Source organism: Pogona vitticeps, chromosome 5, assembly GCF_051106095.1.
Source record: "Pogona vitticeps strain Pit_001003342236 chromosome 5, PviZW2.1, whole genome shotgun sequence".
Classification (NCBI taxonomy): Eukaryota; Metazoa; Chordata; class Lepidosauria; order Squamata; family Agamidae; genus Pogona; species Pogona vitticeps.
The window spans coordinates 82,772,315-82,912,569 of record NC_135787.1 but is presented as its reverse complement, the minus strand read 5'-3'; the positions used below and the strand labels follow the sequence as shown (position 1 = coordinate 82,912,569).

At 41.2% G+C, this 140,255-nt stretch overlaps 1 protein-coding gene across 2 annotated transcripts; it reads left to right on the top strand.

The window, feature by feature from the left end:
* The first annotated feature begins 35,398 nt into the window (after positions 1–35,398).
* Positions 35,399–122,619, top strand: STIM2 (stromal interaction molecule 2). 2 transcript variants are annotated; one of them, XM_020780406.3, is made up of 12 exons: positions 35,401–35,803; positions 70,800–70,930; positions 83,105–83,219; positions 106,773–106,884; positions 107,785–107,900; positions 110,839–111,016; positions 111,758–111,935; positions 114,580–114,747; positions 115,623–115,723; positions 115,965–116,203; positions 119,672–119,906; positions 121,204–122,619. In XM_020780406.3, the coding sequence occupies exons 1-12, from the start codon at positions 35,512–35,514 to the stop codon at positions 121,682–121,684; spliced, it is 2,346 nt and encodes a 781-aa protein (XP_020636065.3). In that variant the 5' UTR covers positions 35,401–35,511; the 3' UTR covers positions 121,685–122,619. The 2 variants fall into 2 exon arrangements, with proteins under 2 accessions (XP_072857217.2, XP_020636065.3); XM_073001116.2 differs by lacking the exons at positions 119,672–119,906; positions 121,204–122,619 and adding an exon at positions 117,044–119,510 and having other exon boundaries at positions 35,399–35,803.
* Positions 122,620–140,255: the final 17,636 nt, after the last annotated feature.

Sequence of the window (140,255 nt, the reverse complement as noted above, 5' to 3'; positions counted from 1 at the left end):
CCTTTCACAGATAGAGTTTGGTCAGCAATCATACAACTTTGTGGTACTATGTCTGAGTGGCAAATAGAAATTTGAGAACAGGTGTCTCTCAAAGCTGAATAGTCCTTTTCAAAAACTTTTATCCTGTCCCCAGCAGATTCCAATAAAGCACCATTGGTCTCTATATAATAACAGTGGACAACTTCAGCGAGAGGCAGCTCCTTCAATGTATCCAATTCAGAGCTCCTAACTGCCTCTGCCTGGATTTCCATGGCAACAGAGCTTTCACTAGAAGAAGCTTGAGGTTTACTCTGAACACAAAATACAGCCTTTGCTTCTTTTACATTAACTTTCTGAGGTGGAATTTCTTTATTTTGCCTTGTATTAAAACATTGTGCAGCAATGTGGCCTTTCTTTTTGCAAATGAAGCAGATTCTCTCCCCCCATGAGCTTTTCCCATCAGATCTTTCAAGTTTCTCTTTTCCCTCCAAAACTTGTTTACTGTGCTGGCCCTGTTCTGAGGGCTTTTCACTAAAATGGCCGCCTACTTTAGTCTGTCTCTGTGCTTGTTCCTTAGAGAACTTTGGGTCCCATGTTTTCCTCACACCTCTCCCCTCATAACAACTAGGACCCCTTATTTGAGAAATAAAATCAGCTATTTGAGCAGCGTTTCTAACATCAGTTGGTTTCCGTTCTTGAACTAAATATTTAAGTTCCCCATGGAGTAAGGAATAAAACTGCTCCAGGCCCACAACATTTTTCAATTCCTGAAAGGTTTTTACATTCTCCTGTTCAAGCCACCGATCTAAACACTTTTCTAAGTTAAAACCAAGTTGGGTATAAGATTCATCTGATCTTTTAGTAAGTTTTCTGAACTTCAGCCTAAGATGTTCTGAATTAATGCCAAACCGATTGTAAACCATTTTTTTGAACTCTGAATAATCTTTACTGAGCTCAACTGGCATATCAGCATACACATCAGCCATTTTTCCACTCAGGAGAGACCTCAAAATTATCATTTCCTCTGTTTCCCTCACAGAAAAATCAGCACAACTTCGTTCAAAGATTTTAAGGAAGTTTTCAGGACAATCCCCCTGTTTATATGTAGGAAATTTCTTTAAATCTGATTTTGATAACTGGCTTGGTTCAGTACCAGAATCTCTGTTGTTGTTGTTTTGGTTCAGTTTTTCCAATTTCCTAAGTTCAAAAGCCATACGCTCCTTCTCCAGTTCAAATTGTCTGTGTCTCTCTCTTTCCTCTTTTTCTAGGGCAATCCTTTCCCTTTCTATTCTTTCCTCCTTTTCTATTTCTAACTGCCTCATTTGAACTTCATGTGCCTGGGCTAACTGAATTTTCCTCAGTTCTGATAACTGTTCACCATTAGCTTCTTCCCGCACTGAGGCAACTCTTCCCTCACCATTTGACTCATCCCCAGACCAGTCTGACATTGCTTGGTCTCTTTGTTCACTCACTTCTGCCATTTGACTGCGCGTGAGAGGCATTTTAATCACACAGAAGGCTCTTTTCTATTTTCAAGCCTCTGTTTAAAACGTCACTTTTTCCTTTCCTGTGCTAAGGTCTGACACTCTTCAACAGGGTATACCAACAGATATGGCTAGGCTTGTTACTGTAGTCTCTAATGGCTTCTGCCCCTTCACTGGGCCTCTTGCCAGATTTAGAGCTACTTTAATTTTCTGCCCTTGGCTCTACTTCAAATCCACCACAGCTTCACCCTCTCTCAGGTTCTGTAGTTCACCAGAGAGATCCCAAATCCTCGCTGCCCTTGGTCTGTCTGTCCCTTCCGAGTTCTCCAAACTCTGGACTCTCAGACCAAGTCACAACAGCCTCCTACTTTGGGTCAATCTCCCTCACAAAAATGGACCTTCTAGAGCTCATAAGTCAGTTCCCTCACTCTGAAGTTTAGGTGCCTCTCTACTAGATCTGCTCCCCCCTGGAGACAAATCCTAGAGAGTTACCCACACCCCACTTCAGGTCAGGTGCACCTCACTGAAATCCTTTTGCTCTGGTCACACTAGCCAAGGCTTTTCTGGGCAACTGGGCAACTGGACAACTCGTATCCCACACGCTGGCACCAGTTTTGTCGCGACTGCCACCTCCTTCTATGTCACCACAAGAGATGACAGGTCACGATCCTTCACACACACACACAGTACTTCGCTGCCACCAACCACACATAAACCTGACACTTCAGACTTATGGTGGATTTAAAATAAAAAGGATGATTTATTGAGTACAAAAATAAAAATGTAAATCACTCAGTAAAAGAATCACTTGTAATACTGTATTTATCAGACCTTCACCCTGCACAGTTCTTTGTTACTTAACACTAAGTTACCTAACCTATATCGAACCCTCTCACTCTCCCACTCATTCCCCAACAACAACCTTTTCCCTCTTTGCACACCCCCCTTATATACACAAACTCCACCCCTTTAAGACCCACCTCCTGCCCTGCCATAGGCCAGGAAACTCCAGCCTTAGCCAAGACAGGCAGGTGACGTCATGGCACACGTCACAGAAGGTAACAGTGTTCCGTTTCTAAGTCACAATGGCCATGTGACTACGGAAGATTGTCTTCGGACAAAAACCCTGGCTCTATGGCTTGGAAACGGGGATGAGCACCACCCCCTAGAGTCGAACACGACTGGACAAAAATTGTCAAGGGGAACCTTTACCTTTACCTTTATCTAGCAGTCATGGGCCAGGGTGTGGACTCACCTCTCTCTGTTACCATCTCTACACAAGAATTGGAGGTTGTTCGTGACTTTGTGTACCTTGGCTCAACGATCTCTGACACTCTCTCCCTAGATGTTGAGCTGAATAAACACATTGGCAAAGCAGCTACCACGTTCTCTAGAAACTGACAGGATATACCAAGATCCAGGTCTATAGAGCCTGTGTCCTGAGCATACACCTGTACTGCAGTGAGTCCTGAACCCTTTGTGCACAGCAGGAGAGGAAGCTGACCATGTTCCATATGTGTTGTCTCCAGCACATTTTTTGTATCGCCTGGCAGGGCTAAGTTTGAAATAGTAGTCCTATAACACGCTGGAATTTTTAGCATGTATACATTACTGAAACAGTGATGTCTACATTGGCTTGGGCATGTCGTGAGAATGACTGATGGTCAGATTCCGAAAGCTCTCCTGCATAGAGAATTATTTATTTATTTATTTATTTATTTATTTATTTATTTATTTATTTATTTATTTATTTATTTATTTATTTATTTATTTATTTATTTATTTGATTTATATCCCACTTATCTGGTATATTTATACCATTCTGAGCGGCTAACAACAACATATACTGTATACATAATTAGTGTAGGGAAAGCTCCCTAGAGGAAGACGACAGCTGCGATACAAGGATATCTGCAAGCGGGATCTGAAGGCCTTAGGAATGGACCTCAACAGATGGGAAACTTTGACATCGGAGAGTTCAGCCTGGAGCCAGGCGGTGCATCATGACCTCTCCTAATTTAAAGAGACACTTGTTCAGCAAGCTGAGCCAAAGAGGCAGTCCTGAAACTAGCCAAATCAGGGAGCTGGACAGGGGACAGATTGTCTTCATTGTGGAAGGGATTGCCACTCTTGAATTGGCCTTCTCAGCCACACCAGACGTTGTTCCAAGACCTCTATTCAGAGCACATTACCATAATCTCTTGAGACCGAAGGATGCCTACACAGGTGAAAACACACACGCACGCACACACGCACACACGCATGCACACACACACAAATACATGAAAAAGAAGAATGTCCTTGTGGAACTGTCACAAAACTGATTTAGAGATGGATGCAGAAGAAATTGTGCAGTAATGGCCTTGACAGACTTACCCATCCTTAATTGTGTTGTTAAGGTTGATAGATTACAATATATGACTGAGGTTTGAGTGTTATTGTCTAGAGAGAAAGTGACACAAAGGCAAGAGAACAATGTAACTCATTTTGCAATGTGTTTAATTGCAAAATTATTCAAAGATGTTACTGCCACTTTTGTTCAGTTTTGTGTAGTTGCACAGCAAAATGTGGAGCAGTTATAGGCATAGAATTAGAAGCAAGTTCTCAAAAAATTACCCAACAAAAATATTAAGTAACACACTAATAAAAAGAATAAACAATATCTACTTATGATTGTTGTCGGGTTTTTGGGCTGTTTGGCTGTGTTCTGGAGGTTTTTCTTCCTAACGTTTTGCTAGTCTCTGTGGCCGACATCTTCAGACGACAAGAGTTAGAACTCTGTCTGTGTTCTGGCACATATTTACAAAATTATGCGCTAAGAAATTTGACATGGATACATGGGATCATTCGTTAGCATTAAAAAAAGGAATCATTTAGTCTGCTAAAATCATTACTGGGGAAAAAACTCTACATAACAACTGTTAAATTGATACTAACTGGGGGGGAAAAAACTGCCTCAGAATAAAGATGGTTAAGCCCCATACAAGCGGGAAGGAAAGGGAACTGTTGATTAGTTGCTGAAAAACTAGTAAACAAGTTCTGTTTTCATACATAACATGCTATGTTGCTACGTATTTCAACAATTTTCAAAGGAATTGTGGCACAGACAAATTCTGTTCTAAACTGAATCTCAGGGTTAACAGCTATCATAGCAACAATCAAATTAACCTTGAATATCTGAAGGAACAAAACCTCTGAAATGCTAGAAGTGTGATGGTCCTAGCAGCAGTAACCTTAATGATGAAGAATGAGTTGTATGTGAATCAAGGTTGGAGTCTTTTATATAGGATGACCCTTTGGTTCCTGACTGCCTAAAGTACATAAAACTATGAAATGTAATATTCATTTCAAATTTCATTCGGAGACAATCAGTTTCAAGGGAGTGGGAGATCAGCAGCTTGACTCAAATATTTACTGTTGAACATACTAAAGTTCAAACTACAACAAAGTACAGATTTAAAAGTATTGTCATTTTTTTAATATGTAGGAAATAGTATTCCAACATTGCAAATATTAACACAGGGTCTGAGGAGGAGGAGCTACGTCCTGGTGAAGCTAGCAGCTCTTGGGAACAGCTCCCGGAGAAGCTAGAACCACTTCGGTCTGGGATCCCCCTAGAAATGGGGGAACTGAGGGGGGTCAGGAGAGACCTTTCTGCAGCAGCTGGTGAGCCACAGAAGCTAGAAGATTGGGCAGCAACTCGATTTTTCTCTCTTCTGGAAATTCACATAAGCACAGACCGAAGACGGGTGCCATTTTTGGCAATTAGCCAAGACAGCTCTGTTCGCCGAGAATAAGAGAACAAGAAGCACAGCGAAAATATATAACAAAGTAAGTGGAAGCCCTTGTTCTATGAAAAACCCCATTAAAATGAAGAACAAGTGATTGTGTGAAAATTTATGACCAAAATGAGATAAGGAGCGGCGTATTTAGCTGATTCAAGGTCGAGCTGATTTAAGGGAACAGTCAGGCAGAAATAGCTCGTGTCTCTATTAAAGAAAAAACTCCTGGAGAATGAACACTGGACAGGCTTTGAAAGAATAAATTCTGCTGTAAGCTGTTCACTTTGGACCTTTTCTCCTTTTGGATATATATTCTTGGACTGTGTGGGACTCTGTTTTCTGTGGATAATACATTTGCTGGGACTCGTATTGCTGGACCTCCCTTTTTGGGGGGAGGAGAAAGAAGCCTTTGGAAGTAAAAAAAGAAAAGAAAAACAGACTGTGAGCTGTAAACTGAGAGCCATATGGCTTGAACTGAACTGAGTATTTTGATAAATGACACTCTGAAAATACAGCCTTGCTGGGTGAAGGTAACAATAAACTTTGAGAAGAGAAAAGAAGAAACAACTGGTCTGGAGGTCGGCGACGAGAAAAGGGATTGGACTACAAAGAAACTTCAGAGATTCATGTTTTAAATTCCATTTCTTGTTTGAGTGTGCCTGCTATTTACTGTTAACACTGTAATAGTTGTAATGTGAAATATTGGACTCAAGGTTCATCTATACATTATGTATATTTGGGCAAAGGGGAGAGGGAATTCCAAGTGAGGGATAAAATAGTGGAAACTGAAGAGTATTTTGTATATATAGATCAGATATACTGGAAAAATGGAACCTCTCCCTGGGAAAATCAGAGATCAATAGCTAGAGTGGAAAATTATTATCTTGACCAGATGCAAGATGAAATTAAAGACGCTAAGGAAGAGAAAATAGCAGAGGTTAAATTACATCTAAAAGAAATGCCAGAACCGGGTGTATTGATGGCAATACTAGATAATATAAAGGGGATGGTGTGTCACCCAGTAAGCTACGTAGCTATAGCAGCTAGGAAATCTGAGGCTGAAAAGTGAACTATTGCTTTAGGTGTTGTTTCCCTCTCCAAAATACGGAAGAAAACAGAGTCACAGAAACAAAAGAAGCACATGGAGAAAAACGGAGAAGTGAGCAGAATCCATACTATTTCAGGCCTGTCGAGCATACTCTCAAGACAAAAGGAGGGTGAAAGAGGGGATATATCTCACAATTGGCCTTGGTGTTCTGATGGTGTTGGAATAACTTAGATTTAAGCTGTGTTATAAGTAGGGTGAAAGAGGGGATATATCTCACAATTGGCCTTGGTGTTCTGATGGTGTTGGAATAACTTAGATTTAAGCTGTTTTATAAGTGTAAATTGAAAGCTAAAGGGGTAAATACATAGACAAAATAGTTAGAAGAAGAAGAAGAAGAAGAAGAAGAAGAAGAAGAAAGATGAGTTTTTACTGGAATATGAATAGATTATATGTTTATACAGTATACTTGATATGAAAAAATGAATGATTATATATCTGATGTTCTCTTATACTCAAAACCCTTTCCCCACCCCTTCCCATACCTTCTGTATTCCTTCCCTATCCCCTAATAGTTTTGAAAATAAAGATAAAAAATAAATAAATAAACCCCACAGGGTCTAATTTATTAACAGTCACAATTCCCCTGCAAGTTGGCTAGAATTACATTTGAGTGGGTTCCATACTTGCCTGTGATCTCAGATATAGGAGGGAGAAGAGGAGTGACTCAGTTTGTTTAATTTGTGTACCACTCCATAGTGCATAGCACACTCTGGATGGTTTACAACAGTAAATTCAGTGAAACAATACACAATATAATACAAACATACAATTTATATCAACAAATAATCCCCTGCCACAAGCAAACCCAACATTGAATAAAAATAAAGAACTTAGAATCTCAGCTCAACATTAATAAAAAACTACTTTAAAAATTTCAGTTTCACCCATATCTTAAAAATTTGGACAGAAGGAACCTTTTGAACCTCTATTGGAAGTTTGTTCCAAAGAGACAGAGCAACCACAAAGAAAGCACAATTATTTATGGCCACTCTCTTGGCCTCTGTTCTCACTATTCTTTCTTCAAAGATCAGGTGGGACAGGTAGGTGTTTTGTAGGAGTGATGTTCTAATGTTTGCCTGGCTCCGTTCCTTCTTGGAGGACCGTCCCCAGAGAGTACAGCTTGGGGAGAGTGTTTCGGCCCCGTGGAGTCTCAATTGTGGGGTTCCACAGGGGTTGATTATCTCCCCAATGCTGTTTAACATCTATATGAGACCGCTGGGTGGGGTCATCAGGGGGTATGGAGCATTGTGTCATCAATATGCTGATGATACCCAGCTCTACATCTTCTTTTCACCAACTGCAGGTGATGCCATCCTTTCCCTTCAGTGCTACCTGGGGACTGTACTGCAATGGATGCAGGAAAATGGGCTGAGATTGAACCCGGAAAAGATGGAGGTTCTAAGGATGGGTGCCCCTGTGTTCAGCGGCTTAGGTGACTCTTGTTTGGGTGGGTGACCTTGGCCGCTAAGAGTGGGGTTCGCAGCTTGGGGATCCATCTGGACCTGACACTCACCATGGAAACGCAGGTGACGTTGGTAATCCGTACCGCCTTTTTCCATCTCTGGCGGATTGCTCGGCTGTGGCCCTACCTTGATACGGGGGCACTCACCACCTTGGTGCATGCGCTCGTAATCTCAAGATTAGACCACTGTAACGCACTATGTGGGGCTGCCTTTGAGGCTGATGTGGAAACTTCAGGTGGTGCAGAACGCAGCGGCCAGACTCCTTAGTGGAGTGAGAAAATACCAACATATTTCTCCTACTCTGGCCGCATTGCACTGGCTGCCCATCTGTTTCCGCATCAACTTCAAAGTTTTAATGCTTACTTATAAAGCCCTAAATGGTTTATGACTTTGATATTTGGCAGAACGCCGACTCCCACCAAGCTCTACAAGGATCACCTGTGCAAGTCAGGAGGTGAGGCTGAGGGGCCTGACGCCCAGAGAGGCCCGGAAGGAAAAGACACGAAACTGGGCCTTCTCGGCAGTGGCTCCTCGCCTCTGGAACAAACTTCCTCCGGAGATTCATGCGGCCCCTACGTTGGGTATCTTTAAAAGCCAAGTAAAAACATGGATGTTTATTCAGGCCTTCCCTCCAGTCAATACTTGATTTTCTCTTCTCATTTCTCTTTAATTTATTTTTACTCTATTTTCTTGGTTTCCACATTTTCATTTGTAGATTTATGTAACTATGTGTTTTTATTAATTGTTTGTATTATATTGGAAGCCACTCAGAGTGGTCGCGTAGACCAGATGGGTGGGATACAAAGCAAAGCAAATCAAATCAAACCCAATCAATCAATCAATCAGTCAATCAATCAATCAATCAATCAATCAATCAATCAATCAATCAATCAATCAATCAATCAATCAATCAAATAAACAAGTATTGAGGTCATAGACTGTTAAGAGCTTTATAGATAATAATCAGCACCTTGAATGGTGCATGGAAACTAACAGGGAGCCAATGAGGTTGTGCCAGAACTGGGGGAATATGTTCTAATCTAGTAGCACCACTGATCAATCTGGTGGCCACATTTAGATCTGCTGAAGTGTCTGTACTGCCTTCGAGGCAGCCTGACTAGTGAGTGTTGCAGAAATCTATTTTGGAAACTACCAACACAAGAACCACTGTTGTCACGCATTTCTTCTCCAGGTAGGGGTACAGCTGGGCAATTAGCTAAAGCTGATAAAAGGTGCTCCTGGCCATAGCAGATATTTGCACCTCCATAGAGAGGGCTGGGTCCAGGAGTGCCCCTAGGCTGTGAACCTTCATGTAACCCCATGCAGATCGGGTAAATATATCTCTAACTGGTCTGACAATCCTCCCAACAGTATGATCTCCATTTGTCTGGATTCCATTTCAGTTTATTGGCCTTCGTTCAGTCCATTATAGCAGCCAGACAGCATTTAAGAAGATGCACTGCACCACCAGCAGATACAGAAAAGCAGAGAGAAAGCTGTGCAGCATCTCCGTATTGGTGACAATGAACTCCAGATTTCTGCAAGGCTTGTCCCAGTGGCTTCATATAGATATTAAAAAGCATTGGAGACCCTGCCAATCCCATAACAGAGGTCCCAAAGGTGGAGTTTGCCTCCCAAAGCTTTACCATCGGAGAATGGCCCTCCAGCAAAGATTGGAAGAACAGTGCCCCCCCCACAAGTCCTAAACTTGATAGCCATCCCAGAAAGACACCATGGTCGACAATATCAAAGACTGTAAATAAATTCAGGAGGACCAGCAGAATTATGGTCCCCCTGTCTGCCTCCATAAGGAGATTGTCATATAGGGTGAACAATGCCATTTCAGCTCCATGTAGCAGCCTAAATCCCAATTGAAAAACTTCTAGACTATTCAATTCTTCCCCCCCCCCCCCAAAAAATGCTAGCAGCTTGTCAGACACCACCTTCTTCGTGACCTCTGTGAATCACACTGTGGGTGATCTGCGCCTGCATGGAGCCTCTTCAGAATATTTTAGACAGAGCTTCTGTGGTAGCAAAAACCACGTTAGAATAGACCCCTCCCCCGTAGTATAAGTACCTTGGCGCCAGAACTCTCCCTTCAGTTTCTTTCAACCGCCGCATTGAAGAGCCTCATATGTCTATCTCCTGTGAGTCTGAAAGTGAAAAGTCCTTTTTACTGCTGTACTTATAAATCTTTTCCTCTTTATTCGTATTCTAAGATACATATACTGTTTTTAGTTTTCTTTTTTCTTCTTCTCCATGCCTCGGCCTCCGGCTGTTGCACCCCCTTCCCCCTCCCTCACTCCGATTTTTCTTTTTTTCTCTTTATTGTTCATGGCCCCTTTGGGCCCATTCAAGCACTGTGTGATTTGCGATAACAAGGTCCCACTATCAGATGGTCACACAAAGTGCCATTTTTGTTTAGGCGAGGTGCATCAAACCTCCTCGTGCCCTCATTGTAAAAATTTCAAATGAGGAGTCCTCCGTTCTCACCTATCTCGACTCAGACTTCACCTCTGGGAACAGTCTTAGCAACTGGCAAAACCTATCACTCAAATTATGTGTAAAACCACCTCACAAGCCAAAGTCACTGCAGAATCATTGAAACACTGTTCCTCCACTACTCCATCTCACTCTGATCTGCCTTCCATTTCCTCAAAAATTTCTAAGACACACAGATCTAAACAGCTGACATTGAAAACTTCACCATCAAAGCATTCTGAAAAGCGAAAGCATCCTCCCGATCCTTCCCAGTCCCCCGCAACCAAAACAATCTAAATAAACCAAATTAAACCTCCTTGGCAGGTTTCAGAACCCAGCAATTTAATTTCTGTAGGTTCACCCTCTGATGATGGACTCCCATCGCATCAACTGGTTTCTCAGCCACCGACATAGGACGAGCAAGTAGACCATCTTACTTCCTCACCTAATAGTCCCCAGCATTCTATCTATCCTCCTACTCCATCCACTGACGCCTCCCCAGACAGAGAGGAACTTTAACCTCAGCCGGACACTGTGCCCTATTCTATGCCATTGGGCCGGCCTCCATGGCCACCAGCATGCTATCAGGTGCATCTAGCATATGAGGCAATTCCACAAGTGCGTGTCGATCAATCCTGCGCACAACATGCTCATTGGGTAGACGTTTGCCCCAATCAGTGCTTCTCTAACCTGCTGGCTGCAGATGCTCGACTGGCTGCCCCCTGCAGTCCGGTATTAGCATCACATCAAAAACCTCCATCTCAACAACCTTCTGTGTTGAAGAAGCCTTATCATTCAGAGGCATATAGCCATCACATGATTCTTCATCAACCACCAGTGAAAATCTGGGCAGTCAAAAAACACGCTTCTAGCTGCGAAGCATTCACAGCCCCTGTGACTACAAATTTTTTACAGCTCAAAATGATGGCAATCACTCCTCTCGCTCAGCATCCCCAGCCTCGATTTACTCTACAGACCTACCTCTGCGTCCACTGAATCGGCCTCAGCTGCCTTTTCGACATCATAGAGACACTGGTTCCGATATCAACGACCCTCGATATCCATCCTGGTCCATAGATGCCCCACTTTGATCTTTCTAGCCCTCAAAAACAGCACCAACCTAGACACGCAGTCCATCAATATCAAGATGCAAACTTTGACACCAAGATCCCATCTGGTTTATCTCCGTCCATGGATGCACCTTCAACATCGATACTGGTCGACAACTCTCGATGTCGACAAAGGTCCATGGACATGTTACACTCTTCAGTGGGAGACCACCGTCAGCATTACTATGATCGACATCCTCTCAACACCGAGGTTGAGCAACATTCCCTCTACTCCAGGCTTGATCCCAAGACCTCAGAACATGGTTCTCGACCACAAACTCCATCTGTGCTTCTCACATTGCCAGATTCCGACCTTGCAAATGTAGATCCTCCATCCTCAGCAGAGGATTTCCAAACTTACACTCATGATCCACATGGCTAAGTCATTGGATCTTCAAATCCACTGTCCCACAACTGAAACAGCGGATCACCTTTATGATCCTATTTCTAAGGATGAGGTCTCTACAATTGTGGTTTTCTCACACTTTTTGACCCACTGACAGATCCTCCCAACACTCTTAAGAGTTACTCCTGAACTTGCCTCACAACTCCAATGGTGGAACTTTGTCCCAAATCTCTCTATGGGATGCCCTTTCCAGCAACCACATCTTCAAATACAGGTCACAACTGATGCCAGCCTTACCGGCTGGGGAGCAAATTGCAGCTCTCTCAAAATACACGTCAATTGGTCCTGCAGAGAACGTTCAGTCCACATCAATGAGTTAGAACTATTAGCGGTAATAAAGACATGCAAAGCATTCAGAAATGTTCTAGCTGGTGAGGTGGTCCAGATTGCCACTGACAACACCACAGCCATGTACTATATTCTCAAACAAGGAGGCACACACTCTATTTGGCGGTCAACCTATGGGAATGGTGCCTCTCACACCACATATGTCTCGCAGCGCGGCACATCGCAGGCCAGGACAACGATCTAGCCGACTCTCTCAGCCACACAAACTCTCAGCCCCATGAGTGGGAATTAGATCAAATAATTTTCCTCCACCTGTGCAAAAAATGGGGAAAACCGATTCTAGACCTTTTTGCCTCCTGCAAGAATCAGAAATGCAAGCGCTATTGTTTCAGTGCCGGGACTGGCAAACACTCCGGAGGAGACGCATTCATTGGCTGCTGGCCCAAGACCCTCATATACCTCTTCCCACCATTTCCACTCCTCCACAAAATAATTGTCCGAATACAACAGGACAAGCCCAATGCCATTGGCATTGCTCCTTGGTAGCCGAGACAGCCCTGGTTCCCAGTGCTACACCACCAGCCCTCCAACGTCTATCACCTCCCATGTCTACCACACCTCCTCACGCAAAACAACTCCTGTATCCTTCATCCCAAATTACCTGCTCTGCACCTGGCAGAATCCTGGAGGATTCTCCCTCCTTGATGGATGTTCGCCATCAAGCAAAGAAGCCCTCAACTAGTAAAGCTTACCTGTATAAATGGGGAGGAAATTCACTCTTTCACCACAGTTCTTTCTCTTCCTGCCGTCAACCCATCTCTCTCCACATTTTTCTGATATTTGCTCCACCTTAAATCTTTTGGTCTTTCTCTCTCATCTATTAGAGCATATCTCTCGCGAATTGTCTCGTACCAACCACCGACCTCTCCAGCAGCTTGATTTTTCAGACATCCCACTCTCAAGTGCTTTCTTAAGGGATTGTCACATGCTTACCCAGATGTTCACCTGCCCTCTCCACAATGGTCCTTGACCTTAGTCTTGCAACAACTCACTAAATCTCTGTTCAAACCGCTAGCCTCAGCGGATCTCCATTCCTTCAAAACAGACTTTTTCATTGCAATTATTTCAGTGCGCTGAGCAAGCGACCTTGCGGCCCTATGCCATGATTATCCTTATATCGAATTCTATCCTGATAAAGTAAAGCTGTTTCTTGATGTCTCCTTCCTCCCTAAAGTAGTGTCTCAGTTTCATCTCTCTCAACCACTAGTCCTCCCATCTTTCTTCCCGTCACCATCCACAACCCATGAACGACTTCTTCATATTTTGGACACCAGGAGGACTCTCTCCTTTTATTTGTCACAAACGCAACCCTTTCGACGTTCTCCACGCCTCTTTGTCAGTCATCAACTTCCTAACAAAGACCTAGAAGTCACCTCCCAGATGATCTATTGCTGGGTTGCCTCTACTATTCGGCTTGCATACGAGCTTGTTAGACAGCCAGTCCCTCAAGCTATTTGCCCTCATTCCACCAGGGCACTGGCGGTCTCTAACACATTGCTACACACCACAGCTACGTGGCACAACCATCTACCTTCGTCTGACATTATAGACTAGATGTTCAACAAAAGTGTGATGCAGCATTTGGACGTGCTGTTTTGGCTTCCGCCTTGGCGTGACACCCCGCCTCCGAGTAAGATAGCTTGCTAGTCACCCACAGTGTGATTCACAGAGGCCACAAAGAAGAATGGTAAGTTACTCACCTGTAATTGTAGTTCTTTGAGTGGACCTCTGTGATTCACATATCCCATGCAACCTCCCCTCTGTCACGCCATGAAATATTTTTCTCCTTGCTGAGGTTCACACAACTGAAGGGAGAGTCCTGCTGCCAAGGTACTTATGCCAAGGGGGAGGGGTCTATTCAAATGTGCTTTTTGCTACTGCAGAAGCTCTAGAATATTCCAATGAGGCTCTGCGCAGGCGCGGATCACTCACAGTGTAAATCACAGAAGTCCACTCGAAGAACTACAATTACAGGTGAGTAACCTGCCGTTCTTAATCAACTTGCCCAAGAATAGTAGATTGGCAACTGGCCTATAGTTGTTAAAAATCATCTGTTGCTAAATTTGGTTTCTTCAGAATGGGTCTTATAACAGCCTCCTTCAAACAGGAAGATATACAGGCTTCCTGTAGGGATGCATTAACTATGTTTCTGGCCTATGCCCTAGTTGACTCCTTTCTGATTTTAGCGGTCTTGAAGGGCAAGGATCTAAATATTATGTACTATGTTGAAGTCACCCAGCAGCAAAAGTCTAGGAGAAGTCTAACCAAGAAATCTGTCAGCTCTGGTAGGAAATGTGTTGGATGACAGAGGAAGTGGTATATCAACATCAGTCCTGTTTTATCCCCATGGTCCAGCATGAGGTAACACCCCGTACCCAGGTACAACAGACTGAGATCTTGCTGATATTGATGGAATTACTGTGGACTGTGGCAACTCTTCTTCCCCTCTCATCTGATATGGAGTATAGTGGAGTCAGGGTTCCTAGCTTCAAAACAGTGATGCTTTTGATTAGCAGGGACAATACTGTAGGAAGTATTTAGTGAAAAGTATCTTAGTTTAGAGCTCCATCTTGTGGCTATTAAGGGGTACATCAGTGGTGCTTAGCCTAACCAGGTATTGTTCTGTGATTTTCTCTCTGCGCATGTGTGGAATTTCTGGAACGTGTAGACTAAGACGTTTCGTTGGCTAAATCTTCTCTTTATGTAAATGATGCTACTTAATAAAAAGACATGCCTCCGGGGAAGAGGAGGGACGTTGTTAACAGGCAGACATCCTCTTCACCGGTGATATGCCTCATAACTAAAGACTGCAGTCTGTCTGTCTTCATTCTATCAGAGATCTCTCCCTGGTGTTCAATTCAACTGTTGCCTGGGGCTTGTCCTCAGCGACGGTTCCCTGGGGGTTATTATTCCCACACGTGGTGCACCCGTGCGAGGCTAGATGCATGGGAGAAGCTGCGCAAGGCAACAGCATGACAATTCACATTTGCCCCGCCCAGCATGGGCCCCAAGATGCGTCAATTATCCGCAAGGATCCCTCGGTAAGTGGAATTTGTCAAGTAAGACACCTAGGCTTCTAGCAACATGGGGACTTCTTTATCAAGTCTTCAGCAACAATTTGTACAGGACCTCCACTTCTTATTAAAAAGGAATGGTCACACGACCACACGCACAGGAGTGGAAGATTTAGTATATACTATAGGGAATTTGTGCCCCTGGATCCCTGAAGAAGGGACAATGGACCTCAAGGAATGGTCTAAAATAGGCAGCGATTTTCATGGACAGCCAAGAGTTAAAGCAGAAGTGATTTCTACATGCTCCAAAGTACGTACTTGCCTTCAATGCACACGCAACATTCTTTTCAATCCAGAATTCAAGACTAATCTGCTCAAACAACTTCCTCAAATTCTGCCTCCAGCCTCCTTAGCCCCCCTGCTGCACTCTCCGTCTCATTCTGACCAGCCTGAGAACACCTTTGCCTCCCAGTTCTGCAGTTCATCAGGCAGCCGAGAACAAGATTTTTAACAGTCCTTTAATGGATATGATTGGTGCTGCTTTAAAACCTGGCTGTGTGATTTATGCTTCTATCATTCAGAGAACAGCACAAGTGGCAGTTTCTCATAGTTCTGAACTGCTCCCATATTAAAGCGTCCGCGAACTGCAACTCAGTATCAAAGACAAAGGGATAGAGGCTCTCCTGGAATCCTCATCCGCCCAATGGCTGGTCCCTAGTGACTGGAGGAAAGGTCTCCTTCCACCAGCATAAGGACTCACTTGCCTTCAAGAATGGGAAGATTTAGCATTTAAGCAAGGCTTCACGGCAGCAGTTCTCACTCAAAGACCAGAAGTAGCTATAAAAGCTTTGAAGCAGACATTCCATTCGGCAAAACTGCCTGCCTGCTTGCCTCCGTCCCTGGCGAGCCTGGAAACGGATCGGCCGAGGTCACATTCCATCTCGGGGAAATGGGACTTAGGGCAGCCCCCAGGCCGAGAGAAAATATTAGGATGAAATACTAGGAGGTCTGCAAGATTTATTTGATGTCACAGGCTGGTATACAAAAGAAGCTTTACAGGCATGCCATGTGTCTTCTGAGAAGTTGGGGTAGGGAGGAGGTGAACCAGCTCCTTAAAGTTTTCCCCCATCACCTTCCAATCTGGAGAAAGCATTATTTACTCTCCAGCCACTTGTAAGGGAGGATCATTTGCAACTCTTACAGCTCCTACAGAATGTTTTTTGTGCAGCCTCAGAGAAAATCTTGAGCTTAAATTTCTGCAAACTCCACTTATCTCCAGTTGACATCATCACTATCACTTCATCAATGAAGGCTTCTTACAACTGATTTCTCAACAAATTTACATCTGCAAGCTGTGGTTTGGCTACTTCATGGCTGCTAAATGCAGTTCTCTACATTCCTGAAAGAATGCCTGTTCCAGATGCTTGTTAAACTGTCAGGAACAAATAATTAACTGGTTGTTCTTCTCACTGTAGGGTGATGTCGATAAGAGCGTTTGACATGTCTTTCCTCTGTTAGCCAGATTTTAAAGGGCAATGGATATTGAATTTCACAGAGCTTCGTTTTAATACTCAGAATTAGCTGCAGTTTTTTTAGCCTTTGAGGTTTTTTTTATAATGTTGAATTTATTTTTGTTGTAGATGGAGAGCCTTTTAGCTCACTGTGGCTCTCTCCTAAATACGTCACAAGCGTTCCTTGAAAACTTTGAAAACTTTGTCTGTTTATGCCTGAGACAGAGAATCAAATTATTCCCTTGAGGGACATACACAAGAAAGAGGACATGGTTCACTTTAGCACTGTGAGGCAGAAAATCTAAAAGCATTTTCCCTATTTCTTAAGAAGCAAAATAACTTAACTTGTTAACCTTCCATGGCTCCCAAAGTTTTCTGCCTAAAGCAGTTGCATCAGTGTGTCTCATGTTAGGGCCAATTCAACATATGCTAATGATCGTTGCAGATTGCTGCCAAAGAGCCATGACTGCATGGGTGTAAGTTTGCTCTGAGTTTATGACTGTTCAAGTCTGAATATGACTGAGTTATGGTCATAGCTCCATGATGCCACCTGGACATTTTTACAGGTATCTTTTTATTATGAGACCAGTCACTCATCAACAGTTAATTTAAATTTAAAAAATAAGGGCACTAGCAAGCACCCTTTTAATTTAGTCAGTTCCACTGTTCACACGAACTAGATCATATTATCTCCTGTAGCTTTAGGTCACATTAAAGTTTTGTTTTGAAGCAATGGATTGTTTTTAGGAAGAGCTTTGCCCAGGGGCCAGGCAGATGCCCACAAGAACCTCTATTTTTTTACTACTTATCCCCCAAAATAAAAATAAAACACAGTACAAAATAAAAGACAACACAGCTATAGGATTTGACTGGCAGATTCTAGGGGTTAAAGTTGCTGTTCTTAAAGTTGCTGTTCTTTTGCCAAGCTGTATACCTGCTAATTGCCTTTTAATTAGTGGCCCAGAAGTACGTTTACTGGGACATGTATGGAAGCTACTGCTCAATCCATATCTACCATATGCATTTCTCTAATCAAGTCTCATACAAGAAATTCATGATGTGTGTGTGTGTGTCTGTTCAGTGGGGAATCACTGAAGCATGGGATTTCTTTTACTTCCACAGGGCAAGCAATTGTGGAAAGAGCACATTTAACTTTTAATTCTCTTTTGCAGAAGCAAACCTCAAGCAAAGGAGTTTCTGTGGCAAATATTTCTATGCAAAAGTGATCAATATGTTTTCTTTTCCTGAACATGGTTATGTACTCTTGTTAATTGTAATTCTAGTTATCCAATATTGCGTTATCTTTAATCTACGCTGTGATACGGCTGTCATCGGACTGTGCCATCTAATTCTCTTAGCCCTCAGAAGTTACCAGGCTGAATATCATATCCTCTATGAAGATGATGCTTATGACTCGCTGATTGCGCAAAGATGGATTTTGCCGCCACTCGATGACTGAGCGACGTGAATCCCTAGATACAGAACTTTCTGACGTGTATAACTAGCGATGGACGGTTTCAAAAACAAAAAACAAAAAAAAGTTGGTAAATGGTTCTGCTGATGGGACAGAACATAGAGCTTATTCGCTAATTCTGGTATTTTCTATAAGTCTATGTATCTTTCTATATTTAGGTACTATAGGGGTGTATAAATTAAGCCCAGTAGAAATCTTATAGGATGAAGAAATGCTGTAGTGATAATACGTAATGCTTAGGAGCTGTTTACGCACCACACTCATGGGTTGTGTTTCTGAAAGATCCAAATTTCTGGTTCTTTTTTGATCTATAGGCTATCAATTTTCATCCAGGTTATGCTTAAGGGTTTTAAGGATGGAATAATAGTGGGCACCCAAATGTTATTACAGGTGTGCTCACACTAGGGTCATATCCAGGCATTACTGCACAAGAACAGGCATAGCATTTAGGTTCTGACTTGTTGCCTGGAAAAAATAGTTAATGCTACTGCATGAATTATGGTAGATCTGCAGAGTGAAATACTGTAGACCAGTTAAAGTAGCTTTCAGTTAGAGCATCGCTATTTGCTTGCACATATTCATACAGGCTTTTGTACTGTAATAGATACTCAAAGTATTATTTTGCTTCCGTAATTTGCAGCATTCTATTTAGCATAAATTAGCTGATTTGCTTGATGCCATTATTACTAATAATATTAACACTTCCCTATGGGATGGCTTTGCATACTACTAACATATGGTATTATTTACTAATAATTTGTATTGTCTTATATACCATTTTATATGATGTATTTCTTCATTGATTAATATTTTCACTAAGTGTTATCAAGAATTTGTACAATCACTGTCTTTATCTGCTAAGCAAATGTATCAATCTAATATCATGTGTTACTTTCTAGAGTAGATGAGGATTTTTATGATGAAGTCAATGCACAACATATGGGTTGGATGACATAGATTCATTTCCCTCCGTCACTGAAGAGGTTTCATGTACTTAGAAGCTATCAGGAGTCCTACTGGCAGCATTTTGCTTGTTCAAATTATAATATAAACGGAGGGAATGTAGGAAGTATTTAGTGAAAAGTATCTTAGTTTAGAGCTCCATCTTGTGGCTATTAAGGGGTACATCAGTGGTGCTTAGTCTAACCAGGTATTGTTCTATGATTTTCTCTCTGTGCATGTGTGGAATTTCTGGAATGTGTAGACTAAGACGTTTCATTGTCTAAATCTTCTCTTTATGTAAATGATGCTACTTAATAAAAAGGAATTATTTTAGTCATTACTAGTTATTACTGCATTGTTTTCAAGGTTCTTGCAGAGTGATTGCTTTATAATCTGCTCCAGAATTTTCTGTCTCTAGTGCCCTTGTTCCTCATTTTTTTACCTTTTAAAAGATAGGGACAATGTTAGCTCTCCTCCAGTCATCCAGTACTTCACCCAATCGGTAATAGCTACTCCTCTGATAAGATTATTAGCCACACAAGCAAGGAATTTCTTGTAAGATTCATATTTGGCAGAATTAATATCCTAACAGATATCAGGATAATTGAAGTCTCCCATTACTACCACATTGTGTTTATTTGAAATGCCTGCAATTTGTTTTTCAAAAGTTTCATCTGCATCTTCTTCTTGATTGGGTGGTCAGCAATAGACTCCAGTTTACAGGCTCCTTTTGTTTTTTGGCCCTGTTACATTCATCCACATGCTCTCAATGGGACAATCAAGTTCATCCACCTCTTTTATATGCAGGGGTATGTGTTTTTGACATGTGCTACTCCACCCCCTCTCTATTCTTTCTGTTTTTTTTTCAGACAATTTATATCCTTCAGTTGCTTTATTCCATTCATGGGAACCATCCCACTAAGCTTCAGTTATCTCTATCATATTTACCCTCTTGAACTAGGATTTCCAGTTCTTGTTTGTTTCCCATACTTCTGGCATTTGTGCACAGATACCAGAGATTGTATGATTTGTGGCCTGCTTTATTTCCTGCATTTTTTAGAAAAATATTATTGGGCCCCATTAGAAGTGCTCAGTCTGTTACTCTTTTTATAATACTATCTTAGTTGATACAGCCTCAAAGACAGAAGAAATCACTCTTCTTCTATGCTTAACACTTTCTGTCATCCACAAAACACAGAATGTGTTGCAGAGCTGACCAAATTGATGGAAATTTTAACACATTATGAAATAATTAATATAAAGTTGTGTGTTCAAGTTGGTCAATTTACAGTGACCCTAACAAGGTTTTGAAGGCAAGCAAGATATTTAAGGAATAATTTTACCGGTTCCAGTCCCCCAGTGGGTTTCTATGGCTGAGCTGGGATTTAAATCCAGCCTTCCTAAATCTTAGTCTGTCAAGCCTGGTAGGAATTGTTAACTACACCACACCAAGTATCCTAATATAAAGTAGTAGTTTCAAAAGGACAGAGTACTTCTATTCAGTTTTTTAAATTAAAAGTACTATGTAATAACTCCACAAACATCCAGCATAAGGTAATGAAAGCTTCACTGGGATCCTAAACAACTGTTCCTATCCCCTCTCTGGACAAACCTGAAAACAAGAAAGAAAGCAGTACTAGCCAAAAACTATTCCTTTGATTCCTCCAAAAGGGGTGTCTTAGAATTCACATCACAAGCACTTTATTCAAAAATTATTGTCCACTTTTCTATTGCATACCATTGTGTGTACTACATAATTTGCAGAAGCACAGTTAAAAGGATTCTATAAGTAAAATCAAAAGATGGGGGAGGAAACAAAAAATTATAACTATGAAACTGAACATCAGATGAGCACCAAATTTGGCATGGTGTCATGAGTTCAGACAAAGAAGATCTGGAATCTGAGGGGTTAATTACAGCTGAGGAAAATGCTGGGCAATTAGAAGCACAGACATCTGAATCACCACCAGATTCTCCTCCCCCAGAAGCCTGGGTGAGGGCTAAGTTTCAGCAAAGACTCATGACATGAAGGGCAGAAGATTGCATGTGTGCTTCCCATAGGAACATCAGGTCAACCAGCCCTGAGTTTTAGCAGGATGAAGTGTTTAGATGACTGCTGCTGCTGTTATAAAATCTGCACCTAGAGGCTTGGAACTTTGTGGAAGCAACAAGTCAACACTCTGGCTCGCATCCATGCTCCTGCTTACCTTGGACCTTGTTCTCTGGACCCTTGGCTTTGGACTCTGACTATGGTTTGTGTTTTGGCTTTGGCATTTTGGTATCTGCTTTGCATCTTCTGGACTTCTGATATTGCTGGTATATTGGACTTTTGCCTGTTGAAACCCCCTAGGAATGTGACAGATTGCTTCCACCCCAATACACTCTCTCCACAAGATGAAGGGAGAAGTAAGTGAAGGTTCTGGTCAGGTGAATGCTGTGCTTACTCAGGTGCAGTTTCTTACACAAATGGTGGCACAACTTCAGCAGCAACAACTGCAATCCCAGGCCAAAGCTGCTGCCCAGGTAAAGTGCCCTGTGCTTCCTCCAGAAAAGTTTGGAGGAGAGGTGGAGGAGTTTCCAGCATTCCTGGGACAGTGTAAACTGTATATTGAACTGTGTGCCAAAGACTTTCCCACAGACAAAACCAAGGTATGCTTCATAGTCAGCCTTCTCAAGGGACAGGCAGCTAAATGGGCTACTCCTCTACTCCTTGCTCCTTCACCCCTGTTAACCAGCTACCAGGGCTTTTTGGACCATATTTCAGCAGCTTTTGCTAATCCCTTGCAAGCTGTTACTGCCAATAGGAAGATTCGGGCCCTGTAACAAGGTAAGGGTCCCATTTCCCAGTATTCCACTGAGTTCAGACTCTTGGCCCAAGACTTGCTCTGGAACAAGGCAGCTCTCATGGACTAATATATGGAGGGGTTGGCTGATGATATCCTGGATGAGCTGGTGTGGGCTTTCTAAAACAACAACAACAACAACAACAACAACTACAACAAGAACAAGAACAAGAACAACAACAACAACAACAACAACAACAACAACACAGACCAAACTGATGAATTGATTTGTGGTTCGTTGAGCCACTGGAGGGAAATTGGTGATTCTGAACCAAGAAGAATTGTCATTTTTGTGTTTCATCCCCATCTCTACTCCAGACTAGGAGGTATTCATATTTGTATAGAAATACAAATACCCCTGCACATAATGAGGGTCCAGCTTCCTGGGGTCGGACTGCCCACTCACCTTCTGCTGTTGCTGTGGGCTCTGCACTCCCTTCTTATCGCTCCAGAGCTCGCGGTCTGTGAGCCACTCTTCGACCTGTAGCGAGGCTCATCTAGGAGGCGGGAGGATGATTAATATTTGCAAAGAATTGGAACAGCAACAAACAAATTAATCTTGAAGATTGGTATAAAGAAATGAGGAGTTTAGCAATTAATAATAAGTTAACATGCAAAATGAAAAGAAGAAGAGGAATGATAAAGTCTAACAATTTCAAAGATGTATGGAATTTATACTTGGTCTATGTCTTTTCAAAGGGGGAGGGCTATATGCCAGCAGAAGAATCAATGTATTTTTGACAGGAATGGCATGAAAAGTGGTGCAAATTGATATTATTGGTTACCTAGTCCCAAGGGTGAAGGTATCTGACAATAGTCTGTGCATACAGAAAACTGTTATTGCCATCCAACAGAGAAAACATCAGCCTAGATGTGTGAGCATATTGATTAGAATGACACACAGCTTTTTGTGCAGTGTAGAACTGGAGTTCCTTACTCTTGAGTGCTCTCTTTGACTGTCTCCTGTGTGCATGGGAAGGTACAGCTTAGTATTTTCAGATGGTAGATGGGCTTGTGGTTATGTAGGTATATTATTTGGAGTGTCCAAAAGGTGATTTTGGGATATGGAGTCCCAGTTTCTTATTCTATTGTCCCTCTTTTTGCTATTACAGTGGTGCCTCGCTAGACAATGATAATCTGTTCCACTGAAATAGCTGTTCAGTGAAATCATTGTCTAGCGAAAAGCATTTCCCCACTGGAATGCATTGAAACCTGTTTAATGCGTTCCAATGGGGAAGAATCGTCATTGTCTAGCGAAGATCGGCCATAGGAAAGCCACTTTGTGAGCCGCCGATCAGCTGTTTAAATCGCTGTCTTGCGAAGCTTAGGTCCCGAAAACACCTGTTTTGTGAGCATGGAGGAAGCTGTCAAAATCATCATCTAGCGAAAATCGTTTTGTGAAGCAGGGACCAAACATTGTCCAGCGGAATTCCCCCATAGGAATCACTGTTTTGCGAATCACTATAGTGATTGCAAAAGGTCAATATCTAGTGAAAAAACTGTCATGCTGGGTAACTGTCTAGCGAGGTACCACTGTATTTGCATGGTGCACCATGCCTGACCACACCCTCTGTGTACAGAAAGGTGTAAGCTGAGTGATATTACCATTCTCATGGAGAACATTATCCTAGATGGGTGCATGAATGAGGTCAGACTGTGAAGTGTACACATTTTTTAATTTGCAACAGTCATTTGGCTTATAATACATTTATATGCCTTGAGAAAAAAACATTGGGTTGGAAAAAAATGTTTATTCTGCAGGGGACAATTTTCTGAGCACATGATACATGATATCAATTGAGACTGGAGTGCAGTGGCATATATACTTTGGGTCCTTATGCAATTTATTAAGTGAGTTCTGTTTTGCAATTTCTGGTTCAGCAAAGAGTGGAAACCAGTAACTAACTCCAGCATTGTTCCCACAATATTATTGTTTTAGGCATGAGCAGTGTGGCATTCAGCTCTGCTCTCACCTGTCCGTCATAGCTGGGCAGGGGAACAGCCAATGAGAGGACGGAGGGTGGTGCAGAAGTGGGAGGAGCTGGGTTATATAAGGTGTGTGTGATGTGTGAGATCAGATCAGTTTGGAAGATGAGTGATTAGAGAGATTGATAGAGAGTGAGAAAGAGCCTGTCAGTGAGGGAAAAGTCTGTGAGCTAGTGTCTTATAAACAGTGATTGACAACTTGATTTTAAACATGTGATTTACTCCTTTTATTTTTGTGTAATCAATAAACATTTTTATTTGTTTGAAAGAAACACTGGTCCTTTGGATTTTAAGGATAGGTTGGTGGCAGCAGTTTTGGTGAAAGGTAGTGAGCACTCTTAGAGGCCTGGATGGGTAAAGCCTTGAGAGTGGCTTGCTACAAGCAGAATATTATGTTTTAACCCTAAAGCTGGGTGGTTTCATAACAAATAAAACAAGGAACACATTTAAAACTTATTTAGGCTTTGATTCATGATTAATCAACAGAGCATACCACAAAGAACCACATGATACTCTTCCTCAAAAACAAAATAGGTTCTGGTCTAGTAGTGGGTAGCTTTTCTGAGGAAATGTTAATTTTGGAAGATATTTGGATGAAATCTTGTTGCTTAGTGTAATAAGCTGCATTGGAGTAGGAGCATTGAATCAGTGGGATTTGGTGAGTCAACTGTCTCATAAGTTTCATTGATTCAAATGGGCCTACTCTTGCAACTTACTGTGTTAAAATAGGTTACAACTAGAGATGGGCCCGAACTGGCAGTGGTATGACAACAGCAAGTATCTCCCCCCCCCCCCGCTACTGGGCATGAACCTAAATCTGACGCATAAATCAGTTGAGTTTTCTGGTTGGTTCATGGCTAACCATGGACCGTGAACCATCACGAACCACCATTTTTCAGATTCTTGCTCATATCCAGTTATGACTAGGCTAGGCCTATTTGAATCAACAGAACTTTAGCAGAACTCATCAAGTTACCATTGATTCCAAGCCTATTTTTCTGTGCCTTTCTAGGCTCAGCAACAAGACTCCAGCTGTCATGTCCTAAATGTAATTCTAGTGTATAGTAATAGTTGAATTGGGCAGCTTTTGAGTTGTAATGATAAATCTGTCTGTACAAGGCTTCACCCTTGTTAAAAGCTCATTATACCATACCAACCTCATACTTTCTCTTTCCTCCCCTTGCTTTTGCGCTAGTCTTTCTGTTCCACTGTATCAGTACTAATTCAGTCTGTAACATCTTCACGATAATTGGAAAACCCCTAGTCATCACTTGTCTTCCTTCCTTCTCTCTGCTTTATTTTCTTCCCCTCTTTTTCTCTCTCAGTGGTCTTTCCCTGCATCTACGTATTCAGCTTTTTCCTACCCCTTTCCCACATCTACCAGCAACCAGGAAATTTCCTTCCTCACAGGGTTATGCTACTTCTGCCAATACAGTTGCATTCTATTCCAATCACTACTTCATTATGCAAATCATGTGGTGAGTCATGCAAGAGCTGTGTTGCGAATTTATCACTCACAAGCATTACTTTCAAAGTTTTTTTTTTTTGTCAGGATATGGAAAATTGTTGTTGTTTTAAAGAGATTTCTTGCATATAAAGGAGGGTGCTCCTTTTGCCCAATGTTTTTTGTGGATCTCATGATACCTTTTCTTTACCATCTGTTCTCCTCCCAGGACTTTTGTGATTTTAACTGCAGGCTATGCAGATATTCAATAGATATGGATTTCCTGTTTGAAGTGTTGCATTTATATCTATCTATCTATTTAAAATATTTTACCCTATCTTTCTTAAAAATTGTTTATTTTTCTTTTTGCATCATTATAATGACTATATTTAAAAGCTAGAAACAGTATACATACAAATGTTTAAAAATAATTAAAGAAATATTAGATTTTAAATGGTGAATAAATTCAATACTGAAAACACATTTAGAAGCAACAAACACAACAATTCATCTTAAAAAACACTCTCAGACAGCCAGTCACTAAGGAAAAGCCTGATTGAAGAAAAATGTCGTTATCAGCTTTGTCGTTGTTTAGTCATGTCCGACTCTTTGTGAGCCCATGGTCACAGGGCACGCCAGGCCCTCCTATCTTCCGCCTCCCGGAGTTGGGTCAAATTCATGTTGGTTGCTTCGATGACACTGTCCAACTATCTCATCCTCTGCCGTCCCCTTCTCCTCTTGCCTCCACACTTTCCCATCATCAAGGTCTTTTCCAGGGAGTCTTCTCTTCTCATGAGATGGCCGAAATATTGGAGCCTCAGCTTCAGGATCTGTCCTCCCCGTGAGCACTCATGGTTGATTTCCTTTAGAATGGATAGGTTTGTTCTCCTTGCAGTCCAGAGGACTCTCAAGATCCTCCTCCAACACGACAATTCAAAAGCATCAATTCATTGGCGGTCAACTTTCTTTATGGTCCAGGTCTCACGTCCATACATCACTACAGGAAGAACCATAGCTTTGACTATTCGGACTTTTGTTGGCAAGGTGATGTCTCTGCTTTTTAAGATGCTGTTGAGGTTTGTCATCGCTTTCTTCCCAAGAAGCAGGCGTCTTTTAATTACGTGGCTGCTGTCACCATCTGCAGTGATCACGGAGCCCAAGAAAGTAAAATCTGTCACTGCATATCTTCCCCTTCTATTTGCCAGGAGGTGGATGGGACCAGTGGCCATGATCTTAGTTTTTTTAATGTTGAGTTTCAGACCATTTTTTGCACTCTCCTCTTCCCCCCCATTACGAGATTCTTTAATTCCTCCTCACTTTCTGCCATCAGAGTGGTGTCATCTGCATATCTGAGGTTATTGATATTTCTTCCAGCAATCTTAATTCCAGCTTGGGATTCCTCCAGTCCAGCCTTTCGCATGATTTATTCTGCATATAAATTAAATAAGCCGGGGGACAATATACAGCCTTGTCGTACTCCTTTCCCAATTTTGAACCATATCCAGTTCTAACTGTTGCTTCCTGTGCCACGTATAGGTTTCTCAGGAGATAGATAAGGTGGTCAGGAACTCCTATTTCTTTAAGGACTTGCTATAGTTTGCTGTGGTCCACACAGTCAAAGGTTTTTGCATAGTCAATGAAACAGAAGTAGATAATTTTCTGGAACTCTCTGGCTTTCTCCATAATCCAGCGCATGTTAGCAATTTGGTCTCTACTTCCTCTGCCCCTTCGGAATTCAGCTTGTAATTTATTTATTTATTTATTTATTTATTCAATTTATATGCCGCCCAAACTACCCAGAGGTCTCTGGGCGGCTTACAATAATTAAAATTCAATACAGCAAAAGATAAAATAATTAAAATACAATTAAAATACAATTAAAATTGCCATCAGACCCACAGCTAATATTATTTCAGTTAAAAGCCTTCTGGAACAGGAAGGTTTTGACCTGGCGCCGAAATGTCATCAGCGTCGGCGCCAGACGAATCTCAGTCGGGAGGGCATTCCATAGTCTGGGGGCAGCTGCCGAAAAGGCCCTTTGTCTGGGAGTTCTCAGTCCTCATACTGCTGAAGCCTACCTTGTAGGATTTTGAGCATAACCTTGCTAGCATTTGAAACGTGTGCAATTGTTGGAGGATTCTTTGGCACTGCCCTTTGGGATTGGGATGTAGACTGATCTTTTCCAGTCCTCTGGCCACTGTTGAGTTTTCCAAACTTGCTGGCATATTGAATGTAACACTTTAAGAGCATAATCTTTTAAGATTTTAAATAGTTCCACTGGAATGCCATCACCTCCACTGGCCTTGTTGTTAGCCAGGCTTTCTAAGGCCCACTTGACTTCACTCTGCAGAATGTCTGGCTCAAGGTCAGCAACCACATTATCTGGGTTGTCCGGGATATCCAGATTTTTCTGTTATAATTCCTCTGTGTATTCTTGCCACCTCTTGATGTCTTCTGCTTCTGTTAGGCCCCTCCCATTTTTGTCCTTTATCATGTTCATCTCTGCACAAAATGTTCCTCTAATATCTCCAATTTTCCTGAACAGCTCTCTGGTTTTTCCTTTTCTATTATTTTCCTCTATTTCTTTGCAATGTTCATTTAAGAAGGCTCTCTTGTCTCTCCTTGCTATTCTTTGGAAGTCTGCATTCCATTTTCTGTAACTTTCCCTATCTCCCTTGCATTTTGTTTCCCTCCTCTTCTCTGCTATTTGTAAGGCCTCATTGGACAGCCACTTTGCTTTCTTGCATTTCCTTTTCTTTGGGATGTTTTTTGTTGCTGCCTCCTGTACAATGTTATGAGCCTCCAGCCATAGTTCTTCAGCATTCTGTCCACCAAATCTAGTTCCTTAAATCTGTTCTTCACTTCCACTGTGTATTCATAAGGGATTTGGTTTAGATTATACCTGACTAGCTCAGTGGTTTTTTTCCCACTCTCTTCAGTTTAAGCTTGAATTTTGATATGAGAAGTTGATAATCAGAGCCACAATCAGCTCTAGGTCTTGTTTTTGCTGACTGTATAGAGCTTCACACTTTCTCCATCTTTGGCTGCAGAGAGTATAATCAACCTGATTTCGGTATTGCCCATCTGGTTATTTCCATGTATAGAGTCGCCTCTTGTGCTGGAAGTGAGTGTTTGTGATGACCAGCTTGTTCTCTTGACAAAAGTCTATTAGCCTTTGCCCTGCTTTGTTTTGAACTCCAAGGCCAAACTTCCCTGTTGTTCCTTTTATCTCTTGACTCCCTACTTTAGCATTCCAATCCCCTAGAATGAGAAGAACTTATTTTTTTAGTGTCAGTTCACATCTTTCTTTGTTTACCAGCTTACCCGACAGCAAAGGTGGGGCCAGCCTAGCCTCCTGCGGAAGGGAGTTCCAGAGTGTGGGAGTTGGGTCATATTACTAGACTGAAGCCTAGGGCCCCATCAATGGACCAGGATCAGCTGTAGTGGGGTGAAAGACTGAAGTGTCGGAGTGGGCCTGAAATACCTGAAAGCCTAGGGGCTCAGCCATAGGTTAATACGGCCCTGTCTGGGAGCAGTGATAGAGAAGGCCCTCTTCTTTGTGCGATAGCATTCTGTGGCCAACTAAATCATGATGCTTGAAGCACTTCCTTGGGCAGCTCTTGTTGGGGCCACTCTGGTACACCTCTAGCCAGGTGTCTCCCTTTTCCTCTTCTTATTAGAGGAATCTTTCCTTTGGTTTGATTTCCTTTAGTTAGCAAAGTATAAAATATACTGTAAAATGAACTGCTGCAACACAGGGGAAATGTGAAGGAGTATAGCTCTGCATTACAGCCCACTGGCTTTTAGTATGGTGTGGGCATACATTGAAAACAAACCATGAATCACAGTACATTATAGAGACGAAAAAGAAAAGAAAAAAGTGCAACAGGAAGAGGAAGGCAAGCACTGGATCAGCAACTGTATCCCTGGTTGATTGATGGCCTTTTGGTCCACTGTCCTGACATTCTGCATCGGAAGACAGAGATTGCAACTTCTCAATGACTACAGTCCCATGGCCAATTGCAGAGGCCAGGTTGTACTTCTTTTCCACAGTGCAACTTTATAGGACATAAATTTATTAGTGGATGGTGTTATTAAAAACTTTATCATCAGCTTGCTTGCATAAGATTCTACAGACCACTTCCATCATGTTTATATTGACAACCATTTCAGGAGTCTGCAGAAGTTGTTGATATAAAAATTAGGGCTATTCCATCAGCCTTGATGATAGGCTACTTACTTTCTCCCTCTTCCCTATTCTTCCTCTTTCGGTTTTGTGTTATGGTTTAGAATGCAGAACATTCAGTTGTTATTGACTGTGCATTACCTGCTCAGGGAAGCTTTTTGTTTAAGGAGTGATAAAACTCCAATGTGCAATAAGTCAAGTCTCATATGTAGCCAGCAATGATAGGAGTTTAAGGACAATGAACATCCTGAAGTTTCTATAGTGCTCAATGTATTATCTTGAAATTATCATTTATATGAAATTTGGCTGTAGTTCTAGGCACACCTTGGAAAGAAGTCCCATTCAATGAAGCTGGGCTTCCTTCTGGATGAACCGGAATTGGTTTGGGCAGCGCATGTTGTCCACTTGAATGTTTTCCTTTATTGTGACCTAATATGGGCTATCATGGATTGCTGCCTTGTCGTGGCGAAGGGGCTCGAGTAATTCAGAGAAGCTATGGGCTATGCCGTGCAGGGACACCCAAGACGGACAGGTCATAGTGGAGAGTTCCGACTAAATGCAATCCACCTGGAGTAGGAAGTGGCAAGCCACTCCAGTATCTTTGCCAAAAATACCCCATGAACAGAAACAAAAGGCTAAAAGAGATGACGCTGGAAGATGGGACCCTCAGGTCGGAAGGCGTCCAACATGCTACTGAGGAAGAGCAGAGGACAAGTACAAGTAGCTCCAGAGCTAATGAAGTGGTTGGGCCAAAGCCGAAAGGATGCTCAGCTGTGCACTTGCCTGGAAGTGAAAGGAAAGTCTGATGCTGCAAAGAAAAATACTGCATAGGAACCTGGAATGTAAGATCTATGAACCTTGGGAAGCTGGATGTAGTCAAACAGGAGATGGCAAGAATAAACATTGACATCCTGGGCATCAGTGAACGAAAATGGACAAGAATGGGCGAATTCAATTCAGATGGTTATTTGTGCGGCCCCTACGCTGGGCACTTTTAAGAGTCAACTAAAAACATGGTTGTATGTTCAGGCCTTCCCTCCTGCCAATATTTAATTCTTTCTTTATTTTTTCTTTCATTTTTTTTTATTATTGTATGTGTTATGGACTGTTTGTAAAATTCTTATGTTTTCGTATACACCTTATTGGAAGCCGCCCAGAGTGGTGGAACCAGACCAGATGGGGGGAGATATAAATCTTCATCAAAGCCTGAAGACCTCATCCAAGGATTCGAGAACTTAATAGACTCCATAGCAGCTAGCCTCGGGCGGCCCCCCCAACAACTTCAGAAAAGACTGACCTCGGCCACAGGCCCTAGATTAGACAAGGACTGTATCGCCCTGAAGCAGGACATGAGGAGGATCTATAACAACTACAGATCCTCTAAGTCCCTCAAGCTCCCCTCCCAGTACTCTGAGCTGAAAACCCACCTCAGGTCAGCCATTAAGAAACTCCAGCATCGCTCTGCATTGGTTCGATGGTCCTATCTAGTCGAGGCGATTAATTCAGGCAATAACAAAAAATTCTGGGACGTAGTTTCTGGTTCCTTCATCTTTAAGAAGACCTCACAGGACCTCCCCCATATACCAGCCGAGACGTGGGAACATCATTTCTTGGCCACTTTTCACGACAGTTGCAAGCCCACAGTGCCAACTGATCCGCCCCCACCTTGCGACCTTCCAGACTGGGCACCAGTCACAACTAGCCAAATAACACAACTCATAGGCCAACTTAGAACTGGAAAGGCCCCAGGCCCCGACGCCCTCCCTTCGGAATTGCTACAGGCCTACACCGAGTGGTGGGCGCCGGTGCTCGCTGCCCTGTTCACCGCCGCCAATGAATCCGGTATGATGCCTAGGACGTGGACACAGGCTATAGTAATTCCGATTTACAAGAAGGGAGACAAGAAATCCCCAAACAACTATAGACCTATAAGTCTGCTCGACATCATTGGGAAGATGTACGCCAGTCACCTACTTCACAAACTTCAAGATTGGCTACTAGATCAAGACATCCTGGGACCCGAACAAGCGGGTTTCAAGGCGGGAAAGTCTACACTAGACCACTGCCTGATCCTATCCCACATGATCTCCAAATACGCCTCACAACCCAATACCCGCCTCTACGCAGCCTTCTTAGACCTAAAAGGGGCCTTCGACTCCATCAATAGAGATATCTTATGGCTCAAGCTCGCTAGGCTGGGTATGGATAGGAGGCTCCTATTTCTAATTCAAAAATTGCATGCAGGCTCCACATGCCGTATAAAAATTTCGTCGAAAGGGGCTCTTTCCAACCCCATTCTCGCCAACAGAGGAGTGAAGCAAGGCTGCGTCCTGGCCCCCACCCTGTTCAATTTATTCATCAATGACCTCGCCCCACTTCTATGCAATATCATCGGACACAGCCCCAAACTAGGCCATCTACAGATACCGATCCTACTGTACGCGGATGACATGGTCCTTCTTTCCCGTTCAAGGGTCGGCCTAAAGCGGCTCATTACCTGCTGCCTTGACTATCTATCACACAATAACCTTCAATTAAACTTCGAGAAAACCAAAATCATAGTCTTCGGCAAGGCTTGGAAATCTTTCCCATGGTCCTTCCATGGGAAATCTATCCAGCAGGTCAGAGAGTTCAAGTATTTGGGCGTTTTCTTTCACTACCGTCACTCCTGGACAACTCACCAACGGGCAGCAACTAAGTCTGCCAAGCTCTCGGCACAAGCCATCCTACGTTTCCACCACACCTGGGGCCATGGCTACATCCCCGCTGCCCTGCAGATCTTCAACTCGAAATCAGTCTCACAGCTCTTATACGGCGTCCCCATCTGGATGTCTTCACTACACAGCTCCGTGGAGAGAGTCCAATCTGTATTTCTATACTAAATCTTAGGCCTTCCCCACTGTGTTCCATATGCTGCCCTATGTCTTGAATGCGGTCAACAGAGAATTGAAACTAGGGCCTGGCTCAGTTTCCTAAAATACTGGGTCAAAATCTGTTTTCTCTCTCCTAAGGACACCCTGCTTCAAGCCCTGCTTGATGACAGTTTGTTACCCAAAGGCCTGGCCCTATTCTTAAAGAAAATCAAGACCCTAGGGCTGCCACCAGACCTAATGGGCTCAATACCCCCCTCTAGGGTCTTCCAAACCATCAAAAACAGGGTCTTGGACATAGAAGGACAAACGCTATTTAGCGCGGCCCTGAAAGTCTGCTCTCCGCTGTACTTCCAGCTACCTCTCACCCTCGGACGCAGACCCAACTACCTTCATCTTCTAGAACAGCCACAAGACCGCTGGGCATTCACCCTCGCTAGATGTAACATATTACCATCAAGTCTAGCGCAGGGCAGGTATAGGGGCTTACCAACAGAATTGAGAATCTGCCCATGTGGGCAGGGAAAGACTGAATCCCTGCAGCACATGCTATTTTATTGTACACTCTACAAGGATATCCGCCTGTCACATCAGATGGTCTTTCTCCCCCTTCATTCCGGATGGGCAGACCTGAGGAAAATACAATACCTTCTAGGTGACCTTAGCAAGGAAGTCACTCTATCAACCGCCAGATACGTCCAGGCCATTATCCAGAGACGCCGCAACATGTTCCCCCAAAACGAGGGGCTCCAACTTTGATGTTCTGGTTCCTCCTCCCCCCAGTAATGAATCTTTCCCCGGTATTTTATTGTTTTATCGTTTTATTTATGCAGCATGCCAATAAAGGTTTCTGTACTGTACTGTACTGAAATATAAATCAAATGAATCAAATAAATCAAATCAAATAAATAAATAAATAGATGATTATCATAACTACTATTGTGGGCAAGAAGCCCGTAGAAGGAATGGAGTAGCCCTCCTACCCAACAAAAGAATGGGAAAAGCTGTACTGGGATACAATTTCAAAAATGATAGAATGATTTCAATACGAATCCAAGGCAGACCTTTCAACATCACAATAATTCAAGTTTATGCACCAACCACCAATGCTGAGAAGACTGAAACTGATCAATTTTATGAAGATTTACAACACCTTCTAGAGTTGATACCAAAGAAAGATGTTGTTCTCATTATAGGAGATTTAAATGCTAAAGCAGGGAGTGAAGAGATAAAAGGAACAACATGTAAGTTTGGCCTTGGAGATCAAAACAAAGCAGGGCAAAGGCCAATAAAGCTTTGTCAAGAGAACAAGTTGGTCATCACAAACACTCTTTTCCAACAACACAAGAGGCGACTCTACACGTGGAAATCACCAGATGGGCAATACCGAAATCAGATTGATTATATTCTCTGTAGCCAAAGATGGAGAAGCTCTATACAGTCAGCAAAAACAAGACCTGGAGCTCATTGTGGCTCTGATCATCAGCTTCTTATAGCAAAACTCAAGCTTAAACTGAAAAGAGTAGGAAAAACCATTGGGCTAGTCAGATCTAATCTAAACCAAATCCCTTATGAATGCACAGTGGAAGTGAAGAACAGATTTAAGGAACTCGATTTAGTGGACAGAGTGCTTGAAGAACTATGGCTGGAGGCTCGTAACATTGTACAGGAGGCAGCAACAAAAACCATCCCAAAGAAAAGGAAATGCAAGAAAGCAAAGTGGCTGTCCAACAAGGCCTTAGAATTAGCAGAAAAGAGAAGGGAAACAAAATGCAAGGGAGATAGGGAAAGTTACAGAAAATTGAATGCAGAGTTCCAAAGAATAGCAAGGAGAGACAAGATGGCCTTATTGATGTATGGAAGTGAGAGCTGGACCATAAAAAAGACTGACCGCCGAAGAATTGATGCTTTTTAATTGTGGTGCTGGAGGAGGCTCTTGAGAGTCCTCTGGACTGCAAGGAGAACAAACCTATCCATTCTGAAGGAAATCAACCCTGAGTGCTCACTGGAAGGACAGATCTGAAGCTGAGGCCATCTCATGAGAAGACTCCCTGGAAAAGACCCTGATGTTAGGAAAGTGTGAAGGCAGGAGTAGAAGGGAATGAGATGGTTGGACAGTGTCATCGAAGCGACCAACATGAATTTGACCCAACTCCGGGAGGCAGTGGAAGACAGGAGGGCGTGGCGTACTCTGGTCCATGGGGTCACGGAGAGTGGGACATGACTAAACAACAACAAATACTGTATGGGTTAAATAAATTCCCTACATGCGAAGAACGGTTAAAATCAGAATCCATACAAACCTACCAGGAAACAACTTGTGCATTGTAGGTTGCATCCCATGAAACTAATCTATAATCAGTCTCGGGTAAAGAGGACTTGCGGATTCCTTTGTTTTATAGTTTTTTTCGTTCCATGTAAGCTGTAAGTGATGGAAAGGCATCACATTACAGGAGTACATTGGAACTTACTGAGTCTGCTTTCTCCTCCACTGATTTTGAATTCTTTCCCATTTCCTGATTTATTGATTCTTCTCACACACAACCGCTCTCCAGCTGTTTTCCCCTGGCACCGGCACTGCTTGTGCGAACCTACTCTCCAAGGAGACCTCCGAGTCCCTGGCAAGATGCGGACAAACGAGCAACTTAGGGCAATGGGTCCTTTAAGGGCAGAAAGTGGCTTCGGGCTCCCCTTGCGCGCATGCCCACTTGGCAGCCAAGGCGTGCATAATAGTGAGAAACGGGGGGGAAGGGCGGCTGGGCTATCGAGGCCGTTGTCAGTGGAGGGACTTTGCAAGGCTCTGAGGTGGCTTGGTTTCGCGCATGCGGGGTACACGGCACGCCGGCTGTAGCTTTTGTGGCGGCGGGAGCTGCAATCGCCGCATCGCCTCTTTCGTCACAAGAGCGTGGAGCACCTGGGGGCGGGGCCACAGAACCGGGGGAGGCGGTGGCCAGCGGAGGAGGAGGAGGAGGGGGGACAGACGAGCGACGACGACGCCGGGGGAGCTGCTGCTGCCGCCGCCGCCTCAGCCGCTGAGGGTGTCCATTTCCGACGGTTCGGCCACCGGCTCCCGCCTTCCTGATGAGCCCGAGCTGCCTAACGCTCTCCGCTCCCGGGGGCGAGGGCTGGCGGGGGAGGCCGGAGGGGATCTTTCTGCTGCTGCTCCTGCTGCTTCTGCCCCTGCCGGAGACGGATGCCGCCGTCTCCGCCTCGCCTTCCTCCGCGTCGCCTGCCGGCCGGTGCGAACCCAAAGCGGAGGACGTGGCCGTTAGCCGCCGGAGAGGAAGCCCTGGCATCGCCCCCGCAACCAGAGGCGCTCCGTCCACGTCGCCGGCGGCGGCGACGGCGGCCGAAAACCCGTCTCTGGGGACAGGTAAAAAAACCGGGTTCCGGGGTTGCCGGGCAGGCTTGAATGAGGGAAGGAAAACGGCGGCGGCGGCATCCCTGGTGAAGGAGGAAACGAGGGCGGCTCGCTCGCTCGGCTGCTGCGGAGGGTAACTCCGGTTTCTCTGGGGTCGCGCCTTCCCACGTAACGCGTGTCCCCCCCTCTGGTGACTCGGAAGCACGTGTCCAGATGTAAAGCGCAAAGGGGGGGGGGGGAGAGGTCAGCACAGGTTTCGGCTCCGTGCGTGCCTTCCAAGCTTGCGCCGCAAAAGTCGGGGGTTGCTGCCACGTCATGTGTGGAATATATATAAGGAACGTGGAGGGTGCGCGGGACAAATGCGTGTCGCGCTATCCCGAGTATCCTGAAAGCACCCTGTTCAGGAAACTGTGCTCTGCAGCTTCCTGTTGAGTGTACTCTGTTTGGGACACTCTTGGGTGTGCCTGACTCTCTGAAATGTGTGAAATGACCCTGCAGAAGGAAATAGAGGAAAAGAAGGGGTCTGTCATGGATATATACTCGGTTTTTGAGAATGGTCTTGACAGGATTTGATGGTGGGAATCAGGAGATGAGCAAATATATGGCTGGTCTCTGATGTCTCTGTATCCTTCCCTCATCCCCTGGCTAGTGTGATACACATTAGATTTGGAAAGGCTATTTGTGATAATTTTTGCTTTTAAGAGTTGTTGTCATGTGTGAGAACATAAGTGGGGCATGTGATGGTGTTTAATGTTCAGTGCTCATTAGGAGGAAGGTTTGACAGGCTGATAAACCTTCTGTGCACCCTTGCAGTATATACAAGGAAAGGAAGGTAGTGTTGTGCTATTTCAGTGGTTGTTTGTGTGTGGAGTAGGAGGAATTTAATCTGCAATAATGATCATAAATAAGATTAGGATTGAATCTTGCGTCTAGAAGCTCCCTTTGGCAAAGCCTTTTCAGTACTTTATTCACTTTTCATTGTGCTTTGACTGTCTCATATATGTTTTCATTGTCAGACTGTCAAGGCTACCAGTGTTATTGACTTGGTTCAGTCACTGCACCTATTGCTGCCACATATTTCTGCAGAAGAACCAAAAGATCTGCAGGCTGTTCGGGCTGTATGTGTGTGTTGAATTACTAGTCAAAAGGAGCCCAAGCAAGCAGCAGCAATGCGGAATTGAGGCTGCTATATGAGGCTTCCCTAGAAATCCCAGACGTCCAACTAATCATTAATCTACAGGAAGGTCCGTCCTATAAATGTGCTTTGGAGCGTTCTTATAAATAAACCAAACATGTCAAGGGTAGATGATACTGAATATTTATCACACTTTTATCTGCAGTGGTTTGTGCTTCTTTGTGGTTGGGAAGGCCTACTAAATTCTAAGCCATTTTCAGGACTGTAGTAACTGTTTTGATCATTTAGCTTTGTATTGTACAAAAAGACAAACAACAATGTTAGAATAAGTTTGGAGTGAAATAAACAGGCCTTTGAATGTTAGAAAGCCTGTGGAATTCCTTCCCAGGAACTAGATTCAGCATTCTAGTGTTGCAACTAGTAAAATGGATTGTAGATTGTTCTGCCGGAAGATTTGTGAACATGATGGAATTAAAGCTTTCTCCTTGTGTTAAAACTATAAACATTCACATATTTTTTTATTGAGGGAGTATCCACATTCACCTGAAATATATAAATATAAAATATGTAAATAGAAGTGGAAATGCATCAGATAAAAAATTAATACTGGAGAAAGTGCAAACATTTTCTTACTTCAAGTAAAGTTTTTTTCTATTTTCTCTCTTCAAAATGTGGAAATGGCTCTAAAATGGTTTAATATAATCTAATGTCAAGAATGGGTTCATCAAGCTTACAGGCTGTCAAAAAGATGTAAGCGTTGTTGAAGTTGAAACAATGAATACATTTAGCATACTTCACTTTGCAATTTCCAGTAAACCAGAAGGTATAAACTCCACATAAGGAGAGACTTGCCTGTTTTCTTTTGAATATAAGCTTAAAACAAGAACTGTTCAACATCTCAAGAGACTTTAACAATCCTATCCTACACTGTGGTGTCATCATATGGTACTGTAACTTTCAACATGCCCATGAAGTGGATATAGCACTGAGTTAGTTTTCAGCGGTGGCAGAATTAATGCTGGCTGTTTCACAATCCTCACTCCCCTGCTGTATGGACTGAACAGTGATGGGATCTATGTGTATTGGCAGGCTAATTTTTAACTGTGTACAAAACTTTGAGGAAAACACATTTCAGATGTGAAATAAAATTCAGCTAGAAAGACCAAGAATTCCTGTCTTTGCGGCTACTGTTTGATGTAAAGTAGGTGACTGGATAGTTCAGTTAATTAGACTACCTGAGTGTGGACCCAGGAGTTTGATTCCTTATAGTACCTCTGAGGAGAACAGTCAGCCTGCGACTGGGCAAGCTGCACATTTTCAGAATGCCACCAGAAGAAAGGAGTGGTAGATTACTTCTGTGTACTATAGGAAATCCTGGTCACCATCAAGTCAGAATTTAATTGCCAGTACACAATTCTTACCGTTTGTTATGAAGTAAAGACTCGCAACTGCCCAGTCACAACTACATTGACATTCTATATTGTTTATTCCCATGTTGCTGCAGTCATTTCACAATCAGAAAATACCCCCTCCCCAAGATGAATCACAACAGTCAGCAGGTATATAATTCTGATTTCTTTGACTAATTTGGCTTTTGTAAATATCAGCCATAGGAAGATGTTATGTGTAGTTACGTTCAGTGAAGTCACTTCCAACTTATGGTATCTCCATGAATTTTGTTGTTGTTGTTTAGTCGTTAAGGTGTGTCCGACTCTTCATGACCCCATGGACCAGAGCACGCCAGGGCCTCCTGTTTTCCACTGCCTCCTGGAGTTGGGTCAAATTCATGTTGATAGCTTCAATGACACTGTCCAACCATCTCATCCTCTGTCGTCCCCTTCTCCTCTTGCCCTCACACTTTCCCAACATCGGAGTCTTTTCCAGGGAGTCTTCTCTTTTCATGAGATGGCCAAAGTCTTGGAGCCTCAGCTTCAGGATTTGTCCTTCCACTGAACACTCAGGGTTGATTTCCTTCAAAATGGATAGGTTTGTTCTCTTTGCAGTCCAGAGGACTCTCAAGAGTCTCCTGCAGCACCACAGTTCAAAAGCATCAATTCTTCAGCGGTCAGCTTTCTTTATGGTCCAGCTCTCACTTCCATACATCACTACAGGAAAAACCACAGCTTTGACTAGTCGGACCTTTGTTGGCAAGGTGATGTGTCTGCTTTTTAAGATGCTGTCAAGGTTTGTCATCACTTTCCTCCCAAGAAGCAAGCGTCTTTTGATTTCGTGGTTGCTGTCACCATCTGCAGTGATCAGGGAGCCCAGGAAAGTTAATTCTGTCACTGCCTCCATATCTTCCCCTTCTATTTGCCAGAAGGTGATGGAGCCAGTGGCCGTGATCTTAGTTTTTTTTTTTATGTTGAGCTTCAGACCATTTTGGCGCTCTCCTCTTTCACTCTCATCTCCATGAATTAAAGTCCCCCAAAAGTCCTGCAATGAACAGCCTTGCTTAGGTCTTGGAAATAAAAGGTGGAGACTTTCTTCATTGAATCATTCCATGTCATGTTGATTCTTTCTGTTTTCCTGCAGCCTTTCACTTTTCTTAGCATTATTGTTTTTTTCTAGTGAGTCTAGTTTTTTCATGGTGCCCAAAATATAACAGTCTCGGTTTAGTCATTTCAGGTTATGCAGGGGCTACATAGTTTCATCCAAAAAATTAAAAATGTCATATCTATGCCTTTGTAATTTGTCTTATTTCTCAGGGTTAAAGTCTGTTCTTTGTTTTAAACAAAACCCACCACAGGGAGGTAGTTGCCTCAGCACCAATTATGTTAGGCACTGTGCCGTCTCTCTTTGTATGAGGTAAGTCACCTTCTGCTGTACAGATGAAGCTGTGATAGAATTCAAGAAAAGGTGTTTTGAAATTTGGCATCCTACTTTTGCTTCTGTATTTCAGGAAAATATAAATTAGCTTGCAGCTACCCAGCAAGCCATGTACATGGCCTCTGTGATCAGGGCAAGGGCTTGCTTTGGCTAGACAGATCTGACCCATTAATAAGAATAATTTTAGACATACAGAAAGAGACAAGAATTTTTAAAGATGAAGCATGAAACACCCAATCCTGTTCCTGCTACTGGCTGTATTTCTGGGAAAGACATTAAGACCATGTCCACATCATTTTCTTAAATGGACACTCAATGGTTTCCTTATTTCTCTTGCCCAGAATGGTTTTTATATTGTTGGATAACATGTTTATTTTCATTCTACCAGATCTGTTTTTTGCTTTGCCCAGCCAAGCAGAGTACTTTTTTTAAAGAAGCATTGACTAGAATTCTGCTGATGTTCATCTAAGATTTGTGTGGCATGTTGTTGCTGATAGATGAGATGATGGGGTGTGTCTCGGTGATATGTCAAGTAATTTGCTTGACTGTGCATGTGAGATGCATCTTGACATCTTTTAAGTAGCCATGATTAGTTGCAGTAAGATAAGCAAATCTCACACAAACAATAGGATTCTGACCATTATCTGTCATGATTTGAGTCATTTCTATTCCAGTGGCAGCCCAAGATGATTCTAAATATGATTTTGGAAGAACCATATTTCCTTGAAATCCCTTGGCTTAAAAGGTTTTTTAAACCGGGGTTTAACATCCTCCCTGCTCCTGCTATAAGTCTGCATTGATTTTTATCTACCCTGATGTAAACATACTGTTTGCACACAATGACTGAAATCCTGTTGCTTACCATAGTAAGTTGCATTAGGGTAGACCCATTGATTCACTAGAGATTTACTGAATCAGCTCCTTCATAAATTCTTTTGGTTCAAATGGGTCTACTCTTAACTGTGACTTACTATACTAAAATAAGTCACAATTTCGTCTTGCAGGTTTTTTGTCCCGTGAGGCGTTCGTCTTGTGAGGCACCACTGTATAGGAATTAAAATGATTATCTTCCCAGAACAGGACTATTTCATATGACAATAGTGTACAAATCATGCTTAACCATGATGCAGTGCTTTAATCATGCCCTTCTGCAGGTAAAGGCTTTTACTTCCTCTCTTTTTTCATTACTCTGCTATTTATTTAATCACACTGTTTTTTTTTAGCAATCTTTCAGTCCAATAAGTTATTAGCATTCTCTGATAAAGGCACATTTCTAATGCTTTTATCTAGTAGCAAAGTAGCAGTGATGACCACAACTCCATTGCCAAACATCAGAACTGAGAATATATAGCACCATAACACATATTTTTAAAGCTAATTTTAACTTTTTGTTTCCTCTTACATTCTTTGTTTTAAAGAAGCTGCTCTGTGGCATTACTATGTTGATTTTTATTGTTAATATCTAAAATGGCATTACTAGTATTTAATAAGAGTTTTTTGTCTTCTCTGAACCAGCAGTTGAGGATTATATGAACTGTGGCTAATTTAAAGCAGAGATGAGAAGTGTGTGCCTTGTGGTTGTTGGATTGCAACTCCCCTTATCCTTCACTGTTGTCTGACATGTTATGCTAGACCATGTCTTGCTGTAGATGGAAATATGTTGTGTCATAGTTATATCTACCTTGCCCCTGTGGTTACACAGCTTATAGTGATTCTAAAGTGTAGATGTGCAATGTTAGATTCTAATGTGCAACTGTGATCAGGTTCGTTTGAATCCTTTGGCAGTTCCTCATTTTTGGCGGGAAATAAAGACGGGGCGAATTAACTGAACTCATGATTTGGTTTTTATTTGCTTCAGACTTTTCAACAACTATTCCAATAGAGTCAAAACAAGACAACTGTGGCAACAGGCTGTAACTGGGAGACGTAAATTCTTGTTAAAGTCCAAATAGCTTATTGGGGTGCTGGGCCAAAACATTCCTTGTCGGTGGGCTTCAGAAGGGGTGCGCTCCTCACCGCACAGATTGTCCTGCAACATTGGGTGTCTCGCCCAGTCCTCTTCTTTGGGTGGCTGGTTGTAGGTGGGGTCCGGATGAATCACCCTCTTTCTTCTGCCTTGCCCGTGTGGAAATACGATAACGGTCCACTCCTGGGTTTCCATTACCATTTCTTTCTCTCTCTTAGGTTCCGGGTTCGGTAATAGTCCACCAACTCTTAATTTTGGAAAATCTCTTCGCAGATCGTGTGTCTTTTTGTAACCACTTTCCTGAATACTTTATTCCTTCCTTCTCATCATCTCCCCCTCTATCTTACTCCCAAACCACTGCTCTCCCTGGACATTTATACTTTCCTCCCAGACTGACATCTTTTGCTCCTCCCCTTTTCCTTTCTCTCCCTCCTCCACCAAGCATATTTCAACCTTCCCCTTTCTCTCTTCTACCTTCTCCGTCTCTTCTAATATACCACTCTTTTCCTCGGACATATTCAAATCACAACCCTTTCCCTCCTCTGTTATGGCTTCTATCACTAAGGACGGCTCACTTTCTTTTATCTCTCCTTCACAGCAATATATGGTCTGGATTTGGAGATGATGGTAGATTGCCATCATTTGTGCTTTGAGTCTGAATTGCCTAAAATGGATATAGACACAATCATAATATCTTACTTTTATGTAGCCATGTACAGAGCTTTCCAACATTGAGATTTGGAATGGAAATAGCAATCAAATTTTTCTTCATGTTATTGTGGCTGTAGATGTCATTACATGCAAAGCATCTACTCAGTGAACATTAATGAACAGTGAACAGTTCTTGTTTGTTTGGTGAAGGTTTCCGCAAAACATTACCCTGGTGCTTCTGGTTGAGGAGGGACCCTGTTTATTTTTTCCTGAATTTGTACTATTACTTTATTCCAAAATACATAGCATGTTCCAACATAAATCAAAATATAACCATACACATAAAATATGCTTTATAAAATATTAATAAAACCTCACATTAGCAAATATGAATATCTCAATATCTCTTTTTTCCACTAGTCTAAGTGACAGCTGACCCCTGCCTCCATTTGAAGTCTGCTTATGTCCTTTTGAAGGAAAAAAAATATGCTAGTCAGTGGTGGTTGTGGGAATCCACATTTGTGAATTTACTAGGACCAGTGCAGATTCCAAAGAACAGTGTAGATTTTTTTGCGTTCTTCAAACATCTTTATTATGGCAGGTGGAACAAAGAAATGGTAGGTGGTACAAACAAAAAAGTTTTAAAAGAATAATGTCAGATTTTGTGGCCATGAAGTGTGCATGCAGTTAGAGTCATAATCAAGACTGTAAACTGAATGAATTAATCAGATGTCAGATTATAGCTAATGAGGGTGGGTAAAAATCAATGATTTTTTAAAAATCAAATTGATTCACGTTTTAAATCATGATTTAAAAATGTTTTTAAATTTAAACTGTAAAAAAATCCAATTTTAAAAATTTAAATCATGATTTGAATCAATTTAATTTAAATCAAATCCACTGTGTAGCTAGTGGTGCATTCTGGGATAAATGGTTGGTTCCCATTTCTGAAAATGTAAAAGAGCTGATTGCAACTCCTATGTCTATTGCCTTGAACGAATCATACAGAGAAAGCAGAGAGAAGTCAGGAGAATCACATACACTTTTACATTGACAAAGCTTGGAGATTAATTTGAGTTAATGCTCTAGGTAAAGTTAATAGCATATGTTTCCAGTGTGTCCTGTCTGTTGCCTTCCAGTTGACCTGGGTGCTATTGTTTCTGTGTCAGTGGCAGACGTCCACAGTTCCATAGTTCAACTTTGGACTATGTAAGGTCAGTTCTCTAAAGTAGTCTCCAAATCAGATTTACAATATTTTTATTTCTGTTATTGGTCCATGCTGTAAATTGCTCTTGATGTAGTCTTAAAATTGTGGTGGTGCAAAATATGAAAACCAGCTGTCTATGAACAGTAATTATTATTTATTAAATAATAATACTACAAAAATTATGAAAATAGGTATTTTATGACTTTTATTTTCATGATCATACAACTGGATGAGAAAGAACAGTTGGTTGCAAACTTCTAACATTTTTTCCTAAACTAAAATTTAGGGAGTTAACAACAGTGTCTGTTACTGACAGAACTCCATCAGTTATATAATGAGTTATTTCTTATTCTGTTTTGTTTCAGATACGATTCTGAAGTGTTGGTTGCTATGGAAACCAAGTTATGTGACACCTACAGTAGTTAGCACACATTTATTACATAATGTTATATATTTTTATATTAGTCCTTTTACATCAGTCACAAGCAGTGAGTGGTATAAATTTAATACAGTATATGGTATACTTTAGCCATCAAACTACTACATATCGCAAATTTGTGTTTCAAACTGTTATGTAAGAGCCAATTTCTGCTGAGAAAGTTAGTGTCTGCTTGTATCACAGACATTTCCATAGTAACTGGAACGTCAGGAATGTAGCAGAAAGGGGGGAAAAAAAGAAATCTGACTTTTGGCATTCAGCAGACATATAGATGGGTAAAGTTTGCCAAGAGTTCTCCATTTATTGCTATGTGCACAATCCCTTTAAGAACTGTTAGTGTTGATTGAGGCTGCATCAACAAATTTCCTGTCTTTGTTTGTGTATCCCTGTGTCCACTTTGTGTCATGTCTCTCCTGCGATAGTTTGTGATCATACTTTTGGAATCTTTTGAGAGGCTGAGCAACTGGAAATGTGGTTATTGCATGTCTTCAAATACACAAATGTTCTTCATATGTTGCCGAAGAGACAAAGCCAACTAGGCAACGGAATTTTGGATTTTTGAACTACAAATCCCATAAGCCTCTATTGTGCGAGTTCCACTGAAGAGACCCACACGTACAGACGCCTAAATGTGGTTTACTTGGAGAAAAAGTTGAACTGGGAAGGCTACATGGCTTAGTGCAGGCCTAGCTCCGCCCTATCCTCCTATTCAGATATGATGAAGCCGCCACACTGCTGGCTGGGATTTTCAGGGTTTTTTTGGACTACAATTCCTATTCTTATTGTTGATTTACAGTGATGCCATTTTTCATTTTTCTTTCTGGAGACAGGGTTTATTCTCTTTTCTTTCCTATTACTCTATTAAATAAGTTTTTGTGTCTTAATTTGACATTGATTTTTTAGTTCATATTGATTGTGCTTTTATTTTATATGCTTTTCTTAAGCTTTCTGAATGGATCGGCTATTTTTAATATGAAGCAGAAATTATTGAGCTGGATTAGAAATGCTGGTTACTGCAGCTTTATAGATTCAGAAAAATAATGAATTTTCATTTGTTTATAGCCTGAGTGAGAATGAATTGCTTGGAGGAAATTTTAATTTATCCTGACCATATGATTGAACGAACATCCCAAGTTTCTTCATCAGTGCATTGAATAGTATTGCACCAGAAACTATTGCTATAGTCAAGTTATATAAGGTTTAATCCAGTTTGTAGTTACAACTGCAGTAGATCTATTGAATGAATGAGACTAAAATTAACACTACTCAAGCTTTATTTGAGTTTAGCTCACATACTTCTTTTCTAAATACAGATGTCTGGCTTGCTTTGGTGAATCTCATCCTCATATGCAGGTATACGTGCACACTGATCCAGGGTTTAGATGTATGGCAGGTTTTTTTAACATTCTGTAAATTAAAATCTCAATACTTAAAATTTAAATTCCTTGTAGTATTTGAGGGATATTGCAGATTCAAGTAGGATTCTAAGGTTTTAGCAATTATTATTGCAACATCTCTTTCACACTCTTTTTTAACACTTCAATGTAAATCACATTGGTTTGATTTCAGTGCAGCTGAATTTCAAGCCACCCTGAACCTGGCTTGATTTCAGGGCAACTTATTTCTGATGTTTTATATCATACTTTCTGTAATGGATAGATATCCTATATCAGTTTGAGAGCATGCAAACTAGACTTCAGTTCTTAATAAGCTGCTTGGTCAGTCTTCTTGTGGTAAAGATAGTCATTTGTGCTTCATAGTTTTGCAGGAAAAGACATAATATAAACAGTTCAGAGTAAATCATGTGTGCTAGATATCCGAGATGATATTTTACATTCAACAAGTAGCAGATACGTATTTCATACCTTTTAACTTTGTCAGTTTATTTCTTTTGTGAATGTTTTTTGTCTAATTATTTTTTTAAATACAATTTAAAATGCTATAGTTAAAGTGAATAAAGAATAATACTAGCAAAATGTCCTAACTTCGTTTCAAGCTGTTCTTTCTTCACAGACAGGATATGTTTTGCTAACTTATTTTGTTAACTTAATCAAAAACTTATGCCAGGAATTTTACATATCTTATTCTTCACTCAGTTACAGGGATTCAGTGTCATGGGAGAAACAAATGTGTGTTGTTCTTGTTCATGGTCTTGTCTGTTTTGACTCTTGGTTTTCACATACCTTCTCTTTGATCAGCCATGTGGCTGAAGATAAAGCAACATGTCTTCCAAAGAGAACAGGAAATTTAGTCATATTACTAGAACTTTTTTTGTGGCATTTGTTTTTTATGATCCCGAGAAAACACATGTGGGGGTAGTTTTAAAAACTAAATCACTGCTATTTCCTTCTGTCACATTATGCAAATTAATGGAATTTTCTTTCTGGTCACCATTATCATCATCATTATTGAATTTCAAAAACATTGTACGAATATTTTTAATTGTTTCCCCAAAACTGCAAGCATTTAAGAGTATACATAATGAAGAGGGCCTTGCTCAGTCAAACCAAAAGGTAATGAATTATGTAACTAAAGACTAGATAGGACTAGAGAACTGTTTTGTGTTTTGCACACCTCCGAGAAATGAGTGAACATTATGTGAAGGTAGTAATCCCCTCTGTTGTTGACTCCTAGAAGTTGTTATTTAATGGCATGCTAAATTCTGCGCCCAGCTCAACGTTGTGTGTTTCTGTATGCAACCATGGCCATATTCAGTATGATATTGTTTTAGCTGAATTTGTAAAAAAATCTATTTTTATTGTTGTTGGAACAAAATTGAAATTTTATATCCAGGCACTGCATATTAAAAATCTGTCCATTTGTCTGTCGGGTCCCATTTTCAAAATGTGGTTTTAGAGTCAGATTTGCACAGAAGCACCTGCATAACATGAAGACATGGTACACTTCTTTTTCTGACAAGTAGGAACTTCCAGACAAAAAATTGTCTGAAAGAAAATACTCTGAAAGTAGTAAAAACAAAACAAAAAAAGCAAAAAAGTTTCTGCTAATCTAAGTGAGGCATGGTATTCAGCTAGGCCTACTAATTTAAAGTCCTGAAGATAAGCATGACATGTATTTGTACGTAAATGAAGTATCTTCTGATGACTCAGTAAAAGAGAAAGCCTTAAAACAACTGGGTACCACCTGAAAATTTCAAATTTCCTGCATCTAAGGGGGGAAAACTGTCCTTTCATCATCTGTGGTTAAAGATTTATCCTTGGCTCATATATTCAAAATTTTTAAGTGGCATAATTATGCAAAATTTGTGTTTTGGTCAGTTACACAGGAATCAGAACTTTGTCTGCTCTGTTGCAGTTTGTTGGATAGTTGAGTATTTATAGCTGTGGGAACAGCTTTTGTCCTTTTCAGGAGATTGGGTGATTATGATGATCAGCATGTTTTTGTTGTGGCTGTATTGTTGTGATAAGGGGGAGAGATGATCTGTCACTGTAATTGATGGGTATCGTTAGGTGGTCTTTTGTGTGCAGTGATCACTGGTCCTTGTGGTTGGGTAGAATATGTTGATCTTTTGCAGGCTGTATATTTCAGCAGAGCTTCAACAAAAAAGAAGAAAGTTTAAAGCTCAACAAAGCCTGGCCCCCAGCACTGAAAAACCTATTTATTTTGGATGCAGAATTTTGAAAAGGTTCCCAGTACTATATAACCTGCAGGTACCAGACTCTTACAGGAAGCCAATTTAGATTCAGTTTCCTGGTTGGATAAACTTTGACTGAGGAATAAATATCCTTCCATACTCTCTATTTCTAAAAACTGAAAACTTGTCACTAAACAAATAAAAAGTGTGCAAACAAACAGCTGGCAATATAGGGCAACTTGAAGCAGTCAGGTTCTTATCTGCTGCCAAATTATGGATTTCATTATCCTGGTTATAATTTATTGTGTTTTCTGTGTGCATTTGCATGCTTGTACAGACGTGGGAGGGTAACAGATTTGAAATGTTCAAAGCCCATTTGCTTGTGGCAGACTTGGGATTCAGAAATATGATCTGTAGCCATTATAGAATATGGTTTCTGCCAACAGAGAGGTGACTGAAAGGTGTTGATTGGTCTTATTCTGATTCACTCCAAACATAAATCTTATTCAGGTTTTATGCCTGCAAACAGATAGAGAGCTAAATATGTGGTGAGGACAGGAAGCACATGAGTCTTATCACATTCTACACCTTCAGTCAAACATGCAGTCCTTTGAAAGTTTAATTGCCTTACTCTGTTGGTGTCAATTTGGCTGGTCTTTAAATGTTGGGTATATGTGATTATGAACCACTGTGTGCTGTAAGAAGTTTCTTGAACTTGTTTTGTTGATTGCTACCGTAGTAGAAATGGGCATGAACGGCTGGTTCATTTATTGGCGGAACAGGTATTTGGCACTTCGAAGCTCCACCTTTTCTGGCGGGCGACCACTCAGAGGCAGTGCCCAGAGGAGGTGGGGCAGGGAAGCCAGGCCACTGCCTCCAAGTGGTCAACCACCAGAGGAGGCAGAGCTTTGAGGTGCCGAATGCCTGTTTGGCCAATAAATGTTTGTGCTCGTTTGCTAGCAAATATATCCAGCTTTGCCCTGGCATAAAAATCTATTGTTTCTATACCCATATTTCTTTTTTATTCCTTTTTCTTTTTCACTGATCCTTCTCTTCATATGCCTTAGTACTCATTTAGCCTGTGTCAACCTCAGATGTTTTAGAACAGGGGTCTCCAAACTATGGCCTGCGGGCTACATCTGGTCCGCCTTGCCGTTTATCTGGCACATTCCCTTCAGTCTGTTTGCGGGCGGGCAGGGGTGCGGGCGCGTGATGGGTGGTGGAGGGCATCTGTCTGTGTAAGGGGATGCGGGCGGGCAGGTGTCTGGGTGGTGTGGTGTGTGTGTGCGTGCGTGTGCAGGGGGATGCGTACGGGTGTGTGCGTGTTCCTTCGACCCTAACAAATGTTGAAAATATAGAAGGCGGCCCTCATACTCAGATGTTTGGAGATCCCTGGGTTAGAAAATCCTTAGTCATCTCCTCCCTTGCTTCTTGGCTTTCTCTCCCCCCCCCCCGCTCCCTGTTGTCTCTCAGTTGTCTTTCTCTCCCTTGACCCATTGAACCTTTCATGCCTCTTAACTCTCCTTCCTCTTATATTTGCCATACTCTAGTTCCTCAATATAGAGAAGCCTATTTGCATCCTATGGAAATTATTTATTCAGTGTGTAAATCATGTGGGTCATGCAAGGGCTGTGTTGCACTTTTTCATTCATAGGTATTCTTTTCAAAGTTGCTTGATAGGCTACTGAAGGTTTTCTTTAATTTTTCCATTTTATGTGAAGCTTTACAACTGTTGGTTATACAGTGCTGCCTCGCAAGATGATTGCCTCGGGGATGAAAAACCTGCAAGATGATTGTTTTTTGCGATCCCCTATAGTGCCTTGCAAGACGTTGCTTTCTATGACCATGTCTCGCAAGATGTTTTTTTTTTGAGACCGATGCTTCGCAATACTTTTTTTTTGAGACCGACGCATAGGGAACCTCGCAAGACGATTTTTTCACAAGACGACGATTTTCGTGGAATGAATTAAAACCATCTTGTGAGGCATCACTGTAGGTATTTTATGCACACCCACAACTTGTTTTCTTTACCACCTTTTCTCCCCTAGGGCAGTGATGGCGAACCTATGGCATGTGTGCCACAGCTGGCATGCAGAGCTTTTTCTGTGGGCATGCGAGCCATAATGCTAGTGGGTAACCTAGTCTTGTGACAGCACTGATCCTGCCTTGGTTTCTCCCCCACCACTGAGCCCTCTGCGTTACATTGTGTGTGAGAGCTGTGTGAGTCCCTGCCTTTCCATTTCAGCCACACACCCTTTTCTCTTGGCTCGTTTTCAGCCACGGCTGCTTGCTTCCCTCTGCAGAATCGGGAAAGTGAAGAAGCATCATCCGTAATTCCGTTTGTGTGTGAGCGACTAAGGGGAGGGAGCCTCCAAGAGGGACCGAGCTGGGCGGACATAGCCTGGGAGGGGGGAAAGCAGCAACAGGAATTTCTAGCAACTTCTAGCTTCGCTTTGATTTAGGGAGCCATTTCTTTGCTCTATGCCCCCATTACCATGTTCCTCCATGGCTGACATGAGACGGAGCCGCTCCAGAATTGCTTGAGGCATTGTGTCTCTAGTTCTGAGGAGAGTTCTAACCTCTCCGGAGACCCAAGCACTTATAACCATCGTTCTCCCTGGGGAAAGAGGCAGAGAGAAGGGGGAGGGGTCGCCGGTGCTTTCTCTTCCTATGGAATCGATCCCTCCATTTGACCAGAAGGGGAGTACCCTACTACAGAGAAAGAAGGAGAGGTGGGGTGGCAGGGTGCGGCTTCTGAAGCCCACTCTCTTCGATCCCATGTTGCCTCTGACTTATGGTGACCCTATGAATCAATGTTCTCCAAAATGACCTCAATTGCCCTGCTCAGCTCATGTAAACTCAGCCCTGTGGCTTTCTTTAGGGAGACCGTTCATCTCGTGTTTGATCTTTCTCTTTTCCTGTTGCTTTCCACCTTTCCCAGCATTTATATATTTTCCAGAAAATCCTGTCTTTTCAAGATGTGCCCAAGTAGGAAAACCTCAGTTTCATCATTTTTGCCTCAGAGATAGTGATAGTGCCTCAGTATCTAGGTGTTATTGCAGTGTTGGCACTCTGAAATAAATAGGTTGGTTTTGTATTGTATTTTGGGCACTCGGGCTCAAAAAAGTTCGCCATCACTGCCCTAGGGTTTCCATGACTTAATAGATGCACAAGGCGAAGCTGTTTGGTAGGCATAGCTTTCCTGGGAATGGCAATTCCACAAAGTCTAGGATTCTGCTTCAAATATCAAAACCACTCCTTGCAAAATTTATAGCGGTAGTTGGCCAGAATAAAAACAACAATAACAGCAGCAGCAGTAGTAGTATTACTACTACTAGTAACTGCAAACACACTATAGAGCAGAGAAAGTTGTCAGGCCTCCTGAGCTCAGCTATTAAGTATAACCCCGTTGTATAGAATGTCCTCAGATACAATTTGTGGAAGAGAACATAGCCTGTTGCTGGTTTTCAGTAATTATGCCTTTTTAGTCTGAAGTATATAAAATGATTTGTAACAGTTGCAGGTTTCTGTATGTTACATTCCTATTACTTTCACTAGAAAAGAAAACAAAGGTATGTGAATTCTATATTTTAAAAAATGTGACCAAATAAGAGGGCCTTGGTTTTCAATCCAGTGGAAGGCCCTTAGGTTGTTATTTCAAATCTCTTTCAACTTTCTTTTTCTATTTTAAAATTAGGCAGGTTTCAGTTACTTATATTATTTTGGATGTTCCTTTTAGAATAAAGCTATACAGATTTTTGAATATATACAATTTTGATTTTAACTGGGTCTCAGGAATGCTAGATTTTAAAAATGGTGAAATTTTTCTTGTAGCTCCAGATGCTGTTGAATATACCAGTAAGGTTTAATAATGCCAGACGAGCCTGTTGAATTGGCCCAAGGAGTTGTCTACTCCAGCAGAATATTTTCAACATGGCCAATCCCATTTCTGTGAGAAGTCCACAGCCAGGACTTCAGTGAAATAATGTCTTTCTAAATCATCCAGTCAAAGCTGTCAAACAGATTAAAATCTCTCTTCAGCCATATGTAGTAATATTTATAGATACCGCTGCTACAGTATGTTATCACTGCTTTGTGAGCTGTTTTGTTTGGTTTGTGGGTTGGTAACAGTAAAGGTATCTGAGCTCATTTGGTATCAAGCAGGATGAGTTAATAAAATTGTCATTATGATGCCATTGAACTGCAGACATTTGAAGCAGTTCCAGTAAGTTAATTGCTAATGCTGCAAGGGTTCTTTGGAATTTCTTTGCATTTTTGTGAAAAGGAGCAGGAACAATAGGGAGGCCAGGAGTGATAGTATTAAAATGCAAAACATACTTGCATCTCACTAGTTTGTCATGCACATTCCTGGCAGACTAAACTGAAGACCTTCAAAGACTATTCTTTGCTTTGTTTCCATGCAAGGAATTCTTCCTTTCATTGAGTTGCTTTGAAAACAGCCGTTAACTAAAATAATCTTTTCAGTGTTTTAATTTTATGCTCTTAAAATTCAGTTTACCTTACTGTAAAGGAATACAAACAAAAAACTGTTTATTGTTTACAAGCTTGTGATAAGTTAAAACTGGAAAACAGAAAGCAGTTAAATTTGAATCTAGCCAAGAAATTAAACAGAATAGGCTTACTGTCAGTTGCCCTGCATGCTTTTAATATCAGAAACTCTTGATATATGCTAGAACTCTTTGTAATTTTCACTTTCCTTCTGTGCAATGTTGCATCTTCACTAATTAATTAATAACTAATGAAAGTATGCCACTGTACAGAAAGTTAGTGTGCAAAGGGCATCCCCTTTCCACTTCTTTCCTTCTGCAAATCTAATTACAGTGGTTCCTCACTAGACGATGATAATCTGTTCCACTGAAATAGCTGTTTAGTGAAATCATTGTCTAGCAAAAAGCATTTTCCCATTGGAATGCATTGAAACCTGTTTAATGCGTTCCAATGGGGAAGAATCGTCGTTGTCTAGCGAAGATCGGCCATAGGAAAGCCACTTTGCGAACCGCCGATCAGCTGTTTAAATAGCTGTCTTGCGAAGCTTAAGTCACGAAAACACCTGTTTGTGAGTGCGGAGGGAGCTGTCAAAATCGTCATCTAACGAAAATTGGTTTGCGAAGCAGTGACCAAACATTGTCCAGCGAAATTCCCCCATAGGAATCACTGTTTTGCGAATCGCTATAGCGATCGCAAAAAGCCAATGTCTAGCGAACAAACTGTCATGCGGGGTAACTGTCTAGCGAGGCACCACTGTATAGAAATTGACCCTTCCTTAATCTGTATTAACAAGTAGGCGTTGTGGTCACAATTAACTTTAAGGTCGTTTTCCATCTGTTACTTATGATAGAAAGGAAAAATACAGCGTGTACTAAAAACTTCCTGTTTTTAAACTTCATGGGGCAGGTTAATACATACCCAGTGTGGTGTATTGGATAGAATGATGGACTAGGACCCAGGAGACCTGAGTTTGAATCCCCACTCAGCAATGGGAACTCATGTGGTGTAGGGAAGAGTGGAATTGGTGAAACCATTCTTTAAATCTCTCACCTTGAAACCCAAGTATGGCCACTAGTTATGTGCTATCAAGTTGGTCCCAACTTCATGGCACGGAGCTAACAAAAGGCAGATTTTTTTTTAAAAAAACTGAACAGTTTGTGAAAGGAATAGTGATGAGATCGTAATGTACTGTTTTTTCAGAGTTCACTGAGAAAGCCATTGCCTCACAGGATGACAGACTTTGACAGAATATTTGACTTCTGCTTCCTGGCATCATAATCTTATTGAAGATAGCATGGAACATTTTTGGTCCCCATATCCTACACTGGTTGGGACCAATTTGTGTGTGTGTGTGTGTGTGTGTGTGTGTGTGTGTGTGTGTGAGTGTGAGTGAGTGAGTGAGTGAGTGAGTGTGTGTGTGTGTGTGTGTGTGTGTCTGTTTTTGTCTTTGTCTTTTATTTTGTTGAAAGCCAGCACATCTTCTTGTTTAATTCTACAACCGTATCAAGCAGCAAAATATTATAGCTCAGACTTTGATTGTAATAAAAGCAGTACCTATTTAGTTGACTTTGTTTATTTTGCGAAGGTATACTAATTGTTAACATATGTCTAGGGTAGCTTTTGAGAATTCTTAATATGCCCCCTTTAGTGTTGTTATCTTCTGTTTTGTTCGAATAAGAAGTTCATGGGATTCAAAAGGTTGTAATATTCTACAGAAATACAAACTGACACTTCAGGTTTTTTTTAAATATGCCTCTTTATCACACATTTTCACAGGATGTTTAGAAGTAGTCTTAAAAGAGGAAATGCAGAACAAGTTCCTAATACTTTTGTGAGGGAGTTGAAAGATCAGGGCATGTGTTCGGGATTATAAAAAGGAATTTAGATGCCAGTGTCTTAGGGCTCATTTAAAACTGTATTCAGTATGAAAGCAGTTAAACCATTTGAACAACAACAAAGAAATCCCAACAGCAACAATGCCTTTTTGTACCTTGCTTGCTAAATCTTGATGTCTGCAACTTTGTGTGGTTGCTGATTAAGTCCTGTGATTTAGATTTTGGAAGGGTTTCAAGGCTTGTGATTTTTTGTGTGTGGTGTAGAGGTTCTTGCACAGTAGATGTATGAAACCAGTGTGACACACCCATTACTTTCCTATTAATTTGATGTTGAGATTTCTTTGAATTAAAACTGATTTCTTTGGAAGAATTTAAATGGCATTATTGCTTCATGTGTTTTTAGATATTATAATATGAGGATTTTAAAGCTGTTACCAGAAAGCTAATGTTCACAAATAATAATGCTTACATCATCACCTGCATACTTCTATTAAGGTGGGACTTCGTTAGAATTAAAAGAATACAAAATTGCAGTCTTATGTTTCAGTTAAGTTTGTAGTATGGGACTGTGGAGTTTGTCTGAGACTCTACTCTTGGGAGCCACACTGCGGACTGAAGCTTCCAACTACAACTCACTAAGCTATCCAGCTGAGCCAGTCTGTTTCCCCTTACGCAAATACATAACAAGAATCCTATCACATGTGTTAAAATGGCCAAAAGGGAAGTGTCAGAAATAAAGGATTTGAAGGAGGGGGAAAATCCACATGTGTGTTTACTATACAATTGATGTATGAATTGGCACAGAATGTAATGTTCCTAAAAATAAGATAATATAATCTTCTGTAATTTTGATTTGAAATTTTGGGGGTGCATATGCTGATATCCAGATGATCAGTAGACTGCTTCCATCATGATTAGAGATGGGCATGAACTGCAGTTTGGTGGTTTGGCCCAGTTCAGCACCATGCCTGCACAGGTGTTGTGCTGGTGCTGCACACTCTCTCTCCTGCCTTCTCTGTGCACTTGCCTATACCTTAGGCCAGTTGTCCCCAACCCTGTGCCTGCAGATGTTCTTGGACTACAACTCCCATAAGCCTTCACCACCACCTCTGCTGGCCAGGATTTCTGGAAGTTGAAGTCCAAGAGCATCTGGAGGCCCAAAGTTGGGAACCACTGCCCTAGGCAATGCGTACTTCCCTTCCAGCTCCCCCAGTGTGACTGCTCACTAATGAATCATAGTGTGCACTTCCCTCATTGCCTCCTCTGCTGGCCCCCCACTCAAAGATATTATTCCATGCTTCCCTGCCCTGCCCCCTTGTCTGAGTGGGTGGCTGCCAGAGGAGGCAGAGAAGAGAAGTGCACATTGTGATCTGTGAGTGGGTGGTCGTGCGGGGGAGGCAGAGAGGAAAGCACGCATTGCCTAGGGAATGGGCAAGCATGAAGAGGAGGCAGAAGAGGTGAATACACAGCACAGTATCAAATTGGCTGAACTCCCAAACTGTGATTAGTGACTGTAGCAAACACACTGTCTTCCTATATATATAATGGTATTGGCCTGCACCAATAGGAGCTGGAGAAACTAGGAGGGAGCTGGAGAAACTAGGAGGGAGGGGTGAGTCTGGGTCTAGTCAGATCAGTGAGAGACAAAGAAGAGAAAAAAGAGTTTTGGGTTGGAGGCAGAGAGAGTGTTTAAGGAGTGATTGGTCAGAGAGTAACCTGTATTATTTAAGATAGAAGAGGTTAAAGTAAAATACTGAAGCTTTGTGTAACTTTAAGAATGTACATAAGAACTATCCCTAAAACAACTTGTAATCAATAAACATGTTTCTGTGTAAAAGTTAAGTACGTTGGTGCCTCACACTACGATTGCTGCATACAACGATGAATTCACACAGCGAAGGGTTTCTTTGAGGAATTTCCCCCATCGTTTAACGATGTTCTCTATGGGGGAATTTCACTTAACGATGTCCCTTTTTCGCTCCTGTAAAAGTGTCTTAAACTGTTTGAAGCCTGTTTTAAATGCTTGCAATCATTAGCCCACCTCCTGAACCCTATGCATACTTAATTTGGTGTTGTTCTGAGTCGTTGTTAATTTTTGGTGATTTTTTAAATTCTCCATTGAAAGCCTTTGAATGGTCCGTTCAAAGGCTTTCAATGGAGAATTAAAAAAATCACCAAATATTAACGACGACTCAGAACAACACCAAATTAAGGTTGTGTAGGGTTCAGGAGGTGAGCTAACGATTGCAAGCATTTAAAACATGTTTCTAACATTGTAAGACACTTAAAAATGAGCGAAAACGGACATCGGAAAGGACTTCAAAAGCACTGAAGCCGGCTTCAGTGCTTTTGAAGCTCTTCCGTTTTCGCTCATTTTTAAGTGTCTTACAATGTTAGAAACATGTTTTAAATGCTTGCAATCGTTAGCCCACCTCCTGAACCCTATGCAAACTTAATTTGGTGTTGTTCTGAGTCGTCGTTAATTTTTGGTGATTTTTTGTTTTCTCTCTCATTGAAATGCATTGGACGGACAGTTCAATAGAGTTCAATGAGTGAAAAACAAAAAATCACCAAAAATTAACAACGACTCAGAACAACACCAAATTTAAGTTTGCATAGGTTTCAGGAGGTGGGCTAATGATTGCAAGCATTAATCTGTTCCAATTGGAACGGATTAACCGGTTTTCAGTGCATTCCTATGGGAAATGGTGTTTCACTTAACGATGTTTTCACATAACGATTTTTTTAATGGAACCAATTAACATCGTTAAGCGAGGCTGAATGGACCTCAGTCTTTCATAGGAATTATGGGTTGATAAAGAGATCAACTAGTGCCAGCGTGTTAAAGGGCGTGTTGGGATACTCGTGTGAGCTCTGTGAAACAAGCAGGGACCACAGGGTAAATGCCACAGTGACCATCTCTAACCATGGTATTACAGTGTCATTTTGATGCCAAGAATGAAAATAAGCCAGGGTAAATGTTACAAGTCTACAGGTCTCTGCTAGCAAATAGGAGTCCATTGATCCAGTGTTCTAGGGAAAATGCAGTTTTGATAAGGAAAGAGAGGATCTTCTTTCTAGAGAGACTAACTGATAGGCTTCTGCATTATTGAGCCAGTGTATATTTAGACCAGATTAAAGTATCATTAAAAAATTTAAAGCCACCAGTAAAGAAGATTGAAGAAAACCTTTTCAAGCCAGCTCTAATATTACTTCTAAATACCCCAGACTATATGAAACAATGGTATTGGCTGCTACCAAAATCTGTTCAGGGATGGAGTTAGTCTGACTTTCCTTGAATGTCAGTTCCACAATTGAGATGTTATACCAGGGGAAACCATATGTCATGTGATCACCACCTTAGCTTCTTCATTAAATTCAGTGATGGAAATCTTATTGCTTAGCATCAGGGTTCTCTCTAAGCTGGGCGCAGGCACAACTCCACCTCCCTCCATGCAGCTTTTTTCCTCCTTCATGCAGCAACTGTGTTTAACCCCGTAAGGTTCTGGTCATGACAGAACCCTGCATACGGGAGGGGACTACACACGCAGGGGTGAAGTTGCATGCATGAGAGGCAGAGCCTTGCTCAGTGGGGTGGAAAATTAGAGATTACATTGCTTAGGATATTAAGTCGCACTAGAGTACGCTCACTGAATCAGTGGTGATTTTATGAATCACCTCCTCTGTACTTTGCATTGATTTAAAAGGGCATATTTCAGTTGATATACTACACTAAAGTTGCAGCTAGACTAGTCCTGTTTTAATCAATGGAACTTGCTCTATGGGGTTACCAAATCTCAACTGATTCAGTGCATCTACTCTCGTGTGATTTACTAAGTTAAGCAACAGGATTTCAGCTAGTGTGTTTGTTCTTAATAGAGATGTGCAGGAATTCTGAAAGCTGTTGTTTAAAAAACACGGATCTTCATACTTCTGCTTGCCAGTCCTCTTTCACACTTACGTATAAACTGTCATTTAATTAAGAAAGTAGCAGTCACAATTGGGTGTTGTTGATGGAGGATGCATTCGTTTATTTTGTTAATCCATAAAATTTGTTCCACAGACTTTAATATATATTGGAAGAATGGAGCTGGGAATCTAAAATACTGTAAACATCTAATAGTGAGGTTATTGTTTCATAAAAGAAAACAGCCCTTTATTTTAACTAATAAATAATAATAATAATAATAATCATGTGCCATCAAAACAATTCTGATTTATGGCTACACTTTTCAGGGTTTTGTAGTTAGAGAATAGATAGTAGTGGTTTACCATTCCCTTCTTTTGGGAGTACCTTCAGATCATGAAGCTTGCTCAAGGCCACAAAAGTGTCCCATTATTCTCAGAAAGAGATTTGTGAAATTGTGGTAATTTTTGTAGTTCTGCTAATGTTGTGGGGGACTTAATTCTATCCATTTGTGCACAGTAAAAGTGGTAAAGTAGTGCAGTGAAGATGTAATCTCTAGCTTTAGTATTTTTTTTTTAATGAAATAGGTATCTTTATGGATTTAATAGCATTCATGGCATTAGGGAAGTCCTTTCTGGCTAGAGAAAGGGGCGATCTACCCCAGGTTGTGAGGAGGGACTTATCAGTCATGGTGTGAATAATGTAAGGATAGTGAGGTGGAACAAAATGATGTACACTTGTTTCTGACATTTATGCCACAATAAACATGTCCTTTTAACCCAGTTTGGCTGCGTTTTGGGTTTGGCAGTACATTTATTGGCTCACTAGACAATTACAAATAAGATGAGTGTATTTGTAATGAGCTGTGAGATGTCTGACTGCATGAACCATAGCCATCACATCTGGCCCAATTTTTGGATTTTTTCTCAGTGCCAAGTTTTATACCACTGTGCCTGATGAAGAGATCTGTCAAACTCTTCAGAAGCTTGCCTTGTTTCTAACTTAACCCAAGCCTTTGCTTTTAAGAATGCTTCATGCGGTTATTTTTGTTACCCGATCCAAGAGTGTCTTTTGAAGAAGGGACTGATAAATCACTTCTGAGTACAAATAAGCCTTCGTGAATACACCTCTGAGTACTTTACACCTTGAAAACCCTGGGAATTTAAATAAATCAGAATTGACTTGATGGTGCATATTTTTTCTTTTTATTTTGCTTGCAGCCATTTCCTTCCCTACTAAATCTACCAATATTGCCTTGACAAGTGTTCTACTCATTCACTTAAAAACAAAACGCTTTTATATGTCAATCAAGATACTGGCCAATATCTGCTTTGCTTTCACCAGTAGAGAGGAAGCACTATGATGCTGAGAACCAATTTGTCTCCTTGTTTTTATTTCCTGTGCTTGGTATCACAGCCATTTCAAATTGCTATGATGAACGATCTGTAGAGGAAATTCTCTATGCTCCCGGGTACACACAATAGGAATGGAAGCTTTAGATCAATGCAGACAAACTGTAAGGAGGATTTACTTGGTTGTATGAATTCAAAAATTTAAACTGTGTTTTGAATATTGAAGGCTAAATATAACAGTAATTTGTTTCTGTTTGTATTCTTTTATATTTTGTTCATTTTTAACATATATGTACCAAGTGTTCCACAGTCACATGGAGATGTTGACCTGATTTTGATAGTTAATCAGTATTATCACATGTGAGAGTGTAAAGACCTGGCAGGCATTGGGATGTATCAAAAGGACAATGAAATGTTTGCTGCTTTGTAGCATTTCCAGCAAATGGAAACTACTGTATTTTTCTGTTTATAAGACAACCCAATGTATAAGACAACCCACCTTTTTTTCTAACCTCCAAATTAGAAAATTTGATTCCCGTGGCAGTGGATAAAGCAGCCATGAAAGGGCTGCACGATCACAGCCCTTTGATCCTGAAGCCCTTTCATAGCTGCTTCAGGATCAAAGGACTACGATTGTGTAGCCGTTTCACAGCTGCTTTACACATAGGGAGCCATCCCTTCCTTTTTGCTAAGCCCCATGGCTTCGCAAAAGGCAGGGAAAGTGGCTGCCTTCTGTGTATAAAACGACCCTCAATTTCTGATCTAATTTTTAAAGGAAAAAGTGTTGTTTTATACACGGAAAAATACAGTATATTCACCAGCGAATTCAAGTCATAGAACACATGGAGTTCTAAGATTTTCCTGCCATCTTTCAGTAAGATTTTAATAATGTTTCATTTAAAGATTGGAAGTCTTGTGGCTATAGGGAAAGAACAATAATTAAGACACAACCTCCCACTGTGCTATAGAATGGTCACCAGAGGTTTATGATTGGGAGTGATATTCCTAAACCAACGGATGCAGTGTGTTTTGAGAGGACATAGCATCAGGATGTGTGAACTTAATGACATGACACACCCACCAAGTTCAGTTTCTCTATCCTTCAAAATTCCTTTCAGCTTTAACTAAATTTATCCCTTTGGCAGACTGTTTTAATTAATTTGAATAGGAGAAAGTGTTTAGCAGTACATTTACTGTTGTAAAAGTTGTTTATTTTGATCCCCAAAGGACAATATAAGGCCTGAAGTGGGATGCTTCCTAATTGCTTTAAGGATCTTTGAGGAGATAAGATTAGCACTGGAGTAAAGAGTGCTTCTGTTGCTGATGAGATATTTCCCCTATCCAATTTCCCTCTTGCCTTTAGGGATTAGGCCTCAGACTGAAGGAAACACATGCACAGAACTCAGCATTCCTATTTGGAATTTGTTCTTTTAAACCAGTTACTCCCTTCTGTCTGGATGATCCCCTGTAGATGAGTGCCTTATGCCTGTTTTGCTGCAAAGGGCAAATGATGCCACTTTTGGGAAGTCTGATAGAGGTCATAACTGAAGTATATATCCTTACACTTCACATCCAGTGAGCTGAAGTGACCCAAGACAGGCACTTTCACTTTCTGAGTTTGGATTTCCTGTTTCAGTGAAGTCACCGATACTATTTTCCTTTCTGCAAAACGCATTATGCAAATATCAACATTTCCACTGAGGTTTTAGCATTTGGAAAATTAATGAATTCTATAACTAAATGTACTAGTAGAGATGCAGACAGCATATATTATGTCTGGTACACCTAACTCTTTCAGTGTTTTGTACATTCTTATTGGATTGTGCTCCCTAGATTTAGTAAATGGTTCCAATGAGCATAATGGAGATTCTGGCTGTTGTTTACCATTTGCTTGCCTTTCAAGGGTGACATCTATGAATTTTCATCCAATATGCTATGAAGGCAAATATTCTGCTAGTCTCTTATCACACTGTTAGAGAATGGTTGTATCCCTTTATCAGTTGGGCTGGTAGTTCTCTTCTTCTACTACTTTTTTTTTTTTTTTGTAAGCAACAATTGTCAAGATTATGCTGGGTCAGAGAGGCCCACACTAACCAATGAGTCACACTACCCTGACTTTCCTGATGTGGGTAAAATCCAAGGGGGTCAAACGTGCTGATGACTAGGGAAGAATCTTCCTGTCCATTACCCTCTGAACACATTAGTTCTCTCTGAGTTAAAGAAACCGTCAGAAGGTTGTGAAGCAAATAAGTAATCAGTAAGGCTTGAGGGAAGAACAATTCAAGGACAATTCCACAATAAAATAAGGTAGCTAACTTCATCATAGTTCCCGAGTATATGTGGTGTGCAAGTCATACAGAAGGGCAGCAAATAATAATGTTTCAAATACTTATTTGACCACAGATACCAATGGGATAAAAGAAATGTCAGTTTTACTACATTTGTAACTAATACATGTGATTTAAAAAATAAAGTGAAAACAAAATTCTAATGTATTTATAAGAAATGGCATTTTAAAATCTTTCCTCCAGAAAGATAGACGATGTACGTGTTACTGTGTGTCCCATTTTATGTTTGAAACAACTGTCATATACAGTGGTACCTCACAAGACGACGACCCCCTAAATGACAAATCCGCATAACAATGATTTTTTGCGATTGCTATAGTGATTTGCAAAACAGTCATTCCAATGGGGGATTTTCGCTGGATGTTGATTAGGTCTGTGCTTCGCAAACCGTTTGTTCGCAAGATGACGATTTTTACAGCTGATCGTCGGCTTCGCAAAATGGCTGCCCTGTGTTTTCTGGACCCATGCTTCGCAGGGCAGTCATTTTTACAGCTGATTGGCACTCGCAAAATGGCTTCCCTATGGGCGATCTTCGCTGGACAGCGAGGTATTTTCCTCATTGGAACACATTAAACCAGGTTTCAATGCATTCCAATGGGGAAACGGATTTCGCATGATGATGATTTCGCTAAACGGCGATTTCAATGGGACGGATTATTGTCATCATGCGGGGCACCACTGTACTGAAAGATTGTCGGCCTGCTTTGTCCATATCACCCACTGAGTATCATGGTAAATGAGGACTTGAATGTGAAGCTTCTCCATTCCTATACTGAAAAGACAACAGTGGCTTTGTCCATAGTGTGACTTAACATTACTCTGATGTAAGTCTCATGGAGTTCAATGGGCCTGACTCCAAGGTAAGAGGATATTGGAAATAGTTTCAGTTTCCAGCTTTAGTATTAATACCAAGGTCAAACATCCTTCAATTGTGCTGTACAAATCATACTAATTAGCTTTACAGATGAAGTTGACTTAGAACAAAATTATTCAGCTGCAGCTGTGAAGAACACATTATGTGCTGATTTATCAGCTTCCTTGATAAATAGGCAAATCCAGGGTATCAGTCAATGTCTTGAAAGCCATTAGTGGATCTGACTCTGGTTACGTGTAAGGACAAACTCTCCTGTGTGAGCATGACCTCCTTGAACAGCTGTGTTAAGCTGAAACAATGGAACTAGTGACTGGATATGAATTATGTTTCAGTTTATTGAGCTGAAGAGATCAGACTAAGCAAATTTTCTTGCAGTATTGTCACTTTCCTTCATTTTATCGTCTTTCTTTGTTTTCCCATTTCCTACTACTATTGTTTTTTTTCTGACAACAGTAAATATAATATGTTGCTTGCAGACAAGAAGATAAAGATTCAGCTCCCTTATCATACTCTCAAATAATTTAAGTGATCAGATGCATTCCATTGACCTATATTTCTTTTTTAGGAGTTATATTAAATATATGGACATGTGGTTGCTTTGAATAGTTGTTAACATATAAGGGTGTGATATGCAGTTCTGTTTGTACTTGTGCATGTCTGCAGTATCATCTGATATTTATGATCAGTATCCTTCAGTCTTCAAATCCTATGGACAAACTCCTATCTGCTATGTGCTCTTCCCTTGCCCTTGGTGGCTGATTAAAGCTGACAGAACACAGTGGTATAGCTTATTTCCGGAGTGGCCATATTTCTAAGAAAGAGAGGTGAGGAGAATGATACACATTTTTCTGAGAGAAGCTATATTAAGACTCCCTTAAAAATGAAGTATTTTAGTATATGGGCATATCTCTGCTCTTGGGTAAATCCAGTTGTTTGGAACAATTCCAGTCTGTCCTAGTTTTGGAACTAAAATTGCCTTGGTATCTATTGTGTGTCCTGTGCTGAAACAGAGAGAGTACATCCTTTTCATTTGTCTGGACCACTGGTTCTTAACCTTGGGTTACTCAGGAGTTTTGGACTGCAACTCCCAGAAGCCTTCACCACTAACTGTGCTGGCTGGGGTTTCTGGGAGTTGCAGTTCAAAAACATCCGAGTAACAAAAGTTAAGAACCGCTGGTCTGGACCACTCAGTATCATGCAAAATCATTAACCTGTTTAGGGAGCACTGGCCTTCAGTAGTTCTGTTGGTAGTGCTGGGAGATTGAGATCGTTCTTCCATCCTGTGACCTTTGATCTGCAGGAAATCCCATGGATATCTAATTCGAGGCAAGGAACTGAGGTCTGGCATCAGATAAGGAGTAGTGGGAGCAGTATACTCAAACTTAATCCAAATAAAGTTGAGCTTTTGTCTGGAGCTTGGGCAGTGTGAGAGATAAGTTCAGTCTACTCTGGATGGGGTTGTACTCCTTGGAGTTTGGGGGTGCTCCTGTATTGAATTGCTTCTCTGTAATCTCTAGGAGTGAATTGTGTCATCTACAGCTGATGTGTCTGTTGTAGGTTCTCATAAATAAGACAGACTTGACATTAGTTATGTATGCTTCAGTTCTTTCAATTTAGATCTGTTCTCAGCATGGTCGTGATTTATAAAAAACTTAACAGAAAACTCAGATGGTCCAAAATACACCAGACATCTGACTGGTGCCCATCTTGTATCAATTTCATTGGGTACCTGCATATTTGTGGACTCAGTTTAAGGTGTGGTTGTGTAGGTGATTTCTGTGCAGGCCTTTTAACTAACTTTAAGGTCCGCCTTGGTAGCCTAGCTCTGTATGCCATTGTCCCGGACTGTGAGGTAAGTAAGCATGAGAGTCTGGGGCTTCTTGAGTATACAGTAGTACGGCATGTCTGGCTTACTGCATGTCTTGAGATTTGTCAGGCTTCCTTTTTGATGTATTCCTGACATACGTTAAAAATGTTTTGTTTAAAAGTCTTTTAATCTGTAAGGCTGCAGGCTTTCATGTGTAAGTCTTCTGCTGTTTTGAAGGTGATTTTTTTAAAAAACATAAATGCTGTTTTTAGATTGTATTGTCCCAAATCCGAACTCTCCCCATCCCCGTAATTGATAGACTTTTTGCTTTCATTAACCTTGTCTTGGTATAATCTATCTGGATACTTTCTCAGCAGAAGCAGGGGGTAAAATATTTAATTATAATAATAGTCTAAGTTTTTTTAAAATCTTAACTAAAATAAAGGCTTGGGTATGTGCCGAAATATCTTATTTCTAACTTTGCCAAAAGAAGCAAAATGGACTAGTCTGTTTCTTTTTCTTTTCTTTTTCTTTTTTTCCTTTTTTTCTTTTTGCATAGCATTTGGCTGTCTCTTAATTTTCAGTCAGGCCACTATCCCCTCTTCATGTTCCTTACTCTTGAAAACCTTCTGGAATTTGATCTGCAAGGGGTATGGAGCGTTCTCTTACCTAGTACTGTTCTACTCCATCTCTTTCATTAAGGAAGAAAAGCCAATTTATTTTATGAGTAGGTAGAGCACCTTTCCAGTACTGTATTACACATTAAACCTGTAAAAAGGACAACCTGAATAAAAAGAAGATCCAGTTTGATTTAAATGTTTTCTTAGCAGATTGGTGGATGCTTTTTAGTGGATGCTTCATGTGTGTAGGTATGGTTAATCAATGAGTTCATTAGTGGACCTCTGTGCTCAAGCAAGGGAGACACACCCCTCTGCTGCAGTGCAAATTCTCTGAGTTCCAAAGATTGTTTATGTGCAGGATGGGATGGGGATTGGTTTCTTTTAGAGCTTAGGCTTTATTTATCATGTCTTTTGATCTTCTCTTACTTATTTGTGGACCATCCGAGAGAGAGAGAGAGAGAGAGAGAGAGAGAGAGAGAGAGAGAGAGAAGACAAGAAACAGGTTGTATTTGTTATAAAGAGACAATCAAGAAGGAAGAGAAATCCAGTGTTCTGGATTGTGTAAAAAGCCACTTCACAGTATGTTGCTTTAAATGTGGAACACAACAGGAACATCCAAGGAAAATTCAGGTCTAATTCTTCTTTTTCTTTTTCTTTGTGTTTTGTGACAACTGACTAAGGCTATAGTTATGATCCTGTTCAGAGGTTTTAAAGTGATTATACTGCAAATAAATGAGCTTTAGGTTGATAGCGTAATTGAGTTAAAGATGGGTTCTTCTTCGTGGTCTCTGAATGCACGCTATAGGATTGGTTCTGCGCTTGCACAGAGGTTTCCAGAATGTTCTAGAGCTTTAGCATGCATTTGCCAGGACACCTCCCTCAGTACAACTTCTGCCCCAACAAGATTCCCCTCTCTGATGGATACCATTCATGCCTTTTCTGCCTTGAGGAATTCCACCAGTCTTCTTTGTGTCGCACCTGCAAAAACCATACCAAACAGGCACTCAGACTCTGGCAACAGCATATTCTATCTTTGGGAATGCTTAACCATATACTATAGATTTCACACCATCCCTCCATCCCAGGACCTGACTACCATCTACTTCACCTGCATCGAGACCACAACTGGTCAAATGTAAATCTAAATCAACCTCCAAGTCCAAGTGCTCGTGGCGCAGTGGTTAAAACGCTGTACTGCAGCTAAAACTGTGCTCACGACCTGGGGTTCAAATCCCAGGTAGCCGGCTCAGGGTTGACTCAGCCTTCCATCCTTCCGAGGTCGGTAAAATGAGTACCCAGCTTGCTGGGGGGGCAATGTGTAGCCTGTATAATTAAAATTGTAAACCGCCCGGAGAGTGCTTGTAGCGCTATGGGGCGGTATATAAGCCCCCCCCCCAAAAGTTCACATCAACGTTGGGATAGACTTCAGAACCAGCCTCGGCACTTGATCACTCCAAGCCACCTAAAAAGAAGAAGAAATCATCTGAGGTCTCGCCTAGCCATAAATCTCAGCCATACCTCAGCCTGACCCTTGGTGGATGAGACTACTCTTCCACCACCCATGCCGGAAAAGACAACTGTCTGCCTTGACTCCCTTTCAGGAGAGAATGACTCCAGTCTCTCACTGTCAGGGCACCCTTCACCCCAGCCTTCAGTCAGTCACCTGAATGGGGAAACACCTTGGCCAAGGTTACAGCAATAATTTATTCAGCGTGCTCGAGCCCTGTGTCTATGGGATGCTGTCTCTCCACTCGAAACTCTGATTTCAGCCTCTACCTTAGCTGATCTCATACTGCCCTGTTAAAGCGATCTAGGAAAACTCACCATGTAGCAGAGACTTGCCGACCTGATGCCAAGGATTTGCAAGCTCCCCCAACTCTGGGGGTAATTGCATCACATGATGCTCAGGCTTGATAGCACTGTCCTAAGGATGTTATCTTCGATGAGCACCCTACTTACTATGAGCCCTAACTTAGGTAATACTGAGATCGACCATACTGGCACTGGTCATCTCATCCATGGCTATACAAACACTACTGGTATGCCTACTACTACCTCTCTGATTCATCGGGATCACCATCTCCCCCTCCATACCCTACAAGGAGGCTCTTCCAGAGTTTTCCTCTGATGTTGAGTTACTACCTCACCTCCGGTACCGAAGCCAAAAAAGTATTATCTGAAATGAGCTCATACCATTGAACCACACATCCTGCACTCGGCCACAGTACCAAAACAGCCCTGCATCTCAATACTAACCCCCAGACTCGTGCTAATGAACTGATCACACTCTCTCAGGTACGGTCACCAGGCCCAAACATTATCTTCCTTCTCCCCCACTACAAGATGACTACACTTCATCATTGCCTTATGGGCACTATTTTGCATCTGCAGAATACCAATTTCTGCATCTGAGCCATCCAGTCTCTTGATACCAAGGCCTTGAACTTTGCACCACCACATGAGATGCTAACCCACCATCACCATCAGATGATTTTTTTCCCTCTTACTCCCAACTTATTTTACACATTGCAAAGGTCATGGACCTTGAAGTCCAGCAACTCACACAGAATGAGTCAGACAAAGTGTATGAAGACATCAGCCAGGACCAAACTCCTCCCCCCTCTTTGTATGGGGTTCATCCCTTCCCTTCTGGAACTCATTAAAGAATCTTGGTCCAAACCTCCTTCTGTTCCACATATGGCCAGACGCTTCAAAAATCTGTAAAAAACACACGGCGACAGCACTACATTCTTATCTAAGCACCCACCTTGTAGATGCCACTCAGAATAGAGCATGCAACTGCTCTAATGCCACCCCTAATAATTGGGAAGGCAGAAAAGTAGATATCATTGGTCATAGGATCTACTCTTTGGCTTCTTTCACTTTGCATGTAGCCAGCTGCTTAGCAGCAATGGGAGCATATCATTGCCAGCTGTGGAATAGAGCTCTGCCCATTCTCCAGTCCACACCTGAAGAATATAGACCCCGCAGCCTCACTTTCCATCAGGAGGCCATGACCCTACCTGCCAAGCAATCACAGTTCACCACATGATTGACACTGCAGTGAAACATGGTCACGGCAGTCACACTCCATAGACACGTGTGGCTTACATTCGCTCACATATCAGAAGACTCATGGTTGCGAATTGAAGACTTATTGTTCAGTTGTGCAGGCCTCTTTAATGAGAAGACTGATGAGATTCTGGACAATCTGCAAAGAATGAGAAAACCAGCACATTCTTACAACACTAAGTCTTATTTCTGCCATCAGCGTTACCAGTGGAGACATACTTACATGTATTAATGATATAGACCACAAGCAGATAGACAGAGGTATCTACCACTGTCCTCTTCCTCTTTTCCCCCTTTGGCAGCACTCGCAATTCCAGTGCCCTCATCAAATCTTCAGGCTCCCTTGCATCCACAACCCATCTTTGCACTTACAAATGGGCTACATTTTCCAAGTTTGCATAGGAGCATGTTTACCCTACTGCTCCAACAAATATTGATGAGCTCTTAGCATTCTTGCTCTATCTCTTCCATTGTGGCCTTTCTTTGTCTTCTTTCAAGATATACATAGCAACCATAATTGTACACCAATCTCAGGATTCAGATGCTGCCATCCTATTCCGCCACCCCACCCTGAAGCAGTTCCTCAAAGACCTTGCCAACATTCAACCAATCACGCCCAGCATTATCTCCACAGTGGTTGTTACACCTTGTACTACAGTGCTGCACGCTACCTCTCTTTGAGCCATTGTCCACAACGTCTGAGACTACTCTCCCTCAAAACCATCTTCCTGCTTGCCATTACTTCAGCCTGTCAGGCTAGCAAGCTCACTGCACTATGTGTGGACCCATCTTTCCTCCAGTTTCATCCTCATAAAGTTACTCAGTATACGGATGCTTCTTTTTTGCCTAAAGTGGTTTCAGAATTTCTCATCAAACAGCCAATAATTTTACCTACTTTTCCCCCCTCATCATCCAATGATCTTGAACATTTTTTACATTCCCTGGATGTTTGTCAGGCTTTGGCATTTTACATATCCAGGACCTCTTCATTTTGCAAATCAAAGAGACTTTTCATCAACCCCTATGGGCCCACTAAGGGATCTACAAATTCAGTTTAATCATTAAAATAAAGAGTGAGGATCTTTGTGATTAAAATGTTAAAGGGGTTAAAATGACTCTTTTAATTTTCAGTGATGTTTCAGTTTGAGTTGGCAGAATTGTGCAATAAATACCAACATACAATTGAATACATTCCTGGCTAGACACTTCATTGGTAGGCACATAGAATTTAAATTTGATTTAAAACAAATGATATGAAGTGAGGCCTGATGCCGAGGGAGGCCCAGAAGGAAAAAACAAGAAACTGGGCCTTCTCGGCGGTGGCTCCTCGCCTCTGGAACAACTTAACCTCCTGAGATTTGCGCGGCTCCCTCACTGGGTATTTTCAAGAAACAACTGAAAACATGGATGTTTAGGCAGGCCTTCCCCCCTTCCAGTTAATTCCTAATTATTCTTTCTTTCCTATTCTGTTATAATATACCCTGTTTCTTGCCATTTTGGGGAAAAATTATTTCTTTTTATTTATGCAAATTATGTTATGTGCTGTGCTATAGGTCTAATTGTTTTTATAATGTGTGTTGTAAGCCGCCTAGAGTGGTCACAATTGACCAGATAGGTGGGGTATAAATGAAATAAATAAACAAAATAAATAAATACAGGATCTAGTAAGTAAAGTTTAACTGTGGAGATGTAAAGATTGATGTGTATTGAAACATGGAAAGATCACATTGGGTCTGAATATTTGGAATGATTGACTTCTTCATTGTTCCCTGGCTGGCATGAAGCATCACAGTTGAATTTTGACACAATATAAGTATTTGTCAACAGATCTTTAAAAAAATTCTGATATGCTGCTTATGCTACCAGATAGTTTGGATACAGCAACTATTATTATAATGTATGTATGAATACTTTAAGTCACCTGTTCTGGCTGGGTTATACATTTTAATCTGTTTTACAAACAATTCCAGAAGCAGGAGGATTCAGTGTTTTAGTAAACAATACTGCTCTGAAAGTGTAAGTAATCACAATAACGGAAGTCTGAAGAGGGCTACTTGACTTCTTATGCCCACATATGTGCCAGGTGTTACACGGCATGTGTATCTAACAAAACACCGTGCCCAATCTTGCATCTTAAATAAGAATATTACATGTGTATTGGAAAGCATGTTTGTCATACATATCTAGCCATCATAATTATCATTACCATCATCCATTTGCTGAGTGCTATGAAGGCGTTAAAATATACCAACTCTTGAATAAATGTTTACATCTAAAAGACACACAAAACAAAATAGAACAAGGAAAACAAATACCAGCATGATAGATGGCCTGTTCATTTTCTGTCATGATACTGTTCCTGAGATATGGGAAATACAGCCTCTGAGTGGCACTTTGTCTTCTGGTTGGGGACAGAATATGCCTCCCTTCAACTTTGCTATCTCCTGAATATACCTTTTCATTTGCTGTGACACATTGTATTCATTTATTTTATGTGTTAGCTTAAGTAGTAATATTTTATTTTACTGTATATATATTTTCACCAGTCTCTTCACAGGTAAAACCTGGCATCATGTTTATAATGTTCTAATGTTGCTTACTTTCAATAGTCAAAAAAAAAAAGATATACCACCTTCTAAGTTTCTTTTCATGTAGTATATATAGCGCAGCCATTGCTAGTCATTGTGAGGAGTGTAAATTATATCACCAGCATACAGGCTAAGATGGTTTATGGGTGATGGAGGCCTAGAAATCAGAAACTGTCACTTAATGCAGCTTTATTTCAGTAATGTTTTTCTTTTCTACATTCAACCTTTGAAATCTAAAAATGGTAAGGTTCTTTCTGGTTTGTTTCTTATCCTTCAGATGCATGCCATTTACTGAGCCCACCGTGTTTTACTGAGGAAGATAAATACAACCTGGAAGCTCTCCGCACGATTCATAAACAAATGGATGATGACAAGGATGGTGGTATTGAAGTTGATGAAAGTGATGAGGTAGGTTTAGAAAATATATAACTTTGACTACTTGGAAAAAGAAGAAAGTTGTATGAATAGGAGAAATATTAAGTGATTATACCACTGTTTTATGAGACTCTATATAGATGAAATCCATTTGTGGAGCATACAGATTTTTAGACATATGTTGACGCTGGTTTGACCACAATACTGCCAGTTTCTTGCAGCTAAATGTTTTTATGTTAAAAAAAATGATATAACAACACACTGGAATTGAGTAGAACTACGAGGAGCCTCCTCCATCAAATACACCAAAATGGAACAATAAAAAACATGACATAACACACCTCTAACTAGTTCATGATCCCATAATGTTTTCTTGCTCATAGTAAGTCATCTAATGTGTGACCAAGGGGAGGATTTACTGAGTCTTACTGGTTCAGTCTTGGAGCCTCAGATGCCTTCTACATTGTATGCTGGCTGTATGCATGTTTAGTATTTCTACAACTGCTTAGTATATAATACAGTGGTGCCCCGCTAGACACTTAACCCTGCATGACGTCAAAATCACTTGATTGTGACTTTTTTGTTATCGCTATTGCGATCACAAAATGATGGTTCCTATGGGGGAAATCCGCTTTATGTTGATTAAGTCCCTGCTTCACGAACTTTTTGTTCGCAAAACAATGTTTTTCCAGCTCCGCAAAATGGCTTCCCTTCGCAAAATAGCTGTTTTCTGGACCTCTGCTTCGGAAGACAGTGATTTTAAACAGCTGATTGGCGGTTCACCATGGGCAATCTTTGCTGGATGATGAGGTATTTCCCCATTGGAACGCATTAACCAGTTTTCAGTGCATTCCAATGGGGTTTTTTTTTCCGCTTGATGACGATTTCGCTGAACAGCAATTTTCCTGGAACTGATTATCATCGTCAAGCGGGGCACCACTGTAATTAGTATTATGTGCCGCCAAGTCAATTCTGGTTTTGTCGTTTAGTCGTGTCCGACTCTTCGTGACCCCATGGACCAGAGCACGCCAGGCCCTCCTATCTTCCACTGCCTCCCGGAGTTGTGTCTTACATTCCAGGTTCCTATGCAGTATTTTTCTTTGCAGCATTGGACTTTCCTTTCACTTCCAGGCACGTCCACAGCTGAGCGTCCTTTCGGCTTTGGCACAACCACTTCATTAGCTCTGGAGCTACTTGTACTTGTCCTCCGCTCTTCCTCAGTAGCATGTTGGACGCCTTTCGACCTGAGGGGCCCATCTTCCAGCGTCATATCTTTTAGCCTTTTGTTTCTGATCATGGGGCGTTCTTGGCAAAGATACTGGAGTGGCATTGCCGTTTCCTACTCCAGGTGGATTGCGTTTAGTCGGAACTCTCCACTATGACCTGTCCGTCTTGGGTGTCCCTGCACGGCATAGCCCATAGCTTCTCTGAGTTACTCAAGCCCCTTCACCACGACAAGGCAGCAATCCATGAAGGGGCAATTCTGGTTTATGACAGCCCTTTTCAGGATTTTGCAGGTAGAGACTATTTAGAAGTGGTTTATCATTCCCTTCTTCTGGGGTTGCCATGGGACTTTTCAGCTTGCCCAAGGCCACACAGGTTGGCACTATCTGCAGGAAGCAAAGTGGAGATTGAACTCTCAACCTCTATCTAAACCACTGAGCTACCTAGTCAGTGCTTAGTATATAGACTTTTATTTAAAATAGGTTCATGGTGAAAAGGGATCAGCTTCTGCCCACATAGGTCAATGGAATTTACATTAGTTGTGACTAGTAAGTCCTTTTTATTTCTGTATCTGTTCTAGCTAAGGCTACATTGGATTTTAGCTACTGACTTTATTCATTGTTACGTTGATAGATTGTGTCATGTAATCTTTTCTTCTTTTTTGTACTATTTTAAAAATCTATATACAGTGGGGTCTCGACTTACGAACGGCTCGACATACGAACGTTTCGACTTACTAACCGCTCTCATAGGGATATATGGACTCGACTTACGAACTTAGATTCGAGTTACGAACTCTTTTTTCCCTTTTTTAAAAAGCTAAGTCATCTTAGATTAAAAGGAAAAAAGAAAAAAATTATCCCCCTCTAGTGGCAGAAGGCGGAATAGCAGCTTCCCATTAGTTTCTATGGATGAAAAGAGCAGATACGGATTAAATGGTTTTCAATGCATTCCTATGGGAAATGCATATTCGACTTAAGAACTTTTCGACTTGAGAACTGCCTTCCAATACGGATTAAGTTCGTAAGTCGAGACCCCACTGTACTAATTTTGTGTAGTGTGTTCTCTTTGCTGCATAGACACATTTCAAAATCTTGTGCATTATAATCCTGCTCATTTTCCTGCTAATTATGTTAATATGCTATTGATAATTGTATTAAAGAAAAACTTTGCAGGAGGAAGGAATTTCTATCAGAAGAAATTAAATGAACAGGAAACAGTTTTGATAAGATGGGCTCATTAATGCTTGAATCAATAGTTGATGATGAACATATCTTTTGACTTTCCAGGGTGAAGCCCTATTGATAGTAGTAGCCATTCCAGTCTCTTGATGGTGGCAAGTCACTTTGCAATGTTTGCTTTGTATTTTTTTTCATGAACAAATATATGGAAATAAGTCATTTGCCTATGAAAGAACCAAATCTTTCTGAAGAGAACACTCAAAAGTTCTATACTGGTTAGAGAGAACCTTGCCAAATATAATTATCATTTGTTCCTCCCACAAAAAGAAAAAGAGAAAAAAGGCAAGATAGGAAGCTCTGTTTACACAGATATGAAGAATATAAGCATAGTCTTAACATACGTAGTAGCCTGTATTTTAGCTAACAAAGTACTTTGATTTAACTACTGAAATTCTGTATTTAGTAAAGTACATAAAGACAGTTAATGACCCAGAAGGAGTGAATGTATGATTTTGTTTTCTGTGCCTGTTTTGGCAAGTATTTTGGGAAAAGTTTCAACTAGTAGTTGAGTATCTTTAACTAATGTAGATGCATGACTTTTATCAGTTGTCATGCTGCTATTGTATCCTGCTGTAGCTGTTTAACTCCACTGCACAGATTTTTTAATTCTTTCAGTCTGTGGAAAATTCTTTATATGCAAGAATCACTCAAATTATTCTAAGAATCTAAAAACATACTTTCGAAGGACTATTTTACAACTAAGATTAGCATCTTAGACATGCTAAATGTTTACAAATTTAGCCATAATTTTAGTCATAGTAGATAAAGATAAATGGTATTAAAATGTCCTCTGAAAAAAATGTGAAAGCTTTGTTTATGATTTGTGCTGGAGAGAAGAAAATATGAGTTCAAAGATTTATATGTGAACTTACAACTTGGGTAAAGCAGTTAAAAACATTGGTATCATATTTAGATGAAGCTTCAGAGAAGCCATAGATAGTATGGAAGCAAAGGGGAAATATTTACAATTAATGGAAACAAATGTATTTGGAGGGAAATAATAAGAGATATATAATTGGCAGGTAAAGGTTCCCCTTGACATTTAGTCCAGTCATGTCTGACTTTAGGGCGTGGTGCTCATCCATAGACACGTGGTCATGTGGCCAGCGTGACTAGACACTGAACACCTTCCCACCATAGTGGTACCTATTTATCTGCTCACATTTACATGCTTTCAAACTGCTAGGTTGGCAGGAGCTGGGAGAAGCGACAGGCGTTCACTGTGTTGTGTGGATTCGATCTTATGACTGCTGATCTTCTGACCGTGCAGCACAGAAGCTTCTGCAGTTTAATCCACAGTGCCACCATGTCCCTTATAAAAATAAAATAAAATTGGTAGATTTTTTTTAGATAAAATAAAATTGGTAGATAATCTTTTTTTTATATGTTGCTTTAAAAGTCTGGAATAAGTGGAAAAATAAATGAATTCCAGAAATATTCCTGTTGCCCCCATTTACACTATGTCCTAATTTTTATTATGTAGATAAACCAGAACAGTATGTTAAATGGAAAGAAAAGGGTACAGTATTTACAGAATGAGAGACTTTTGTGAAAAAGGAACTCGGCCATCCCCTTTCTCTCTGATGCCAGTTCCAAACCTCCCTTTTTCTTTTCACTTTACTATTGAGGTAATGTTATCTTCAAATTACCACAGGAATAAACATGTTTTCTTTACTAATCTTCTCTTATTTCCTCTCTTTTCCTTTCACTGCCACCAAGTTTTAGCTACTCCTGTGTGTGTGAATATTTAACCCTTCACTCAGGCCCTTCCAACACCCTCCATATAGCCAGCCCCCACAGATTGAACTCACCATTGCTCAGTTTGAACAGAACAAATAAAGTTTTATTGACATAACCCTGTTGAAAAGAACATTGTTTATTCCTGGACTTCAAATTCATGTGTCTTTCTTTGTTATTTCATATTGGTCTTTTAAAGGTTTTTTCCAGTTCCTCCTGTTTGTTTTGCTTGTTTGAAAAATTGAATTATTTTAAGCAATGGTATGCCATCAAACAATGGTGTGAAGTTTTAAAAAGGGTGGGTACTACACATTTTTATGTTCAGTGAGTTGCATCCTCCCCACCTCACATGTACATTTTAGTTAGTTGTGAACACACAGTGCATAGGTTGACTGGTTTGATGGCGAAGAAGGAGATTGTGAAATTAATTTTAAAATCACCAGTACAAAATTGTGTCCAAAATGCTATTGCTTTGCGTTGCAAGCTGGCAACGAGAATAGGCCCATTCAAGCAGTGAGGATTTGGTGAATCAGCTCCTCCATTCATTTCACTGATTCAGTGGGCTTACTGTGGTTGTAACTAAGGGACAGGATTTCCGCCTTTACTTTTGGAATACAGAATTTAGGAGGGTTGCAGCTGGTACACACTTGACCTTCACTCCTTGGGACAGAGAATTGCTTGCCCTAGCTAAGTGCTTCAGTTCCTTTGAAAGTCAGTAGGTGGTGTGAATTGCTTGGATGTTTGTGCAAAGTTTGGCAAAGCTTTAATAAGAAGACAGGATGTATAAGTCAGAGTCATCTTCACTCCTTTCCTCCCCCTCCACACAAGTAGAGAAAGGTTTGATACTAAAATGGAACTTGAAGCGGTGGGGTGACTTTGGATTCTCTGTTTTCATCAATTCATTAGATGTTTTAAATAATCTCATACCCTGTTTCCCCAAAAATAAGACAGGGTCTTATATTAATTTTTGCTCCAAAAATGCATTAGGGATTATTTTCAGGGGATGTTTTATTTTTTTCATGTTCAACCATCTACATTTATTCAAATCCACACCATGAAACCCCCAAAGCAAGCCTATCATTAGCGGCAGTTTCCTACTGTCAATGATGTCATCATCATTGGACATACAGAGCTGTGCAACAGGATTTCAGCCCATTATTGCTGTAATGCCTTCAACTGCTGGTTGCGGATTTACTGGTGTTGGTTATTCAGGTCTTATTTTTGTGTGTGAGTGGCATCAAAATTAAAAAGGATATTTTACACAAAGTATACCACTTTGAATGTGCCATTTGGCTTTTAGGGCTATGCTGCATGTTCCACCTTTGAGATACCTACAGACTATATGTGCCTCATGTGGGAGAAAGTCTAAGCTAGAGGACGTCATGCCTGACATAGGCTGTGGTCGACCTAGCTTCTTGTTCAGAAATAAAGCTCAGTGGATAAACTGCAGTACTGCAGTCAAGACAAGCTCAGTTTGATTCTGACGTGCTCAGGTAGCCAGCTGAAGGCTGATTTAGCTTTCTATTCTAGTATGGTTTTAATTTAAATCAGATCAATTTAAATCACATTTTAAATGTGATTTTAAAAATTAAGAAGTTTTAAAATGGCATTTTTTCATGATTTAAATAAAACAATTCATTTTTATTTGAATTATTTTTTAAAAATTGATTTTCGTCCACCATGTTCTATCCTTCTGAGATCAGTAAATTGAGTATCCAGCTCACTAGAAAGGGGCAATGTGTAGCCTACATAATTAAAATGTAAACCACCTAGAGAGTGCTTTAAACACAATGAGGTAGTATACGAACAGCACACTTTGCTTTTTTTGCTTTGCTTTTTGAACAGGAAGCCTTTCAGTTTAAGCCTTTCCTAGGTGAGCCACTTTAAGATGTCTGTCAAGTGGTACTCCCAGAGTGGAGAATTCTATGATTTCTTTAAAAAACAAAAACAAAATAAAAACCTCAAAAAATGGTACATCGCTAATGCTAGTTGACCTGTACAATGGTTTGATACAGTATAAAGTTTTTATACAGTAAAATTAAAAACCTATGTATGTTGCAGCAGAGCAGCATTGAACTAAGAGTTTCCAGATAACTGGAAGGTGGCAAGAGAAGTATGGCTGTTAGTGGTAAATTATCTTTTTTCCTAAGGCTGCTGGAGCTGCTTAATGTTCTAGTAGGAATTTATTTATTTATTTATTTATTTATTTATTTATTTATTTATTTATTTATTTATTTGTACATACCCCGCCCATCTAGACCAAAGTCTAGAGATTAGCATAGATAGTTGAGATTTAGCTGGCTGGGGCACACTCAGTGAATTAAGTATCTGGTTGGGAGTTCAATTTCCCCATAAATCCATCTAGAGCCAGTCTGTGTGGTCTTGGGCAAGCTGCACATTTCCAGGGGGCTTCTAGAAGAAGAGAATGACTTCTGAATAATCTCTTCCTAAAAAACCCTGAAAAGGGCCGTCATGAGTCAGAACCCACTTGACTGTACAGAACTGAATTAAGTTGAGATTTTAAAAGCAAATGAGGCAAAGATTCATTTGTATTCTGTTTGCAGTTAGGAGTTTCAGATTGCTGAGTTTAACAAAGAATACAAATTATCCTTTGTCCTTTGTCTCAGTTCCTGCTGAAGTACTATATAAATGATTTGTTGTGGGGGTTGGGTTTACGTTTATAGTCTGAAAGGGTAGTATTCTTATGAAGAAATTGAGTAAAGGAAGACGATCTATAGATTTAGTACAAAATTCTCTGAATTTAAAAATATCCAGTTTTTCTTTTTAGAGTGTGCTTAAACCCTCTTCAGTATTTGCAAGCAATTTTGTCGTTTTTCTGTGTGAGTTGCATTTTGAAATCAGGGACTTTTGAGGATACTGTTTCTTTTCTTCACTCAGGAGTGCTTGCCAAAACAAGAGCAAGCTTGCCAAATGAAAACAAGAACATTTCAAGTAAGAGGAAATGTCCTTGATGGTTATTATGCTAAAACAGAAGATCCTAGTTTTAAGATGATCTTGAATGTTTCAAAGACTTGGTTTTAAAAAAAAATCTTCCTGTGGAATAACTGCATTGTGAAAATTTGACTGATTTCACGGTTTCTGCAAATTAAAAGCAAAAGTATAATAAAACCATTTGGATTTTCTGACCACAGCAATCTTCCTGTACCAGACATTCCCAGCTTCATTTTTGTTCCAGAAGAAGAGTTGTTTTACTTAAAAAACTGAATATTACCAGACATTTCAGTATTCCTATTTTCCATTTGTACCTGACACCATATCCATCTTCTTCACCTTCCTTCCTGATTTGGGGACTAATTGGTTCACAGGAAGCAGGGCAGCAAGTAGAAGAAATTAATTGCTAATGAAGCTGGGGAAAGCTGCAGCTGCTGCAGTTGTGTTTGTAAAGGGACTGAGAAACTTTCTCAAGCTTTTTGAAATTCATTTAAAGGAATGAGGGGGAATACAGGGCTTCAGAAGGCATTAATAAATGCCCTCTTTCTCTAGACAGAACTTTAATAAGGGATAATGGAAGTAACATAAATAGAGTAGGAATTTCTATGAACCTTTGGCAAGATCAATGCTTAATGTTTACATCAAAAGTCAGAGTTTAAGAGGATTTTCTTTAAAGAGTTTCTCTTTAAACATGATCAGTTGTACAAATGTATATTTATGTAGCAATCTAGTCCAGGCTTTAATTAATGTGCTTGTCTATTGTTTTATGATGGGCATAGAGATCCTAGGAGAATGTCTCCAGAATGTCTATCATACAGTTATTTCATTGAAGTCAGGTGATAGAGCTTCCTTTTGTGTTATCACCGTGGATCTTAATTAGCTTGTGCTAGATGTGATGTATATATTTGAGCAGGGGGAGGAACAAAAATGAATTGAGGTGAGCACTGCCCTTTATGTAGCCTTCTTGGAGCAGAACTATCATTCCTCCCTTACATTACAGCTAATAACTTAAATTGTGCAGAGGAAGGTACGAGTAGCAGAGGGGCATCTTTTCTGAACTGGAGGTAGAACTAGCAGTTTCACAAGTCCTGATATGAAATGGACGCTTGTGTTTCACTTCTCCAAATAAGGACTCTCACTGAAAAATTTCCGTTTGTTATTTATGTAAGTCTGTGGCTATACTCAGTTAACATGTGGGATCAGTGTTGACTTGATGAGGACCAGTAAACTTAATTATAATCCAAATAAGTCAAAGTTGGATCCCTTGGAGCTCTTGTAGATGTGGCTGCAGTCCCCATAAAGGTATAGGTTCATAATTAGAGATGAGCACAAGCACTTTGTGCTGGGTCATCCTACATTGTCAGTGTGGGACCATAGGTGCTGCACATTCCCTACTCTCACCCCCTTTGCCGGCATCTCAACTCACGTTCCCTCGTCATTGCACGATCTTCCAGTCCCAGCAGGAGCATGGACCTCCCTACTCCTCCAGCAGCTACCCACTCACTGACAGCATTGTGGGAATCCCCACCCTGCCTCCTTGTCTGAGTGGGCAGCTGCTGGAGGAGGCAAAGAAGGGAAATCAGTGTTCTTGCCGGAACTGGAAGGTCATGCAATGGGGAGGGAATGAGCAACATGCGACAGCTGTTGAGTGGGGGTGCCAGCGATGGGGGTGAATTAGGATGATGAAGTCTAGTTACAGGAAAGGAGAAAACATTATTTTTGTCTGTAATATTCTAAATTTCTTATCAGTAAGAGTTGCCTGTTAGAGGAATGGACTGGTCTGGAAGATTTATTCTCCTTTTTAGAAGTTTTTAAGCAAGTTGGATGGCTATGTATCAAGGATGCTTTAGCTGTAGAATTCTGCATTGCTTGGGGGGGGTTAGCTACAGTGGAAGAACGTTTCTACTTACAACCATTTCGAGTTACGACCAGCTCCGGCCACAAAATTTTGCTTCGACTTGAGACTGGAGCTTCCACTTACGAACAGAAAGAGGCAGGGAAAAAGGTGGGAAATTCAAATTTCTAACTGTAGGTGGCAGCGAGGCTGCTTCTTTGTAGCTCTTTCGCCCCAGCAGTTAGAGTGTGTACATTGGAGGAGGCTTTGGACTGCCTGCTTATGCTTCTGAGTGAGCATGTGTGTGTGTTTGCAGGGAGGGTTCAGGCTACCTGGTAAGGTAATGCTGTTTTCTGCTTTTTAGAAACTGTTCTGGGTAATTTTTGCAGCCTGGTTTTGAGCTGCGGGGGTTACGTTTCTGTGCTGTGATTGGTCTTGGGGGGTTTGTTTGTTTTTTGGTTCCCCCCATTTCCGATGGGTCTTGGAGGTTTTTTTTGTTGCTTTTTGAAGTTTTTTCCCCATTTCCGATGGGTCTTGGGGGTTTGATTTTTTTGTTTTTTCCCCATTTCTGATGGATCTTTGGGGGGTGGGCTGCTTTTTGGGTTTTCCCCCCATTTCTGATGGGTCTTGGGGGGTTTGATTGCTTTTGGGGTTTTCCCCCCATTTCTGATGGATCTTGGGGGGTTTGCTTTTTTGGCTACCCCCATTTCTGATGGGTCTTGGGGGGGTTGCTTTTGGGATTCCCCCCCCATTTCTGATGGGTCCTGCATGCTTCCCTTCCTTTTTCCTTTGATTTCCGATCTGCCCCCTTTGTTCTCTGTGCATTTCCGATCTGCTCCGTTTCTTTTTTGTGCATTTCCAATGTGTCTTGCACACTTGATTGCTTTTCTTCTCTCCCCCCCCCCTTGGCCGGAAGGGATTAATCATGTTTCCAATGAGTCTTGCAGTGATTTTTTTTGGTGATTTTTTTTCTTTGGCCGGAACGGATTAATAGCATTTCAATGCATTCCTATGGGAAATGGTACATCGACTTACAAACATTTTGAGTTACGTCCATCTTCTGGAACGGATTATGGTTGTAAGTCGAGGCACCACTGTAGTATCCTTTGGTGTCTCTCCCAGCTCTACAATACTGTGATCCCAATGAGACGTTTGCAATGTATTCTGGGATACCTTTGAAGACTTTCAAAAAGCTGTAATTTGTTCAAAATACATCTACAATGTTGTTAGTACTGCTTCTTGTCAGTTCTTGAATCATTGCATTATCCTCCGGCTGATTCTGAGAATAGACAAAAGTGCTCATTTTTCTCTGAAATAGGATCTGGGCTCTGGGAGCAGTGTTTTTTTCTATGAATCAGCTGGAGAGGTGAGTAGCAATAAGTAAAATAACCCTTTAAATATTGGGTCCCCGATGGAATGCCCTTTACCTTATAGTAGTGCAAAATGGAGGCTACCTCCTTTATCTGGTATAACCAATTCAACTGTACATATAAATCAACCCTCTTTTTATTGCAAGGAAAATTCGAGACATGAATCTTGCTCACTATTGCAGAATGTTTGCAGATGGTGTGATTAGGATTTTACAACTTCCTGATGTAGCATGGGATCATGTTTTGGACCATTTTGCATGTATTTTTCTTTCTGTGCTTTCTAAATTCACCTAAGAAAATATTTGGTCAGGTCCTGAAATGACTGTACAACTCTAAGCATGTAGATTATACTTTATTTTGGATCTGATGCTGAACAGAATTAAATATTTGGAGTACTTTAGCTGTACTTTGCAAGTGTATGCTTGTTCTTATAAGGCTTAATTATAAACTTTAGATTTTATAAAATGGCAGGTACATTATAAAGATTGATTTAATATGATTTTGTTTTTGAAGCAGGAATAGTAAACCATCTCTTGTTCTCATTTTCTGTTCCTCTGACCCAAAGTGGCATTACTTGCTTTCCACTCTTTTGCTATTGTCTCAATGTCAGACTTAGCGAGACATTCTTTTAGTGATGCTTTGACCAAAAATAAGAGTAGCATATTCTCAAATATAGGAACTTGTATGCCTGGAAGTGGCTCTTTTTGTTGTGTTTTGTTTTAAATGGGGATAGCTTGTCTGCTCTTTTAAGTTATCACTGCTTTGCATAGGGCTAGTTTAGTATGGCATCCTTATCTAGTGACATTAATTGATAAGTAGGAAAAAGGATCGCATTGATTATTTTCTTTTTTGTACTTGTGTTTTTCAGTTTGAATAGGTAATACTGTAGTTGCCTCAGCCCACATTCTGGTCTTGCTTCTCCTCCTTAGACCCCAGTTTTAGATTCGTACCTCCAATGAGGGTGCTATGTGTCTGTACACATGTCCTGATGAACTAAATGCTGAAAGGAGAAAAATAGAATTTCAAATTATATGGCTGTGTAATCCACCCTATACTGAAGCCATTGAGTTTAGTACAGTGGTGCCTCGCTTAATGGGCACCCCGTTTAACGACGAATCCGCATAGCAACATGGATTTTGCGATCGCAAAAGCGATCGCATTGCGATGTTCCCTATGGGGAAAAATTGCTTTGCGATTTTCCCCCATAGGCCCCATTTTCCCCCAGCTGACGGCGGGTGCTTCGGAAGGAGCGCGGGGGTGGGCTCCCCCGCGCTCCTTCCCAAGCGCCCGCCGGTCAGCTGGCCGAAAAAGCCGACGGGCGTTTCAGAAGGAGCTGGGGGAGCCCTCCCCCGCGCTCCTTCCCAAGCACCTGCTGGTCAGCGGGCCGAAAAAGCCGGCTAGGGCTTTGCAAGGACGGTCCTCCCAAAGGCCCCATTTTCCTGGAACGGATTAACGTTGCTATGCGGGGCACCACTGTATTGTGTTTTCTGGGCTGTAATGAATTTTTGAATTAAACTTGAAGGCCAGAATCCTGTTGAAAAAACAGGTGGTGGAAAGTTAATTACATAAGTAAACACTTGTTTGATGTGATGCCAGTTGCTTGACCAGTGCATCACCAGGCATACAATACTGAGAATGGGAACTATTTTAATGATTTTCTATCCATACATAGCTTTACATGACAGGATTCCAGTTCTAGATAGAAGATGGAAAGTAAATACAAGAGGGAATTAAGCAGATGAATGTCAAGGAGTTTCTTTAAGCCCCACTGATTTTGAGGGTTCATAACACACCACTGCTAGTGACTTGACTGCAAGCACATTTATATTTTATTTTGTTCCTCTTTTAGTTCATCAGACAAGATATGAAATATAAGGATGCTTCTAACAAACATAGCCACCTACACAGGGAAGACAAACACATCACGATTGAAGATCTGTGGAAGCGCTGGAAAACATCTGAAGGTAGGGCACTGAAAACTGTTTCATTCTACAAGTTTTACTGGTTTCACTGGTGAATTATGGTGTTATAACTGAAAAGTGTCCTATTGATGGACATGGTTAACTGCATTTATTGCCTTGACTGAGGGTTGGAACAGTTCAGGTGAAAATAATGGATTTAAGCTTTGACAGCGTAGGCATAGGCATTTTTGGCAACTTGGATATAGTCTCAGATCAGGCTATTACAACATCTGCTTTTGAAGAAACAAGCTAGAGCTAGCAAGAAGCTAATCAGTGGAGCCTGTGAAACCAATGAAAAGAACTCTTAACTTTTATATCACTGTTTAGAAGGCTCATGGTTTTACTAACACGTTTTGAAGAACTAAAGCTGAGAGAAAGAGGCTTGCCTTAATGATGCATTATGCATCATAGTGAATGATACAAGATTTTAGTCTGGGACACTGCTTCACTATCCATTATGGTGCACCAACACTCAACAGCAGTTGTGTCTATGTCTTTAAACTGGCAGTTTTTCATACACTTACTTGTAGAAGTTCACACAAGTATTTTAACACTGTCTGCAGTGAAGTCTGTTCACAGCCCGTTCAGTTTTTTGCTCTTTTTAATACACAGATTGTGGAAGTTACATATATGTAAGTGATTTTCATCTTCCCAGAGGTCTTTTTCTCCATTCTCATTATAGCTGCTTCAGTATGAAAGTTACTGCCTGCAAATTCTTTTGTTGGTTTGTTGATTTTAAAAAATATTATTTTGCACCATTATGTTCTAGTAGAACTTACATTTCATTATTTATACCATTCCTTTTCTTGCATGTTACAAGCCACATCTTTTTTCAAGAAAGAGATAAATTAAGCAACAATACTCACCATGTACAGTACTTACTTTCTTTGAGTAGCATACATTGTTATGCTGTTTTATGAGCTAACTTGAAATCTCCTCAGTTTTAGAAATATGTCATTTTCAGCAATGCACACCAAAAGCTCTTTTATGCAAGAGAATTAGTTGCGTGATTTAAATCCCAGCTAGTACATGTTTGAAAATATTGGTAGGACTTAATCAAATGTCATCTGGAGTTTTTCCTCATTTACTATATAAAAGATCTCTTGGAACTTCTGAAAGCTGTACATCTGCTTGAATTGAAACACTGTATTGTGGAGTTCTTTCTGGTTTTACTTTGTTTGATTTTGTGTATGTGTTTTGAAAATACGATCTATTAAAAATATGAAGAATCTGTAGCAAGCTGGAAGAATCAGAGACTCTCTTGTGAAAAATATCTTACCTTCATGTTAGCCACAACTCCTAGCTTACATTTTTGTGTTAGACATATGTATGTGCTTTGCCCATATGACTTTTAACTCACATTTCCAGTTCTTCCATGTTAGGCAATCAACAAGAAAGACATTACTTTTCTAGGACTGGCCCACCCACCCCCCTCTGCCTACATCCAAACTCTTTCAGTCAAGTACAGTATATTTTTCTAGGAGTTACTTCTTTCTGAGAAGACCAAAGAAGAAATACAGTCTAGACTTGGGGTACTGTTGAAAATAATGACCACATCTTAAAAGCAAATATTTTTTATTTTGCATTCCAATTAATGTAATGTGTAATGCAATTTTACTTCTTTGTAAACAAGTACTTATTATTTAGAGTTTAATGTGATTTATTTTTGTTCACTGAATGAGATAGTGTTGCACAAGATTCCATGAACATTCCAAAGTATTATGTGATTAGAAGGACTTTATTAACTTCTAGTTTGACTTACAACTGTTAAAACTACAAATTGTATCTGTAAATAAATTCCCTTGGGGTACTTAACACATTCGAACCATATTTTGTGAATATAGTTGAACAGCCATATTTGCATAAACTTAATATTACCCTTAGCAAAACAAGCATGCATTCTGCTCTGAGCTATGAAAAAGTAGGATAGAAAATGCTATCATCCCACTGTTAGATACCCATTGATTTTTTTACCAACCAAGCATAATCTCTGTATTTTGATGTGATATATAAATATTTGCCATATGTCTGAGGAAGTTGACTTGTCCATGAAAGCTCACATTAAAATTTAACAGTGTTTAAGGTGCCACCACATTTTTGTCTTTTTAATTTGTTTTTTTTTTTCATTTTTATCTTTATTTTGTTTTTACCTAGAAAATAGAAAGTTATTTTCAATCTCTTAACTTATCTGTCCTCTACAGTGACTTTAATCCTCCGTTCTGTTAATTAAAACTGTGGCTTGCTTTTGGTTTTTCCAATCATTTGGTTAACATAAGCAGAGTAGACATTGTCTAAATAGGCAGGATACAAATTTAATAAATAAATAAATAAAATAAAATAAAAATGAATTTTTGAGATAGAATTAAATGGATTTATTATGCTAGTGTAAAGGATGGTGTCAGTAACATCAGCTTCTTTGAGCATGCTTGAAAAGAATTTGTGTGTCAGACTCATAGGCTGTAAATAGTACTGATCATTTCTCATTAAGCACCAAGTGAGCCCAGCCCATTATAAACCTGTTATTTGATTAGCTTAAGTTCTAGAATGCTCTTGATGATGAGTTCTGTTAAGAAAAAATCCAGCTGATTCATAAAAAAATCTATCTAGAGGTTCCTGTCTTTCCCCTTCCCTGTCTCTGTCTCTGTCTCTGCCTCTGCCTCTTTCTTTCTTTCTTTCTTTCTTTCTTTCTTTCTTTCTTTCTTTCTTTCTTTCTTTCTTTCTTTCTTTCTTTCTTTCTTTCTTTCTTTCTTTCTTTCTTTCTTTCTTTCTTTCTTTCTTTCTTTCTTTCTTTCTTTCTTTCTTTCTTTCTTTCTTTCTTCGTGGTCTCTGTTAATGCACACAATTGGGTATTACTGCGCCTGCACAGGACCTCTCGGAAGTTTCTGGAGCTTAAAAACGTATGATTAGTGGGACGTTCCCCCATGGAGCGCATGCTGTGCCCGCCAGAGACCGCCTCGGTTCCATTTAGCTGCCGCTCAGGTCAGTCCTTTCAGTGAGCTTTTGAAAGCCTTATTCCTTCGTACCTCACCGCCGTTTTTACTTTATTTGGCTTTCCTTTGTGAGTTCTTCCTCTTTATATTACTTTCCCTTTCCTTCTCGATCTATTTCATCCCCTTCCCTGTTTTTCCCACTTCTTTTATGCCCCCCTGGCCTTTCAAGCAGTGTGTGCTCTGCACTAACAAAATCCCGCTCTCTGATGGGCATGGTTATTGCCTTTTCTGCCTAGGAGAACAACATCAAACCCATAACTGTGCAGAGCGTAAAAAACTAACTAAACGGCACTCAAATTAAGATTACAGTGTCTCAGATCTCACCTTTGGGAGACATACAAAAAAGCCCTAACTAAACCACCCATTAATCTTACCTTCACTTTTTTTATCTCCTCAAAATAATGCTGAGGGCATGCTCCATATGCTTGACGTCAGGCGCTCCTTAGCTTTTTACCTTGACAGAACTCCATCTCTTCGAAAAACTCCATGACTTTTCATATGTTTTCATGGCCCTCATAAGGGCTCAGCACCATCCTCACAAATTCTATCTAGGTGAACTGTCCAGACAATCACTCTGGCCTATGAACTATCAGACAAATCAGCTCCAGATGCTCTTCTCGCACACTCTACCAGAGCTTTTTCAACCTCAACTGCCTTTCAACATGGTGTTGACATTTCTCACATCTGCTGTGCTGCCACTTGGTCCACCCCGTCAACCTTTGTCTCGCATTACCAGCTAGATGTTCTAGCAAAGAGTGATGCAGCCTTCGGCCGAGCTGTCCTAACCTCCTTTCTTCAGTGATGTCCCACCAACCAGTAAGTGAGCTTGCTAGTCACCCAGTTGTGTGCATTCACAGAGACCACGAAGAAGAAAAAGAGGTTACCTACCTATAACCATATTCTTAGAGTGGTCCTCTGTGAATCCACACATCCCGCCCATTCTGCCCTCTGTCACTTGTCGTCTACACTTACCTATGACAGCGCTGGACTTTTGGGAATTGAAGAGGTCTCTGGTGGGTGAAGCATGTGCTCCATGGGGGAACATCCGACCAATCATGTTTTTAAGCTCTAGAAATTTCCGATAGGTCCTGCACAGGCACAGTAATACCCAATTGTATGGATTCACAGAGGACCACTCAAAGAACTATGGTTACGGGTAGATGACCTTTTCTTTCTTTCTTTCCTTCCTTCCTTCCTTCCTCCCTCCCTCCCTCCCTCCCTCCCTCCCTCCCAGACTTACACATACCTAAATTTCACAGACCTTGAGAAAGTTCTAGACCGAAGGCTTTATCCCTAGTTCTGTTAAAAAGCGGTGTAGTATGTGACCAGGTTAGGTGATGTTTTTGGTGATCTGTTCAGCTCAGATCTGTCATTGTATTGTAGAATTGATGCCTTGCATAGCTGGGAATCAACTTTGCTAGAAGTGCATAACTGCATATTAAGAAATGTTATGGCTGCATTATTGTTCTTAATTATTCCCCCCCCCGGGAAGCTGGGCTGAGGGTGAAGGCCAGGTATGTTTGAATGGATGTTTTACTGAGTTTTTTTTCTGGGCTTTCTTTTTGTCTCCTCACCACATGGCCTGGGGGCGGGGCCTAGGGGTTGGGACTTTCTGCTTTAAAAAAGTGTGTCCCAGGACCCTGGACCCTTTTCCCTGGGAAGCTGGGCTGAGGGTGAAGGCCAGGTATGTTTGAATGGATGTTTTGCTGAGGTTTTTTTTTCTGGGCTTTCTTTTTGTCTCCTCACCACATGGCCTGGGCGTGAGGCCTAGGGGATGGGACTTTCTGCTTTAAAAGAGTGTGTCCCAGGACTCTGGACCGTTTTCCCTGGGAAGCTGGGCTGAGGGTGAAGGCCAGGTATGTTTGAATGGATGTTTTGCTGAGGTTTTTTTCCTGGGCTTTCTTTTTGTCTCCTCACCACATGGCCTGGGGGTGGGGCCTAGGGGGTGGGACTTTCTGCTTTAAAAGAGTGTGTCCCAGGACCTTGGACCCTTTTTCCTGGGAAGCTGGGCTGAGGGTGAAGGCCAGGTATGTTTGAATGGATGTTTTGCTGAGGTTTTTTTCCTGGGCTTTCTTTTTGTTTCCTCATCACATGGCCTGGGGGTGGGGCCTAGGGGGTGGGACTTTCTGCTTTAAAAGAGTGTGTCCCAGGACCCTGGACCCTTTTCCCTTGGAAGCACTCAGACATGACTTATGTTTCTTGTAATTCCATAACTAAATTTGTTAAATGAGCCATGGAAAGGTGGAACTTATTGTCTGCTCCATAAATTCTTCAAGTTAATCTCACATCTTGATTTTTTTTTCTTTTTTGAGAATGGTATTACATTTTATTACTATACTTTTATAATTTTACACCTTTTATGATTGTATGTACTTGCATGAGATGCCAAATACTAGTTTATGATTGTTTAATCTATGTTCTTGCATATAGCCCCATCGGCTACAAAGCAATAAAGTATTTGTATTCATAATTCCATAAGGATTGGGTGACACTTTTTCCCAATATGTTTTTCCTTCTGAAAGTTGTTTCTGACTTCCATTTTAAGCAACCTGTAGTACTGCCAAATTTTTCCCTCTCTGACTTAGATAAATTAGTATACACACTGGACATTTATAGAGCTTTAGTTCAACTTCAAGAACAAAATAATTCCAAAAATCTTTCTGTTTATCCATTGTAGTGTTAGAAAAGGTATCTGTGTTAGCCTGTGCTAGCATATCAGACAAAAAACAAAACAAAATTTAAAACATAAAGAAGGCAAAAATGTTGTGGTACCTTATATACTAATTGCTATATTTTAGTGTAAACTTTCATGGAGAAGTCCACTTCTTCAGACACAAAGATTAAATATTTATACATGTATACATGGGCGCAAAATAAAAAGACTGTTTTCTCAGCATAAATTGTTGATAGTGTGACATTTCACATGTGGAAATGACCTTAGACTCCTGTTGATACTCGGTTTTCCCCCAGGAAGCATTGTTCTATAAACAATGACAATGATTGATGGCGAAATTAATCTTAGGTTATAGATAACAAACAGGGACAGTAGTAATGATTATCTCGAATGGGGCTTGTAAGGTGGCTCTGAAGTACTGTCATGAATGAGTTTTCATTTTGTTTTATCTTATTTTGCAGTTCCAGATAGTAAGACCCAAAGTAATGAATTTGGATTACAGGAAAGGAGATTTTGAGTCAACATAATGGAGAACTTCCTAGCAGAGAGAGTTATGATGTAAAATGGTGATTTCTCTAGCATTACAAGTATTTAAACAGAGCTTGGGTGGCCACCTGTGAGGGATGCATTAGGAAGAGATTTCTTGCTCTGTCAGAGGGCTGGATTTGATTTTTTTTTATAAGGTCTCTTCCAACCATAGTTTTCTAAGTATCAGCTGGCATAATAAAAGACATGCTGATGGGAGTGTCATGAGCAGCCCCCTACTAAATACTGGCCCATATTGTGTTGCTTAGCATAGTAAATCATATTAGACTATGCCATTGAATCAACTGAGCTTTTTTTGAATTAACTCCTCTGTAAGTTTCATTGGTTCAAATGAGCTTACTCTAATAGTAACTTACTGTGCTGAAGTAAGTTGCAGTTAGAGTATGCCCATTTAAATCAATGAAATTTAGAGAGGAATTGACTCACCAAATCCCCATTAATCTGGCATATCAGTAGTTTGCAGAGAGAACTGCCAAAACCTTCTAGATGTCCTCTCTGGCTTTGTAAATTTTGCATTTTTGATTTGAGAAATTTTTTTTTTGCAGAAGAATGTTCTTACAGACTGATGTGAATGTTTGCCTCTGTTGTGTTGGTTTCGTAGATGGACGCTGTTGGTGTACCTTTTAAGCTGATGACAACATACTGTTCTGGATAGTGATCTCTTGTTGTGAGTGAGCCACATTGCCCAACTCACCAAGGAATAGTTTGGATTTCACATAAACTGTGCATGGGTTCCCACTGATAGCCTTTGACTGGGTAATTTTTGGAAATGTGCAGTAGCAGGATTAGTGTCTCAGCAACACCAAAATGTTAATCCTTGCAAAATCTCACATCAGATTCCACAGGAAATTAATTTTTTGATGAATAGAACCCTTAGTGTTTAAATAATAAGCTCCTGTTTTCTAAAGTTTTATGACTTTCTCCAGATTGGCTGCCACGACTGATATTTTAAAGTGCACCGAGTTCATATTTGTTGAACTCAGTGCACTTTTACTTACCCCAGAATTCTATCAGTTGAAGGTCACAGTACTGCCTGTGTTCAACATTAGGTGGATTCGTACTACCACTGAAGTAACTCTTTCCAGTGGCCTTCTTTTTCATTTTGGAGATGATGACTTTCTCAGATTCCAGATACATATATAGATAGTTACATTGTGGAGAGTTCTGACTAATTGCGATCCACCAACAAGAACTTACATTGTATTTCTGTGCACTGAAAAAATGTCCTTAATTGATTTTGATGACTAGTTTTGTTCTATCTCAGTCAAATAGCTTCATTACGAAATGGCCCACAGTCTGAATTATTTTCATATAAAAAGGCAAAATATCAGGAATTGTATGCCCCATTAACTTCCTTCATTTCAAATAGTCCTATTAAATTATCATATTCTGTCCATACTAATTTTTAATTAATGTTTCAGGTAGCTTTATAGTACCTTTTTCCTGTGTAAATAAATGTCTAATTTTTAAAAAAAGTTTGGTTAAATATGAACAGTTTTACAAAAATTAAAAGGAAGTTAATAAAAAAGGAGATTGTAACAGAAGTAGAATGAGTACACCATTTAAAAACATCACTCATAAGCTGTTTCTGAACAATGGCATAAAACAGATTAAAAGTAAATGAGTCTATGAAATGTAAGGATACCTCTCTATGGGAAAGTATTTCATATAGGCCACAGTTATGCCCTGTCCTCAGTTACCAACTGACTCATTTCTAAAAGTAGAGTATTTTGAGAAAAGCCTCTAATGCTGATATCAGTCTGCTGCAGGTTGTTACAGAACACAGAAAGATAATGTAATAAAAACCAGGCACTAGCAATTTCAGATTGAAAATTCCCCTGTAGATCCTTTTTTTAAGTGTTATATCTGTTGAAATACTGTATATACTCGAGTGTAAGCCTAGCTTCTTCTTTGTGGCCTTTGTGAATGCATCCAATTGGGTTTAGACTGTGCCTGAGCTGGTCTTCTCAGAATTTTCTAAAGCTTTGTAGAAAAGTAACAAAGTTTAGAGTTGCCCCTATTGTGCATGCTCCACCTGTCTCAGCCTTCAGTTCCATTTTACCGCCTTAGTGCTTGGAACTTCTCGGTGTTAGAACTCTCTTTTTCGGCTATTCGACTATTAGGATTACCTGGTTTTTGACACGGACTTCTTTAGACTTCTCTATCTCTGGTTGTCCGTCTGCTACGGACTGTTTAAATATCTTTCTCTTCATGATTCTGTTGTGTACTGACCCGGACCATCACACTTTCCCACGTTTATCTGGTTTGCCGCGTTGACTATCGCTTACCGCTTTGGATTTGCTTTTTCGTTCGGATTGATCTGAGAATTTGTCAGAGGACTTTATTCTTCTAGGCTTCTACTGCCTGCTCAATTGTGAGTCCTCCTGTTCCCTATTCCCCTTCTACTTTATGTCCCCCTCAGGACCCTTCAGCAGTTGCGTGTCGTGTTCCCAAAAACTACTCTTCTCGGATGGTCACGACTGCTGCCTTTTTTGTTTAGGGGAGACCCATCAACCCCATTCCTGCAGACACTGTAAAAGATTCACTAAAGCTGCCCTTAAAGTTCAGCAACAGCGTTTAAAACTTTTTCTCTGGGATAAAACCCTCTTGGCGTCAAAGCCTTCTGAGATGGAGACAACACCGACACCCTCGGCTACCCCACGGCCAGAAGTAACGGTTGCTTCTCCACCTACTTTATCAATGTCAAGACCTGCCAACAAAATAGTTAAAAAATCACCCACATTGACAACTAAAAAGCCACCTACCTCGATGTCAAAGGTTTCTTCAGGCGCTTCTTCGAAAGATTCCCTGAAACAGAAAAAGTCATCGTCTGAAGACAAGAATGACAAGTCTAAGAATCATCGAAAACAAATTCCTCTGATTTCAGCATCGTTACCATCGCCAATTCTTGAGGGTTCATCCCGGGACCGGGAATCTCTTTCTGAAGCTGCAGCCTCTCTTCCTCCGCGTCAGCTTGAGACTTCACTTACCAGACTCGACCATTCTCTGAGCCCTAGCAAGCTAGAAGACATTGTTTCTAGCCCAGCTTAGGCCCACCATAGCCCTCTTTTTACCTGGCAGGTGTCACCTATACCTTCATTGATGTCGACTTCTTCGAGGCCGAATTCTCCACCTCGAAAACGGACAGAAAAAAGGAAACATCTTTCTCCAGATCGGCACCAATCCTCTCGACGTGAGGTTATCCTACTGCCTCGATCATCTCGGCGCTAAAATAAGTCTAAATACAGCAACCCCATTTATATCGAGGTTAATCGTAAGAGGTCACATCATTGACGTCGACATGACGAATCGGACTCCAACTCATCTTTGTGCACGGAAGATTATCGCAAAAAGAAGATATGATATGTCTATGCTTCTACCCCTTCTTCGTCTTCTTCATCTCCACCTTAACATCTACGAGATCTTGACGTCGACACACATCGAGTCTGTAAACATCATGATGTGAATAAGGAGACCTCTAAGCACGCCAAGACTTCTCAGTCGGCATAGAAAACTACTCAGTCAATAACTCACGTGAACTGTATGCAACGAACATCTGGATTGGGCAATAGAAAACAAAAGGTAAAGAAATCTTCACATTTACCTTCAACTTCTGATCAAGACCAGATTCTTTCGTCTGACACTTCAAACCAAGATTATGAAGTGTTTTCTGAAGCCTCAGGTGACACACCTATAGAAGGAGAGACTCTTCAGTTGGATGCTGGCAACCCTCACCCATCCTCACCTTCAGAAGATTTCTCCTCTTACGTACAAATGATTTCCAGAATGGCTGTGGCGATCAACCTTGTTGCCCCTATTTATTTGGTCCTCACAAGGGATCATGCCCTATTTCCTTCATATTGCCACCAGGTATTCTCCTAATATCAATTATGTTATACACATGTGCTCTCCAAAGCTATTCCTCTGTTTTCGTGGTTCACATAAGGGTTCCCCTACTTCCTCTTCAACCATTTCCAGATGGTTTGTCTCCACTATTGCTCTGGCACTAGTCTTTAGACTACTGTTAATTACTGTTAAGGACCCGTGACAATGGGTGGAGAAGGACTACAGAAGTGGGATTATCCCTCACCCCAAGTCCTTTGTCCTTCTAATGAGCTTATTCAGACCAGGGGAGAGTGAAACTAACATGGAGGATATATCAGGGTCTCCGACCAATTCTCCTCAGACTGAAGAAGTTACTTGGATGAGTAGCGAAACGTTTTAGCCTAACAAGAAAGAAGTCCAGTTGTCATGACTCAACTTCCAGATAACCACACCTGGATGACTGAGAATCTTCAGATACACTGGTAAGGCAAGATATTGGAACATTGTCTACCACAAAGTATTTGAGTATCACTCTGGATCAAACTCTGGCCTATAGAAAATACTGTCTAAACACCAAACAAAGTTGTTGCCAGAAAAACATGCTTAAGACATTGGCTGGATCAGACTGAAGTGTTACATCACAAACAATAAGACCAGCAGCTTTGTCCCTGTGCTGCCCAATAGCAGAATATGCTAGCGTAATATGTTACAAATCAGCACATGCCAAACAAGTGGAGGTAGCTCTTAATAAATAATACAGGATTATTACTGGCTGCCTGAAACCTTCCCCGTAGTCAAAAAGTCTACTATTTGGCTGGCATTGTCCTTCTGGAAGTACGTGAAGAGTTGCTAGCAAATAATGAATGCAATAAATTAATACGTCACCAAACCCATCTACTTCAGGGACACAAATGCCCTAAACAATGGCTAAAATTGAGGAAACGTTTTCTCCACACCTCTCAAACTAAATATGGAATCAGATGAGGCTAGGATAAACTTATGGAGAACAAAAACAACACACCTTACTGAATGGATGAATGCTGACATGTATCTCCCACCAGGACAAGATTCTTTCTGGACCATCTAGAAATCAGTTAATAAACTCTGAAGCAAAGCTGGAAGATCAAATAATAATCAAATAAAATGACACTAATTAGATATAGGACAATTTTTCTGTGAATATGGAAAAAATTCAATCAGTGCAGAATTTATCTACAGTATATCACAGAAGTGAGTACACCCCCTCACATTTCATAAATATTTTAGTAAATCTTTTCATGTGACAACACTGAAGAAGTGACACTTGGCTACAATGTAAAGCAGTGAGTATACAGCTTGTATAACAATGTAAATGTGCTGTCCCCTCAAAATAATGCAACACACAGCCATTAATGTCTAAACCCCTGGCAACAAAAGTGAGTACACCCCTAAGTGACAATGTCCAAATTGGGCACAAAGTGTCAATCTTTTGTGTGGCCACCATTATTTTCTAGCACTCCCTTAATCCTTTTGGGCATAGAGTTCATCAGAGCTTCACAGATTGTCACTGGAGTCCTCTTCCATGCCATGACAACACAGAGCTGGTGGATGTTGGAGACCTTGCTCACCTCCACCTTCCATTTCAGGATGCCCCACAGATGCTCAATAGGGTTTAGGTTTGGAGACATGCTTGGCCAGTCCATCACCTTTACCCTCAGCTTCTTTAGCAAGAAAGTGGTTGTTTGGGAGGTGTGTTGGGGTTGTTATCCTGTTGGAATACTGCCCTGCAGTCTAGTTTCCGAAGGGAGGGAATCATGCTCTGCTTCAGTATGTCACAGTACATGTTAGCATTCATGGTTCCCTCAGTGAACTGTAGCTCCCCAGTGCTGGCAGCACTCATACAGCCCCAGACCATGACAATCCCGCTACCATGCTTGATTGCAGGCACAACACACTTGTCTTTGTACTCCTCACCTGGTTGCCACCACATACGCCTGACATCATCTGAACCAAATAAGTTTATCTTGGTCTCATCAGACCACAGACCATGGTTCTAGAAATCCATGTCTTTAGTCTGCTTCTCTGCAGCAAACTGTATGCAGACTTTCTTGTGCATTATCTTTAGAAGAGGTTTCCTTCTGGGACGACAGCCCTGGAGACCAATTTGATGCAGTGTGCAACGTATGGTCTGAGAGGCTGACCCGCACCCCACCCTTTCAGCCTCTGCAGCAGTGCTGGCAGCACTCATACATCGATTTCCCAAAGTCAGCCTCTGGATATGACGCTGAGCACAGGCACTCAGCTTCTTTGGTCGACCATGGTGAGGCCTGTTCTGAGTGGAACCTGTCCTGTTAAACCACTGTATGATCTTGGCCACGGTGTTGCAGCTCAGTTTCAGGGTTTTGGCAGTCTTCTTATAGCCTAGGCCATCTTTATGTAGAGCAACAATTCATTTTTTCAGATCCTCTGATAGTTCATTACCATGAAGTGGCATGTGGAACTTCCAGTCACCAGTCTGAGAGAGTGAGAGCGATAACACTTGCTTCCCCCTTCACACCTGAGACTTGTAACAATTAACGGGTCTCATGACACCAGGGAGGGAAAATGGCTATTTGGGCCCAATTTGGACATTGTCACTTAGGGGTGTACTCACTTTTGTTGCCAGGGGTTTAGACATTAATGGCTGTGTGTTGCATTATTTTGAGGGGACAGCACATTTACAATGTTATACAAGCTGTATACTCACTGCTTTACATTGTAGCCAAGTATAATTTCTTCAGTGTTGTCACATGAAAAGATTTACTAAAATATTTATGAAATGTGAGGGGGTGTACTCACTTCTGTGATATACTGTACATGCTATTTATGCCTCAACATGTGCACAAAAGAGCTAGTAAATGGCTGAGATAATGCAATCGAAGTAGCTCCCTTCAAAAATATTCTTATGTTAATATTTTAATTTGTTTGGATTTTATTTATATTTTATGTATTTTATAATTTTAAATTTTAGAACACTCATGAATAAAAAGAAGCAAATCTTTGGTGCTCCAGATGTTTCGGGTTAAAACTCTTACAGTCGTGTATCATTGGCTATGCAGTTCAGGGTTTCTGTGAGTTTGTTTATTTTATTTATAACATTGTTGCCCCGTCTGTCTCCTCAAAAAGACTCAAGGTGACTTCCATCATAAAAAGACAAAATTAAAGCTAACCACAGTGAGTATGCAAATATTAAAGAGGATCAAACAAATACCATACAAAAAACATAAGCAACACCAAAAACACATTCAAAGCAGCAAGGTACAGTACAACAATCCATATAAAAACCCCACTCAAGAATCCAGTCACTCAGGGAGAGCCTGCTTGAAGAGAAAGGTTTCTACCTACTTGCAGAAGGACATTGGGCCAGCCTAGCTTCCTGTGCTAGGGAGTTCCAAACTCTGAGAGCAGCAATAGAGAAGGCCCTCTCCTGTGTCCCCATCTGTGAAGGTGGCGGGATAGAGAGAAAGATCATATCTTGATTATCTTAACGCTCAAGGAGGCTCATAAAGGGAGACACGGTCCTTGAGATAACTTGGGCCCAAGCCATTTAGGGCTTGATGGCTTAGAACCAACACCTTGAATTGTACCTGGAAATGGACTGGCAGCTAGTGGAGCTGCTGTAACAGGGGGGTTATGCTATCCCCGTAACCAACTATAATAAGTTATCTTTCTGCTGTGTTTTGGACCCGCTGAAGTTTCTGGACGCTTTCTATAGGCAGCCCTACATAGAGTGCATTACAGTGATGTAACTAAGGCATGTGTCACCATGGCCAGATCAGACTTCTCCAGGAGGTCCAAAACATTGTAGTCCAAAACTTCTGGAGTGCCGAAGTTCACCTCCTCTGAATCATCAGCTATCATAATAAATACATTTAATGATTATTTCATTACACTTCAGCAACTGTAAGTATGAATCACTGAGAAATCTCTTGGTAGGCTATCATCCAGTACATGGAAATTTGGAGCAGTGTAACGATGTAGGAAAGAATAAAGAGAAAGGTTGTGAAACAATTCTAACTATGTAAGGTATGGCTGAGAATAGCACAAGGCACAGTGTTGTTTACACATGCAAGTAAATTATTTTGTAACTGACAGCTGTATAGGTGAACTTCCTCCATGTGTTAATTTTAGTGGAAATACCAATCTGTCTTTAAAAAAAAAAAGGGACAGGAATGCTATGACAAGTACTTGTAGTCAGTGACTTCTAGGGCCTTTGGGAAATTGATAGTGTTAGTTGAGGTGAGGTGAAAAGAAGAAATTGTTCTGCTTGTTCCCCTGATTGTTTATGCTTTTCTGGAGACAAGAATGGGTCAAAAGGAATGATACCATCATGTTTAGAATGGTCTCCGGGGTGCCAAAAGACTTGAGGAAGAGCACCCTTTTCTTTTTATGTCCACCAGTCCTGAAGCTCTATTTTGTAGCAATTAAATGCAGGTCAAGGCTGACAGCCCAGCGTGAGCTGCTTAGTGTGCAGTACACCACAGTGGGAAAAGCTGGGGAATTTCCTGTCAAAACCTGAGCAGCATTTCAAGGCTTCTGTTCCACATTAGTTGAAGCCTTGAACAAGATAGACACTCCAAAACTTTATTGTTCACCCCACTTAAGAAATTTCTGTTGATGATGATATAACTACAGTGGTGCCTCGAATAGCGAGCGCTTCTATTAACGACGAAACCGGATGGCGATGAGTTTTTTGGGGCTTTTTTTCGCTTTGAATAGCGATGTTTCCTATAAGTGATTTTCGAGTAGCGATGGTTTAAACAGCCCTGTGTGCGCTGGCAGGCAAGTAGGCGGGCAGGCAGGCTGGCTAGCCCCGTGGCCAAGCCACAGGCGAGCCCTTCCCACTCACCTCGTCCTTCCGCTGGATGCAGGCTGAAATCACACGGGCGGGATGGGGCTGGGCTGCCGAGACCGATACTGGGGGGAATCCCCAACCACCAGGCTTCTGAGGCACTGCGGCGACAAGACCAGCCAGCCACCACTGCTCCCCCCCGCCCCACTTGGTGTATGGGCATCCTGAGTGGCAAGCTCACTGGCCGCACCCTTCCCCGCCTCCAGATAAGCGCCAATCGTGCTTGGCTGGCAGCAAGACCAGCCAGTCCCTGCTCGGTGCACCACCGCCGCTCCCCCCACCCCACTTGGTGTATGGGCGCCCCTGGCCCTTCCCCGCCTCCAGATAAGTGCCGATCGCACTCGGCCAGTGGAGCATGGACCCAAATCATCGAGCTCAGCCTGCAGGAGAGTGGGAAGGAAGAGGCTGGGAGGTGCCTTGGCTGGGCGGTGGAAGGCGAACCAGCGACACACCCGGCTCGGCTGCCTCTTCGGGCCGGATCCTGCTTTTTGGGAGTGATCCGCCACGACCCCCTTCCAAGCAACAGGCATTGCGGCTTCCCTGGCACCACCAACTCCCCCCCTTCTCGGTTTCCCTCCTTTAGATTAAAAAAACTCCCCCTTTGAGATGCATTGAATAGGTTTCAATGCATTTCAATGGGGCAACCGCGTTTTGATTAGTGATGTTTCCTATGGAGATTTTCCATTAGCGACGGCAATTCGTTCCAATTCGAACAGATTAGCCGGCTTTCAATGCATTTCAGTGGGAAACCGCATTTCTAATAGCGATGAAATCCAATAGCAATTTTTTTTGCAGAACGCATTAACATCGCTATTCGAGGCACCACTGTATATTGAGCCAATCACATACCCGTTTATTGTATCTTTATCCTACTCTTTGTTAGAAGCTCAAATTAGTATGTCTTGTCTTCACTTTCCTTTTATTCTCACAACAGCTTATAATAAACATGGAAGTGTTATCCAGATAATAGATTAACAGAGTTGATAGAACTGTTTCCATTTTTCAAAAAGGCTTTTTATTTGTCATCCTCTCTTAAGAATCAGAGTTTTATATCATGAAACTTAAACTGAATGTGATACTCTGATACTCATCTTAGTATGAACTAGTCAGTGACTGAAATCCTTTTGCATAGTTAAGCAAATGCTATAACTTTTGGAACCAGATTATTAAAAACCCTCAATATAAATTATCTGTTGCATATTTGGTCATGTGACGGTGTGCAACAAGCAATTTCTGCAGAGACTTGTGGAACACTTCCAAAGGTTACTCCATTTGTGTACCTGTGCAACAGGATGTCATCAGATGTGCTATAATTATTTGTCATGCCCTTGTTAGTTAAAAAAAGTAATATTGAATAATCAATGTTTTTCCAATGTTAAGATATTAACATAATGCAGCAGCGAAAGTCATGCGTTTAGCTTATGCATATACAATATTGAGTGCATAAACTCAATATGTAAAGATATTTTGTGCAGTGGAACAGTGGAAACACTAGATTTAACCTGATGTGACAAACCACTGGTCAAATCCCTGCTGAAGTTGAAAAAGTGATTTGATAGTTTGGTGGCAAGTTTCTAATTCTCAGCCTAAAAACATGTAAAGGTTGTTGTGAAGGTACAAAACCAAAAACATGCTCCCAGTTGTCCTGTACAGTGATACCTTGACTTAGGAACTTAATCCGTATTGGAATGGTGTTCGCAAGTCAAAAAGTTCCTAAGTTGAGGCACCATTTCCCATAGGAATGCATTGAAAACTGATCAATGTGTTCCGGGAGGGGGGGGGGCATAAATAAATAAATAAATAAATAAATAAATAAATAAATAAATAAATAAATAAATAAATAAATAAATGCATGCATGCATGCATGCATGCATACATACATACATACATACATACATACATACATACATACATACATACATACATACATACATACATACATACATACATACATACATACATACCACTGCGAGTCCCACGCTGGGACTGCAAAAAACAAAAACAAACAAATCCAAAAATAAACATTGGAGCAAGTCCCACGCTGGGACTGCAAAAAATAATAATAAAAAATAAAACAAAAAACAAAAAAACACCCAAACACCACCAGCTCTCAATCCACCCCACCAACAAAACAACAAACCTTTTAAAAAAGCAGCACCTTACCGGTTTGAAGCCTCCTCAGCCTCCTGGGCTTCCATCGCTGTTGTGATCGCTGCAGCCGGGAGGCTTGAGCCTGGCCGTGTTTCTTCGGCCACTCGCCTCCCAGCTCGCCTTCTACTTGCCCCTTGCCACCCTCCGTGGGCCGATGGTGGGAAATTCAAATGGCGGAGGGTGGCGAGGAGCGAGCAGGAAGGCGAGCAGCCGAAGAAACCCATCCAGCTCAAGCCTTCCAGCGCTCTGCTGCCTCCGCTGTGGCTGGAGGCAAGCAACCAAGCGCCCAGCCAGCTCAAGACTCCTGGCGCTCCACTGCCAGGGGTGAGCGGCCGAAACGCCTGGCCAGCTCAAGCCTCCCGGCGCTCTGCTGCCTCCGCCATGGCCAAGGGTGAGCAGCCAAACACCTGGCCAACTCAAGCCTCCTGGCGCTCCGCTGCCTTTCGCATGATGTATTCTGCATACAGTGGTGCCTCATTTAATGATTGTCCGCATTATGACAAATCCGCTTTACGATGATCTTTTTGCAATCGCAATTGCAATCGCAAAATGATGGTCTAAATGGGGGAATTTCACTTGCTTCGGGAACCGATTTTCATTTTACAACAATCAAAAACAGCTGATCGTCGGGTTTTACGAGGATCAAAAACAGCTGATCATCGGGTTTTCAGAATGGCCACCAGGTGCTTAAAATGGCTCCCCGCTGTGCTTAGGGACGGATTCCTCGCTATATAGGCAGCGAAAATGGCCGCCGTATGGAGGATCTTCACTGGACGGTGAGTTTTTACCCCTTTGGAATGCATTGAATGGGTTTCAATGCGTTTCAATGGGGTTTTTAATTTCACTTTACAATGTTTTCGCTTAACGATGATTTTCCTGGAACGGATTATCGTCGTTAAGCAAGGCACCACTGTATAAGTTAAATAAACCGGGGGACAATATACAGCCTTGTCGTACTCCTTTCCCAATTTTGAACCAATCAGTTGCCCCATATCCAGTTCTAACTGTTGCTTCTTGTCCCACATATAGATTTCTCAGGAGACAGATAAGGTGGTTAGGCATTCCCATTTCTTTAAGATCTTGCCATAGTTTGTTGTGGTCGACACAGTGAAAGGCTTTTGCGCAGTCAATGATGCAGACGTAGATGTTTTTCTGGAACTCTGTTTTTCTCCATAATCCAGCACATGTTCCCAATTTGGTCTCTAGGCTATATGGTAGGGGTTTTTAAATGGAGCGTTGTGCCTTGTTATTTTGAATATGGTTTTGGTGTTCATTTTGTTTACTATTTTCAGCATGCCATTTGTTTGATTCTTTTAAGTATCTATATAATTACTGGTTTTAGCTTTTAAACATTGTTTTTTTAATAATGTAAGCAGCCTTGGGTCTTTTTTAAGAAAATGGCTTTTATAAACCTGTTCTCATTAATAAGAAATAAAATATGCAATGTAAGAGATACCCAGTTCAAAAGAAAAAAAATTAAAGTAAAATAATGGATGCAATTTAAAAATAATTTTAAAAGTGCTGAGGAGGTAGCATACTAGTTTTTCCAAGTATCATGGTTTCAGCAAATACAGTGGTGCCTCGCATAACGTTTTTAATTGGTTCCAAAAAAAAAACCTTATGCGAAAAAAACTTTATGCGAAACACCATTTCCCATAGAGATGCATTGGAAACCGGTTAATCCGTTCCAATAGGCACGGATTGCCGTCCTTAAGCGAAAAAACCCATAGGAAACATCGTTAAACGATACAATGTATCCTCCATTGGAATGTATTGTAGCTGACTCAATATGTTTCAATGGCTTTGCGAAGTCAATTTTTGCAAAATTAAGTGTGTCATAAAAGGGTCAAAAATGGTTTTAAATGCTTGGATTAGCTTCTGCACCCTCTAAAACGGATGCAAAAGTTAATTTGGCTTTGATCTGACTTTTCGTTAATTAATGGTGAATTTTTTCCCCCCAACTTTTGACAGCTGTCAAAATCTGACAGCTCCATTATTTCCTATGGGGGAAGAAAAAATTCACAAAAAATTAATGAAGACTCAGCAACTGTTCTAAATTCTTGGGTTCGTTAGAGGACCCCCTAAGTTGTGTACAAACCTGATTTGGCTTTGATCTGAACTTTCGTTAATTTTTTGTAAATTGTTTTCTCCCCCATAGGAAAGCATGGAGCTGTCAGATTTTGACAGGTCCATTGGTTCCTATGGGCCAAAAAACAAAAATTCACAAAAAATTAACGAAAAGTCAGATCAAAGCCAAATCAGGTTTGCACATGTCTTAAGGGGTCCTCTAACGAATCCAAGCATTTAGAACCGTTTTTGACCCTTCTAAGACACTTTTTTAATTGAAAAAAAAACATCGTTAAGTGAAGCAGGGGACCTAAAACAAAAAACGTTAAGCGAAGCATGGTCCCAAAAACGCTATGCGAAAATTGCCCATAGGGAAAAACGTTATACGAAGCACAATCTGACTCTGAAAAAATAAACGTTAAGCGAAAAAAACGTTAAACGAAGCAAACGTTATGCGAGGCACCACTGTACTTGATTTTTCAGAAGGTGTTTGTGATAGAATGAGGTGGGAGTTCGGAAGGCAAATGCTATTTTCCTGAGAAGAATATTTTCTGCAAACATCATTGTTTTTAATCAAGAGAATCTTGGTAATAATCAGTTTTGTCTATGAACAGAAGGTACTTCCATTCATTGACAAAGATAAAGCTGTGAGTGTAATTTTGTGGAATGAAAATTTCTTCATATTACTGATTTAAAATACAGATTACCACTCTGGCCCTTCTGATGTCTTGATTTGGCCCTCTGGGGTTTCCTAAATGACCACACTTCACTCTAATCAAAATAGTTAAAATTCCTGCCCTTTAACTGAGTTGTTGACAGTAAAGACAATTAAAAGGAATTGTAGACATCTTTTTATTTATTTATTTATTTATTTATTTATTTATTTATTTATATTATATTATATTATATTATATTATATTATATTATATTATATTATATTATATTATATTATATTATATTATATTATATTCCGTCTATCTGGTCGGTTAAGACCACTCTAGGTGGCTAACAGCATAAAATAGAACAGTGAATATATATAAAACAATTTTACATAAAAATAGACATGATAAAATAGACAATAGAAGGGAGAAAGAGGGAATCAGGGATTGACTGGAGGGAAGGCCTGCCGAAACATCCATGTTTTAAGTTGATTTTTAAAGGTACCCAGTGAGGGAGCCACACGAATCTCAGGAGGTAGGTTGTTCTAGAGGCGAGGAGCCACTGCTGAGAAGGCCCGATTTCTTGTCTTTTCCTTCCGGGCCTCCCTCAGTGTTAGGCTCCTCAGCCTTACCTCCTGGCTCGCATGAGTGACATGGGTAGATCTTGGTGGGAGTAGGCATTCCGCCAAGTATCGAGGCCCTAAACTGTTTAGGGCTTTGTACGTAAGCATCAGCACTTTGAAGTCGATGCGGAACCGGATGGGCAGCCAATGCAATGCAGCCAGAGTGGGTGAGATATGTTGGTCTTTTTTCACTCCACTAAGTAGTCTGGTTGCCGCATTCTGCGCCACCTGTAGTTTCCACAGCAGCCTCAAAGGGAGCCCCACGTAGAGCGCATTACAATGGTCTAATCTTGAGATTATGAGTGCCTGCACCAAGGTAGTGAGCGTCCCAACATCAAGGTAGGACCGCAGCTGGGCTATCCGCCTAAGGTGAAAAAAGGCGGAGCAGACCACGGACGCCACCTGAGATTCCATAGTGAGCGTCGGGTCCAGATGGATCCCCAAGCTGCGGACCCCGTCCTTGGCGGGCAGAGTCACCCCCCCAAAAAGAGAGGGAGTTTCCCAAATCCCCAACTGTGGGGGCGCTCACCCTCAGTACCTCTGTCTTGTCCGGGTTCAGCCTCAGCCCGTTCTCCTGCATCCATTGCAGTACAGTCCCCAGGCAGCGCTGAAGGGACAGGACGGCATCTCCTGCAGTTGGTGAAAAGGAGATGTAGAGCTGAGTGTCATCAGCATACTGATGACACAAGGCTCCACACCCCCTGATGACCCCACCCAGCGGCCTCATGTAGATGTTGAACAGCATTGGGGAGATAATCGACCCCTGTGGAACCCCACAATTGAGACTCCACGGGGCTGAGACACTCTCCCCAAGCTGCAGTCTCTGGGGACGGTCCTCCAAGAAGGAACGGAGCCAGGCCAGTGCCAGGCCGCCGATTCCCAGCTCGGAGATCCTCCCCAGGAGGATACCGTGGTCAATGGTATCAAAGGCCGTTGAGATGTCGAGGAGGACCAGCAGAGACACTTTGCCCCTGTCAGCCTCCCTCAACAGGTCATCACACAGGGCGACCAATGCCGTTTCTGTACCATGGCACAGCCTGAAGCCCGACTAAAATGGATCCAGGGCCTCTGTTTCGTTCAAGTGCGCCTGGAGCTGGTCGGCCACCACCCTCTCAACCACTTTGCTTAAGAAAGAAACATTGGCGACGGGCCTATAGTTGCCAATTTCGTCCGCCGCCAAATTAAGTTTCTTTCTTTTTAGACTGCATTTGATGTTTAACCTACCCTGCTATCTTGTTTTTAATCTGTATCCTTTGTAATTTTAATGGGTTTTTAATGTACTTTCCTTCATTTTTTCAGTTTTATGGTGGGGTGAGTTTATGATTTTATTATGGTTCTGTCTGCTCTTATTTCTTTGGTGGGGCAATGATTTCTGTGACATTTCACATTTTCTCTGCAACCTGCATTTGAACCTGTAAGCAAGTACAAACATGTTTATGAGTAATCTGGTCTTTCTCATCAGATTATTCATAAATATATTCAAACCCTCCCATAGACTCAAACATATGTTGCAGGAAAAAAAATGACATGCCACAGAAATCATCCCCATAGCTGTAAACCATCTTGAGCGTTATCTTTATTGTAAAGCTGGGGTATAAATATAAAGAAGTAGTAGTACTAATAGTAGTGTGGGTATTTTTGCTCCCCTCCTTTTTCCTTTTCCTGCCTTAACTGAAAGGGAGCCTCTAACAACTTCTTGAATTTGGTCTGTAGGCTAGAACAAATTCCATACCCAAATTATAAGTAAAAGCGTTCAGATAGACATTTTGAATATGCTTCAATATTATGTATACTGTGTGTAATAGTTTGCAAGTGTATTTTTTAGAACATGAGGATTCATATTAGGATCCAATAGCCTGTTCAGTGAGTTCCGTGTATTAAATTGCTTTATTGCAGTATGCCTCTCTCTCTCTCTCTCACACACACACACACAGAGAGAGAGAGAGAGAGAGAGAGAGAGAGACAGACAGACAGACACACACACACACACACACACACACACACAGAGAGAGAGAGAGAGAGAGAGAGAGAGAGAGAGAGAGAGGGAGAGAGCACACTTCTTAATAAGCCCTTATGTAAGGGCTTGTTCACAAAGAAGAGGAAATCCAAACTCAACTTCATGGAAGGAAACATTTTCGCATGCCAAAAGAGCTCTTTGTATCATGGTGAGAATGTTATTGGCTTGCAGTGAGAGTGTCATGTAATTCCTAAAGCTGTCAGCTGAGGAAGTTTATGCTTCCTTCTATATTTACAATATTGTGCTTTTTTGTTATCTTGAACATACAGAATGTTATGTCATCCAAGTTGCTCATTTCTGCATTAATAACCACTGCTTGTGAATATGAAGAACTCTTTAACTTTTCAACAAGGATCATTTTGGTTATTTTGTTTAAGCTATTAAAAAGTGTGCTGCTTATGCATCGCCCCATAGTGCTTAAAACACTTGATGGTTTACAAGATAATTATGCAGACTACATATTGTGCCCCCTCCCCTCCCCTCCCCACGAGCTGGGTACTCATTTTACCAACCCTGGAAAGATGGAAGCTTGAGTGAACCTTGAACTGGCTACCTGGGATTGAACCCTGGGCCGTTAATACAGTTTTGGCTTCAGTACAGCAATTTAACCACTGCGCCATGAGGCTCCTTACCCAACTGACAGATATATTATATTGGCTGTGTTTATTGTAATAGGTACATATTCCAGTATAAGTATATTGCCTTCTTTCATGTGTTTTTTCCTTGACCAGCTAACTTTCCTTTTGCGCCTCCTCAGGTATAAATAGCAGAAACATATGAAGTAATTGCACTGACTTCCATCAAATGAGAGTCAAGATCTCACTTCTGTTACTAGTTTAAATGGCACTGCTCTTGTTTGCTTATGCTAAGTTCTGCACTAAGGGATGAGGGATAACAGGATCAAGAACTCCATGTACGCTTTTATTGGTCATAAACTTTTTTTCCCAGTTATGCCATGGAATTTTTAATAAAGGAATATTTTAAAGAATTATTTGTTTATAATCTTTCTGTAATCTTCACGTTGATGAGCACATGATGAATATGTAGAACTTGCCAGTAACTTACTATTTGTGTTATTGATTTAATGCTTGGAAATCCAGTGTGTAAAACAATATTTGTGCATTTGTGTTACAGTTCACAACTGGACTCTAGAGGAGACTCTTCAGTGGTTGATAGAATTTGTGGAACTTCCTCAGTATGAGAAGAATTTCAGAGAAAATAATGTCAAAGGAACGACATTGCCAAGGTGGTTTTTTCCAACCCTGAAGAATTTCAATCCATGTTGTGCCTTTTTATCTCAAGTTTTGAAACATTACTTTCAGAGAAGAGCAAAATGTGGACTTTGTAACATACTTAGATGATACATTTTTCTTTTGTCTTGAAATGTGCTTTATTGTGTTTATAGCTTGTGCAGAGCATGCTGTGAAATATTTTAATCCAAATTAATATAAACATTTGTTCCATAGACATGGTGCAATAGTACTTTGATAATGAAATGGCAGTACAATTGTCATTTGAAACCTTTTCCAACTTATACTTTAAGACTGTAGACATTCTTTTATACTGTAATAGCAAAACAGTCCCTTCTATTGAATAGAAGCACTTGATTATATCCTAGTTGTTACCATTGGGCTCAAAGTGAATCACTGCAGCTATATATTTATTATGAAAACATTTTCTCCAGATACAAATCCAGAGAAATAGTAAAATACGAAACTTCTGAAGTTCATGATCAGTTTGGCATAGGAGAACATCTTTGTTTAACTTGATATGGCATTAGATTGGTACATTATGCTCTACCATCTCTATTTTAACATGCACAATATAATCACTGTAATTGATAAGAGGAAAAAACATGCTGACTATTTCAGTGTGCGATGTTGGAATTACTGCATAAAGCAAAATGTGCATTTTTGTTGTGTTCTGCACAAGGTTTGTGCCAAGCTGGGCACGCGCAACTCTGCCTCTCTGCACGCAGCTATCTTCCTCCTCTGCGCAGCAATCGTGTTAGGCTCTGGTTGCAATGGAACCCAGCGTGCGGGGGGGTATAGTTGCGCACCCACGCAGGGACAAAGTTGCATGTGTGAGAGGCGGAGTAATTAGTCCTGAATTTTTGCTTTAAAATCTCTTATTTCATTGCGTACAGGATAGCAGTCAACGAACCAGCATTTATGATCTCTCAACTAAAAATCATTGATCGGAGTCACAGGCAGAAACTTCAGCTAAAGGCTTTGGATGTTGTTTTATTTGGACCCATTACACGTAAGTAAAATTGCTATATACTCCCACTCTTACACACACCTTTTAGCCACTTTCAGAAGACATTTTTCTGCTAAACTATGCTCACCTTTTATTTAGACCAACACATTCCGCTGAGAAGATACCAGTTAGCAATGCATGGTATTGTGGTATTATTCAGTGTTTCTCCTTATGAAAGATTCTTTCTCCAAATACAAGGCAGTGGGACCAGACCTGAAAGCTACATCAACATCCTGCTTCCTTCTGAGACCAGAATAGAAGACCTTAAATTACTGGCTATAATGGCAATAAATTCCCTCTACAGTCTTTTTCTATGTGACTGTGTAAGGTTCACACTCCATTCCATCTAAACCATCTGGAATTATTAAACAGTTGAATAACAACAGTTGAAGCCAAGCCCATGTTATATTTGTACATACCAATGGAGAACTCTACTTGGACTCCAAGGCAAGGAAGAAGAAACCTAATTCAGGTCAACTAAAGGGCTCATACACCTACCCTAATTAAGGTTTTTGGATCTGTGGCTTGGATTTCAAGTAGATTTCCATGATAGCATGCATAAATGACTAATGTGTGGTAAGTGTGAGTTACTTCAAAACAGTCAAGCATGAGAGCTTTTTAAAAAGTTGGTTTTTTATCTTTAGTTACTTGTCTTTCAAAAATATACTAAGTATAATTATAATAGCTTGTCGAGGAAGGGCTCATTTTTGCTCCTGCTTGAACAACAGGTGAAATAATTGACTACCAACTTCTCTTGTGATTCCTTTCAATTTCAGAATTGGTTTTCCATTTGTTTATTTGGGTTTGTCTTCTAAAACATGGCTTTGCCTGCCTGATCCTTTGAATACTGGCCACAGATTTTAGTGCATTTTCCCTTACATTCAGTTAGATCCATATCTCTCCATGAAAGAAGCAGTAAGGTGAATCCTGATAACTGCTGTATCAACAGTAGATTTAGACTTCTTCAGGCTAATGTTGTGTGGCCTGAGATGAATTTTGACATCTGTGTCCATATTGTTCACTTAGTACAGTATACTGTTTTTTTCTTAAATAAGAAAAATTGTGATTTAGTAACAAATCTGTGTGAAATAAAGTTCTTTACATAGAAACTTAGTGTCAGAAAAATGGATTTTCATAACAATTAAGTGAAAATAGCTGGCTGGATAGCTCAGTATGTTGGAACACCTGGCTTAAGGAGTCAGGGTTTGCAAGTTTAATTCCCTAATCTGCTTCCCAAGAGAAGAGCCAATCTAAGCTGCTCTGAGTGCGCCCAGAAGGAAGGACTGGTAAAGAGTTCTGGGAGGGGTTTCTATAAAGTAAAATTGATTGGATGGCATATAATTAATCATGATCACTTTTAATTTATTAGCTGGCTAGATAGCTCAGTTGTTTAGGTATCTGGCTGCAGAGCCAGAGGTTGGGAGTTTGATTCCCGACTATGCATCATAAGAAGAGAGCCAGACTGTGTAGTCAGTTGGCAAGCTGCACAGTGCAGGATACCCCATAAGAAAGGAATGGTAAAGCTGGGAAAGGGTTACCACAAAACGGAATTGCCTTGATGGCGTAGTAGTAGTAGTAGTAGTAGTAGTAGTAGCAGCAGCAGCAGCAGCAGCAGCAGCAGCAGCAGCAGCAGCAGCAGCAGCAGCAGCAACAGCAACAACAACAACAACAACAACAACAACAGCAGCAGCAGCAGCAGCAGCAGCAGCAGCAGCAGCAGCAGCAGCAGCAGCAGCAGCAGCAGCAGCAGCATAAAATGAGAACTACATTCAGATGTGATGCTGAACCATGGATCAATATTATTTGGTTGGGCTTGTGGGCTTGTCACTACTCCAGTGTAGCCATTGAAGTCTTCAGAAGTTTTTATGTTTACAATCTTTATAAATGATGGTTTGAAGTTGAGTTGCTTTCAGTAACGACAATTAGGACTAACCATACCTTTTTGTATACAGTGGTGCCTCGACTTACGACCATAATCCATTCCAGAAGATGGACGTAACTCGAAATGGTTGTAAGTCGAAGCACCATTTCTCATTGAAATGCATTGGAACGCGATTAATCCGTTTCGAGAAAAAAATAATAACAAAAAAATATATAAAGCACACAGCAAGCCCGGTCGGAAGGTGTGGGGCTTTAAAAAAAAAAACAGCAAAGCACGCTCCGTTGCTGGGGCTATAAAAAAAACACACCAAAAAACCAAAAATAAACAGCAAAGCAAGCTCCATCGCTGGGCCTTTTTAAAAAACAAAAAACCACCAAAAATAAACAGCAAAGCAAGCTCCATCACTGGGGCTTTTAAAAAAATAATAATAAAGCAAGCCCTATTGCATGGTGCTGGGGCTGCAAAAGAACAAGAACACACACACACACACACACACACACACACACACACACAAAACAACACAACACAGAAACATAAGCCCCCAACCCAAAATAACACTGCAAAACCCACCCAGAACAGTTTTAAAAAGCAGGAAACAACACCTTACCTTACCAGGCAGCCTCCTCCGTACCGCACACTCTCTAACTGCTGGGGTGAAAAGCTACAAAGAAGCAGCCTTGTCACCACCAACAGTTAGAAATTTGAATTTCCCGCCTTTTCCCCCTGCCTTTTTGTGCTTGTAACTGGAAGCTCCGGCCACAAGTTGAAGCAAAATTTTGCAGCCAGATCTGGTCATAACTCGAAATGGTCGTAAGTAGGGATAGTCGTAAGTCAAGGCACCACTGTATTCAGGTAGCATGGTAGGCTGTAATTAATGTAAAACTGCAGGAAAAGTCTACTGACTCCTCTCATGGCTGCAGCAGCGGAAAGGAACAGATTACACAAGACTGAAAGTTGGTGCTGCTGAAATATGATGTAGTGTTATTTCCAAATCCTCTCAATGTGCTCCGTATCTAAGTTCCTCTGTGTGCTCAATTTGGATGTAACTGCATTTTTCAGGTCCACATCACAACTGGATGAAAGATTTCATACTTACAATTTCTATTGTGATTGGTGTTGGAGGCTGCTGGTTTGCATATACTCAAAACAAAACATCAAAAGAGCATATCACAAAAATGATGAAAGACTTGGAAAGCCTTCAGACAGCAGAACAGAGCCTGTGTGAATTGCAAGAACGGTATGTGAAGAAAAATAGGGTTTATATAAAGCATTTGCGTCTTCAGTATCTTTAGGTGGGTGATATACAGTACTCATATTTCAGATCGCTAAAACTGAGATTAGTGACTTGTATGAGTCATCTAGAGCAGTGGTTCTCAAACTGGGGTCCCCAGATGTTCTTGAACTGCAATTCTCAAAAGCCTGCACCACGTGCTGTGCTGACAGGATTTCTGGGAGTTGCAGTCCAAGAACATCTGGGGACCGAAGTCTGAGAACCACTGATCTAGAAAATATATGGTTAAAGTGATATGTGATATAAATAGAGACTTTCTAGATTACAGTATTAGCTGTTAATATACCACAAAATTTCTTGAAGTATTCAAGATTAAGAAATTCTGAAATTCTTCAAAAATGGAAGAACCTTAATAATGTAATTGTGAAACTCAGTTAATTTGCCAAAAGACTGGTAACCCTCCAGTGTTCCACCTCCCCATATGTTTTATAGTGAGAGGCGCATGATGATACTATAAACGTAATGGTTCTTCTAGACAATTAAGTCCAGTCGTTTCTGACTCTAGGCGCTGGTAATCATCCCCTTTTGCAAGCTGAGGAGCTAGCATTTGTTCATAGACACTTTCCATGGTCACGTGGTTGGCATGACTAGACACCATAGAGTACCTTAAATTATTTGTCCAGTCAGGAGAGCCATGGGGACAACCAAAAATAATATTAATTTATGGGGAAAATGTCTACTTTGAAGGCTTGAGAAAGCACAAGAGGAGAGTCGAACTGTTGCTGTAGAAAAGCAGAACTTAGAGCGCAAGATGATGGATGAAATAAGTGATGCCAAGCGGGAAGCATGCCGTCTGAGAGAGCTGAGAGAAGGAGCTGAATGTGAACTCAGCAGACTTAAATATGCAGAAGAGGAGCTGGTGCAGGTATTTGTAAATTTTCATTCACATGTTTGTTTTCAGTTTACTTTTACATTTTAATGACACAGTATATGCATAATGGTTCACTGTTACACAGTACTTGTGTACTTCTGCACACCATATTTGTGAAGACTGTTCCAGCTTGTTTACATTATATATTTGCCATCAAGTTGAAACTGACTTATAATGACCTTTATAGAGCTGTCAAGGTAAGTGAATAGGTAGCCACGTTAGTCTGTAGAAGCATATCAGGCAAAATCCGAAGAAACAAACAAACAAAAATCTAAAAAACAAAACAAAACGGCAAAAACCTGTGGCACTTTAACTGTTGTATTTTAACATGAGCTTTCGTGGACACGTCCATTTCATCAGACATATGGAAACAGAATGAAATATTGAAACAGACACCAAGCCTGGGCAAAGATGAAGGGGGAGAGAGAAGGAGTGTGTATGTGTGCAGGGGGGGGATGAAGACGGGATTCACAAGGGAGAAAGGAAAAGAGAATATTAAATATAAGGGTGAAAGAAGATGGCAGAGGAGTCCTCTGTGTTAATGTAAGGAATATTGACCATTTTTACCTTTGAGCCTTGTGATGAGAGATGGGCTTGGTAGTTGTAAAGAAAACAGCAGTGGATAACAGGAGAAGAATTAAATTTGGTAATGTCTTAAGAAACCTAGGCGTGTATTCAATCCATTTGGATGGGTCTCCATCATACATATAAATTTTTATTTCAGCTCTTTCTCTCTGTATCGATCTGTAAGGATTCTGTTCTAAAATAATGACTGTCAAATCTTCCACAGAGTGCCGTGGTAAATTGAAATGACTGGAGATAGGTTTCTGGTTTCTGATGTCAGGTTTGTTACCATTTGTCCATTTTCTTAGAGAGTGTCCTGTTTGTCCTATGTAAAGTGTAGAGGGGCATTGTTGGCAAAAGATAGCATAGATCACATTAACTGAGGAGCAAATGAAGCTGCCTTTGATATTGTATGTGGCTTTGTTAGGTCCAGCAATTATGTTGCCAGAATAGATATGTGGGCAGAGTTGGCATCTGGGCCAGTGGCAACATTTAGTCCCCCTGTCTGTGTTGCTGTTTGGTGGTCTATTGTGTGTTATTATTTGCTTGAGGTTGGTGGGTTATCTGTAGGCCATTATGGGTCTCCCACCAAGGGCTTTGGAGACGTGAGGTGTTCTTGTCAAGGATGGGCTGGAGATCTTTTGAGATGCAGGTGAGCGGTCTCAGTTGTGGACTGTAAGTGACAACTAGCGGTGTTCTGTCATTTGTACTCTGGGGCTGTCTTGCAGTAAGTTACTTCTGAGTATGTGTCTGTTCCTTAATCACATGCGGTGGATATTGTAATCTAAGGAATGCATTTTATAGATCCTTGAGTTTGGAGTCTCTCTCCTGTGGGTCAGAGCAGATGTGATTGTATCTTTGGACTTGGCTGTATATGATGGATTTTGTTGTGTGTTCAGGTTAGAAGGTGGAAGAGTGCAGGTAGGTATATCGGTCAGTGGGTTTCCAGTACAATATGGTGCTAAGATGTCCATGTTGTAGTTTCACAGTGGTGTCCAGAAAATTTGTCCGTTGCATAGATTGTTCCAGGGAAATATAGATGTTTTGGTGAAAGTTCTTGAAGTCCTGGTGGAATTCGAACTCAGGCTTCTTGAGTCCTAGTCTATCACTTGGTCCACTACACCATACTGGGTACCACCAGCTACTTCATGAAGTATACGGAGATCCAGCAGAGACACTGTATGTTGCATTTGATGAAGAGTTGCTTTACAGTGCATTTTGTGAGAACAAGGGCATCTTTGTCTTCACACAGCTAGGTTTTCTTTAGCAAGATTATAAGTTTCAGGTGTTTTGGCAGGGACAAACTATGATCAGTTTCAGAAAAGTAATCTAGATATATGAAACAGCAGTTCTCTTGATACTTCAGTGTTTTAATTCAAAAGCATTACTGCCAATCACACTTGTTAGGAAGACATCAGCAAAATGTAAAGTTTCAGGTTTCTGTCCAAGGCAGCCCTCTTCAATCTGGTGTCTTCAATATGTTATAGATTTCATCCTCTGGCTGTCTAGAAAAAAAACCTGATTAATTCATGAATTGATTCATGATTCATTGGTTCAAGAGGAAGAGATTCATGCTTCATGGTTCATCAACTTTGATGGATCACGAAACAGGACAAACTGCCGTCTTGGCAGTTCATTCCCATCTCTACTCTTGACTGGTGCATAAACATATAAGGGGGAGATACATGCTTTTGTATGTACACAGACACACAGTCAGACACACACACGTGCACACACACATAGTATAAATAAATGAATCTAGAGGGGCAACACAGTCTGTATTCTACTGAATATATTAGTATTTTTAAGTAGTTAAAGTAACTATTTGTTTAAAGTTTGTGTGGTTGATTGGGTGTATGTGTATGTTTTCCAAATCTGTTCTGGTTCACTACTGAATTAATCATGTAAAAATTTTACCTTTATTACAGAATTATTTTCAGCAACTCTTTAGTTGTTCTAGGTGTACTTACATATTTGTAATGGGCAAAAGCTTATTTATATATATATAAGGCTTATATTATATATATAAAAGGCTCAATGTCTCCATGATTTTGCATATTTTCCTTACCCCTAGGTCCGCATGGCTTTAAAAAAGGCTGAGAAGGAATTTGAACTGAGAAGCAACTGGTCTGTTCCTGATGCACTGCAAAAATGGCTACAGTTGACTCATGAAGTTGAAGTACAGTATTACAATATTAAGAAACAGAATGCAGAAATGCAGTTGGCAATTGCTAAGGATGAGGTAATATGCATTTATATTAATAATGTGAAAAACATCAAAAAAGCCATGGTTTATTGATTTGTTTGTCTGATCCTACGATCCTGGGACATGGGTTTGATTCAGAATATTTGCATTTTCTTGGCAGCCTGTGCATGCTTATAGAGACCGCACACTCATAGATGGGCTAATTTTAAATTTTGTGCAAAAATTGCCATTATAGTTCTGGAGTGTTGCTGTTATACCTCCACCTCCAACTACCTGTGTTGTGGGGAACTTTTTCTGCCGTTCTGGTGACCTCCTGCTATCTAACTCTGGTTCCTAAGTATTCTAGCTGTTAATTACTGAGCTAATCCAGTTTTAGTCCCAACTAAACTAGACCCATTGAAATGAATGGGATTTGTTTAATGTTTTAAACATTTTACTCCTACACCTTGAGGCTGATGATGGCCAACTTCTCAGAAAAGAATCACGTTATCCCACTAAATATAATATATATTTGTCCTATTTTTACAAGTATTTGTACATTGTCTTGGGAAGACTTGTTTTGAAAGGCAGTTTATAAATGATTTTCAATAATCAATTAAATGTTATAAAGTGCCAAAACACACACATACACACACACCCCTATGCTGAGTCAGTTCCTTGGGAGTAGCTATTGAGAATACCTCTGGTTATGCCTTAGCTGTCCTCACTTATGCATAGCTAGAGGAACTTTGATAAAGATGTTTTGAAAGTTCTGATAGGACAGTGTGGCTCTTGAGAGATGCTATGATTGGGTCACTATTAATTTAAGTTGATATTATTATTCATAACATAACTCATTGACATTGAAAAATATTTTTTATTCACTTTATTATTTAGGTAAGCGTTGACTTCATGTTTGTCCTTAATTTTAGGCAGAAAAGATCAAGAAGAAGAGAAATACTGTATTTGGGACATTACATGTCGCACACAGCTCTTCTCTTGATGAAGTGGACCATAAGATTCTGGAAGCCAAGTAAGAGAGTTAATTTTGTGTAGCTTTGTATGTGGCTTTGTGTGTATTGCAAAATCTTGTGTAGTGTTATAGAATTCAAAACTTAATGTGGGCTCATGACTTGAAAGTGTTTTTTTAACTCCATAGGGAGAATTTAGCTCCTTTAATACATGGTGTTTTGCGTATTAACATGGCTAAATATATGTGATAGAAAATGTGCCTTGTTTATTAAATAATAATTGAGTTTTCTGTTGCTTCTCAGGAAAGCACTTTCTGAATTAACTACTTGTTTGAGAGAGCGTCTCTACCGATGGCAACAGATTGAGAAGATCTGTGGCTTCCAGATAGCGCATAACTCAGGATTACCAAGTCTGACTTCATCGCTTTACTCTGATCATAGTTGGGTGGTAATGCCACGAGTCTCCATTCCACCATATCCAATTGCAGGGGGAGTTGATGACCTCGATGAAGACACCCCTCCGATAGTTTCTCAGTTTCATGGTATGTTGTAGCATATGTAATCAGAGATTGGACAAGTGGAGAAACACAGGACTTTGGGAAAGTTGAGAGCCTGGCAGACTGAAACAGAAAAATAAAACCATTTAAGTTAAGAGTGATTTGTAGAAGGCTGGCAAAGCAGAGGTACTGGATATATAAAAATTACAAAGATAAATAAACCTCAGATATTTATTTAATAGAAAGTGTTTTGAATTTGAGAATAAAGGGTATTCATGGAAGAGAGAATGAACCTGTGGTTTTGGTGAATACATGCTTTCCTTAATGATGCTTTAATGTTTGTAAATGAAAAGGAATGGAAAAAGGAAGAGCCCCCTCTCCCCCATCTTCAAGACTGTATTTTGCAAACTAATAATCCTCTTTCAAGAATCAAAGAAGGAAATATGTGCTGCCTTTGGATTCCAGCTTTCCTCTTTTAAGATAGGGTGAAAGAAGAGTTAGGGCTATTTTCTGCTTGCTTATTGGAAAGTACAGGAAAGAGCCTTCCCTACAGGACTGGTGTCTCAGTAGCTGCTTGTAAGATAAAGATGGTCATTAGTGTTCTGTCCAAAGAGCAGCATTGGAACGCTTACTGTCCCTGCTTACTCTTTCTCTGGGAACAGTGTGACCAATGCGATGAAGAAGGAAGGAGAATTCAGTACAGATGGTTGGTGATCAACTCTTAAAACTTTATTTACAAAGCTGATCTAGATGTCTTCACCAAAGGCTAATTAGTCAGCAATTAGTTTGTCATGTTTGTCACACCACACAGACCTGTGTTTTTATTGCTGAAATTTGATTTTCTACCACCTACTCCTACTTTCTTGGTCTCCATGATCACTGCAGATGGTGACAGCAGCCATGAAATTAAAAGACACCTGCTTCTTGGGAGGAAAGCGATGACAAACCTAGATGGCATCTTAAAAAGCAGGGGCATCACCTTGCCGACAAAGGTCCACATAGTCAAAGCTATGGTTTTTCCTGTAGCAATGTATGGAAGTGAGAGCTGGACCGAAGAGAAGGCTGACCGCCGAAGAATTGATGCTTTTGAATTGTGGTGCTGGAGGAGACTCTTGAGAGTCCCCTGGACTGCAAGGAGAACAAACCTATCCAGTTTGAAGGAAATCAACCCTGAGTGCTCACTGGAAGGATAGATTCTGAAGCTGAGGCTCCAATACTTTGGCTATCATGAGAAGACTCCTTGGAAAAGACCTTGATGTTGGGAAAGTGTGAAGGCAAGGGGATGACAGAGGACGAGATGGTTGGACAGTGTCACCGAAGCAACCAACATGAATTTGACCCAACTCCAGGAGGCAGTGGAACACAGGAGGGCCTGGCATGCTCGGTCCATAGGGTCACAAAGAGTCAGACACGACTTAACGATTAAACAACAACAACAACAACCTACTGCCCTTCTGTCATGCTCAGTATTTTGACTGAGATTGTAAGAACTTCGTATATACTGTGTACTAAATAATGCTTGCAACATCAGTGTTCACAACCAAGACAACTGCTTGTACTATGTGTGTGCCACTTTGTGACAGTTCTTCTAAAAACAGACTGTTCAGCTGTGATTCTCTATTTCTCATTTCCTCTACTTTCATTTGTTTTGTATCTGACATGTATCAGTAGTACATGCAACTTTTTCCAGTTCCATCTGGACTTGAATGATATCCAGATGGCCAGTGCTTCCTCATTGAGCTGATTTTCCAAGACCTCTTAACTTAAAGAGTTGCTTCTCTCTATGACTGTTAGTAACAACTGTGTAGAAAACAACTGATTAGGGCTATTCCAGTTATCATAGCTTATGTGGAGCGAATTGCATACAGAGGCCAAAAGCTTCTTGTGTAGTTATGCTGACATAGTACAAATAGCATAGCTTTTGGGGGCAGATTTCTTCAAGTTAAGAAACCACCATAGACGTTTTCTGTTGTTCACTAAATTGTGCAACTTAGGAAGCAACAAGTAATGTCTACAGTGACTTCTGAAGTTACATTTGTTTGAATTGTGTTAGTATTACTACACAAGAGAATATTGGCCATACTTTTAAAAAAAATTAAGAAAAACAGCTATGACAGTTGCTTTGTGTTTGGGTAAGAAGTGATTAGCTAATGAAAAAAGGAGTCAGGTTCTGTTATTTTATCTTGCGTGCTGTCTCTTTGTGAATGATAGCAAGTGCAAGAGGGGATCCTATAGTCTTTCTCAACCTTTTTTTGGCTGTGATCATAAACACAATATGAAAGAAAAATAGTCTGAATCAGGATTGTATAAATCACATAACGAACCTTATAAGATGGTGTGTGAAGATTCGTTTCCAGTCTGTAAACGTAAAGGTTCCTCTTGACATTTAGTCCAGTTGTGTCCGACCCTAGGGCTCAGTGCTCATCCCCGTCTCCAAGCTGTAGAGCCAGCGTTTGTCCATAGACAGTTTCTGTGGTCACGTGGCCAGCACGACTAGACACAGAGCGCCGTTACCTTCCCACCGTGGTGGTACCTATTTATCTACTCGCATTTACATGCTTTCGAACTGCTAGGTTGGCAGGAGCTGGGAGAAGCGACAGGAGCTTACTCTGTTGTGGATTTGATCTTACGACTGCTGGTCTTCTGACCTTGCAGCACAGAGGCTTCTGCGGTTTAACCCGCAGCGCCTCCACATTCCAGTCTATAGTCAACCTTCAAATGTGCCAGATGGCCCCTGTTGACAATGGTTGCAGTGAACCATCTTGACTACTGAAATTGGTGTCATTAACATTCAGACTGGCATTTGCTATGTAAAGCTTGACATCCTTTTTCCTTCTGACAATGCAGCCATAACATTGCACAGCAATATCAGGCTATTTCCTAGTGTTGAATCATGGGTGTAGAAGCAGTATGTCCCACATTCATGAACAGAAAGATTTTTTAATCGGGTTCCAATTTGAAGCTTGTGCCTACGTTATCCCATGCTAAAATGACTTTTGTGATTTTTAATATTTTGAACCCATTTGTTATTTTTCTTGAAATTATAGCCTGTTTAAACACAAGTCATCTTTCTAAGTTGAACTTAGGTTCAATGAGACAGTACAGATTCCTGCTAAATAACTGAGCCAGGTGTCACTGCCAGCAATATAAGTTTGTGACTTCCCGTCTGACCTTCTCTACTAAGACTTTAAAATGTTAACCAATCCTCCTGTCAGATTCTATCAAGTGGAGGTCAGTTTCACACCTACTGTGCCCTTGCATGCTTCATTTACTGGTAAATTTTAAATGTAGATTAATCCTTGAAAAGGAGAAATACAGTTTATACATGATTAAAATGAGCTATACCTCTGTTGCTTTTTTGCTCGTGATTGTGTAACAGCTTATTCAGATGTAATTTTCAGAAGTTGTAGTAGGGTCTCATTCTTTTGTTGAGATGGAATAAAGTAGTAATGTAGTTGGTAACAGAGAGGTTGCTTGATTTTGAATAAAGTGTTTCTGTGCTCTTGTTCTCAGGGTCCATTGTAAAAACTAGCACCTTAGCAAGGAGCAGTAGCATGTGTCGTTCCCGGAGAAATGTTGTGCCATCATCTCCTCAGTCACAGCACACAGCACAAACACAACATGCTCCACATGCACAAGCCACTTTGCACTCTGCAGATCCAGACATCCTTTCAGTGTCGAGCTGCCCTGCTGCTTATCGTACAGAAGAGGAGGAGGAAGCCATCTACTTCACTGCTGACAAGCAATGGTATGAGCATTGGTAGATTCCAGGGAAGACTTTGGGTTAGAAGTGGTTTTGAATGCTGGGTCTCCACCATGTCCATGGAGTGTGTTTGTGCCCTTGTGGCCTTTGGCATGCAGAAAGAATAATGAAGGGACTGTTCTTAATAGGTCCCATACACCTTCCCAAAGGGACTCATGAGTTACTGCAAAAAGGTGGCTGCAATTAGCATAACCTCAGAGGATACCCATTTAGAAACCATGAATGCTGAGATTATAAAGTCGTATGGCTATGAAAATAATGGAGGAGGCTGTTTTGGGTGCTTTCCCTATGGACTTACCTGGATTAGCAGAGGTCAGTCTAGTCTTTTGGCAGTAAATGTTGCTGTGCCTTAGTGTGAATGAGAGACAAAGGTTTGTGGCAGAGTTCACTCAGCTTTTGTGTGAATCCAGCATACAGCACATTACTACCTCAGATGAATAAGAGTGGGTCTCCTGTAAAATTACCTTTTAATGCAAAATGGTGGGAGGATAGAATTTATAATCCTGATAAAAATGTGCATAAGATGTTGAGTGGGATAGATTTCTCATATACGTGTTTATGATGTCTGATAAATGTTACTTAAGCATTGTTCAGGCATTCCAACATGTGATGAGGGAACCACAATAGTCCTGCACCACACACTCATGCTGAGAGTGACAGTCTAAAGAGAAGAGTTTCCACTAAATGTGTGGGTGAATCTGCACCTGATTGGGAAGCACTGTAGAGTGCTGGATCATGTGGAGAAACTTAACATGTCGTAGAAGCTTCCCCCTTCGGAGAAGAGTGAGGATAGAGAGAGTGAGGACCAGTATACTCACTGTCCTCATGCTTACTTTAATACTTTTTCCAAATGTATTTGTAAGATTTTAGTTGATTTAATGATAAAAAATTATTTGATTAATTATGTAATTCAGTTTATTTGGCATGTGTGAAAAAGTTTTGAAATAGAGCCCACACCTTCTCTTTCTTTATATGGCATGTGTTTCAGCAGATAGTGCCTTATAAGAGCCATTCCATCCTGTGTAGAGGATGAGATTTCTTTTTCATTATGGTTTTCAGCTTGCATGCATATTCCCCTAACCTTTTTGATACTCATTGGAGTCTTTGCATTTTCTAGGAATTGAATACTTAGATGGAATGTCTAAAGTTTTTTTCTTATATTAATTGATTTTGGAAATTTATTGATGGAATGAAATTTCATTTGACTACTGAAGATGCTGTAGGGGATTTAAAAAAATTGTAAATAAAAGTTTCTCATCATTTATTCTTGTCTTTGGTTCAGGGATGCACAAGATGCCATTTCTGAATGTGACTCCTTCAATTCCTCTGTTGGAAGGAAGCAATCTCCTCCTTCAAGTCTTGAAATATATCAGCCCTTGTCGCCTCAAAAAATATCACGTGAGGAACTCTCATTAGAAGAGTCATCTACAGGAGACTCTTCTTCTGTAACCGCTGATATTTCCAGGGGTTCTCCTGACTGTGTTGGCATGACAGAAACTAAGAGTATGATCTTCAGTCCAGCAAGCAAAGTGTACAATGGTATTCTAGAGAAGTCCTGCAGCATGCACCAGCTCCCTAGTGGGGTTCCAATCCCCAAGCCTCGTCACACCTCATGTTCCTCCACCAGCAGTGAAAGCAAAGCTGCTCATGAACCTTCTGCTGCCCCTCGGATAAGCAGCACCTCACAAGACTTCTCTCAGAATGGGGAGCGATACAAAAAGTCCTCCAAAATAAAAAGTCTCTTCAAGAAGAAGTCAAAATGAAGCTGTGGGAGAAGGTGCTTAAAAGTGGCATTGTTAGACTTCATTGTTGTTTCATTATTTTTTAAATTAAGAATGTAGTTTCCAAGGTTTCCCATGCTTCAATGCCAAAGCAGGAAACCCTCTTAAGTCAACTTCCTTTTTGATTAAATGACTTAAAAGTCGACTTGGGCCAGCTGTTAGAAATTTAAAATTTCAAGACAATTTAAAGTAATTGGTTTATTTATTTCTGCTTTTTTTTAGTTTATATACAAAACTTTTTAAAAACAAAAAAACAAAAACAAACCCTACAACACTTTAACACAAGCTTTAATGGACTAGTAAGCCAGCATGGGCTTGCCAAAGTTTCTTCTTGTTTACCAGAGCATCTTCTTATCTTTCCACAAAAGCTATGGCATTTGCATACTGGACATTAATAACTTTTAAATAAAGTAAACTACTTAAATTGCACTACTGTTTTCCTGACTGGAAAGTATCTTCACAAGTGGACATCTAGACTTGGACAGTGATGGAAGATATTGGTTGTTTTGCTGTTGTTTTTTAAGGTCATTTTTATTAGGGACTAGCATTTCTAACTATTGAATTCTGGAGCTGGAACCTCATCTCCTCCACAAAATGCTTACTCAAATGTATTTAGTAACCTAATGGAATGGGTCCTGCTGAAAAGATCATTATTATCCAGGGCTTTCACTGTGATTTTTATGCATTGCACAGGATGTATGGTAAGAAAAAGATTGAGAAAAGATTCCACATGCAGGTGAATAAAAGTCAAAATCAAGACTTGATTTTGAAAGGCTTTTTAAGACATTCATAATCTTAAAACTAGGATAGGGACAACTGTGGGCACTTGTTTACATACTTTGACAGACAACGGATGTTTGATTTGTGACTATTTGTACTGTGGCAAAGATAATAAATTGAAAATATTATTGTTCTGACTTGTTCTGATTTTGACCACTCCTTTACCCAACCCACATTTCTTCAGTTGTAACTCATACTCTTTGTTGAGTGTGTTAGTATATGTTACTGGTACTTAAAGTTCTGTGGATGTTCTCAACTTTTTGTAGTGTTGAGGAATATGTAGCCTTCCAGATGCTGTTGGATTGCAACTCTTACCAGCCCCACCAACCATAGACAGTCTTCCTGGATTGTAGTGCAAAAAGGCACAGGGCCACAGTTTCCTTCCTCCTGTGTGGTTCTAATGCTAGGCTTTAGTTTTATGCTACACTAATAAGCATTGTGCTTGGACACGTCTTCCGTTTCCTTTGTTCAGCTTTTTTTCCTGGTTGCTGGTTTGCAACCAAAGTGGTGAATCAGTTTTTATATTCCCTCCTCCAAACCAAACTAGTAATTTATAAATGTGTACTACAATCTTGATTTAAAGGGCAGATATAAATTTAGATGCACTCACACAATGCCAGAATTATTCAGAATAAAATATCAGTCAGCCCACTGCTTCCAAATGAAAGGACTAGAACTGCAGTTCTATATAGTTACCATTTTTGATGGTACTGTAAAATCCTACTTTTGCTTTTACTTGGACAAATTCACAGATGCATATGGAAAGACGTGATGACTGACGGATGTACTTATAAATGGACTCCATTAAAAAGCACTATTTAGAAAATATGTGAAGTTACAGGAATTGTATATTTGTACTGTTATAATTTAAATGGCTTGTTCAAATATCCAAGACATTGTGTGAAGTTGTAGTTGAACAGTGAACATACAGGAGTGACCGACATTTATTTGTGTGCAACATTTTGCATGTTTTTATGCTGCTAGTTGTAATGTAGTTTTTTCATCAGATGTTAAGACATCTGAGTGGAATGATGCTTTTTGTATTGAGAGAATACACTTATCAATTGCTACAGCCTGGTGTCATCTCAGAACCCAGCGTAGAGATGAGTCAGGTTTTCACTTGAAAGAACCCTTATGTTCAGCATCTTGTATCATGTTTTAAATTACCAGTCAGTAATAAAAGAAACATTTGTAGGAAAAGAAGTGTTTGGCTGTTCAAAGCCATCAGAATATTTATTTTACTCAAATGGGCTTTGAAAGAAATGTCTAATGAAGACTAGAGTGTGCTTGTGCTAGTATGGACAATTGCAGTCCTAACACCTTAGCAGGCTATAGTTTTCCATTGTCTTCCTATTAACTGCATAGCAGGATGATTGCCAGCCCAACTATCATGCTGATGTGTAATCATCTTTGAAATATTTATCTAGTTTTAGTAGATGAGAGACACTGCAAGCTAGTTTTCCTTTCAGTTTTTCTAGCTGCCTTGCACTTCCTTTCTGGTATTGCATCAATAGGTTAGATAGGTTTTAATCTGGAGACTCTTCTCTTCTACCATTAAATTTGTTGCCAGATCACCAATCAGGAAGTTGCATCTTTTTATTTACTCCTGCTCTCTTTACTTTCTGTTTTCATTCTCTTGTGTAGCTATACGTGTTTCAGTAGGTCCAAGATTATGCACACAGTTCAGTGCTTTACCTTTGCATTGGTGTTCTGATCCCATCCGTCTTCCTGTCACCTTAAATTCTCGTGCATATCTTGTGGGCATGTTAATTAATACGTAAAATAAGGATTGTTAAATTAGTCAGTACCTTTGGACCCAGGTTTAACACTTCTTTAATTATGACTGACTCATTCCCTTCTCTGAACTGTTTTTGACAAAGTAATTGTAGATACACAAAAAGAGTTTGCTCCACTTGTGGTTAGGTGTCATAGTTCCATATCCCTATAGTACAACAGTTAGTGATATCTTACGAGTAACTTGCAACCACATCAAACTCAGATGGGACTGAGCGAACTCTGGCAAAGTTAGGTAAAGGTACCAACAAATCCAAGAAGATGACACTTGACAACCAGGCAGGAAGGCTATGAAAGGCAGGTATAGTTTTGTGGAGGAAACACCCTTAGGTGTAAACATGGGGCCCGTTGAGATACCACACTTTCTGAAAATTTATCTTGTTAGATCTCAATCTGACTGGATCCTATTTTACAAAAAGCAGTGTCTGAAGAGAACATTGTACAATAAAGTACAACAGGATTGCACAGATTGGGTGCTACACGTAGGCAGCTCATTATACCTTGTACAGAGGAAGGAGTGCTTGATCACACAAAGGAGATCATCTGACCAGGTAATCATATGAATCATACCAACACTGTTGCAATAACATTTGAATAATACCGTCTGCATGTTTTGCTGATGTTTAGAAATGGGAATTACCAGTGAAAAATCGTGATGTCAGTTAAAATAGAAAAAACAACATTTATTCCAAATTTATCTTGATGGCATATCAAGTGTCTCTTTACTGGAATTAAAACATTCCAGAGTTTTCTAATGTCTAATTTGCCAAGTAGCAAATATCTGTCAAAAGTTTCAATAAAACAGTTTGCTTCAGAAGCTGATATGCATGTATTGCCTAACTGACATCAATGGCCTTTGTATTATCTTTGTATTATCAGCTGTGATCAAGAGACAACAAAAAAGTGTAATGGCACATATGTGTAGGATAGAATCTGAGCTAGTAGTGACTTACCAGGAAAGTTCTCCAGCAGTTCATGTAGGAAGGCTGGTGAAAACACAGCTTCTATAAGAAAAGTAAAATCTATGTTTGGAATCAGATGGGAAGGACTAGAAAATAAAGCTATGAATATTGTAATGTCTTTATACAATGGTGTGATCACACTTGGGTTTTAATTTAAAGTTTTGTCACCATGAATTAAAACTGATAAAGTAGAGTTGGAAGAGGTGTATAAAAGGGTAAACAAATGTTCAAGAGCTGAAACAACTCCCCTTACAAGATATTTCAATATTTGAGGCTTCCTGCCTCAATAATGTAAATAAGAGGAGATGATAAAGGTGTATACATTTATGTTGTTGAGAAAGTAGACTTTCATAATAGTACACTCTAGTATTATGAAGGTAAGTGCAATTGGACTGTGTGTTGGAGCTTTTCAGAATTCAGATGGCTATTTGCCAAGTATGCTTTAGCTGTGCATTTTTTGCATCAGTGGGGGTTGGACTCTTGGGCTATCTTCCAGCTCTACAATTCTGTGAGTGATGCGGGTTCTAAACAAACAAATGGACATCACACAAAACATATTACGGAATTCAGTATCACAAGAAGTGATGGTTGCCAATCAGTATGACTTTAAAAAGGAATTAGACATTCATGGAAGGATAACAGTAAATACAGTGGTGCCTCGCTTAACGAGTGCACCGTATAGTGATGTTTCCGTATAGCGATCCCTTTTTCGGGATCGCTATATGGAAACATACCTGATCTTCGCAATGGGGAAAACCCGCATTGCGAAGATCGGGTATTGCGGCGGCCATTTTGGAGCCGCCGAACAGCTGATCGGCGGTTCCAAAATGGCCGCCGGAAGCCTGGAAATGGCTGCCGGCAGCCGTTTTCGCGCCCTGCCCTCGCTTAGCGAAGGCGCGAAAATGGCTGCCGGCACCTGGAATCCTCGCTGAACGGGTAAGTAACAAAGGCATTGGAACTTCGTTTAATGCGTTCCAATACATTTCCCCTACCCGTTTAGCGATGATTCCGTATAGCGAGGGTTAATCCGGAACGGATTAACCTCGCTATACGGGGCACCACTGTATCTTGGAATTTGGTTGGATGAACATAGCCATGTGATAAAGTTCAGAACAGAGATTGCCTGGAGCAGCTTCCTTAAGATGAAGAAAGTAATATGTATCAAAAAGTCAAAATCAGCTTTGAAAATACATGCTCTGCAATGCTATGTAACATCGCTTGACGATGTTAATCCATTCCAGCGAAATCGCTGTTAAGTGAAATTGTCATCAAGCGAATTTAAAAAACCCATTGAAACGCATTGAAAACCCTTCAATGTGTTCCAATGGGCTAAATACCTCATCATAAAGCGTAAGGTGGCCATTTTCCAGTGCCTGTATAGTGAGAAATCCGTCCTAAAGCACAGCGGGGAGCCATTTTGCACAGTGGGTGGCCATTTTATAGCCGCCAATCAGCTGTTTGAAAATCGTCGTCTAGCGAAAATCGGTTCCCGAAGTAGGGAATCAGTCATCGAGAAGCGAATTTTTCCTATTAGAACATCGTTTGCAAGAAGGAAGGGAAGAAGCAAGGGAAGAAGGAGATCTGGATTGTGCTTTTTGACAGTTTAGGCTTTCTGTGTTGAGAAACCTCACCAGCACTATCCATCCACAATGCTTATGGGACAGGGAGGGTGGATGTTTATTTGCTTTTTAACAGGATAATTTTTTTAAAAAAAATCAGTATTGTATTTAAAGTAATTTTGTTTTGTTTTGTATTCGCAGCACTAGCCTTTAGTCCTGTTCTCCTAATCCTTTCCATAACGCTTCCCATCTGGAACTTTGCGGCTTGACCAAAGTCACACAGCTGACAGGGTACCTAACTCCAACAATGTCACAAACTATAGATGAACTCAGGTGGCCTCTCACCTAGAAGGCACGTGAGGAATCAAATTCCCACCCATTGGCCCCGCAGCCACTTACTCCAGTCCACTGAGTTATAGCAGCTCTTACCTACCTGTGCTCTTCTCCCACATCATCCCAGATTTTAAGTTTGATTTTAGGTCTGGGTATTTTTTTTCTTTCCCCCCCTCCCCCTTCTGTACTGTATACTATATGTTAACAATACACACATACCAAGTCTTGGTGCACAAATAGCACCATATCATCACAAAACACTAAGCATTGTACAGTAAATATGCAGTGTCAAAGATAGCATCAAAATGGTTGGATCTACTGTGCAATTTGTCGAACATTGGGATATTGCATGGATAACTGAAATACTGCAATATTAAACATTTGTGTGAGGGTTTTTTTTAAAGCTATGATTGTTTTGTTTCCAAATTCAAATCAGTGGGCAGCACAAAAATGTAGTTCTGAATTTTGTTTTGGCTTCTGGTCCACATTGGGTTGGGTCAGGTCCAAATCAAAACAGAGGTGACTCTGAAAGAGCAAATCAGGCCCTGTCCTTGACCTACGGAACTGGAGTCTCGTGGTGCTAATCTAATGTCCCAGGAATTAAATCTTGTTAAAATATGATTTTAACAAATTGATTTAATGCATTAAACCATTTGTGAGCCGAATTTATGCCCTTGCCAATTGGTTTGCTTGCAACATTTGTTGGTTCATCTTGTCAATGGGGGGGGGGAGGAAGGATTGCTAAGCAGTTTCTCAACCCCTTTTTGAGAAACAGGTTCTTGAAGGCTCTCCTGCAGACATATGCAGTTCCCTTTCCAACCTACTTTTTAGATGAGACGAGTGTAAGCACTACTGGTGTCCCTGCATTTTATCAAATCTGCTGAATCTTCAGGTACTTACAATAGAAAGCTGTTCCCCATGACAAGGAATCACACTTCTGCTTTCACATGCTCAGGGTGATTTTGGTTGCATCTGGCTTCAGCAGCATCACCATCTCTGCTTGTGAAACAGAAGGAACTTGTATATGTCAAGGAGAGTTTTACTCGTTTAGGGAAACAGGTTCTTTTTCGTGGCCTCTGTGAATGCACACATGGGTCTTGTCTGTGCCTGCACTGATGTTCTTGGAAGATTCTAGAGCTAAAAGTAACAATTTTATGGTATGATTCCTCCATGAGGTACATGCTCCTCCCACCCACCACTCCTCTCCGTTCCTTTTTTCTTCCAAGCTGTACGGTTCTCTGGAAAGACTGAGCTAGCCTTTAACACTCTTGAGACTATTTCCTCTCTTAATTAATCGTTCTTATTCTTTAATTACTTAATCAGTTAGCCGACTAGAGTGGTCATATTGACCAGATAGGCGGGATATAAATAAATTAAATAAATAAATAAATAAATCAAATAAATAAATAAATAAATAAATAAATAAATAAATAAATAAATAAATAAATAAATAAATAAACCCCTTCATTTTGCTGTGTTTTTCCCTTTCCCACCATTTTGATTCCCCCTCCCCCCCCCGGTTGGCATCTCCTTACTCTGCTCACCCTTATGGCTTCTCCGGCACCCTTCAAACACTGCATTACTTGTGCGAACAGAATCGCTCTTTCAGATGGCCACAACAAATGCCTCTTCTGTCTGGGCAAAAATCACCCAACCCATTCTTGCGCTGCCTGCAAAAATCTGACGATGCCGGCATTGAAGCAAAGACTGCAGAGGCCGAGGTCTTACCTCTGGCAAACGGCAATGAACCCCTCCTACACCATCCACGGAGGCGGTAAGCTCCTCCAGTTCTTCAGGCGAAAGGCTCGCTTCGAGACAGCCCGCTTCTGAATCAGGGGTGTCTGTTTTACCACCTAAAGAGCCTGCAGACAAAACCCAATCTGCTGTTAAACAAAAATCGCCCTCTACTGCTAAGTCGTCTTCCCGGGCGCACAATCCCACTGAGAAAAAGAAGACTAACTATAAAAAATTCTAAGTGAGACAAATCTTCTCGCCTTGACCATCCAAAGCCCTCTCTACCCTCGCCCATCTTAGAGGAGTCTTCAAGATTGGCCCATGACTTTAATTCTGACAGAGATGAGGCTCAACAACTTACAGCCTCTACCATGGCATTGAACATGACACTGAACATTGGCCTCTTTGCAGATGTGCCTCCGTCCAGCCCAGCCGTGACCCACTCCAACCCTGCATCAGGGCAGGCAGTTGAAAGTTTGGCATCCAATCCTGACATGCCTCCTTCCTCCCTAGAAAGAGTACGGAAAAGCTGAGGCATCTTTTGCCACCACAACCCATGACACCATATGGAGATGACTTTCCATTCCCCATGATGCCATACCAGTTCTTTGACCCATCCTTATAGCAATCTCACTTCGAACAGTACCATTCCGAACAGCAGAAACAGGCTCCTTGTACGCTGGACCACTCTCCACCATCTTCACCAAAAACTCGACATTGATCTCGAAAATCCGTACTACCTAACTCAACATCAATTCCAACTCAACCCTCTAAACGATCCAAGTCAATGTCACGATCGAAGAAACACGACCACTCGATCCCATCTCAATCACTACATATTATGCAAAATCCTCTGGAGCCTACAGAGGTTCACGAGCCTCGGTACCATGAACCTTTTCCTCCCTTTCCTGACCCAGACTATCCATCATCACCGGACTCATCCTCCTCATCTGAGGACAATAACTCTGAGGTCCTTTCCCATTCATATCCAGACCTCCCTACCCCTCCTGATGACACAAGAGATAATCATCCATCCTCCCCCTCAGAGGATTTCTCTTCATACTCCCAGTTTATATCCAGAATGGCTTGAGCATTACAACTAAATACTGAAGAACCACCGTAACCAGAGGCAGACCTGGTGTTTGATGACATCAACCAAGAGAGAGCCCCCCACTCAGCTTAACTTTCAATAAATCTGTGCTACAACTCATCAAGGAAACCTGGGATAAACCTCCTTCCACAATGCAAATTTTGCGAAGGACTGACAACCTTTACAAAACCCATGATGCCGACATCGAATTTCTCAATAAGCACCCCCTACCTAATTTGATCACAGTGGAGTCCGGCCAATCTTGCGGACACAACAGATCCAAGGTTACCCCTATGAATTAGGAGGGAAGAAAAATAAGACATCCTGGGCAGAAGGATCTACTCTACAATCATTTTCATTGAGAAATATTAACTATCAAGCCGCAATGGGGGTATATCAACGTTACCTCTGGAACAAGGTTCTACCCCTTCTTGAATCAGCACCAGAATCTATAAAAACTGACTTAATCAACACTCATTCCGAAGCTATAGCCCTTGCTAAGAATTGTGGCTAGACATGCAGCAGAAGCTGCATCTAAAACCTTAGTCTCCTCTATATCCATTCGATGCCAAGCCTGGTCATGATCTTCCACGATGTCAGATGAAACCAAGACATGAATTGAAGATCTCCCCTGATGCTCTCATCAATCTTGAGATTGAAAAGGCATGGGCCTTTTCAATCTCAAGACTGGTGAGAGCATGGAAAACATCCACAAGATATGAAAGATGGCAAAGTCTTACTCATACCAGCCATCCCCTGCGTTTCAATGATCCCAATACTGAACCAACCAGTCATAACCATGGTCTTATCTACAGCATCAATTCCAACAATTCTATCCATACAGATATCGTTCTCAACAATCTGACAGGTCTCCCACAAATCCACAACCGCTGATGCCATCCTTTCGTTCCCTGGGCCAGCCACGCCAACGTCAACCCTTTTGCAAGAGCCAAAGGAAGGGTAAGCCATATTAATGACAGATCACAAAAATTTTGCTCCCTTCAGTTCTTCCAAGTCCCCTTTCAAACTAGGTTGGCGCCATTTCTCCATCACTGACATACTATTACAAATGATAAATGGGTTCTTTCCATCATTGCCCAGAGTTATATGATTGAATTTGATGATCTACCTCCCTTGGGGGTTATCCACTCTACACCATTCTCCTCCACTCTCCAAGAGGAAGTCTCTACTCTCCTATGCAAACATGCTATTAATCCAGCCTCACCCATTGATTGGTACTATGGCTTTTATTTAAAATACTTCACGGTTCCAAAGAAGGACAGTGGTCTATGTCCTATTCTTGATTTGAGATATCTTAATAATTTCATTTGACCCTGTAAATTCTGAATGCTTACACTGGACACTATTATCCCCTTGCTTTCACAGGGAGACTTTTTTTTTTATCATAATCGACTTAGGGACACCTACTTCCATATCTCCATACATCCTTCTCATAAAAAATACCTCAGGTTCCACTTCAACAACATTGTGTACCAATTATTTTCCCTTCCCTTTGAACTGTCTATGACCCCAAGAACCTTCACGAAGTCAAGGCACCAATTGCAGCCTTCCTACGCCTTCAGGGCATAAACGTCTACCCCTAGATCAACGGCTGGCTCATTGTCTCAACATCATACCTCAATGCCATAGCAGCAAGAGATACCACTCTGCATACACTTCAAAGAGTCAGGCTCAACATCAACCTCGCAAAGTCTCATCTACAACCATGCCAAATGGTCTCCTTCATCGGGGCCAGACTCAACTCACTTCAAGCCAGAGCTTTCCTCTCACAAGAAAGAATTCTGAAAATACACAGGGCAATTGCACTCTTTCGATTTCAAGGGAAGTTGTCTGCCCACCACGTACAACATCTTCTCAGGCTCATGGCCTCAACGACGTCAGTAATACAGCATGCAAGGCTCAAGATGAGAGCACTCCAAGCTTCACTCCTGTCTCTGTTCAACCCCATAACAGACCTGCCACCCACAAAACTAACCGTTACTCAAGAACTAGCAGATCAACTCCAATGGTGGACTTGCCTCCCAAACCTGATCAGATGACCTTTCTCCCCTCTTTAACCGACCGTACAGGTTATAACCGATGCCAGCCCTTCAAGATGGGTAGCACACTGCCTTCTTCAAAAGGTCCACGGCCTGTGGTCAAAACAAGAACAAACCCTTCACACCAACCACCTAGAACTGCTGGCGATCATCAGAGCATTCCATGCCTTTCTCTCTCTCATCAAGAGTCAGGTTGTGCAACTTGCAACAGACAACACAAGAGTGCTATGTTATGTCAACAAGCAGGGAGGTACCCATTCCCTCTCCCTTTTGTCCCTTGCTGTTGACCTATGGGAGTGGTGTTATCAGAACCACATCTTCCCCATAACAGTACACATTTTGACGGAAGACAACTTTGTGGCAGATCATCTCAGCTGCCTACCCTCAGGGACACACAAATGGTCTCTGAATGACACCATATTCCAAAGGTCTCTGTTGGGGCATGCCAACTATCAACCACTTTGCATCAAGGGCAAACAGCAAGTGCACAATCTTTTGCTCCCGAGCTGGAGAGGACACCAATTCCATAGGAGATGTGTTCATGGTGGACTGGTCCAAGGACTTCCTCTACCTATTCCCTCCAATACCGCTCATTCAAAGGGTGATCATCCGGCTCTGACAGTCCAGAGCAAATGCGATACTCATAGCTCCAAAATGGCCCAGACAACCATGGTTTACTCACCTCACATCAATGTCGACAGACTCGTTCCATCTTCCTCTACTGCTGAATTTCCTCACACTCAATAAGGAGATGATCCACCATCCAAACCTCATGTCCCTGAGTCTCACAGCCTGGAGGATACTCCCACATTGAGGGCTATTTTAGACCAAGCCTGTAAACCATCAACCTGAGCCCTATACAAAAATAAATGGAAATCATTCATCAAATTTATTTATTTATTTATTTATTTATTTATTTATTTATTTGATTTATTTATTTATTTGATTTATATCCCGCCCATCTGGTAAATCGGTACCACTCTGTGCGGCTAAAATATACAACAGAAAACAACTTACCTGCCATTCCTGTTTCCTTGAAGACTTTACTATCCTTCCTTCTCCATCTCTTTGATTTAGGATTGTCTTTCTCCACCTTAAAGGTATATATATCTTTCATTGTCGCCCATCAACCTGACAACTCACTCTCTGCGAGGTTGTTTTCCCACCCTATGGTTAAGAAATTCTTTAAAGGACTCACCAAACTCTGTCCTCCACTTCAACGTATTGTACCTCAGTGGTCCCTCCAGCTGGTCCTCAATGCATCAATGCATCCACCCTTCGAGCCCATGTCATCTTCGAACCTGAAACTACTTACCTTCAAAACAGTATTACTCATTGCTATCACCACTGCCAAATGGGCTAGTGAACCTGCTGCTCTTCGAGCTGACCCACCTTTCACCCAGTTTTACCCTGATAAGGTAACTTTATACTTTGATGTTTCCTTTTTACCTAAAGTTGTGTCTGATTTCCACATCAATCAACCCATCATATTACCATCTTTCTTTAAGTCCCCAACATCTCCATTAGAGCACACGTTCCACGCCATCAATGTAAGAAGAGCTCTTGCCTTCTATTTAGACAGGACAAAAAGCCTCAGAAAGAGTAATAAACTGTTTGCTTTCATGGCCCTCATAAGGGTGCCCTTGCTTCTTCTCAATTTATTTCAAGGTGGATAGTTCAAACTATTTCTCTATCCTACCAAATATCAGGGAAAACACTTCCTGAACATCTGACAGGTCATTCCACCAGAGCTCTGTCCACTTCAGTTGCCTTCCATCGTGGAACTGAGATCCCTGATATATGTCATGCTGCAACATGGTCCACACCATTGTTGTGAAGCACTACCAACTAGATGTCAGATCACGCTGCCACTTTTCAGACCAATTCCCATAGTTTATCTGAACCTCTGCCACTTTCAGCACTATAGATTCTTTCCCAATTCCTTTTAAGGTCATACTTCTGCCTGGAATTATGTCATCCTGGGCTATCAAATCAGAATGTACTATAGAAATTTGAGATCCTGTGTCCCTTATAGCAATGTATTTTTTCCTCCCACTAATATCTCTTCACCAGCATTTTTGAGAAGAGTATTCTCATTTTGGATATAATAACAATGTACTATAGGGGCTTCAGGAATGTCCTCCTCAAGATCAGTGGAAGCTGTGGTTGCCATGGAAATAGGACTCTGGTTACTGCTTCCCTCAGAGAATTCAACTTGTTTTAAACAGTAAACCTTTTTGGTTTGATTATCATTCTTCCCAGTATTAAGTTTATTTCTTGTACATTGGGACTGTAAATGTCCAGACTGGTCGCAATTGTAACACCTATAATTCCTTCTCTCATTCTGAGGAGATTTGGTAAACTTTTCCTCAGAGTTCCTTTGGTTCTGAGGACTAGGCCATACTAATTTAGCTGAGGCACTACCCTGGCCTTCATTCCCTGTAGTTTTACTGAGGTACTGTTTGTTAAAAGGTTGGTTGAAGGATTTCTTATGGTTGTCCCAGGTTGGCTTGTTAACTTTTACCTCAGAGAATCTGGGGTCTTTGTACTCTCTAATATGATCTGCCTGTTCACCAGCTTCTATTAGAGTTTTAGGATTTTTATCCCTAAGTAGAGCTGATCACAATTTTCTCTCAGCAACATTAGCCTGCAACATGAATATTCATAAGTACTTAATATAATAAGGGTGAATGCTACAACGTCATCCACTGAAGTAGGTGAAAAGGAGATGTAGAGCTGAGTGTCATCTGCGTAATGATGACACAAAGCCCCACACCCCCTGATAACCCCACCTAGCGGCCTCATGTAGATGTTAAACAGCATTGGGGAGATGATCGAGCCCCGTGGAACCCCACAATTGAGACTCCACGGGGCCAAAACACTCTCTCCAAGCTGTACTCTCTGAGGGTGGCCCTCCAAGAAGGATCGGAGCCAGGCTAATGCCAGTCCACCGATTCCCAACTTGGAGAGCCTCCCCAGGAGAATACTGCGGTTGATGGTATCAAAGGCGGCTGAAATATTGAGGAGAACCAACAAGCACATTTTGCCCTTGTCAGCCTCCCTCAACAGGTTATACAACAGTGCGACCAGTGCTGTTTCTGTGCCGTGGCATGGCCTGAAGCCCAACTGGAATGGATCCAGGGCATTGGTTTCATCCAAAAGAGCCTGAAGCTGATCAGCCACCACCCTCTCCACCACTTTACTGAGGAAGGAAACACTGGCGACGGGTCTATAATTGCCAATATTGTCTGCCACCAAATTTGGTTTCTTCCTAATGGGCCTAATGAGTGTCTCCTGGAGAGACCTATTAATTATTACTGTGGCCCATTCGGATGCCATAGGCCTTGCTGCTTTGATTAGCCAGGCCAGACAAAGGTCAAGAGAGGAAATGGTGGCCTGACAGCGATCAAGCGCTTTGTCCACCATATCTGGTGTCACAGGCTGAAAGACTTGAAGCCTCACTGGGCAAGGTGGAGTGCTGAACATCTCTGCTCGATTCACTGTAGTTAAAAAAGGAGAGAGGTCCCAACGGATGGCCTCCACTTTAGATTTTAAAAATGCTGCAAATTGATCAGGTGAGATATTATTAGGAGGCTCATCACCTAGACCAATTCCAGATAGATAGCAAACTATATGGAAGAGTTCCGCCTGCTGATTTGAAGCTTCACTTATTTGGTTAGCGAAGTGTGATCGTCTAGCACTCCTCACCTTAGCAAGGTAGTGGTTAGTTGCGATCCTGACAGCTTTCTTATTATAATCCATCGGTTCCTGTCTCCAGTTGTGCTCTAGCTGTCCCCTATTTCGCTTCATAGGTCACAGCTCCTGGTTAAACCAGGACCCTGGCTGAGCTCTGCACCAGAGAGGGCGTTTAGGAGTGATTGTGTCTACAGCCCTAGTGGCAGCAGCAAGCCATCCATCAAGAGCCTCCACAGGAGTGCCAGACAAATCAGCTGGAATCCCTCTCATGGTATCCTGGAATCGTGATGGATCCAGTAACCTTCGAGGATGGACCATTGAAATAGGTCCATGCTCCCTGTGGGAAGGGAGAGCCACTGAGAGGTTACATTTTATCAGGTGGTGATCTGACCATGACAAGGGAACCATCAGACCACACTTGCTCCGCTCAGTGGAGAACACCAGGTCTAGCATATGACCGCCCACATGTGTGGGGCTGTTAACATGTTGGGATGGCACTCACCATGGAAACTCAGGTGACATCAGTGGTCTGTTCTGCGTATTTCCATCTGTGACGGACAGTTCTCGGAACACTCCTGTCAGTCAGAGTGTCTGATGTGGGAGCCAATGACATGACAGGAGGGGAGGAACCAGGGGAATAAAAGGAGAGAAAAAAAGACAGTTAAGGACAGTTTAGGCAGTTAGGGCCATGGTTGTGTTAGAGCAGGGGTCTCAAACATGCGGCCCAGGGGCCAATTATGGCCCGTGGGATGATAGTTTGTGCCCCCCGCCTTAATATGAAAGTTTAAGGAGTGGGAGAAGCGGCAGTGGCACCTACTTGGAGAGTGTGGGACTTCCTCCTTGCCTCGTAGGGGCTGGGTCCCACCTGCCCCCCAAAGCACCCGCACGTCCAGAAGGGGAGCCCTCTCTCTGCCCAGCAGTCTTCTCCCTCAGGGGTTTGGAGCCACTGGGGCTTCTGCTTTTAGGTCTCTGTCGCTCTCCCCCTGCTCTTCGTGGGTTACCTGGTGAGGCAGCTGCTGCTGTCACCTCGTCCTCTGTGCTTCTCCTTCCCCCCACCTGGTGCTCCTCCGCTCCCTGCCCAGATGTGCCACGGGAGGGGGTGCTGTCGAGAGAACAGCCATCTCACCACACTTCTCCCCCCCAGTCTCCCTGAGCCACACTGGGCAAGACTATGGCATCTTGCCAGAGTGGGAGTCAAGAAGCCCCAGGAAGCCCCATTAACCCTTGGGTAGGGGGGGAGAGATTGCTAATGGGGTCAGCCTTACAGAAGGGGTGCATGCAGCTGCTAGGGTGTGTGTGTGCACATGGAGTGGAGGAGCACCAGGCGGGGGGAAGGAGAAGCGCACAGAGGATGAGGCGACAGCAGCAGCAGCCTTGCCAAGTGACCCGCGAAGGGGGGCGAGAGAGAGAGACCTAAAAGCAGAAGCCCCAGTGGCTCCAAACCCCTGAGGGAGAAGACTGCCGGGCAGAGAGAGGGCCCCCTTCTGGACACACAGAGCCACATTTCAAATTTTTGCGGATCCCTTCTCCTTTGATGTGCAAGATGCCCATCCTGTGCTTCAAATGGAGCTCATTGACCTGCAGTGCAACTCTGACCTCAAAGCAAAGTTCAGGGAGGTGAGTGGAAAAGCAAACAAGCTTGGGCAATTTTTGGGAGAATTGACCCCCAGCTTCCCTGTGCTTTCCCGAATGTTCAAGTGGACCATGTGCCTTTTGGGGAGCACATACTTGTGCGAAAAGCTCATCACCTTGAACTTCAATAAGTACAAGTACAAGTCCAGACTTACTGATGATCATCTTCAAGCCATACTTAGGGTCTCAACTGCTTCCTCCCTCAAGCCAAATGTGGCTCGGCTATGCAAGAAGAAGCACTGCTAGGTCTCTAGCATCAAGGAGTAGGGAAGAGAAGCCATGTTCAGAAGAACAGTTCATGTTCTTCAATGTTCCATTCATGTTCAGGACAATTCATGCTTAGAAGAAGATTAAAGGTTAAAGAACTGTTAATACTGACATTTGAATCTGAATGCAGCAGATATAGAAGACTGAAGAAACCACATATAGTTGCTCACCAGATGATGATGATGATGATGATGATGATTAACTGATTGATTGATTAATTGATTTTCTTATTGATTCTTAATTTGTTTATTTATTCATCTTATTTTGGGTTAAAAAATAAAGAGATTTGAGAAGATTGGAATTTTTTAAATAAAGCTTTTCTTGTGGAAAATCTGATGCGGCCCAGCCTCACCCAGACTCTGCCTCCAGCGGCCCCCAGGTAACTTCAGTTTGAGACCCCTGTGTTAGAGAGAATAATAATAGAGAGATAGAGAAAGAGATTGAAAGAGATAGGAATAGGACAAGTCTTGGAAGGTTTATGTGATTAAGAATTGAATGAATTAAAAGTGATTATAATAAAATAAACTGGTTGAATATAACATTGTGATTAAAGAAAACCGAACTAAGCAAGCATATCTCAAATCAAAAGTACATATATTGAATGAATAAAATAAGACCATCTTTGATTTCCATGTATGATTGAACTGTTATCCTATAAATAAACCTTGCTGATGGTGACAGCTGCAATTCCTTATTACAATTTGGTAGATTGAGGAAAATCCTCTGGTGGCAGTATATAAAAGGGTGAAAACTGGCAGTAGCACCCAAAGGCAAATCTGGGAAAACAAACAGAGGAGCTGGAGGGTTGCTACACCATCTTTGGCGGATTGCCCAGCTGCGTCCCTATTTTGATGTTGGGGCGCTCACCACTTTGGTCCACGCACTCATAATCTCAAGATTAGACCACTGCAATACTCTCTACGTGGGGCTACCTTTGAGATTGATGCGGAAACTACAAATGGTGCAGAATGCGGTGGCCAGACTTCTCAGTGGAGTGAGGAAATACCAACATATCACTCCTACTCTGGCCGCCTTGCATTGGTTGCCCATTCGCTTCTGCGTTGACTTCAAAGTTCTAATGATTACATACAAAGCCTTAAATGGTTTAAGACCTCGATACTTGGTGGAGTGCCTCTTCCCACCTAGTTCTACCCAAACCATCCGATCTAGTCAGGAGGGGCGATTGAGGGGCCTAAGGCTGAGGGAGGTCCGGAAAGAAAAAACAAGAGACCGGGCCTTCTTGGCAGTGGTCCCTTCTCTTTGGAACAAACTCTCCTCCAAGATCCATTTGGCTCCCTCTCTGGGCATCTTTAAAAACCAACTTAAGACCTGGTTATTGGAAGAGCCTCGTGGCACAGTGGTTAAACTGCTGTACTGCAGCCAAAACTGTGCTCACGACCTGGGGTTCAATCCCAGATAGCGGCTCAGGGGTTACTCAGCCTTCTATCCTTCCAAGATTGGTAAAATGAGTACCCAGCTCGCCTGCATAATTAACTTGTAAACCACCCAGAGAGTGCTTGAAGCACTATGGGGCGGTATATAAGCAGCACACTTTGCTTTACTTTTTGCTTTTGCTTTATTGAGACAGGTTTTCCCTCCAGACACTACTTAATTTATTCTTTCATCCCACCTTGAGTTATTGTTTTCATTGTATATTGTTGATAAATTGTTATTATATATTAATTGTTTTTATTTTCTCTGTTGTGAGCCGCCCAGAGTAGACAATGTCTAGATGGGTGGCATATAAGTGCAATAAATAAACAAACAAACAAACAAACAAACAAACAAACAAATCCATATTCAATAAATACAGTGCTGCTATGCATCTCCAGGAGGAGGCCAGAGAAAGGTGGGTGAAGGATTTCCCAACACCCCTATTGTTGGTGGTGCAATGGCCCTTGGTCTGACAGCAATGGCCTGGCTAGCCTCCCTCTCATGGCATGCAGTATGTAGCCAGGGAGGGTGCTGAGACATGCTTTTTAATTATGTTTTTGGAGCATAAGTGTTATGCATGGTTCTTCTTCATGGCCTCTGTGAATGCACAGAAATGGGTTTTACTGTTCCTGCACAGGACTACTTGGAATATTCTAGAACTTAAAAAGACGTGATTAGTAAGATGTTGCTATGTGACGCCTGTGATACCTCAGTTCCTTTTAGCCGCCACTGAAATCAGATTTCTCTGTTACTCCTAGAGTGATTTTGTGATTCTTATGGTTTTCTGATCTTTGGACTGCTTACTGGTTTTCAATTTTTGGATCATGGACTTAATCAATTTTTTTTATTTACAGATGTTTCCCTGTGAGTTATCTTTCTTTTGCCTTCTCCCCTTTCCCCCCTCTGTTCCCACCCTTTTTTACAGCCTCCTCAGGCCCATTCAAGTGCTGCATAACATGTGCCAATAGAATTCCTTTTACTGACAGCCACGATTATTGCTTGTTTTGTCTGGGTGAGAGTCACCAGATTCACTCTTGTCTGGCTCTAAAATTCCAGCTTCAACGACTGAGGTCCCACTTAGGGGAAAAATCTTTGGCACCCTCCAGTCTTCCAACCAGCTCCACAATGGAACCTACCCCCATTCCAGTGCCTTGATCTGAGCCCTCCATCCCATTGGCTCCGACTACTCCCTCGCTGAGGACCTCTACCAAG

What these genes read in the sequence shown, in the direction of transcription:
- STIM2 (XM_020780406.3), top strand. Translation starts at nt 35,512, where the DNA reads ATGAGCCCGAGCTGCCTAACGCTCTCCGCTCCCGGGGGCGAGGGCTGG. An exon ending in CAGAAGAGGAGCTGGTGCAG is followed by an intron (nt 111,936 to 114,579) that starts GTATTTGTAAAT and finishes CCTTACCCCTAG; the next exon opens with GTCCGCATGGCTTTAAAAAA. An exon ending in CATAAGATTCTGGAAGCCAA is followed by an intron (nt 115,724 to 115,964) that starts GTAAGAGAGTTA and finishes GTTGCTTCTCAG; the next exon opens with GAAAGCACTTTCTGAATTAA.